At 39.1% G+C, this 110,973-nt stretch overlaps 2 protein-coding genes across 3 annotated transcripts; one reads left to right on the top strand and one right to left on the bottom strand.

Moving 5' to 3' along the window:
- Nucleotides 1-43,756: 43,756 nt before the first annotated feature.
- On the bottom strand, nucleotides 43,757-59,332 carry LOC135474698 (peptidyl-prolyl cis-trans isomerase H-like). Its single transcript, XM_064754258.1, has 7 exons — nucleotides 59,243-59,332; nucleotides 55,406-55,470; nucleotides 54,420-54,488; nucleotides 53,316-53,358; nucleotides 52,963-53,055; nucleotides 47,835-47,922; nucleotides 43,757-46,386 (listed from the first exon to the last, which is right to left on the bottom strand). Exons 1-7 carry the CDS (start codon nucleotides 59,297-59,299, stop codon nucleotides 46,277-46,279), a joined length of 525 nt encoding a protein of 174 aa, XP_064610328.1. The 5' UTR covers nucleotides 59,300-59,332; the 3' UTR covers nucleotides 43,757-46,276.
- A 249-nt stretch (nucleotides 59,333-59,581) lies between these two features.
- LOC135474670 (lisH domain-containing protein ARMC9-like) lies at nucleotides 59,582-82,867 on the top strand. Of its 2 annotated transcripts, XM_064754210.1 has the most exons (26): nucleotides 59,586-59,603; nucleotides 61,104-61,193; nucleotides 61,610-61,680; nucleotides 61,982-62,110; nucleotides 62,743-62,907; nucleotides 63,488-63,643; nucleotides 64,100-64,192; nucleotides 64,863-64,881; nucleotides 65,098-65,189; nucleotides 65,773-65,847; nucleotides 66,326-66,450; nucleotides 68,349-68,466; nucleotides 69,068-69,166; nucleotides 69,417-69,507; nucleotides 70,620-70,743; nucleotides 71,072-71,211; nucleotides 72,217-72,293; nucleotides 73,110-73,184; nucleotides 73,671-73,761; nucleotides 75,114-75,166; nucleotides 75,797-75,931; nucleotides 76,975-77,069; nucleotides 78,011-78,207; nucleotides 78,663-78,747; nucleotides 79,012-79,160; nucleotides 81,005-82,867. In XM_064754210.1, the coding sequence occupies exons 4-26, from the start codon at nucleotides 62,099-62,101 to the stop codon at nucleotides 81,073-81,075; spliced, it is 2,337 nt and encodes a 778-aa protein (XP_064610280.1). In that variant the 5' UTR covers nucleotides 59,586-59,603; nucleotides 61,104-61,193; nucleotides 61,610-61,680; nucleotides 61,982-62,098; the 3' UTR covers nucleotides 81,076-82,867. The 2 variants fall into 2 exon arrangements, with proteins under 2 accessions (XP_064610279.1, XP_064610280.1); XM_064754209.1 differs by lacking the exon at nucleotides 61,610-61,680 and having other exon boundaries at nucleotides 59,582-59,603.
- Nucleotides 82,868-110,973: the final 28,106 nt, after the last annotated feature.

The raw sequence follows: 110,973 nt of genomic DNA, 5'->3' as shown, positions 1-110,973 counted from the left end.
GGTATGGATATAGAGTAGACTAGTTGATAGGTGTGGGTATAGAGGAAACAAGTAGATAGGTGTGAATATAGAGTAGACAAGCAGATAGGTCTGGATATAGAGTAAACAAGTGGATAGGTCTGGATATAAAATAAGCAAGTTGATAGCTATAGAAATGGAGTAGATAAATTGATTGATGTGGGTATAAAGTAAATAAGTTGATAGGTTTGGATACAGAGCAGACAAACTGAGTGGTGTGGATAAAGAGTAGACGAATTAATAGGTAAGGATATAGAGCAGACAAGTAGATAGGCGTGGATATAGAGTAGACTAGTTGATAGGTGTGGATATAGAGTAGACAAGTAGATAGGTAATGAATAAATAGTTGAGAGGTAACCGTATGGATATAGAGTAGACGAGTTGATAGGTAGCCGTGTGAATATAGGGCAGACAAGTTTACAGGTAACCCGTATGGATATAGAGTAGACAAGTTGATAGGTAACCGTGTGGATATAGGGCACACAAGTTGACAGGTAACCGTATGGATATAGAGTAGACAAGTTGATAGGTAACCGTGTGGATATAGAGCAGACAAATTGATTGAAAACCGTAAGAATACAGAGTAGATTGTTAGAAGTTGACGGGTGTCGGTATAGAGCAGACAAGTTGATAGGTAACCGTATGAATATAGAGCAGACAAGCTGATAGGTAACCGTGTGGATATAGAGTAAACAGGTTTATAGGTAACCGTGTGGATATAGAGTAGACAAGTTGATAGGTGTGGATATAGAGAAGACAAGTTGATAGTTATGCATATAGAGTAGGGAAGTTGATAGGTGACCGTATGGATATAGAGCAGACAAATTGATTGAAAACCGTAAGAATACAGAGTGGATTGTTAGAAGTTGACAGGTGTCGGTATAGAACAGACAAGTTGATAGATGTGAGTGAAAGTCAGTGGTGTCAGACACAGGGGATGTCCATGCTACATCGGCCAGGCCTTTAAGGCTCCTAGACCTATAGACATATATGTTCAGTACTTCTATTTCCAAAGTCAGAACGCCAAGGTCACAATGTGTATGATTAATTGTTAGGGCTTTAACTGCTCTTATAGAAAAAAGAAAAATCTTCAGATGAATCGTCTCCACGACAAAACTGCACGAAGGCGTACTGGAACTCCTCACGACATCCATCCGTTCACGTCTCTGCCCAATTGTTTGAAGGTATCCTCTATTATCGCCTCGTCGCCGTTGCCCCTGTTTTTTTTTTGTTTTTTTTTTTTGCTAGCGCCGCCATTCTTCCATGGATATAAACCAATCGTGGTTACAATCAATGGAATCGAAATACACCTCAGCAACTGTGACCGAGAAGGTGTTAGCAAACCAATCGGTTCCTTGGAGGTGGCCTACGCCTGTTATCCAGTGAGCTCTGTTTAAGCGGTTACAGTCTCTCGGAAGCTTAAGGCAGTCGCACAGTCTTCTTTAGAGCTCCTGGTAGCACTGTGAAAGACGATGCCCTTTGTCCAGTTTTCCGGCAGCCATAAGATGTTTCTGGTAGGCCATTATTTCGTCATAGTCTAAAACCCCGCGACGCTTCTTGTCTAAGTAGTCGAAAACTATTCCCCATTTCTTTTTCCTGTAAGCTTTCGTGGTTATCTGGAGGGGAAGGTTTGATTATCATAACATTTAACAAGAGTAATGAGTCCACCCACAATGTATTTCCTTCCACTGAAAAGTGACTAAGTCGGCTACCTAATTCCTTTGGAACGTCACTAGAGTCCAAATATCATGGAGAGTAACGTTATCCTGACTGCTTTCCCTTTTATTTTAAACACATCGTTACATCTGCAAACATTAATCATCAAGATCTTTCGATCCTAACCATTTTTTTTGCTTTATTCATTCCTTTCGATTATTTCTATTTTTTATTCAGTGCATACAGGTTTATGTTGTGCTTAGGGCCTATAGATGAAGTGACTTTTCCTACTTCCCCCTGCGTCAGTCTTCAGGCAAATATATCAGCGGGTGAAAGGAGAGTAGTGACCTTGGCTCTGCTGATTTATATCTTACTTGTTTATGAGATATCGTTTCAATGCACAGTGAACTGACTGGTAAAAAAGAAGGTAAGAAATTACTGCTTGGGCTACATGACTGTTCACATTTTCAACTGAATAGGCATGAAGTCCGATGTGTTTAAATGCATACAAGCCAGACTCTAAATGTAAAACCGCCTTTAATTTTCATCTTTTGTTCATGATTTATTTGGGCTTATATAGTTATCGCCATACATGGGTCTATACCGGTGTTTACAGCCTGCGCTTTCCTCTTGTAATACATCCCTACAGTACCCTCATAGTTCTTTCCACACATTTGTTTTGCTATGTCACACTATTTATTGTGTCATATAAATCTCGGTTATTGCCATACATGGGTCTATACCGGTGTTTACAGCCTGCGCTTTCCTGTTGTAATACATCCCTACAGTACCCTCATAGTTCTTTCCACACATTTGTTTTGCTGTGTCACACTATATATTGTGTCATATAAAACTCGGTGCTCTTTTTATGGGTTTATTGGTAAGAATCGTCAGAGGCCCATTACAAAGGCATGAAAAAATGTGAAGAAATTGCCGGAAGTAGTTTCACCCAACTATGACGTGTCAGTGCGCTTAACGAAATAGATCGTGTGTTATGGTCAAATATAAGCTTCCTTTTGGAATGTTTCCTTCATCGTTTTGCTGGAATTTATATGTTATGATTATGCATTGAATGAAAATTTAATTATGTTTGGAGTCGTGCTTTCATTTATTATTCGTTTAGTGTCGTGTCACGAAAGATTGTCGATCGCCTTTGCGCTGTATTGACGATCGTGATGGTAAATGTCTTATACCAGTCGGTACCTTGACCGCTTGTGTCTAGCGTATGTAGCAAATAGGTTTACACCATGTGACGTAGCCTACGTTCATATATTTAACAACTCCCAGTAATATTTAGGCAGCGCATGACGATTTGTGTGTACGCCTAAATTCCTGAAAACTATAGCGTATAGGTGAGATTTAAAGCAAACAGTCATATGAAAATCGAAGTAGATCTTCAAAGTAGTTTACGTGCCCGACGCTCTCCACGACGTGTTAGTTTTCAGGAACTGAAGGTCACAACAAAAGGTATGTACCACTACCCGTAGTCCTGGAGAATGACCACCATGATATTTGTGACATTATCTAGTGTTTGCCATGAAGAAGATGTAGCAAGGGCTAAAAATGTTCATTTGGGTGACTATACAGCAAGTTCTGCTACAGAGGTGGATTAAATCATCCTAATATCGCTCCCAATGCATGGTTTTAATTCTAAGCGGATCATCAGTTATTTGTGCAATGTTAAAGTGTCATCGAGGGTCGAGTTTCCAGCGTGACTATACAGCAAGTTCTGCTACAGAGGTGGATTAAATCATCCTAATATCGCTCCCAATGCATGGTTTTAATTCTAAGCGGATCATCAGTTATTTGTGCAATGTTAAAGTGTCATCGAGGGTCCAGTTTCCAGCGTGTAGGCCTACATGCATTGATGATTTCCGAGGACGGACGCTAATGCAATGAAATACAACTATCACGAAAACAGCTGGTGTTTAGAGACACTTTAGATTTATACCATATACTGCCAATAAATAAAGCACAAGAATAAATTTTTGTCTTCTGATGTAGGCCTATATTTGGATTTAGCATAACAAACGTAGCATGTTTTGATCCCAAACCGGCAGTTATTCGTGTATACAGAAATGTTTCGACACGTAAAAACAAATTACCATTCTAGTTAGGCAAGTTCCCATAGAATGAAGTTATACTGTAACCCCTGCTATAAAAACAAAATGAAAACGTAAAGGCTGTCAGTAAGTGAGTTATTTATTTATTTATTTGATTGGTGTTTTACGCCGTACTCAAGAATATTTCACTTGTACGACGGTGGCTAGAATCATGGTGAAAGGAAACCGTGCAGAGCCCGGTGTAAACCCACGACCATCCGCAGGTTGCTGAAGGACCTTCCAACGTACGGCCGGAGAGTAAGCCAGCATGAGCTGGACTTGAAATCACAGCGACCGCATTGGTGTGAGTCTTCTGGATCATTACGCTGCGCTAGCGCGTAAACCAACTGAGCCACGGAGGCTGCGAGAGTGTTATTGGAATAAACCCAGTAGGCCTACAGGTTGAGGTGTAATGGATAAATGTAGGCCTATGAGCGTCATTCAGATTCGTTCCTCGTGAGGAAGAGCTGAAATAATTAATTTATTCTAGAATGTAATGACAAGTCGTAATTGTGGGCAATCCACATGTACGTACATATACCTGTAGTTCTGTGTGTAATTAGAAGAATCTCTGTACCGGTAGGTCTATACATGTATGCACATGTAGGCCAATGCATATGTATGTCTTTCGATTTTCTCGACCCGCTTCACTCAGCTAACTTCACACTTCTCAGGTGTATTGCTGGGGACCCAAAATAGTGGAGTGTTGAGTATTTTCAAAAAATGTATACTTCGGTAGGCTTACCCATTACTCCCTCTCTTGGAAATGTAGGGAGTACCGCACTAATACTGAAAATTATTTGTAGCACTGCTTGACCTTTGCCCAATATTTGATCTTCCTAATTGCGTGAATACCAACAAACTTATTATAAGTTTGCTATATGTGATGAAGATTTGGACATAATCCTAAAAAGATCGAAAAAAAGGTGGATAGACTGTACATGCACTTTATGTGTCCTTGACATATTTGTACTGTTGAGATACAACCATACAATGTAAGGACCAAGACATGTATTGTATTACAAAATATTGCCTTGATCTGTTGCTATATATTGCATAAGATTTTCATGCTCACACTAATCGAACAAAGAGAAATGGTAACGAAATCAGGAAAGTGTCTACAATCTTATAATATATCATAATATGACGTTCTGGTGCAACGCATTCAATGCATTACAGACTGACTAACTGATGGGCCCTTTATGGGTGGAGAAGACCAATGAATTGTACTAATGATAATTGTTCTTAAGTTACAAGAAAAATGAAAATAGGGCAAAGCAATAGACCCAATTCACAACCCTTGGGCTCGAGTTTATTTTTACAATACAGACATTCCAATCTTCGGCAAATGATACTAATCTCTCTGAATCTACTGCCTGTTACTTTTCCCTCTGTCTCAGTCTACTGCCTTACTTTTACCTCTGTCTTAGTCTGCTGTTTGTTACGTTTATCTGTGTCTCGGTCTAGTGTTCGTCACTTTTCTCATTGTCCAGATACATTGTAAGTCTTCTCACCTTCATAGTTCCAAGAGTACTGTCCGTCACTTTACTCTCATTGCCATACTACTTCCCGTCACTTATCTCGCTGTACGTCACCTTGTTCAATGTCTAACAAATCACTGTTATAGTTTAGTCTGTTACTTGAGCATTGTTTTCCTTGTTGTTTATTATCCATCACGCTGTACTTATTTATACTACCGTCAAGGGTCACTCGATTGTTGCTCAGTTTGCACGAATGGTCTTGTTTGGTAGCGTTTTGTCTGGACATATTTTTGAAGGCCCATATTATTAGAAAACATGGGCGTTTACATAAAATTTGGATCCTGTAAGTTCAAATTTTTCTATATTATGGGATAGAACAAGCTCTTTTGGAGTTTTATTACCGCCCGATTCATATTAGTGATAATATCAGAATGTTTCTGTTTGTAAATACCTTGAGATATTGAGATATCCACTGGAGTGATGATTTCCTTCACAGCTGTGCGCATGACTATCACTGAGATAGTTAGCTAGCATTGATTAAACTTTGCCAACATGGGATGCTTCGTTACCTAACACAGAGTGACTTAATTAGTCCAATCGAATCCCGGACGTCCTCGTCATGTGACCCAACTATGCCTACAATCCCCCACCCCAGACATGTTTTCTGAGCATGCGGCTCGTTCCCTACCAACAGGACAACCTCACGAGGAACGAGCGCACGAAAACAATTATAACGAATTAAGAGGTCGACAAGGACATTCTGAAGAGGCTTTAGGATTTGTTCGATTTTTGGCAACGTCTTGCCATATGTGGCGTAGGAATTTGTGACCTATTGGCAGGCATTACGTCACGCGTATAGACCATCATTTCCTTTTTTGGATTGTCTACGTGAGAGACAAAAGCACACAAGATCGTAGAGCTTTTGCAACCACCAATACAGGTAAGGTTATCGTCGTGCAAAAACAGTCTTACTCATCGTATGATCAGGCTCGCCATCTTTGTTAATTCCATCCCCATGCAGAAATGGGATGCCCTTTTAGAACAAATATTACACACCTTCCTATTTCTGCACCATTTAGGGCAATGACCTTGAACAAGGCATGGGAAGTACAGACCACATTCTTTAGCAAACTGTTTTTGCTCGAACAGAATTTTTGAGATAACGGCCATCAGTCTCATGAGTCAACCTACAAAGGTAGCACGTTTTAACGTGTACATGACCCCTATTGCAAACGTACTTACTTCTGTGTCACGGCTCCGCTCTGCCTTTGATCTGTGGCGTTCATATTCGCTATTCTTCGACTTTGCGGTTTGCAATGAAGTGACAGGGTCGCATGCAGTATTGACTTCCCTCACAACAAAACTAACAAGCTCTGCAAAGGGAGAAAATGTCAAATACTTATCTCTCCATTCTGCTACTCTACTACTCCACCTTATCACTAGCTAACCGGAAGTTTCATCAAAATTGTCCGATTTTCTCTTGTCATTTAAGCACTGTAAACCAGGAATACTTACCATGGCTGTTAAACATTGACGTAAAAAGTCCGCCAATCTTCGCAGTGTTTGGCCATCTGTACTTGGTAACTTAGGTCAGGATTCTAATTTACCTGTAAACCCATTTACTATGACGAAAAAATTTCCATAGAGGGTATCTAATAACTCGATGGCCTCAAAATAAAATTCATCGCTGGAGAGGAAAAAAAGCCCTCAACGACTTCTTTGGCCTCACCTCTTAAGTACTTCTTTAACAAAATTTGTTCTCTCCATGAGGTATTCCCTTCTGACGAATCAGGTTTTCGAAAGAGCTTTTCCACAGCTGGTTCGACAAAGGATCTCCATTAAAAACACCAGGTTCATGTGTCGGAAGCCTACCAATACTCATTTTGTCTCGCAACTGATTCGTGGTGTAGTTATCAGGACTCGGCATCTGTGGTTGATAATTGTGCAGTTTAGGAAAGGATTCAGGTGCTTTAACCTTAGGCTTAAACTGACTGGCATTAAAGTGTCGCTGGATGATCTCACGTGGCACGTGGGGAAGAGCAATGTCACTAGAAAGGGACAGAGAATGGGTGGTTGACTGGTGTGGAACTGTATAGTCAGGGATATCACTCCCGCACTCCACGAAATCAGTACCCCGACAAACTGGCTGCAAGCTATGTCCTGTGACGTAGGCCTCTCAAATCGATTTGGAGTCATATCAGATTGGACAAAGGAGTTCACCTCAGATCTGACCAAAATTGCTCTACTATTGCCTTTGAAGGCAGCGTTTCTGTAGGTAGTGAAGGCTTTATATCAGATTCGACAATATTAGCACCTTTGATGGTACTTAAACCTTGCTTCTGTCAGAATTAGCTCCTCTAGACTTTTATCTCTGTCTAATTCGGTTCGCTTTCTTTCCAACTCTACTCATTAATCTCAACAGTTGCCATATTTTGCAGTTTGCCTTCAGAACTGGAGCCTTAGCTTCCAAGTTAAGGCCCTTGGAAAGCGATAGACGACTGGGATCGTTTAGAACTTTGTGAAGACCCACCTTTCCTGGTCTTACTGGGCGCCACTGACTTTCTGTCTGAATTATCAATGCGATTCAGTTCTCTTATCTTCTCGGGACATTGTTTAACTAAAAGATGAGTGTCAGTTTCAGTGACGTCATACCGATCGAAGATATCCCGTTTATCAACATATGGAGGCAACGTTTGATACCTCTCATAAGCAGCGGCGACATTTTCCATGTAGCGCATCAGCTCATCACGCGCTTGTTTTAGAGACAAAATATCTGCCCATTCTGGCAGCATGAACTATAATTTTGTCGCCAGTTTGCGACACGGTGAAAGGAAATTCTGCTCAAGCTGACCAATCCGCCACTCTAAACATTGCTCGGTAGGAACCTTAGGCCTCTAGCCCACAAGACCGACAGAAATGTTCAGAAATGGATGCCTTCCCCTTCCCCCTCCCCGTTAAGAGCGTTACCCTGACAACTGCTATCTTGTGTCACTTGTGCTTTTGTCATTGTAAAATTTACCACGAACAGCTGTTAGTGGGAACGGCAACACTGTCACGTGACATAAACAAAGCAACAACAACAAAAAGTACAGTTGGTCGTCTACCTAAAGTCTTCAAAACACAGAATAATCACAATAGTACTTGACGAGGACAAGATCATGCAGTGCAATATGGCACTAAAGTAAATGCTGAATCTAGCCAATTAAATATATAAATAATAAGTTTCAGATTGTAAACTGAAAATCGTCCTAAAAGAACAGGGTTCTAATGCATAAAAATGATACATATAAGAAGATTTATTTATTTATTTATTTGATTGGTGTTTTACGCCGTACTCAAGAATATTTCACTTGTACGACGGCGGCCAGCATTATGGTGGGGAGGAAACTGGGCAGAGCCCGGGAGAAACCCACGACCATCCACAGGATGCTGAAAGGCCTTCCCACGTACGGCCGGAGAGGAAACCAGCATGAGCTGGACTTGAACTCACAGCGACCGCATTGGTGAGAGACTCTGGGTCATTACACTGCGCTAGCGCGCTAACCGACTGAGCCACGGCGGCCCCTACATATAAGAAGAACCTGCACATGAATGACTGAATGGCAAATAGAAATGGAAGATAAAATGCTTAAATATGGTCAGAAGGATCATAAGCGAACATCTGATTATGTAGAGTATTGTGAAATATAGTAAAAAATTTTAAATTAGGGATATATGGATAATAGCCGAATAATTTCAAGCCGTAAAATAGTTATTAAGCATTACGTTCCAATTACTTGTAACTTTAGGGTGCTGGCTTCTTCTCCTGCCCTACGTGAGAAGGTCTGGCAGCAACCTGCGGATGGTCGAGGGTTTCTCCCGGGCTCTGCCCGGTTTCCTTCCACCATAATGCTGGCCGCCGTCGTATAAGTGAAATATTCTTGAGTACGGCGTAAAAGACCAGTCAAATAAATAAATAAATAAATTGTAACTTTTTTTAGGAGTAAATTTCATACACAGATTACTCCTTATTGCCAAGTGAACACGCCTGAATGACTAGTATCATAATGTTCTTATTTTAAACAGTTAAGTAGACGGAAATAAATTTAAATGACATTATTTTTTTCTCAACGGTAAGGGTTGATTAAGCAACACTAGATCTGAATTTGTGGCAACATATCACAATGTTGTGCTGACAAATCACTTCAATATTGTTCGGAAAAGGAAGGATAGGTATTCAACACACACTGATATACTATTTTACAACATCAGTATATAATGCATGTCTGTATATTACAGTACATTATCAATATAGGGCTCAAGAAGGGCCTAGTTGCCAGATGAAATATTGCTAAATATCAGTAGAAAGATTCCTTTTACCGTTAAACAATCAGGTAACAAACTTTAGTAAAATCTGATAAAATGATTTAGTGTCCAGTTTGAAGCTGAAGCTACCTGGTGCTATAGGCTAGGTACACAACGTCCATTGTCCAGTCAGTAAGCTGTTCTCAACGACGACTAAATGGGAAATCACAGGTCCATGATATAAAGTCATGTCTGGAAATTCTGTATTCAGTGGTAGATTTCAGTTTGTACTGAATATGGCATGCAATCTGATTTGAAGCACAGTTCACACACACATGGCAATTATTTAAAAGTTCAGCCTGTAACAGATTACATAACAGCAGTCCGGGTATGTAGTGCTGATATGATTGAACACAGGGGTGGGAATAAAAGTTTCTCACCAGTATCAACACCCCGTGTAAATTTTCCCAGATTCAGTCGGAAAATTACATCAAAGTTCTGTCACATATTCGCTTTGCTGTGTAATCCCTGCTTCGGGTAGCCACTTACTGTTGTCTGTTGGCAAGCACACAACACACCCACGCACGCGGTGTCGCTACCGTCACAGGTTATCTGCAGTGCAGAGCGCTTTTGCTATAACAACGGCCCGTTTAGCTCGGTTGGGTTGACCACAGGGTCGCAGAAAGCAAACATCAAATGTTTTCTGGTACAGAAGCCGTTTATTATTCGTTGCTCGGTAAAAACTACAAGACAAAGACAGAACAATAAACAATTATGCAAAAGGGACAAGTGACAAAACAAAAAGAATAAATATGAACCGCTTTGGCTTTGTTACTTACAATCTCAGAATATGATAACACATGCGAACGCAATACACAACCTGTGGTCAAACAGACCGACTATCTGGGGAGACTAGCTAAATGAGCTCCGAATTTTACATCTTTCACAAATATTCTATAATTTGAGCTTATGGGGTCAGTGTCTGGCCTACATTTTCCCTCTTTGTACGTTATATCCGTGTCGGTAGTTGTTACCCTTGCGGGTATAGCGAGAGAGGGTTGCAATCAAGATTAACACACTCAGGACACTGAAATGATGACAAAAAAGGGAAAATGTATTTTTCGGACCATTGACTGTATCGCAGGATGTAAAGATCGGTGTTGTGACGTCATCTTGACCTTAAGAACAGAATGCTCACTGCTATCAGCCGGTTTGTAAACTTTGTCGGATTATGTCTTAAAACATGATGAGCCCTTTCGACTTCCATACTTTTATGCATCAAGAAGTTAACTATGCGTGAAGTTATATGAATTTGGAGTTACTTGCTTACTGAGCTTTTAAGCGGTCTTCCATAACCTATGAGTGAGCATATCTAAACACAATGGTACCTGTAACCTTCCATACTTGTATTCATTTAGGAAGCTATACGTGATTTAGCAAGATGGCACCTTTAGCTTTTTAAACTTGATACATTCTGGAAGCTATACATGATTAAACATGAAGGTGTTTTAACGACTATTAAACAGTCTTGTATAGTCTCGTGGCATACATGTATCTAACTCGGTGACAGTAAGAACAACAACTAATCGTACTATAATCAGCACAGATAAAACTATGGGATTTTGTTACACATTTCTCTACGTTACGATGCCATCTCGGCATCCACGTGGCCGGTAGTGGCCAGATCCACTTTTCACGACTATTATGTAATATCATGCAATAACCATGCCATTAAACTTCCACCGACGTACACCGGAATGGTTTATAAAATAAACAGTTCATTGGAAAATATATGTACGCTAACCGAAATGATGATAAAAAAGGGAAAAAGTATTTTTCGGAACATTCACTGCATTGCAGGATGTATAGATGGGTATTGTGACATCATCGATCGAAAATACAATTTTTCACATAATTAGTTTTACATACTATCTCACAAATTGTCTAATTTATCATGACTTATCATGATTTATCATGATTCTGGTGGTTTGGAGTGGTTATTCCTTAAATCTAGTAAATATCACAAACTTTAAGAGCACAAAGGCAGCGTTCGCACTAACGAAATTTGGGATCTCAGTGATGACTAAGTCGTATCACTTACGTTCTTGGATAGGGGGGATAACTCTCAGTTGTAAACAAAAGAATTGAAAATAAATCTGGGTAGCCTCCCTTGCACAGAAAGGGATAAAATAACCGTGTTAAACAATGCTGTCGAGCGATCCCGAGGCTTTGGTGTTCATGAGTTTAGTGTCATACTCTGCTTCATGATTGTGTTTAACTCCGCTCAGTCCGGGGCTAGGGGCTGTATATTCATTGCGTTGAACTAGATCGCCACGTTGGATATTTGAACAGTTGCAAGCAACGCGCAACTAAGATAATATTTTGTTATCGACAACTGATATTCTAGCAGGGTACACGATTTGAATACTGATTTCACTCAGTCGCCTAGAACACACCGTGCGTCTTTCCAACATAACCGAAAACTGTTGATTGCTTCTCTTTGGATGATTCATTCCTATTTTCGTACTTTATATACTTTCTTAGTTCTTTGGTGTTTTTTGTTATTCGTCATTTTGGGGGAATTGGTGTTACAATTATTGACCTGAAACGTCCTTATTGGTTTACGGCTGTTATACGAATGTCTGTTTGGACCGATAGATTGTACATACAGTATGTATTCTGGAAATATGTATCGGTGTTGTGAACAAGTTTACCATCAAACCGTTCAGAATTTTTTTCCCCATCAGTCTATAAATATGAGCGACGGAGTTGTTCAGCTCGCAGTCTTACTCAAGTCTATTCGAGAGCAGTCATATTTACTGTGAAGGATTTTGGTGGGTTTGGAGATATTTAACATTCGTCATTTGTCCTCCATTTTCTGTACTTAGCAGCTTTGCAAGTAAATGATCAACGCCGACTCAAGTCTCCAGGACATGCATGAAATACCTGCAAGAAGGAATTTATTGTGTTAAACAAAACCTTATGTGAACCATCCCGTACAGTATGCCGGCCGGCCGGTGCGTGTGCTATAGTTACGCTTCCATAATTAACTTAATTTAATGTACTAACAATATGTTACTGTTGATCTTCCATAATTATGATGTTCTGCTTTATGTCATAACAGTATGGCACTATCGATTTTCCATAGTTTACAGTACGGCTCGAATACTACATGATCACTTAACTGTTTTACACAGGCGAATTGCCGTTACATTAACAAACGCTGTATTGTTACACAAACAGATTTTCGGTGCGTTTGTGTTACGCTAGTCTTCTGTAGACAAAGTAATTCCATGAATATACTTTTGCTTGACGTTTATCATATCAAATGACGTTTATCATAACAAATAACTCTTATCAGATCAATATCCACATGAATTTATCAGCGAGCGTATTTAAAATCGTGAAACAATAACCTAAAACCCCAGGTATATGTTCCAAACTGGCTACCTTTCATTTAAGCTGCACGACTAGGCTAGAATGAATATAACAAACTCAAACGACTACATTTCCGCCCGCTAACTGCAGGAAAACATTATTTTCATTACCGAATTAACTTTTAACTGGCAAGTTTTTCTACAAAATGCTCAACTTAAACAATAATAAGAAAAGCGCGCTCGATAGCACGCGATCGCATGTGACACGAATATCATCTGCATAAACGCTAAAATTAATTATGAACTCAACATTTCTTTGTATGAAATACATTCAACCTTTGACATACAAAGGTAAACTATGATCTTAGGGCTGCGACTACACGAAATTTACATAAGTACATACCTGCAGGTAGGAGTTTATTACGTTAAACAAAACCTTAGGTTAAGCATCCCGTAGAGTCTGTCGACGGGTAAGTACGTGTAGACAGAAGGGAGGCTACTAAAATACGAATACACTAAGCGGCCACGGACGTTCATTTTCCTACAAACGTACATTTCTATTACAAGTTTTTCTCATTAAGCTTCCAAGCTTCGCTTCTCTTGGAAGACTATTATTCTTGCTCAGGTTATTTTTCTTCTTCTCTGACAACTGTTTTTGTTTCGTTTGGCGAGAAAACTGCATGTCACAGATGTTAACTATCTACACTTGTTCATTACCAAATTGTTTAGGCTACCTGCTGGAGTATAAAGCTTTATCCACCTGTGACCCACTTTTCGGCCACATTGAAGCAGTATGGAAATCTAAAAAATCTTGTTCTCCAGAACCGCAGATCCGATTACTTTGGGAACTGATAAGCATGTAAAAGACTACTGGGGGTATCAGGATTGAAAATATTATGCAAATAGGTTGAGAAATGTGGAAGCTCGCTGTGGGTCGTTTTAGTCACGTGATGACCTGTGGATGAATTTTGAAAAAAAAATGTCAATTAGATGTAGTTTAGCTTGCTGAATATATCGTGGTTTTAGTTTTTTCCTGCAATGTATAGTTTTTCTTTAAATTGCAATTATAGCTCATTTCAGCATCATTTTTCAAGTGTCACGTGAACATACACCGTAATAGCTATGAAGTTGAAAAATTGGTCAGTAGATAGAAAATAGGTCAGTCCCGCATTTATTAAGACACTTCAACGATTTTCCGCACACATACAATACACATATAGCCCTTTGCACTCAGCCATTTCAGCTTTACAGTTGTGGCGGTTCCTGTCACGTGACCTCCAAATATGGGGGAAAATTGCACTTTTTGGCAATGGCAATTCGCGACAAAACTGTGCATCAGAGGAAAGTAAAAAGACCAGATTAGTGATCAGAACATCAAACTACGCCAAGCAGCGTCCTTAAAATATTTAAATTCAGAAAATTTTAATCAAGTGACAAATTCGATAAGCTGGAATCGTACTCTGACATGACTGACTGGCGTGAGCGATACAAGCCCGGCCCAATCTGCCTAATGTCCATTTCCCGACGTCAATCATCTTTGCCGTTCAACTGCCCAATACACACATCTGCGTCATATCATACAGCCGGGAGACGGTTAGCGTTTAAATCCTTCTGTAATTCGGTCAAGTCGGGGAAAATTTTGCCACCATCTCCCTTACAATCTACTCTATTCTATATCTCACTAAGTCAAGGAGGCAGCTGCAATTTTCACTTCAAATTTCCATACACATTTCTGTACACTTACATCTTTCATATGGGAGCATAAGTTATTGGTCGAAAATCAATACATAGCCAGATACACGGCTTTGAAACTTTCAATGTGACACCGTTTGTCACTGAGGCAGTGAAAATGGTATAATACAGTTTGCATGTATAATTAGACAACTATGGCCAGGATGCATGTGTCTTGTAACCGTCTCTCCTCTCTGAGAGAACATTTATTCCAGTTGGATTTTAACATAAGCCTGTAAACAGCTGAATTAGCCTTGCTCTCCATCTAACTATGCTACTCACTAGCCAAGAATTGATATTTTATATAAAACGACATATTTAGAACATCAAATTAATCGAAGTGAACATATTTTTAAAGCTTTCAGTGTCATTAACAGGCATTTTATTTTTATACTTGTATTTTTTCGCGGTTCTGACTATCCGAGAACCCATTAGGACATTTGAACACATTGAAGGCTTGTAACAAAAAAAAAAATCCCCAAAAATGAAGCAAAATAAATTCCAGGAGAACCGTTTTTTCAAGAATTATATAACATGAAATGAATTATGGGTTTAATACCAAAGAGAGCAGTAGAGAAAGTTTGACTAGTAAGATGCTTTAGACTGCAGCGTTAAAAAAAGGCGGAAATAAAAAATGTTGTGGTTAAACCAAGCTTTCCTTATGTGACGACTTGTTCTGCTTCTATTCAGTTACAAAACACACATTCATCGACCCGATGAATGAAATGGAAGCTGTGTGGCTTCTCTTTGTTTTCACAGGCCTGAACTGTGGAAACCGTCTGTCCCCTTTTACCATCTTGACCGATATTTTACTTGCACGCGTGGGTGGACGAATGATGAGCTGGTGATGTAGTCTAGACTGGGGCGGGATCAAATTCTGTGCATAAGGTAAAAAAAACAACACATTAAATGAAAGCAGCCACGACAAATATGATGAGTGATATGCTATCTTTTCGAACACTGCAGAAAGAGAATGCTTGGAACTGGCGCTACCTCTGCAAGTATTATAGGGGAACTACAAAGCCTTTTCGTTCTAAAGACCCCGGGATCAAACCCGAATCGGGTCATACCAAAGACTATAAAAATGACACTTGCTGCTGCTTCGCTTGTCGCTCATCACTGAGAGGTTAGACAAAGAAACATGACTGGTTTGCCCGGTGTCAGTATAATGTGATCGGTTATCGTGTCATGCCTGGTGTCTCTGGCATGATACTTCAGTGGCGGCAGCACTTTGACGGCATGGACTCGCCATGCCAAAAGAAGACACAATATAGGTACACACAATAATGACTCCCCGTCGTAATATGACTGGAAAATTGTTAAGTACGACGTTTAACCCCAAACGTACATACATACATAGAATGCCTTTTCGTCTAATACTGAAAATTATGAAGAGTAAATACCTGACGATGATTTGAGTTACATTTTTATATTATTTTACATACGTACATGCAATTTGCAGCCTATATGTATGGCCATATAAATAAACTATAACAATCTAGAAAATCAATTAGTTAAAAAAAACGCTAAAAACGCCATGGTTTGTTTTCCATGGATTTTGGAACATCCTGACGTCAAACCAGGGACGTCAGAAGTTTCTAAAAACAAAGGGCGATGAGCGATGGATAATTTCTTTACAATATTACATAAAACAAGCGTAAATATTTATGAAAATGCATAGTGAAGTATTTTCATAACAATAGAAGATAGCTATTGGCAATAATTGTCATAAAAGTGAACAGTTTTGTAGTTTAAAATGTAAAATCTGATTCAGTCATCAACTAAAGTCAGTAGATCGGCAGCCTTTGATAATGATGAGGTTAGCCGTACTTGATCAGCATATTAGCGTATTCCAGTAAATCATGTCTATTGATTGGAATTGAGGTCTGATGAGAAAATAGTTCTCCCTTACTTTTTCAAACTTGCATAACTTCAACATCGACATGTATCAAATATTTCTTTATTATCATAAAATCATCTCGAAATGACATACATTCCCATACCAAATAGGCCTATACTGAGAATGACTTTTTCAAGTTTCCCATCCAGCAACCTGTAGATGGTCGTGGGTTTCCCCTGGCTCTGTTCGGTTCCCTCCCACTATAATACTGGCCGCCATCGTACAAGTGAAATATTTTTGAGTACGGCGTAAAAGTCAAATAAATGGATAAAATACCACGCTTCCCCATATCTTCGGTTACCATTTCTGCAACTTTCTCATGCATGGCGGCATGAGTTGTGAGCTACGCGGTTTCCCAGACGTTGGGTGTGTTCAGATTGCATTCAAGCACTCAGTTCATTGCTATATTTTTAAGGGTTGGTCGTACAGACGCTATGCAATTTTTCGCTATGGTTTTATGTCACTATAAGTTTACTCCCTTTATCCGACCGCTAGGTGACAGTCTTCATAGCAGAATTTAGCATAGCGTCATCGTTACCCAACCGGATACTTACATGCTCAAATGCGCAAAGAATTCATGAAAATCGAAAATTTCAGTCAGATAAATCAAATGTATAATTGTATATTAAAAGCTTTTAAACAACTGGCTGTCCAATTGACTTGAGGAGGCGATCGAAAGCTCCAAGAAATATTCTGCCATCAAGTTAATGGCAGGAAACCAATTATTACTGCCGTTTTGGATAAGGGCGTTTTTGTGCCCATTCGTTAACAGATTATTATTGGGTTTTACCTGTCATCGGTCGTGAACAACCTGCAGACAACCTGTCCATTATTGTTGCTGTTTCGGCTTTATTGTCCATCATAAAGGAAACCACTTTTTGATTGGATATTTTATTCATTAATATTCAACAGCTATGGTGTCGGGTTCATCGGTAACTTGTACCTGTTCGACTCCTGCAGTGAACGTATGCATGCCAGTGGGAAGTGTATGACATGCTAAAATGACGCTGTTTAATCTTTATTTATATCTTCCATGTTTTCTGTACCGGTGAATTACATTTTACACTTACTTTGTATCATCTATGTATCTATTTTGTTGTCGCCGTTACTGAAAGTTTACCTTTCTGCTATAGGGGAGGTTTAGAGTTCGCACTCTTTTATCGCTGAAGGTTTCTGAGTTAAAGAACTTCCTGAAGGAAAGAGGTGTCATTTGTGCCTCCGGAACAGGATGAGACCGGTGATCGGTAAACCAATTTCAGCAAAAATTGTCACGTCACATTTATGACAAGTCACAAGCTCGAACTCGATACTCACCTATTAGTTACGGATAGTAATTTTGGTGTGCACCCAAAGTCAATGGTGATTTTAGAAAATGTTCTGTTTATTTATTTAATTTGTGGTTGCCACATTTAAAACTGTTTAATTTTTAAAGGCAAATATAATGATGTAGACTATAGCCAAGTTTCACCGATGTGAAAATTGACCCTTCGTCACTCATAAATTTTCCATATCCCGGACTCCCTTACTGCCTCCACTCCCGTTCCCACCCATCCCCACCCCCATCCACACTCACCCTCACACCCACCCCCACCCAACCCCATCCTCACAATAAATTCACATACAAACATACATTGTAAATGTTATGGACTATACGAACTAGCTTGTGGCAATGTAAACATAGGTATGTTTTATGGATCAGATGCTGGATCTTACAGTGTATGACTTTCGCGATTCTCACACTTCTATCAATTATGAATGGGTTCTCTGAAAAATTCATATTGGGCCAAATGGTTTATGTCTCCAAATAGAATTAAGTTCTGGCCGTTTCACTGTGTGGAAGATTGATGGCGATATTCCTAACAGACGGAGTTAATTTCAGCAAACGCATTCCACTTGAATAACTACATAGTGATGTATGTAATGTCCACCGACCCCAGTCTGCATGTTAAGCCAGGTGTGAATGGAATCAGGGTTATTTAAGGAAACAATTTGCGCTGTATAAATTTTGACATTTTGCATTCCTTAGCGATTTAAATCATCATTGTACGATCCAGTTCAAAACGCTGCATTTGTTTGATTAAGATTTACCCGCTCTCTGTCTTGTCTGGAGGACTTTCTGTCATTTCAGTACCATGACTCAATGTAACAGGCCATTCACAACGTCGACATGGTGCTGCCTCGTTGCAAGTCCCTGTCGACGACACCTGACATGACACCCGTCTTACCAACCGCAGTGTGTTGACAATGATAATGGTGCTTATATGAATGGTTTTTCCCATTCTTTTAAAGGAAACAACGTAGGTCAATACGCAGCCAATCCACTTATGAGGGCCAAAAACATGGTTTTAGGCGTGATATCCCGTTCATTACCCAAAATTCAAATTTTACGTATTGTCGGCTGGCGGTTCAGATGCTTTTTATGATTTGCCGACCACAAGAGTTTTCAAATCCGGTCTTGAACGGGGAATGTGTAAATTTCGTCAGATAATCCACCTTCTGTCAATATATAGCAAGGTACATGTATATGTCTCAGTCCATTCGTAATGGAGGTGTACATGAATCCAAGACAAAAGCCCCGGCGGACAGAAGCCCCGCGGACATAAACTCCGGTGGACAAAACCCCCGGCGAACAAAAGCCCCGTCGTCTCAATTAACCGTCAAAACCTATCCAACAGTCTAACAAACATGATGTTAAATATTTGTTGACGGGAATTCATATGTAGTGTGACTTTGTTTTCCATCTCAAAAATTGTCATCAAAACGTGTCCCAGTCTCTCACTGGGGTTCAACAGCTTTGCTCTCATAGGCGTTGTACACGTACGTTATCAAAATAATATCGCCAAAATGACTGTCTCTGATTTCTCTAAGCTTTTTGCCCTTTACAGACATTGAGGCCATCTAGTCAATTGCTTTCTGTAACTAAAAAATGAGTATAAGACCTACTGATTGAGTAAATTGGACAGTATTGAAACACCTGTTGGCACGCTCGTGTCGCCGTTTGTGTTGAAGACTACTTGTCTTCCAACAATAGATCTGCACGCCACGTGAACGTGGGAACGTCGGTGGCTTTCCCCCTGCTTTCCAGTTCACTCTACCCATTAATAAATAAATTCTTTGAACACAGAGCTGTGTACAGCGTACACTGACAGCTAATGTCACCCGCGTACAACAAAGAGACGTACATAAAACCGAAGCTGGCAATAATCGTTTGACGAATTTCGAGAACAACGATTAGTAAAATCTAATTAAGACGTAGAACATAGAGAGAAAAACCGTACAGCGACGGCAGTGTGATAGTTAGCCCCTCCAGCTAAATAAAGACAGAGGGAAAAAAACAGAATTCATCAGAAAACTGATAAATTACCTCAACATGAAAAATGGCGGTGTTAAATCTCAGTCTTCCCATTAGCAAAAAGCGTTGACATATGTATACGGATAAATGTTTACGAGATGTTTAAAGGAGACTTGCCGGTACCACGGCAACGATCTGGGTATATTCTGAATATACGTCACTTGGGATTAATAAATAAAAAAAAAACTTTTGTCGTTATTTTTGTGCGGTATACTTGTGTAGAGATTTATTTTGTACCTGGACATAACCATTGGAGATACGGCACATTCCATTTAAATTTTGGAGTTTACATTTCCTATGGACAGAATACAAATCGCTTTATACGTATGCATTCAACAAAATGCTAATCTATTGGCCCTATTGTTTAACGAAACAGAGGAAGAAATTCCGCTAGTGGTTCAAATATATGCAGCAAATAGTTAGATATACATATATATTCCTCACCAAGATTTAGCTGTAATATTGCCAAAGTGGTGTGATGCAATTATTATTCACATGTATATAAATATATTTCAAAAATGCCTTAACTCCTTGGCCTGGTTATGTTTTTATATAAAGAAGGGATTTAAAGACGCATTAAGCACATAATTCACATCCATAAACGACCCACTCCTGATGGAAACGGAACCGATCTACTGGAACCGTCCGATAATGATCGCTTGGCCATGATCGCTTGGTTCTTGACGACAAGCACTTCCTATTAATAAGGCACCATCACTGAAGTAGCAGGGAGTAAAGCTTATCAATACGTGCTGACAGATCAGCACGGCCGCCTCAACCATAGACACGCTGCTAATCCATGGAGTGCTTTGTTTTCCTATCGTCGATACTTGTTTTTGTAGGTTTTCCACTTGTGAAAGACGTGTTGTGTCAGTCCATCGACAAGACGATGAGGCAGCCATAGCGATGGAGGTGGAGGGAGTGAGTCACATCCGGGCATTTCACACCCACGCGCCATTCTGACAATTACGTGTAGGGCATATGACGGAAGTGAGTGCGCCCGCATCGACTAATATGCTACTACAGAGGAACAAACCGATTGGCTAAAGGCACCTTTTTTGGATAACTTTACACTGTCACTGTCATCTCGCATACAAAAATGAAAGTGTTGAATGAAAATAATATGCTGACCGACTAGTAATAAAACGTGTTTTGTCCTCGGAAACAAAAAGACGAGTTCCTATCTCGTGAAGCTAAGACATCGCAGACATTCTGTTTTGTTTTGGAAACACTCAGGGAATGTTCTTTTAATGTTTATCCACAAAAGATATCTCCTATACCAAAAGGACGAGCTCACTCGAACCTGTATTAATTAGCGCCCTTTGTGGCCACCCGTTTAGATATTAGACTGTACCATCATCTTTTGTCTTTCTGTTGAATGACTTTTGAGCTGAGCGTGGGAGGCTTGCTGGTATAAAGCCCAGTCTACATTGTGCACATTGTTGGTGTTGGCACTTTGAAGTCATGCACTTCCACCGCAACCAAATCTTAACTGCCTCAGCCGACTTGCAGATTTGATGGGAAACTTTTCTTCAGAATACACAACTCTGGAATTTTACTTCTCTAGGTTGTAACAAATAACTTTTGTCAATTTCATTTGTAATTTTGAACGGACTGTGTGGGACTCCTCGTCTGCCATCGCCACGATGTGTAAATGGACCATGTCGTATGGATACTGTCTCCAACTCTGCTGTGCACTCAGTCTTGCCGCCCCTATTCTCGGCATGTCCGTGCCCAAACATTTCCTACAGGGGAAACTTTCCAATGAAGATTTATTGCGACTGGCGAAACCGTACCTTAGCTGTGTCCTTGTGGGCCGGTGTCGGACCGGAACCAGATCGGTGGGTCTCCCTCCTCCCTCAAAACAAAGGAATTCCGCTCAGGTATGCAATTTACAAAATTCTATTTTTCATTCTTGATATACGTGAAAAGAACGATGTACATCCCAACAGCTGCAAAATCTCCAAAATGTTTTCAGTATGTTTTTTTTTTATATATAGTTTTGCTTAAATCCAATGGATATAAGCGAACCATATTTGCGTTTCTTTAGTGTGAGTAGAAAGAGATTATTCTCCAAAGCCCATCTAATATGGTTTCATAGTTGTGTCTGACTCCGAAGGGTAAATAGACCATGTTAGTCTGCAGGGGATCGAATGTTGGAATTTTTACTAGAACTATCACTATTTTCAGTATTACTTCATATATAATGAAGTCCAGCTCATGCTGGTCTCCTCTCCGAGCGTACGTGCGAAGGTCTGGCTGGTTTCCTCCCGCCATAATGTTGGCTACCATCGTATAAGTGAAATATTCTTTAGTACATCGTAAAACACCAATCAAGTAAATACATAAATACTGCATGTGAAGTGAATATGACGAGAAACGTGTGCATGATAATATTTATTCTACAACTTAATAATTAAATTAAGCACAAAAATGTGACAAAAATGATCTCCGTGAATCAACATGAATGGAATGTAGATTGACAGGTGGCGGTTATAGCACGGCCACTCACCAAGCTCATCACTTCCACAGTTAAGCTGTTTTTTGCAGCAACTTAACACGTGTATTCAGTTGGCTTAAGCCAAACGAAAGCAGCTTAAAAAAGAGAAACATCAGTGAAGATAATTCCTTTAAAAAACGAAAGAAATCATGGGAATCCTGATTTTGACGTCATTAGTATGAGTAAGTACTGACTTTGCCTTTCAGCCAGTTTTTGAGCTGTGTATTTCGTCTTACCACCTTTTAATAATTTATCAACAAAAAGGCTGATTCTTGCTGCTTTTGTTTGCAAGTGATAAAAATGAGAGTCTAAATATATTTTGTGAATCTTCTTATGTTTGAGGTTGACGTGCATTAGATACCACCTTTAAACAGTTCATGTACGCATATGCTGTAATGGTTCTTGTGAAATCTTTTCTTCGAAATGTGCCTGATGAATTCAACAATAAGAAGTGATAGAAGAGAATAATTTTTTTTCACGAGTCATTTAAGGACATATTATTTTCAAGAAACTTTGTTATACAATTTAAAAGGAAAATTCATAATATAAAAACTTCAATTATTTCATAATGTTTCGGTTATTTAAATTTGAAGCTTTATTATAAATAAAACATATCTCAAAAAAGAATGTCTCATACGGTGAATTTCTTGAATGAGGAGTCATTAGGTGTGAGTACATATATTGTGTGTTCTTGTGGCAGGGCAAGTCCATGCCGCCAAAGTGCTGCCACCACTGAAGTGTCATGCCGTAGACATCACACATGACACCCCACCCAGTCACATTATGTTCATTTATTTATTTGGCTGGTGTTTTACGCCGTACTCAAGAATATTTCATTTATACGACGGCAGCCAGCATTATGGTGGCAGGAAAGCCACAGAGCCCGGGGGAATACATTATGTTGACACCTGGTCAGCCAGCCCTGTTTTCTTGCTCTAACCTCTGAGCGCTAAGCGAGGCAGCAGCAAGTGCCTTTTTTGAAATCTTTAGTATGACCCGATCCGGTTTTGATCCTGAAATCTTCCGACTTCGAGGCGGATGTCTAACCATTAGGCCACCATCGCGATTCTCTTTACATCTATTGAGGTACGATTCATGTGCAGGATTTTTTTGTCTTGAGTCACTGGAATGTTTGGAGCATAAAGTCTAGTGTGTCAGCCAGAAAGAATGTAGGAAGCGGTTGTCACTACATCTTCAATACGGATATTCACAGAGTAATGTCCCCATGTGAAGTTTCATGAAACTGGGCCCAATACTTTATAAGGCAAACTTTCAATATATTTAATGTCATAAAAGTTTTACCATGTAAAGTTATTCACCCAAAAAGCGGTCGAACGCCACTTCACCGAAAGGTGGGCATTAAGTTGTCGGTAGTTACTATTCTTCCGTGACGTAACTCGTAACGTCATTCAGTGGTTTTCAGGCGGTAGCGCGTATGTCTCAGTGGTTATATAGACATACTACAACCAGCGTACATGTATGTAGGTTTACTATACAATGTTGATTTTACAGGCATGAAGGATGCAGCAAAATTTCGGCTTTTTTATTACCGGGTATACTTCTGAGAATGAAATTCTTACTTAGTTTATCAGATTATTGACAGATTTTACCGCAAAAAACTGACGAAAATGTAATGAAATACGACAAGAAAAATTTAGACAATTTATACTTGAAATATAAACAGTCGTTTTACCAGTGGACAATCAAACGTAATAACATTCACTCGTATTACGTGTTATTTAAAAAGCATTCCTTGTATTTTCCTGACTTAACAGTTAACATTTAGAGTATTAGAGAAATTGTTATTAAATGGATTTTATCATTTTCTTCAAAACGTTGTCAGGTAGCTATATAATTTTATCTCTCATACCACCAGTCTCCCGTCGTGCGTGGGAAGTCTGACAGCAACATGCAGATAATTCAGAGTTTTCCACCGGGCTCTGCCCGGTTTCCACCCACCATGATGCCGGCCGCCGTCGTATTAGTAAAATCTTTTTGATATTACCACCAGAAAACTCTAGAAATAAGTATTATACATGATAAATGTATAATAAAATACAGGGGCTAAAATAAGTATAAAGAAAATGGATAAATGCTTAATCGGCAGAGGACCGAAAACAATTATATGGGCTTTACATGGCTCCAATCACTGTACTCAAATACTCAAAGGGCCGCTCTTACAGCTGTTGTGTCCAGCATTTGGTTCACAACCTAACTAAACTGATACGAAAAGCAGGAAATGTCATTCCGGAATGAACCCAAGATAATGCCGCTTTGAACTGAATGGCGATAGCGTGCGGATGATCACATCAATCCCGGTAATGCACCCATTGTACCATACCCCATATAGTTTGACATCTAGCATAATAAATACTGTCACACCATCTGTTCGATACTTAACCCAATACTCCTTCCTGTCATACAGAAGTGGGTTCATATGTAACTGTGACACTTAACCTAAACGCACAAACTCTACCTATCTGACCAGTGGCTTGGGTCCCGGTTTAGCTTCCTCCTAACCTCGACGCAAATGCATTCAATAAAATTTACGTTTAATCAAAGATAAAATGCAGGAAGGGTCCTGCATATGACGTTCAGAAACCACGCCTCTTAGTATTTGGTAGAGCATGTGTGTTATGCGACGATTTCAATCAACGTCACAAGTTATTTGCATGAAAAACTTATGTATCAAACGCCTTCTCTCTAAGTTTCTTAAGCTTTACAATGAGTGTAATTCATTTGTAAGTAAATACGGACAGAGTGTCCAGGACCTTCGGCACTCTGCTTCGTGATTGTTCCTAATTCCGCTTAACCCAGGGCTAGTGACTGTATATTCATCGTGTTGAATTAGCTCGCTGCGTTGGGTGTATGGACAGTTGCAATCAAAGCACAACTGAGATACATATCGACAACTTATATTCTAGCATGGTACACGATTTGAATTCTTATTTCACTCGGTCGCCAAGAACATTTCTGAAAAAAGTTTACTGCTTCTCTTTGCGTGATGCCGTCCTATATTCGTACTTTATATGCTGTCTTAGTTCTTTGGTAGTTTGTATTAAACGTCGTTCTGGGGAATTGGCATTGAGATTATTGACCTGGAACATCCATCTTGGTTGACGGCAGGCAGACGAATGTTTGTTTCGATGCATAAATCGTATTTTTTGTTATAATGACTTTTTAAATGAGTTTTTCTTTTGAAGCATAAACAATTTTAAATGAATGAATTTGCACTGGTAAAAATCCGCTTTCAATACCTGAATTTCTGGGCTCAAGTACCGTAAACAATCAGAGGATGCCTATCATCTGCGTTTCAGAGAGTGCGACATTCTTTAGCATGACGTCAGTCGGAACGGCAGAATCTCCCTCTCCCACTTCTCCCGCATTCGACAGACCAGCCGTTTACAGATTTAAATTTAATTTTTAACTCTAATGCTTTTTTCACGGCAGAGAAGAATGTCACTTTAAAAATATTTGCTTCCTGTACAGCGATAAAAAGAGCGCAGAAAGCGCGGAATGTCCAGGTGCATTTCCGCCCACATGCAAAGATTAGCAATGGCGGACATTTGTTCCTTGTCATATGGTATGTGTTCAGAGAACAGATTGGATTACGGGTAGCTAAGAGCATCGGTGAGCAAAAGTGGGATTAAAACGAGAAATATGTATCAGAGTTACATTACTCAAGCCAAGGCTGCTCGTTTACAGTTTCCCCTGCCTGATCTTTCAAAGAAGCGGTTGTTCGATCACTTAAAAAGTTCAAGATTTACTACATCCACAGTCGAATAAGCTTACATAGATGTAGTCTTGCGTACAGGCTTTCGAAGCACATCTATAACGCAGCTTGCCATTTTGTAATCCTGAAAACGTGGAAAGATCAGAAATTTGTGATGTCATTGTCAAACTTCCTGACTGTCGCCTGCTGACCAACGCCGTGGCGGAATATCGATTAACCATTTATCGCAGACATCAGCTACCGATCATGTAAAGGCTATGCCCTGGAGCCATTGTGGAGATTCATTATGTCGTACAGCGACCTGAATTCGTTAAGAATCGTATCTGCTAGCGGCTCAGCGCATAGACAAGATTAACTTATGAACATTGTGAAAGACACATCTCGCGGCAAGACCCATAGATCAGCGGCAGTTGCATGCCACCTTCCAGTCGATTACTCCAGCAAAGGACTCTTTCGTTGCAGAAGTCATTAATCCAAAACCGCATAAGTCATGCATGTAACTGTTTAGCTCTAACTAGTGATTTCCATCCCGACACGCCTACATGAAGCGCAGAATTGAGGTCGGGAATTTGACCGATGTCACCCTGTTGTCCATCAGAAGTGCTAAATATGTAGGCTCACTTTCTTGGTTCTGTTATACAACGTGTGGTGAGGGCACAGTTACACTAAACAACAGCAGGCCACGCTACATGTAAGTGATAAGCGTGCTACAGTCGTAAATCAGCCTCCTGCCATCCACCGTTCCTTCACCCTAGCTCAAAGAATGCGTTACACTAAACAGCAGCAGGCCATGCTACATGTAGGTGATAAGCGTGCTACAGCTGTAAATCAGCCTCCTGCCCTCCACCATTCCTTCACCCTAGCTCAAAGAACGCGTTTCCTTATACTTTTGTCAGGTCATTGAATTCTCTCCGTCAAAGGGACAGTTTTGTCCAACAGACAATTCTTTTCTACAGATTGTGTTATTTTCATGTCCAAGGATGTTACATTTAGTATATTTTCTCTGAACAAGGGTCCGGCACACAGGATATCATTAAATGGCGAAGAAGCATGATTTGTGGCTACAGTGATCTCAGCGCGAAAATAGCCAAATCATTTGCAATAAAAGCGCTCCTCAGAATACGACACAACTCTTAATGAAATAAATTACCTCTGTTGAAATGACTACTTCAATAAGCTTTACGTTGTGACCCTTGATGAAATAATTACACGTGTATTTTAAAAAGTGTTCCATTGGCAACCTTGTAATATTTTAATAGGGTTACCATTGCAACGCTTACTGAAGTATTTATTTCAATAATGCCATTCCATAATTTCTGATATGGCATATAAAGTCTCTAATTGAAGTAATTAGGATAAATTCAGGACTTTTCCGGTGGATGTGATTTCGCATTTTCGCAATTTTTCTAAATTAATTAACAAAGCCAAGGAACAGGTGGGTTTGGTGTTAAAGTTGGTGTGTGTTGGGGTGATGTGAGTGGATGGGTGTATAGTTGGGGTCAGCTTGGTGCCGAGAGGTAGATTGTCAATTCCAAAATGATGGACTGTTTTGAATAGAAGTCCAGAAAACTGCTTGGACAAAAACGGTCATAATGTAGCCCAAAAATGAACATAAGGGTATAAAACTCGAATTTGATAACTTGTCATGGTGAAGCAAAATTTAGTAAAAAGGAATCGTTTTCAAATAACTTTTGGAAAGCTTTGGTGATGGACTGACGGACTGCAAACATATAATCCCCCTGGTACCGGTTTGGTACCGATAAATGAATTGTAAAAGAATACAAATACACCCGAACACATGGAAATACATCAAGTCGATGCATTCAGAAAACCACAGGGAAAGTGAATTCAAGTGACAATTATGCAAGCAAAAACACTTCACAATTCATTTTTTTCCCGTTGTTAACCATTTGCTAAGCCATCTTGAAATGGTTTTATATGGGTAAATTTTTCAAACAATAATTCTAAAATATTTCAGTAAAGGTCAACATGGCCCATTGCAACACTTATTGAATAGTTACTTCATTAGGAGTTACAATGTAACGCTCAGTGAAATAATTATTTCAACTAATGCACTGAAAAAATTATTTCAGTAAACGTAATTTATTTCAGTAAGAGTTGCTCCACGGCCATTGAGGTCGAGGGATAAAATGGTTCCAGCTCCATCTGCATGTTTGGGCTTCGTCTTTAAGTTAGTAGGTGTATCAGGAACCTAGCGAAGGGTTTTTTGCTTCGAGTTCTGTTTGGTTTCCTGCACGCATAAACGGGTTGTCATCGTAAAAGTGAAATATTCTTCTCTGATGAAGAAAACAGTCAATTTAAAGCGAAAGTCTTACATATTGTGAAGTCTTACGAAGGCCATTTATATTATCACATCATTCACTTAACACTGCCAATTCCCGATTGCAATGCAGTATGGTTTCGCATCCTGGGAAGCAGTGGTTGTACCTCTGATTGTGACTTACTTTAACTGGAAATGTAGAAATGTTCTAAAAGATCGCTTTCATTCCATTTCACACTTTCTTTCAGTATAGCCTTATTCTCACTAATGGATAGTCCTGCTCAACTGACAAACTTTTTTGTGAGCAGTATATAAAGCTTTTAGAAGGGAAAATGTCCCGAAGATGTGTAACAAGAATATTTCTCCACGACAGCTCTCGCCGGCAGTTATGCAAAAACATGCAGCTTCAAAACACTTGTGCACAAAAGGTCCTTCACTCAGTAAATGTAAAATCAATATGGGAAGCAGTCTGATGTAGTCTTTGAAGCGATGTTTACTTAATTTCGAGATTTATTCACTGAAGTAAACTTTGACCGTGTTTTTTGTGTGTGAGTCAATAACCAATGCCGTACATAGACTATCCTCTACAAAGCTGTTTGTTCTCAACAAAAGCTACTATATTTATAGAGGCGCTATAGCATTTTGGTATCCCTAATTTTTTTTCAAATTCTCATTAACTGAAAGCCTCTTATTTAACTCGGCTGGGTGCACTCTTTCATATCTGAGGTAATCATGAGGTGCACGCGGAGTTGCTTCCGGCAACAGTGTATGTTAAGGACAGGCGCACTACTTTACGGCCATTTCCGTCAAGGAAGTCTTTTGCTACCAGTCTTTTTCGGCTAGACAGACATGTACCCCATTACAGTCTGAACAAGGGTTAAAAGCAACTCATAAACTGCATTCCGAGATCTCACCCGTTAACGGTCGAAAGTAGACGCTCGAATTTTGACTGTGAAAATTGTTTCCCTTTCAAGTTAATGCCTCATTAATTCAAACATATTTCCGACATTTCGCGTGTCATCATGTGTGGAAATGCCGTGCATTTTGAAAATGACACTAACTATTAATACACATTTCATCAGTTCTGTCAGGAAGACATTATCGCTATTCCAACTACGAAAGGCGGATCAAGCTTAATTTCAAAGTATATGTGCACCGTTACTACGCCATATACCACTCCAAGAAATGAAAACATCTCAGTCACGCTTTAACTGTACTTTGAATTGTTTATTTTGCGAACAAGACTTGTTCACGAGTAGCGAAAGCTGACTTTTAAAAAGAAAAATATAAGAGATAAAATATAAAACCAAAAGTTAACTTTAGAGGAACGATTTCTTTGAGACTTTTTCATAATAAGAAAAACTAATGATGAAAGATATTAACATACATATTTTGTGATTGTATTTTATAAATATATAAACACACGTTATTTTAAAACTATACGCGGACTTAAAAACTCTAACGCTTTTTATTGAAAGCACGTCAAAAATGCACTGCATTGACAATTCTGTTGTCATCACGCAAATCATATTTGCGTATGTGCTTTGTTTTTTACGACCGCTTTCATTTAAACACAAGTGTTTTCTAAACTCTTTTTCAACCCATTATTTTGACAAGAATGTAGACGAGTTTGATCAGACTTAAGAAAAGTTGTCGTTAATAAAAGTCTGTTACATGTTTGAACTGTGATTGCAGTTGTTCATATATTCAACGTGGAGATTTTACTCAAAACGATACAGATACTACCTCCTGTTGGACCCTGGTAATGTGGAGTTTGACATAATGATGAAGCACTGTTACACGACTGATTAGACTTAAGAACCCGGCTGATACATCTGTCATTTGTTATTATTTTTTATTTATTTATTTATTTGACAGAAGTTTTCCGTAGTACTCAAGGTTCTTTCACTTTTACGACGGCGGCCACTTTATGGCGGGAGGAAACCGGGCAGACCAGCGGAAACCCACGATCATCCGCAGGGTGCCGACAGACCTTCCTTCGTGCCATTTGGTTCTAGGCATCGGGAAAATATTCATATAGCAAGCGTCAGACATTATAGACGTTCCGAGCCAAAATTCGGACTTTAACGTTAAAAAAATATAGTCACGTACGTTGGTTATATAGTATATATTTACAAGTTTAGCAGAACCCAGCAACCAGTAGAGTTGTACCGAGATTAAGTGGAACAGCGGCAGATTTAGTTCATATTTAATATACTGTTACGCAATTAATTTTGGTACGTGAGAAGGTTTGCCAACAACCTGCGCATCGGTCGTGGGTTTCCCCCGGGCTGTGTCCTTTTTTCTTCCACCATAATGCTGTCGTATAAGTGAAATATTCTTGAGTACGGCGTACAACATCAATCACATAAACAAATAAATTAATTTTGGGCTAAGTACAAAACTGAAGACTTGGACTAAAGTTAAAACTAGTATTAAGTCTTAAGACACTTTTGAACAACACTGATCAATGTATATCAGATCATTAGAGTACATTTATTAGATTAATTGGTTTTGACAATTAATCTCTTTTGTTTATCTCAGTCAATTTCTTTTCCTTTCAGCTATTTGCTGACCACAAACCACCTTATCGTCGATTTAGTTCAGACGACACTTATTCCCGAGAATACCCTTTGGAGACTTCAGTCCTAGAAAGTTCCAACGCTCTGCCATGTGACGTGTCGCTGTCCCCCGACTGCACGCCCTATCAATGGCCTGACTTGGAATCGGAAGCAGAGAGTGGGAAATTACGAATTCTACGCCAAGGAGGACCTTTTGGGATACCCCCACCAGTAAGGTTCTTATTCATTCCACATTCCTGAGGTATATTATTGTAAGCATCACGATGTCTGATATGCCAGCCTGTCTTTCAGCGTGTTTTTTCAGAACAAATTACCGTTTAGTTAGCTGTTTATATCCGCTAACTTAGGGCCCCATTTTGATAGTAGTGATAATATTACGTTAACAATGTCTAAAATTTAAGAAATCCAATCCTTAAATACAGCATGGTTGGATGATGTTGTAATTTGACACTATGTTATATGAAATTAACACATTTAGCTTTTTATAATCCGCATTATAATTAGTACAAATTCGGTAATGTAACATGTTACAAACAACCTAAAAACAGTCATTACGCGACGTAAGATTTTAAAATGTTGGCATACACTATTATTTTATAATATTTACACGCATTATTTAAACACTTGCAAAATTTGTGTCACCAGGTGTGTGTTAAGAGAGTATGCATGTATGTGTGCGTGCTTGTGGTTTTAAGTCGCACCTGCGCGCCAAGCTAAGCAGCAACAAATACCATATTTGAAGTCTTTGGTATCCCACTTCTCCCGACTTCAAGGTGGACACTGTAACCATCAGGCTACCGAAGCTGTCAGCAGGCGTCGCGTAGCATCATGCTACATGACCGTGTAAAGTCTGTTACAAAAAAACTCGACACAGAGCCCTGTCTATTCTAACAGAAGTACAGGATTCGCAGTTCCCTCCATGAGCGCTGGATAAATTGGTAGTAACAGAAAATATCGATGGTTGTATACCGATGCACAAGCCAGAATTGTTACTAGCTATGTATGCGTATGCTGTTAGTCGTCTGAATATTGGAGCATATCACTCATTTTATCCCGGAGGACACGGAAGTTTCGGTATTATCAGACACATATAGTCAAAAGACACATTATTCAGTGATTTTTCTTCTTCCATTCACATTAAAAATGTATGCGGGCAGTATGGCTTCATTTGTGGTTCCCGGATTTCGCGTGATGCAGTATGATTTTGTTAGCTTCGCCCAGTGATGTAGGTACATTCTAAAAACGCTTCAGCTGATGATCTAACCCATGACTATCATAGTATAATTTAGAGGGATAATACTAAAACCTACCTGTTAGTTTGAAAAAAAGAGCCCCCAAACCCAAAAAATTTAAAAAAAAATTAAAAAAAAAAAAATCCCACCTGAAATAAGAGAACGATAGCTGTTTTTACGGAGGTCACTTTAAGCAGTGTATTTTGTAAGGTCACATTGTTCCCTTTTCCATGCTGTTTGGTTCAACTACAGGTTGCTCTCCATTTTGATTTTTCCCGCTAGTCACATCTGTGATGGTCATTTAACCAACATTAATGGTATAATGTCGGAAACAACACCACAATTTCACTGAGGTCTTGTTAGTTATGAAAATCGCCGTCGCTTGTCTTTACCTGACTGAATTAAAAGCTCTGGAACGACAGGTTGCAGGTGACCGTCAGCCATATAGAGAATGTGTCGTTATCAAAACAGAGGAAACATCAGTCATGGATGCGCCATCGCCTATCGTTGGTCCAGGAGTAATTCCAGACCAGTGAAGTCTAATAGCTCGCAGTTAACATCACTGCATTTTTTTTACCCACTTCTGCTTAAGCCAAGGTGCTAGGGGATGTGTAGTTTGCTATGATTGAAACATTTACATGAAAAGTTAGAATAAAACTCCATAATTGAGGTCAATTGACAAGAGGGCAGATTTCACCACGGTTACGTGAAAACTATTTGCCAAGTATCACTCTGTGGTCGCTGTTCTGGGTTTACTCTGTATGCTAGGAGTCTTTTATCATATTAAAAAAGATGTACATCAGAATATTGGTCACAATCATGGGAATGGTGTCTCTGGTACCCATATATAACAATGTCATAACGGTGGAGTTTTTGATTTGTTAGAAAAATGTATACTGTTGTTGTTTTTGTGTTTTGTTTTTTAAAGTTTGGATACAACAATGCACAGTTTACACATACATGTACAACCAAACAATTGAAGTGGATGCGTATTCTGGACCCTGCCCAAGCCGTGTCAACCCGAGCGGAAACGTTGTCTAAAAGATGCGGACAAACTTGTGTTTCATAATCTTTTTAGCGGTCCATGTAGGGATTTTACGTCCATATATGACACAGCTCATTAACTTTTGTTCTCTTGCTAGGAATGGTAGAACGACTATAATTACATTTTTTACAACTTTATTACCATTTTAACTATACATCGGACATTAGAGGTTGAGATTGTAAAATTTTCGCTATAAAGGAAATATAAACATTTGATCAGTGCTTACCAATTGTTTTCGTTACAGTCTAAGGTAAAGGTAGAAAACCTTTAATGTTTTTTCCAGGTTACTACAGGGCCCCAAACCAATATGATTTACTTGTTTTAATCCCACAAGTGTTTTGAATATTCAAAGATATTTATTTATTGATTTGATTGGTGCTTTACGCTGTACTCAAGAACATTTCACTTACACAACGGCGGCCAGCATTATGGTGGGAGGAAACTGGACAGAGCCCGGGGTAAACTCACAGCCATGCGCAGGTTGCTGGAAGACCTTCCCACATACACCATATGACACATAAAATTAGATATAAAAGGCAACAAAATGGAGACTAACACCAGAGCAGCCACGACAGTGTGATAGCTGGCAAATGGTCACACGTAAGCGGTAAAAGTCGGCCTCTCGTCAATTTACATCAGTTAGGGTGTTCTTCTAACTGTTCATGTGAGTCTTCAAATATTTAAACACTTTATCAAAGCGTCTGTATCAAGGTGCTGCAGCCGTCTGTGGTAGTGTGTGAGAATGTTGCCACAGACTCGTGACTGGTAGTGTGTGAGCATGTTACCACAATCTTGTGACTGTGGTAGTGTGTGAGCAGGTTGACAAAGACTCGTGAGTGTGGTAGTGTGTGAGCAGGTTGAAACAGACTCGTGACTGTGGTAGTGTGTGAGCAGGTTGACACAGACTCGTGATTGTGGTAATGTATGACCAGTTTGACACAGGCTGGTGACTGTGGTAATGTGTGAGCAGGTTGACACAGACTCGTGATTGTGGTAGTGTGTGAGCAGGTTGACACAGACTCGTGATTGTGCTATTGTATGAACAGGTTGACACAGACTCGTGACTTTGGTAATGTGTGAGCAGGTTGACACAGACTCGTGATTGTGGTAATGTATGACCAGTTTGACACAGGCTGGTGACTGTGGTAATGTGTGAGCAGGTTGACACAGACTCGTGATTGTGGTAGTGTGTGAGCAGGTTGACACAGACTCGTGACTGTGCCATTGTGTGAGCAGGTTGACACAGACTCGTGACTGTGGTAGTGTGTGAGCAGGTTAATACAGACTCGTGATTGTGGTAGTGTGTCGGCAGGTTGACACAGACTCGTGATTGTGGTAGCGTATGAGCAGGTTGACACAAGCTCTTGATTGTGGTTGTGTGTGAGCAGGTTGACACAGACTCGTGAGTGTGGTAGTGTGTGAGCATGTTGACACAAGCTCTTGATTGTGGTTGTGTGTGAGCAGGTTGACACACGTTGGTGATTGTGGTAGTGTGTCGGCAGGTTGACACAGACTCGTGATTGTAGTTGTGTGTGAGCAGGGTGACACAAGCTCTTGATTGTGGTAGTGTGTGAGCAGGTTGACACAGACTCGTGATTGTGGTAGTGTATCGGCAGGTTGAACAGACTGGCGATTGTGGTAGTGCGTGAGCAGGTTGAATAGACTGGTGATTGTGGTAGTGCGTGAGCAGGTTGAACAGACTGGTGATTGTGGTAGTGTGTGAGCAGGTTGACACAGACTCGTGATTGTAGTAGTGTATCGGCAGGTTGAACAGACTGGTGATTGTGGTAGTGCGTGAGCAGGTTGAACAGACTCGTGATTGTGGTAGTGCGTGAGCAGGTTGAACAGACTGGTGATTGTGGTAGTGCGTCAGCAGGTTGATACAGACTCGTGATTGTGGTAGTGCGTCAGCAGGTTGATACAGACTCGTGATTGTTGTAGTGTGTTAGCAGTTTGATACAGATTTGTGATTGTGATACTTTGTGAGCAGGTTGATACAGACTCGTAATTGTGGTTGTGTGTGAGTAGATTGTTCACATTAGAATTCAAATTCTCACATTTTATCTTCCCTTTGCAGCCGAAGATTAAGCTCACAGTCAACGCCTTTGGCAGGAGAATTGAAGGGGCCATCGATAAGGAACCAGACATGGATGTTTTAAAGGCTTTACGGAAGTTTGGGTCTCTTATGGCGCGAGATGTTCCAGGGGAGATAAGCCAATTCCTGCGAAATCTGATTCCCTCAACAGGACGTGGACAGTGTCGAATCAGCAGTATCATGTCATCCAACCGTGCCCTAGATGCACATTGGCATTTAGAAGTCACAGATCCGTACGACTTGGTAAGACGCGAAGCTGTAAACAGTTTTTAAAGAGATCCCGTCAAAAATGGCTCGTAGATGGCAAAGGAATTACATTTCGTTGCAGGCAGTTACTTCTTTTTTGCTTATCTTTTTGTAGTTGCTGTTTATTGTAAAGTCGTTTCTGTGAGTCATTAAGTCAGTTCATTGACGCGTTGAGTCACCTTAATGAAAGATTAATTCGATGCTGCGCGTGGAGACCACCTAAGAATTCTTCGCATTGTTATTTGCTGGGGATTACATCGGTTGATGGTCTCTTAGGGAATAACGAATTAAAAAAATCATTGTGAATTTTCTTGTCTTCTTGCGGAAGAGCAAATTTTATTTCCAGTAGCATTTACCATGGAACGCAGTATGACATTTCTATAAACTTTACTTACTGGTAAAGAACATAATGAAAGTCGTCAATATATTTTTGTAGGAAAATCTGGAAACATGCATAACAGTATGCAACGTAGCTTACGGGATCTTCATACATCTGTAGACACAAGAAAAATATCCTCTTTTCTTACTCTATACGTTTTAGAAAAAAAATTCTTAATACCTATTTACACACGTGACACTTCGGAATTTTGTGCACAGTAGCATGGTACTCGACTTGAATACTGATTTCACGCATTCGCCTAGAACATACCTTACGCCTTTCCAACACGATTGCGAACTGTTGCCTGCTTCTCTTTGTGTGATTCCATTTTAATTTCGTACTTTATGATTTTTCTTAGTTATTTTGTGCTTTATGTTAAACGTCGTTTTGAGAAATGGACTTGGGATTGTTAATCTGGAAGATCCATATTAGTTGATACGCTTACCAATGCTTGTTTCTATGATTTCCCAGAAAGTCAAATAAACGCTAAAACTTCCACTTCAGCCCGAAGGCTCTAAGGCAACATGTGGCTGAATATCAAACCGGCCACGAGACATGCAGTGGATTTATGAAGTTCTATGAAATTGGGCGTTGGTGAACTAAACCGAAACAACTCAGACCAAGTAAAGAAGTAAGCTGATTACAGCTTCGTGATCAGGCAATATCAAACCGATGGCAGGGATATTTTGGGATGCAGGCTAATCTAAAGACCATCTATACAGCTACCATTGCCTAGATGTCGTTAAGGTGTTTCACTTGTTAAACAGACAACGGGAGGGCTACATTTTGGCTTATCACCTCCGGCTTGACTGTGTGATCAATTAGCCCATTCAATGCTGCCGATGTTACAGATCTTCTAAAATAAATGTTATGAACAGCCTGTCATACCAAGACATTGATTTAGGTGCAGTTAAGGCTGGAAACAAAACTTTTCAAAAGATGTTTTTCTATGCATCTATTTCACGTTTATGTAGGCCTACAGTAGTAAGGAAATAGTAACAACGGAAACATTGAAAGACTTGAAGTTGAATTAAATTTGCGTGGACATTCAAACATCAATGTTTTTATTTATTTCCATTCTCACATTTCAGAATCAACTTAATGCTAACTTCCATCCTCACATTTCAGAATCAACTTAATGTTAACTTCCATCCTCACATTTCACCATCAACCTACTGTTAGTTTCAAGTCTCATATTTCAGCAACAACTTAATGTTAACTTCGTCCCCACATTTCAGAATTAACTCAATGTTAACTTCAATCCTCACATTTCAGAATCAACCTAATGTTAACTTCCATCCTCACATTTCACCATCAACCTGCTGTTAGTTTCAAGCCTCACATTTCAGCAACAACTTAATGTTAACTTCCATCCTCACATTTCAGAATCAACTTAATGTTAACTTCCATCCTCATATTTCACCATCAACTTCATGTTAACTTGCATCCTCACATTTCAGCAACAACTTAATGTTAACTTCCATCCTCACATTTCACCATCAACCTACTGTTAGTTTCAAGCTTCACATTTCAGCAACAACTTAATGTTAACTTCCATCCTCACATTTCAGAATCAACTTAATGTTAACGTCCATCCTCACATTTCAGCATAAACCTGGTGTTAGTTTCAAGCCTCACATTTCAGCAACAACTTAATGTCAATTTCCATCCTCACATTTCAGAATCAACTTAATGTTAACTTGCATCCTCACATTTCAGAATCAACTTAATGTTAACTTCCATCCTCACATTTCAGCATCAACTTCATGTTAACTTGCATCCTCACATTTCAGAATCAACTTATTGGCAACTTTCATTCTGACAACGTATTGACTTCTATTCTTACGTTTTACCATCAACTCATTGTTTATTTCTATTCTGACATTCCATCTGCATGTCTACTGTTAATTTCTATTTTAACATTTCAACATAGCTTTTTGTTAACTTCCATCCTTATATTTAGTATGGCCTAAACTGTTAACTTCCACCCGTACATTTAGTATGGCCTAAACTGTTAACTTCCATCCCTACATTTAGTATGACATAAACTGTTAACTTCCACCCCTACATTTAGTATGACATAAACTGTTAACTTCCATCCCTACATTTAGTATGACATAAACTATTAACTTCCACCCCTACATTTAGTATGACATAAACTGTTAACTTCCACCCCTACATTTAGTATGACATAAACTGTTAACTTCCACCCCTACATTTAGTATGACATAAACTGTTAACTTTCACCCCTACATTTAGTATGACATAAACTGTTAACTTCCACCCCTACATTTAGTATGACATAAACTGTTAACTTCCATCCCTACATTTAGTATGGCCTAAACTATTAACTTCCATCCCTACATTTAGTATGACATAAACTGTTAACTTCCATCCCTACATTTAGTATGGCCTTAACTGTTAACTTCCATCCTTATATTTCAGAATCAGCGTGTTCTTATCTTTTATTCTAATATTCCAGTATTAACTTAATGTTTTCTTTTCATTCTAATATTCCATCTGTGTGCTGTTAACTTCTTACCTTTCAACATCATCTCATATTACAACATTATTATACTGGGCAATTTTACGAACACTTATATTAAAAATACTTCATGAATTGTTTTCACAAAGAAAGCTTTCACAATATACAATTGCAGGAGACTACTGTTTCAAAACCGATGCAATTCACCTTGAATTTAGTGTTTTGCTAACTTCCATTTCGAGATATTAGCAAAACCTTATAGTTCACATCATTCCTCAGATTTCATCATCTACTTATTGTCAATTGTTGCTGTCAGAGAGATGTGTCATCAACTTATTGCCAGTTTTTCACTGACATTCCAACATCAGTTTAATGTTAACTTATAATCTCACGTGTATCACACTCGCTAGTCCGAATTTAACCTCGACTTCTGACAATCGAAGTTCAGTAATAATATTGATGATGACAACAGTATTGTGCAGAGCCAAGGACTGGTTGCTGCGTATTTACGTGATTTGTATTTTTTCATTTGCAGATCATTTACAGTGGAGCTTGCCTAAGGAACAATATGAGGGTAGATCCCGGTTATGAGATCCGTCTGTCTGACAACCCTTACCACTAGATGACGGACCGGTGGATGCGTTGGCCTACACGCTCTACCTTCCTGGACCAGAAAGGCTCTGCTCCACAGTTTGCGTTTCCACTCTCCATACATCCTGGTTGTGTCATCTGCCGATCTATAGTTTTGCATTACAGATACTGATTATTTGAAATATGTGGAGAAAATTGCTATTGACGTGATTCACAGGTGGTGGAAGAGAGACAGAGATCAAGATTTTGAAGTCACAATAGATACATTTTGTGTAATTCCGTACACAGGTGAAAATATACCTGAACATTAATACAGAGCAAAAGGCATACAGCCCTGATGATTATCATGCTTCGCGCTCTTTTTATTACAGCTTGTGTCATCAGTAAAATGATTCTAGTTCTGCGACTATATTTGACCACCGTATTTAATACTTGTTTTTATTGCACGAATATCAGAAATTACCTGAAAATGTAGTTTAGGTCTTTTAATTGTAGTAATACTCATGGTTTGTAATATATACTCCCAATAATAACGCATAGGTTGGACACGATGGTAATATAGATGAGAATATAAATGCCTCCCCCTATAATTGTACTTATCATTAAACAGCTTAAAACTTAAGCCATAAATTGCAAGCTCTTAAAAAGCCAAACTCAGAACAGGAAAGAACTCAAATTATGGTTACCTCATTGTTCTCCACTAAAGAACGTTCTAGAGCAAAACATTTTATTTGTAACTGTGTCTGAATTTTTGACTTAAGTCCTAAGACGTTTGATGAATACGGGCCCAGGTGTCAGGCTGAATGTGAATACGCTGCTTATTTTATGAACACTCAGTGTATAACTTGGCTGAAAACGGCGTATTGAATTAATTACATTGACTTGAAGAAATGTTCTCTTTTACGTGAAAATTCAAATATGAGTTTCTCTTTTGGTACATAGATGATATTTATATGTTTATTTTCGGTATGGGAATAAATTAATGGCAAAACCTCCCTAAAATATTCTAAAATCAAACGGTGAAGTTGTCAAACAAGCGGTTTAGTATTTGTAACAGTGTGACAGTCATAACTTGACTTGTGGGCCATATCTTACCTTGCGTTTTAGCATCAATTTTCGTTACTCCATGAACGTTTTGTTTACATGCTACTAACTTTTAGCCCATACTTAATTCATCCGTAAAGCAATTTTATTAAAAATGGTTTGCCAAGAAATTAATTCACAGCTGACTGGGCCTAACACTATGAATTCAAATGGAAATTACCACTACAACTGTACAGCATTGTTTTATATGACTTATTGTGTTGGGAAAATCTAAAATAAATAAAATCAGTTTCGGAAAGAGATTGTGATTTTATGGCTTGTGTTCCTTTCCTAGTGTTATGTTTTCTTAAGAATTTGTCTACGGAAATAAAATAATGGTTGGTGGATGGAATAATGCACCCCCTAACCTGACTGATCGATTAACTTCTCGGATGAATAGGGAAGTTTCGAGTTCGAGCTCTTTTTCGCTAAGGCGAAAATAGTCATTCTGTATTAAACTTCTGTGACTTGTCAAAAATGTTAGGCAACTTTTAATTGTTGATATTTTTTCATAATTCGTGTTATCTAAACAACTTTTTGGGAAATTTTGCTACAGTAAATGTATTCGAAAATAGTAGGCTAACATTTCTGACAAGTCACATGATACGGTAAGTAGGACGTCTTTTACCTTCAGCGATAAAAGAGTGCAAACTCAAATCTCCCCTATTCAGCTTACCACACATGATCCCACAATGTGGTGAAAATAGATTCAGACTTTGTTTTTTACACTTTGGTCATTAAATGGTAAAAGAGATTTAAGATGGATATATATTGTTTACAGATAAGGCAGATTGACTTACAAAACAAAAGCTGATTGTGTAACTACAGGTGTAGTATGGATTTCTTTCTCTAGGTGATAAATCACTGAACACATTACTTGTAAACTCGCAAATACTTGGATAAATACAATCAATAAAACTGGAACAACTGCGCACTTTTTCTGAAGTTTAGAAGGAATCTGACAACAAGGCTGATCAGCTCTTGTTTCGCTGCTGGAAGAGCATGGGATTGTTTATTAATTGTGATGACCACTCAGCACTTTGAGTAATTATAGACTATATAGTGACTAATAAATTGCAGTTAACATCATTTAATTGCACTTTTTCTTACGTAATTTTGCTTACGCTATGTTGATAGAGGGGACATGTGAGTTTGCTACTATTTAACCATTTAAATGGACATTTAGAATAAAACCCTAACTAAGGTTAACTGGCAAGAGACCCCATTTCACCGGTTACGTGTGACCATTTGCCAACTAGCACACTCTCGTGGCTACTCTGGTTTTACCCTGTACACTGAAGTCTTTTCGTGCATAAGGTCAGGTTCTGGTGGTGGACTAAGCACCCTCCGAGGCCTAATCCCTTTGTATTGTTTTCATAGGATGTTTATAAGCTGTGACGACAACACAGCATTCTGTGTAATCTTACACCAATCCCAGACGTCAAACAAATTGCGAATAATATCCGTTTTTTCTCTTTGACATGTAAGTTGCTATACTATTTAAACATTTAGATGAACTGTTGGAATAAGTAAATTGATAATAGGCTCTATTCCGGTGCCAGCTATCGCGATATACGATGTAGTCTGTTTTGTTGATATTTATATTGTGGATTGCATAAACAACTTCCTTTTTAACAAGTGTACACCACTTAAGTAAATATTTTAAGTTTGACGATTCAGAATCATAGCTATATCATAATCAGCAACTATATCATAATTATCAGCCATTTAGACAATTCAAACTTTTCGGGTAACGTGAATAGAATGATCTATTTATTTATTTCAATAGTGTTTTACGCAGCACTTTAGAATATTTCACTTATACGACAACATTATGGTGAGAAAAAACCGAGCAGAGCGGGGTGCTCGCAACCATCCGCAGCTGGCTGGCAGAATTTCCCACATACAGCATCAATAGAATGAAGTTGTTCTAGTATTCAAGGTACTATATAATAGAACACTTGGTATAGACATATATTTAACTGTGCTGAACATGCGATACCTTATCATCGATGACAAGTTTCTCGTCCACGTCATTCTGATCGGATTACTGGGACCAAATTAACTACGAGCCGCTGGATGTGGGTATGGCTTCGAGGCGCACAACTATTCATTGTGCTTTTGATGTATTTTATAACCGTCACAATATGACGTCACACAGATATACAGAACAAGCGAAAATATGTTCTCGATCGAGTTACAATCGACCAGGGCGTCGTTAGGGCTTCATGCTTTTCGGCTTTCATAATAGGCTAGCTTTTTATGGGATGACCTTCGCGAGCATTCACTAATGACCTGGTTGTTATGAGGATAAAGTACCTGTACCATTTGTTGTTAGTAATTATCGAAAACTCATTCAAATAACAGTACAGACCCACTGACCCGTAGCACTAGACACATGTCTGGAGTATCTAACGGTGACTGAGACTGGGAGGGTTTCTGAGATTCTCTGAGAGAGTTGAAGTAATTCTATGCACTGTGTGATGAGGTTGCGCAGGTAATCATATCATAACACAAAGCCGATGAATTACCTTTCCCACCTCAAATAATTCGACCCTTTAAGTCGCATAATCTATATTACATATTCCTGTTTTATGATGACATTTTGTGGACAAACTAGTAACGCATTATTTGTGCACTGCAAAAGAACATTGGCCAATTACTTTTCATTCTATTACACCATTCCCGGAGAAAACAACTGCGACGTCATGACGTCACAGAAAGAACATTTGTAACCAATGTGTGGGACATCCGGTTGATCCATCCGGTTGCAACAATACTACTTATGACTTGTCAGTTACGTGTTCTTGATTCACAGTTTGGGAAGGGATATTCAGCTTGGACCCGATTAGCCAATGCACAGGATGTCAGCCCAATGGCTCTGGTGACTCCACAATATATCCGATGCACGTCGTTAAGATATCCATCTGGAGTCTATCTGACATATTTACTGCCCATGATCAAAGACTGCGTCTCAGACAAAGTTACTCATTTTGCCGGATTCAGAGTTCTAAACTGACAACAAAGTTAACATTTCATAACCTTTATTTATCTCTATAATGGGTTTCTTGGGTAAATTTTTTGATCAGATACAGCAGATATTTCTTTTAATGTTGTTTAAACGCCATACTTCAGGAATTTTCTTAAGAATCAATTATTACATAACAAATATATATTCCCCATTTTCTGGGTCTTGCTTTATACTTTTTTTTTATTCATTTGATGTTTTAGGCCGTACTCAAGAATATTTCACTAATATGACGGTGGCCAACATTATGGTTTGAGGAAACGAAGAGAAAGCCAGCGTGAGCTGGGCTTGAACTCACAGCGACGGCATTGGTGAGAGGCTCATGGGTCACTGTCCCGCACTCTGGCACGCTAACCCTAGGCCTCGGAGGCCCTTCTTGCTCTATTGCAGTTTGTGAAAAAACAGGATAATGATAATTTGTCTCAAGAAGCCATAAAATAAGACAACAATTCAATTAAATGCGAAGTATTAACACTACCACAGAATCAACACGTGCAAGACTTGTTAGCTGCACCACGGATAGTAATGCCTAAATCTGTGGTGCAGCTAAAACAAGTCTTGCACGTGTTCTACCAATATTAGAACACAGTGCAGGACCACCCAAGTGGTCTTACCCAAGTGCATTTCTATGAGCTCAATATTAAAATATCTTTCTATGTCAAGGTAAGAATTTCCTGGAAATGTAAAAAAAAAAGTTCCCAGCTAAAGTTCATGACATGTCCAGATTTTTCTGCTCATCTGCATGGATTAACCTACACAATAATTCACAAAATGTCCCCGATATAGTCCATAACAGTTTTCCAATGTGCAAAGATTCATGTATAAAATTCGTTGAAAGATGAAAGAATGAATGTCTTGAGATTACAAGCTCTCGTTTTCTTTAAGGCAAGATTCCATCTTGAAAGAGCAGTAACTTTAAAATGTATGGTAATGTCTTATGTGAACAGTATTATTGCGTGCAGTAAAAAAGAAGGCATTTGCAAACAGTTTGGGGAAATTGTTTAAGCAACTCCTGATACGTATGTACCCGTGAACAGTTACATTCAGGCACCACACGTTTTACTCGCGAAACCACTCCAATTCACCTGACAACTCAATTCACCTGTCAAGCAAGAGTAGTTACTCACTGACGTGTGAGCCGATCAAAAAGGTTAACCACAACAATTACTCCCTGATGAGTGAGCTGAACCGAAAGGTTAACCAGAACAATTACTCACTGATGAGTGAGCTGAACCGAAAGGTTAACCAGAACAATTACTCACTGATGAGTGAGCTGAACCGAAAGGTTAACCAGAACAATTACTCACTGATGAGTGAGCTGAACCAAAAGGTTAACCAGAATAATTACTCACAGATGAGTGAGCTGAACCGAAAGGTTAACCAGAACAATTACTCACTGATGAGTGCGCTGGACCGAAAGGTTAACCAGAACAATTACTCACTGATGAGTGCGCTGGACCGAAAGGTTAACCAGAACAATTACTCACTGATGAGTGAGCTGAACAGAAAGGTTAACCAGAACAATTACTCACTGATGAGTGAGCTGAACCAAAAGGTTAACCAGAACAATTACTCACAGATGAGTGAGCTGAACCAAAAGGTTAACCAGAACAATTACTCACTGATGAGTGAGCTGGACCAAAAGGTAAACCAGAACAATTACTCAATGATGAGTGAGTTGAACCAAAGGGTTAACCAGAACAATTAATCACTGATGAGTGAGGTGAACCGAAAGGTTAACAAAGACAATTACTCACTCATGAGTGAGCTGTACAAAAATGTTAGTCGAAACAATTAAAAAGTGTCGAGTGAGCCAATAAAAAGGTAAACCAGAACAATTACTCACTGAAGTGATCTGAGAAAAAAAGGTTAAACAAGGCAGGTTACTGTCTGACTAATAAGCTAATCGTTAAAAAAAAAGTATCCTGGCAATAACTCATTGCCCAGTTAAAAAAGCATAAAATGTTAAGCAGTGAGTAAATGATACACTGTTGTTTTCTGCTACAAGGTTGTAGGCTCACAATTAATTTAGGAACGGAGAGCAGGTAATTAGTCTTAGTATGAATGTCTGTATGTTCAGGATTCCTGTTACAATGTTGTATGCTAACAATTAACTTAGAAATGGAGAGCAGGCAATCAGTCCTCGGATGAATGTATGTGGGTTGAGGTTTTCTGTTACAATGTTTTATGCTCACAATGAATTTAGGAATGGTAAGCAGGCGATTAGTCCTATGATGAAGGCAGAATACTACATGCACATGTATGTTTATGTTTTCTGTTACAATGTTGTATGCTCACAAATAACCACAAGCTTATTCGAATTCATAGTAGTGCAGTGTTCTCGTGTCGGACGATGTGGATGTGTATGTGCAAAAAGAGCACAGCTCATTCTTGAATGAGTACGTATCATTCTTGTTGCACCCTATTCTAACCGCTGAAAGATGGGGAGTGAACATGTTGTTCTCAAACAGTGATCTTTTGATGAATTTTGGCATTAGAAATTCCTTTAATCTGTGAGATCAACATGAGAACAGCTATTTGAATACATGTCCAAAAAATGGTGAGAAGACAATCGGTCCCAGGATGAAGGGTGAATACTACGTTGATGTTCTCTGTGACAACGTTGTATGCTCACAAAGATACTAGGACTGGTGAGCAGACAATCAGTTCTAGGATGAAGGATAAATACTATCTTGACGTTCTCTAATGCAACGTTGTATGCTCACAAAGATATTAGGACTGATTAGCAGACAACCAATTCTAGGATGAAGGATGAATAATATGATGATGTTTTCGGTTACAATGTTGCATGTTACACATATTGTATGTATGATGATCATTCCAAGCATGAAGGAATAAAGCATGTGATTGTTGATATTTTCATTTACAATGTTGCATGCTCACAAGGAATCTAGTATGTGTTCCAGGACGAAAAGTCTACACTGTTCATATTAGTACGTAGTATATTCGCAATTCACCCAGACACTTAGTCTGACGTTCAGTAAGAGAATACTGTTTCTCATCATATTCCTTAATGCTCAGACAATCTCTCTCTCCTGGAAATCCGTAATAAAACACAAGAACAAAGTCTTCAATCACATTTCCCCACACTGTGTAATAGTGACAGCCATTTTGGGTTTGTTGTTATGTCCAGTTGGCACATTTTCAATCTTCCTCAGCACCAAGTGTCCATCTATCACTTTACCTGCAAAAAACATCAAAAATTTAAATCACATGCACTGTCCTTCAAATATAAATACACGTGGTTAGTTAACGGACAGTTACATTGCAGACAATGTATAATACGCAGAAAATGAAACATTTTATAAATTCAAGACAACGTTGAGTACAGTGTAGTATAGTTTTTAACTATCAATTATATTTTACCTGTTATTTTCATGTAAGCCATGTTTATTCAGTACATTCATGAGAGTAGACAAAACAACAGAGGAGCAAGAAAAGTATTGACCATTAATTGACTGAACAACAAATAATGCTCTACATGAGGAAGGGTAGATATACTAACAAGGTAGACGTGATCGACGAATGGACGGAAGGACGAACAGAGAGAGACAGATGGACGATGGACAGACAAACAAACAGACAGATACATTTAGTCAGAAATTGAACTCAGGTTGTCTCATTTCCAATTTTCTCGTATTTTCGCTATCTCTCCCATGTTAATTTTGTCAGAATACGTCTAAGACATTGAGACACCCCCTCTCGCTAAACCTTTTCTGACACGCAGATAGACAGAAGCATTCAAACATCCCAAAAATATGGCATAGTGACACAGCAGGCCTGGCCAATACAGATTATGCATTGTAAATGACCTAAAATTTTGTTCTTGACAAAGTTGCACCCTTTTTTTTCGAAAGCTCGATTGATCTTAGAAAGGTTGTGGTTTGTTTGGAAGGTAGGATAATGTGATATTATACCAAAGCATAGAATGCAAATGAAAAGTGTGTGCATGAGATGGGGTCTATCTCAATTGTGGAAGCTCTTGGATCCTGTGTAGCGTATTTTGAAAGGAAAAAAATGAAGATGTAGTTAAGTCCTGCACATTTTGACACAAATTCAGTTACTGGATCACATCCCCACTTTATCTACCTTAATACTTTCCATACAAAAAAAAAAAAGCAAACAGCCAGGAAACGTACTGCAAAAATATGTACTCAAATTGTTAGCTTTTTACATGTTACCCTGCTTCTCCACTTTTGAAAGTGCAGGGGCACAGGACCCTCTGCATCTCCAACCCCGAACCCTACTTCCTAGACCACTGTTTTATAACATTTTAATACTGGCTCTAAAACTGCATTTTTGGGGGTGAAATATTAGGTCTTTTAGGGTAGTACTGTCCAATGCATAGTAGTACTGTCCGATGTACAGCAGTACTGTCCAATGTACAGCAGCACTGTCCAATGTACAGCAGTACTGTCCAATGTACAGAAACATTCCATTACAGAAAGTTTAGGTGGACTTAACATTACCGATTGAGTGGACAAGCAGACGGACAGATCACTGGATGAGAAAGATATAGAAACTTTGAAGAGATCAAACAAGTACACGTAGTTTAAGGTTTAAAACATTGTTAACTTGTCACACTTACAACAAAGGGAAAATATATGTACAGGTATATTTTCATTTACTTACCAAACGCTACATGTTTTGAGTCCAAAAAGTCACACTTTGCACAAGTTATGAAAAACTGACAACCATTTGTGTCTTTTCCACTATTTGCCTTGGAAGAGAAAAATAAAAAAATTTCAGGAAATGTTGAAAATAAAATCACTGATTCACAATGCACCAGATCGTGAACTGTGTTTTTTTTGCACAAACAGAAAAAAAGTAAAAATGAAAAGTATACAGTAGAACTACTAATACACTAACAAAGACAAGGTTTGATAAAGTAAACCTTGAAGCCCTTTACAATACCCGAAACTGATTCCTGGCATCACTGTCTTCCAGTCAGATAGCCTCAGACAAATTATATTCACCTTATTAGACACAACTGTTAAAATCATTCACCCAACAGCCTTGCTCGCTGTTTTACGTATCTATTTCAAAATGATTTTCTTCCAAGGAAGCTGTAGGTATATCACCCTTAGCCAGTCTATGGTTTTGTAAGGCTTTGTTCAGTTCTGTTTCAGTCTTCAGATGTCTGTCTCTGATACAACCAGGATAGATGACATGGCCACAATGTACCTCTTCCAGATATATTTGCTGCCGGTAAAATCAAGCACTCAGTACGTCAATACTGGTTTGAGCCGTTTGGAGTAACAGTTATGTTAAACCTAAAGTCCTGTCACACGTACTTGTCAGATGTAGTTTTTTATATATATAACAAGTAAAGATAAAGTACACAAGAAATACCCTCAGGCTCTGCCCAGTTTCCCATCATAATGCTGGCCATTGCCGTATAAGTGAAATATTCCTCAGTATGGCATGAAAAAATGTCTAAATCAAAACTAGTTCTTGAAATATGCAAACAATCATACCACACTACCATGCATGTCCAGGAAAGCAACTTACATTTCGTAACACCTGACCGCAAAATTTCTGCTCAGTTCGTAGGGTAATCGAAAATTTACTTTAACATGGTCTCTATTAATACAACAGATTTAAATTGTGAATTTTGCAATTTACTGTAATTAAAGGAGAAGAAAAACTTAAAAACAGGACACTATAGGCTGAAAAAGAGGACATTTTTTTCTATCTGGTGGTGCCTGCTGCATAATTTTGCGATTTTTCCTCGCCATACACGTAAAACCTGAATACGGCAAAGCTGGCATAAATCGCCGAGTCCATCTCGTCCTCCATCTTTATCACCCTGTAATTTATGCTGGGGTGTGTTGCCTCTCAGGCAATGCGAGTCATTCAAACTGCCGGCTTGTTCGTGTAAACTCGGAACCTACGTCCAACATTCCGGCATCCCGATCGTCAAGCGGAAAACGAACTCTACTGTTCGCTAGCTTCTGGGAAGAAGAGTTCTACCGGAAATGTACGAACTGCACTTCGGCGGTTTCCGACGGCAATTCTCCTCTTAACACAGAAGACTTCAGGACTAGTTCTTAGGCAAAATGGAGTCGCCCACAGCGGATGTTGGCGCGGACTTTATATATAATTTATCAACTTGAGGTACATATTAGAATGTTTTTAAATGGCATACACCTGCGAGGAAATGCATACTCTTTTCAATGTTATTTGACTGATATTTCAATTTTCTTCTCCTTTAATGTGCACACAGAGCATAGGCGACAGAAGAGGCCCCCTCTTGTCATTTCTGACACGCATGCACAACCTCAGCTCAGTACAATGCTGTACTTTTTGACTTCTCACCACTGAAATTAATGTAACATATTGTTGTGAATTTTGTAATTTAAAGTAATCAATATGCACACAGCGCATAAACGGTGGAGCTCCCCACTTCAGTTATTACGCTCTATATGTGTGCAAAACCTTACTAGTTTAAAAGGCATCAGCCCCCAACTTATACTTCAGCATTGCTTTATCTGTTACCGGACACGGACACCAACGCTTGGGGTAATATATACGCAACGCTTTTACTTTGTACAGGTGAGCTGAACAAATTTGACCATGAGAAAGATCCAGCAAAAAATGACACAGAGTTATGGACCGGAAGTACCACAGGGCAGACCGAGGGACTTACTAACAGCTGAGCACAATATACATGCAACTCTCAGGCATACAGTACAGTCCACATCAAAACGGAACCGTTATCGGGTTTTCTATCGCGTATCTATCGGGTGTCTCTCGACACACTCTCGCGTTGTTATCGCGTTTTCCCCCCACCCCCGCCAGCGGAGGCCTTATTTAGACGGATTATATCTTGTTATCAGTACTCAAAACAAGACTTTATTTCAGATTTTTTCTTATTACTACACCGATACCCATTACTTGTATGTTGGTGAACGCAAACCATGTGCATACAAGATTGTTTTAATAACTTTCACAACGTTTTATAAAGAAATTCTCTTTGAACATTTCTGTTGTTGGTTTTCTCATTCCAAAAATCTATACGGTAAATTACTCTTAGGTCCGAATTGACGATAAAAATAACACTGAATAACGATTTATAGATATCAACTATCGCCGGTGGATTAACGGCCTTTCCGTACTCATGCTGTTATATATAGGGGATGCGTTTGAAGTTCAGAACTCTTCTAAATAGGAAAATATCCGAACCATCTTTGTGATTACCAAACTAATAATCTGTGGTTTACAGTTTCACGTAATTAATAAATGCAATATTCATCAAAAGTTTTGGCATTTTAAGGATCGCTAAAGACAAAGGCGAAAAATGGCCGTTAAAGTTAGCCTGATACATTCCAAACGTTTGTCTCGGTAACTGTTGTACATTTTTAGTAACAGTTTTGTGGATATAAAATGCTTGTACATATTTTCTGATTTGTTGGTGGTAAGTATATTCTTGAGTTCGGAGACGACATCATGCCGTGTTCCTATAAACTGGGGGATTACTGGCGATGCTGTGGATTACTGCATGGAGCGGAGGCCTTATTTAGATGGATTATCTCTTATTATCGGCACTCAAAACACAAGACTACTATTCCAGAATTTTCTCATTACTACATCTTTACGTCATGTTGGTGAATGCAAAACATGTGCATGCAAGATAGATTTAATAGATTTCACAACGGCTTAGGTCTATGTGCATTCTCCGATGTTTTTTCCTTCTGATTTCCAAATATCTGTACAATAAAACTCTCTTTATTTGCACCGTGGTAAAAACGAAAACACCACTCCAATGTCGTTTCTCCCCTAAATGCCGGATGTATTTCGTGTTCATAACCCTTTCCATTGAAATGGAAATAGTTAAACGATCTTTTCTGGCAACACGACTTATAGTATATGCTTTGCCATCTTCTGGAATCAATTAGTCCGCATTAGGCAAACCTTTACACCTGTTATCTGTAGTTTAAACTAGCCTTCTGTTTCATAAACGTGTAAGTCTTCCAAAGCTGCCGTATACATATTCACCAAATTTCTGTGTACAGTGCAATATGTTTGTCAGCGATTTAATGATTTGCCTTTAAAATACAAGTACTTCCTTTGTGGTGGGTGAGATGGGGTGAGAGGAAAAGGAAGTGTCTGAACTAAACCTCTGATCTTTGGTAAGTTATAACTGCCACATCAATATTTTCCATGTGCCTGATATGTCAGATGCAGGGGTTAACTTTTCCACATACCAACTGCCACTTTCTGGGCGAAATTGAATTTTTTTGTTTTTGTTTTGACCCATCGTTTGAGAGACCAAAAATGAATATTTTTGTACGTTGACTGAAGTAATTATCACTGCCTATATATGAACTCGAGCTGGCCTTGTTGATATTGTAAACTGATAATCGGCACACACTGCAGTTACTGTTACATGTATTTCAGGATACCAGTCCAGTGAAGTGTGAAGACCAGCTCAGGAAGCCCACAACCTAGAGCATCAGTCTAGAATGACTGAACTCAAATGAGCAATTGGTCATCATTTGGCAGCCATCGGTAATGAGAAAATTAGGAGACCCACACATACATGACATAGTGATTTACAACATGGAGTATTATTTATTTATTTATTTGATTGGTATTTTACGCCGTACTCAAGAATATTTCACTTATACAATGGCGGCAAGCATTTTGGTGGGAGGGAAACCACGACCATCCGCACCATCCCACTACCATCTGCAGGTTGTTGCCAGACCTTCCCACTTACAGTCGGAGAAGGAGTATTAACTATAATGATCTTTAAATAACACACCAATGTCGCTGGTAAATGTCCATAGCAAAGAAAGTTTTAATTTCACTGCTATAAGCCATCTATCAAACGTCAGACTCCCGAAAATGAAACCTGGAGGCAAACTGCATGCTTGCCTTCAAGGGAGCTGAAGATATTAGCACCACCTGACGCCATGGGAAGGAAACCAGTCAGACCGCGTGCCCTCACATGCAGTCACTCACACTACGCTTTGTCAAAAACAGAACGAGCCGAAGCCGAAGTCGGGCAAATTATTCGTGAGGACCGATTTGGCAGAGACCAAAGAAGCTTAGTATGTGTCATCTTTGATTTCTTAGGCCCTTCTGCTTCCAAAAATTTCCTTTTAAAATCTAATCAACGCAGAGTGTCATGAAGATTTCTGTAAAAGGGAGAAACCTCGCAATGCAAACAGGTTTCTTTGCGGAACTTTGGATATGTTAAAATTGAGTTTATGTAAAAGTTTGAATATTACTTTTCAAAAAACAACCTCAAATTGAACAAATATAACCACTTATTGAGTTCAATCGACAAGACCAAATACTGGCTTGTTCAGACGACTTCTATGGATGCCTGTATATGATATTGGACTTTAGTGGCAGAACAGTGTTTTCCAGGGAACTTCAATGTCAGGCTATATGAGGAAGAACGAGTGACCACTCACTACAAAGTTACAGGCAAAATCACTGATGTAGGGTATTATATAAACCTTGTGTGTGCCTATCCCAACAACATATCAGACAGCCCTAATTCCTCAACCTTTTCACATAAGAAAGAACAACTTTCAGAGCAATCTATGCATTTTCCTAATTTGATTTTGGAGTCAAATCAAACTACATTGATTGAATGGGCTAAATTCAGGGCTTCACAAAAAGTATAATTTTATCAAACTACACATAATAATACCCTCAGAATTTGCTTCAATAAACACCTAGCGAACCAGGCAAAAAGGTTGCAGAATTACAACACATAAATCTTGCACATGTTGAATTCGCTTACCATCGATAATATACCTGGTCCTGAATGTTTAACCAAGAAGTTCTCGTCAGCAAATGTGTCTCCGTAGATGCTCTTCAGTCCTGTGCCATCTCCCTGCAGGAAATTAACATAAAACTGTTTGTGAAAACCATGAACAGGAAACTGTAACCAGGGCAGGCTGTGTAAAAGCACAAACAGTATATTGGTTAAATAAAACAGAAGCAACGTGAGGAAATAAACTGCTATTATTCTACTCTGATGTTCCATATCTCAAAAATGTTATCCTTTTACCACAACACATAAATATCTATCTTTACAAATGAGGTAAGTTTGAGATTAACATATCGTAAGAAGAAAACCAGTTGATAAATTACATGAACAAAGTCCCCGCCTTGAACCATAAAATCTTTGATGACTCTGGAAAAAAAAGAAAACACGAAAGAAAACGTAAAAAAAAATTGAAAGATGTGAAAAAAGATCTAAAAAGAAATTTAGCAGTCAGTTTAGCTGATACAAGTATATGCACCGCTGCTTCTTTAAATACTCAGCACATATGCCATTACGTAAGGAAGCAAAAATGGACAGATATCAAAGACACACAGCAAAATAAAGAACAAAACACGGGTACTTTATGGGACATACAAAATGATGTCAGAGATTTCTAGGTCAGAAATATACACTTTAATAAAAGCATATGTTTAAAAGGCCTTTGGAAATCTGTGAAAGTACCTAACTGCTCTTTGAATATGAACACGGTGTGATTGTTTACCGAAGATAAACAGAATTAGAACTATTGACAGGCTTTGTTTACATGTATATATACAGCCTGTTTTATGCCTTGCCCTAACAAAGGTATATTGATTTAGCAGGCTGCTGCTGAATCGTGTACTCCAGAGGTTTTCACTTACACAATGACCTGTTTATAAATGGAGGAAATTGAAATGTCTGAAGTAAGTCTTCTCCCTTTGCCAGGTAATATACCCGACTAATCTCATGTCTAAATTAAAAGTTACGGTCACATAAGTTTACCGAAAAAATCTGCACAATATAATCATGAAAGTACAACCACCCTAATTCCTCAACCTTTTCACATAAACAAGAACAGCTTTCATTGCTATTTATGCTCATTTATAATCAGACTTTGGAGGCACAACTACAATGGCTGGATTGGCCAATTTCAGAGCTTCATAAAAAGTATAATATTTTTACATTTACATTACACAGAATAATGCCTTCAGAATATGCTTGAATCTGGTAAACATGTGTGAAGAATTAAACCATGTAGTAGTTGTTTTACCCTGTTATTTTTCTAACAACTTATATCAAGAATATATAGAAATTAGCTTAATTTATTGTTAACTTTGACAAACCCAGAATTGTCCTGAAGATTGCACAACAGCATTCTGAACCAATTGCTGCAGTGAAATACAGCTGAACTGTTTTTGAGCTGATGGACAGTTTGTGCCATATAAACATACCTGTGAAATGAGGATGACTTATAACCTATGGGCACTCCATCTCTTCTGTATTCACCCGTGCAAAATTGCCTGCCAACATTGGAAGAACTAATTACAAATAAATTTGTTTATTTATTTATTTGATTGGTGTTTTACGCCCTACTCAAGAATATTTCACTTATACGACGGCGGCCAGCATTGGGGTGGAAGGAAACCAGGCAGAGGCCGGGGGAAACCCACAACCATCCGCAAGTTGCCGGCAGACCTTCTCACGTATGGTCGGAGAGGAAGTCAACAGGAGCTGGACTTGAACTCACAGCGACGGCATTTGTGAGAGGCTCCTTGGTCATTATGCTGCGCTAACATGCTAACCAACTGAGCCACAGAGGCCCCCTACAAATAAATTTAAGTTAAAGCTTAAATACTACCATCTATGAATTCCTCCATGTATCTCAGTTCTGAATGAATGATTTATAAGCTACACATCATTAACATTGGGTTTATAATATTTAGCTTGAACGGACTACTGTCACAAAAGGTTTTCACTCAAACAACAATTTACATGAAGAGAAAATAAACACTTTACACGATTCCAGTACAAATAAACAATTCCAACTGGGGAATTTCCAGTTCGAAGTCTTCTATCGATGAACTATCTATCAGGCAACTATTTTTGATCACATTTACTATAACATGAGCATCTGAAAAAAGTGTCTTAGAATTTTAAAAGTCATTTAGAATAGACGAATGATGGATAAACTATAGAATCCAAACATTTGTGAACTTGAGAAGTTTCTAAAGGAAAGAAGTCATTTGTGCCTCTCGAAAAGGGTAAGACACGCAATCAGTAAATTAATGTAAACAAAGGCTGCATAACATTTTTTACAAGTCACATGAGACAGTAGGACTGTTTTTACCTTAGCCGACTAAAGAGTTCCAACTCGAAACTTCCCTATTACATAATTCAGTTGGCAATCAATGCTTGAAGTTTTTATCAAATTTATCACCTGAAATTTTCAGCAGTCTGTGGGACTTTGTCTGCAAACAATTCAAACTTTATTCTCCCTGCATCCTGAAAAGAGAAGGAAGACTTTCTTGGCAAAAATTTTGACTTTTGACTTGACATGTATCTCACCTTCCAAAACATGTTTAAATGTTGTGTATCCACTGTTAACAAAGTAGTGTTTGATTCTTTGGGTTCAGAATATTGAAAAATCTTCTTTTAACTTTATATCGAGCATCACAATAATATCAGCCTCCGCTGAGCAATTTAGATCAAATCTATCAGGTTTTACATAAAATATTTTGCTGTGTGATTCAAATCAGAAATAAGGGACAGTGGTCTCACACAGACCTGTCAAATGCTTTGAATGCTAACAGAATTAGAAAACTATATTTATTTAATAATGTTCTGACCTTTCTCACCTTTGTAAACTGGCAAATGTACAGCTATCTAGCTGTACCTACCAATCCAATAAAGCACATAGAGGCTAACAGCCACATAATTTAGTATTAAGATAATCTCAGTCATCCTGACACATTAGAAAATGTGTGAGTACTATTCGTCCGCTGTATATTTTTTTGGCTATTTCTGTCAAACATTACGAAACTAAATTAAGTTACAGAGAATTAATCAAAATAAATCTTTTAAGCACGTCAGAATTATATAAAGTAGTTTAAAAAAATTTTCATAGTTGTATGGAATTTGGTATCTGCATATCAAAAGAGTTTAACTCCCTGGCTGGACATTATCAGACCCAATTACTGAATACCACTAAGGCAAGGCTAGGACAGGCTGGACATTATTAGACCCAATTACTGAATACCACTAAGGCAAGGCTAGGACAGGCTGGACATTATCAGACCCAATTACTGAATACCACCAAGGCAAGGCTAGGACAGGCTGGACATTATCAGACCCGATTACTGAATACCACTAAGGCAAGGCTAGGACAGGCTGGACATTATCAGACCCAATTACTGAATACCACTAAGGCAAGGCTAGGACAGGCTGGACATTATTAGACCCAATTACTGAATATCGCTAAGGCCAGTCTATGTTAGGCTGGACATTATCAGACCCAATTACTGAATACCACTAAGGCAAGGCTAGGAAAGGCTGGACATTATTAGACCCAATAACTGAATATCGCTAAGGCCAGTCTATGTTAGGCTGGACATTATCAGACCCAATTACTGAATACCACTAAGGCCAGGCTATGTTAGGCTGGACATTATCAGACCCAATTACTGAATACCACTAAGGCAAGGCTAGGACAGGCTGGACATTATTAGACCCAATTACTTAATATCGCTAAGGCCAGTCTATGTTAGGCTGGACATTATCAGACCCAATTACTGAATACCACTAAGGCATGGCTAGGACAGGCTGGACATTATTAGACCCAATAACTGAATATCACTAAGGCCAGTCTATGTTAGGCTGGACATTATCAGACGCAATTACTGAATACTGCTAAGGCAAGGCTATGTTAGGCTGGACATTATCAGACACAATTACTGAATACCACTAAGGCCAGTCTATGTTAGGCAACACCAATTTTATTGTGTGTTCACGGGCGAGTCAACAAGAAAACCGTCAAAAACGGAAAAAGAAACAAAACTAAAAGTCAACCTTTTTATTTTATCCCACATTAATGAGGTATTTTTTGTGATTTTCATGGCTTTCCAATCATATGAATATGTTTGTTTATTTATTCATTTGATTGGTGTTTTATGCTGTACTCAAGAATATTTCATTGTATGACTGCTGCCAGCATTGTGGTGGGAGGAAACCAGGCATAGCTCAGGGGAAACCCATGACCATCCACAGGCTGCTGGCCACAAATATGTGTGTAACACAAAAAATTGCTGGAAAAATCCACATTTTTTTTTTTTTAGTTTTATTTTTATACCCCATTCTGACATTGAAAAACATATTCATTCTGCCAGTAAATCAAATATATAACATGCCATAAGGATTCCTGATAAGCTATCACAAACAAAATTGTAAGGCAATAAATAATTAATTCCGAATCAAAGTATACACCTTGAACCAACCTGTCTGCAGTTTATGACTGATTCTGGTATAAATGTTCATGGAAGACCACTTGTCTTTGACCAATATGGTGTACATATCTGCATGTCACATGTGGGAAAGTGTCAGTAACTTGCTAAATTCAGTTGTTCTTGCCAGGCACTTTGGGTTTCTGAATCTCCTAGTGATGATCGCCAATATATAAGTGAGTGTGGTGTTAAGCAACAGTCATATAAATAAATACAATGGACTGACATAGAAATATTAAATACATGTATTTGAATATATCTGTGTGACACTAACAATCAATTTATACACATACTGACATAGGTCTAATGGCAGAAATTAAAGGTCAAGGTACGTGAAAACAAAGCCTCAGGGTCGTTTTTTTCATACTCTTGCAGATGGCCACAGCTCATCGAAGTTGGCCCTCGGCAGTCACTGTCATTGTTTAGTACATGTATGAACTGGTCCATCTAGACTGACTCAGTGCGCTATTTTAAAACTCTGCGGTCCATCCCCATCTCTCGAAAATATTACCGCAAATTTCTGAACTCCAACCAATGGAACTGATTTCAATGAGGTCTGAGCTGACCACACCCAAACTTACCTGCACTAAAAATGCAAGTCCTGTTTTAAGCCCCTTTGAGTTGAATTAAAAAGAATGAAAATGTGCTTACAGATCACAATATGGAAATATAATAGTTTTCTGATGGATTTCAATGCCAAAACTCAGTTACATTTCAATCCCACAACATGCCACAAGTAGGTCCCTTGACACTTCAAAATGGCTGTCTATGGCGAGGTGCTCAAAACCGCTCAAGTTATAGCTGTCAATGTTACCACAATGCAGCTTAAACCGATAGTTTTACTGCTGAGGATATAGCAGATCAAGAGGATAGACTTTAGATAGTAAAATAGTAAATTAAGAAGATGGAATTCGAGATTCCACTGGAAAATTACACAGAAAACGGCAGAGGATGTGTATGTATGTAAGATTGGGGTTTAATGTCGTACTTAAAAACTTTCCAGTCATATGATGAGTCGTCGTCATTTGGTGTGTGTATATATATTGTGTTTTATATGGCGTCCATGCCGCCAAAGCGCTGCCACCACTGAAGTATCATGCTAAAGATACCAGACATGATACCACACCCAGTCACATTATACTGACACCGAGCCAGCCAGTCATGTTTCCTTGTTCTAACCTCTCAGTGCTGAGCGCCACGCGAGCCAGCAGCAAGTCCAAGTCTTTTGTTTGATTGACCCAGATTTGATCCCAGGGTTTCCTGACTTTGAGGCAGACGCTCTAACAATTGGGACACCAAAGCGGTAGCAGAGGATGTGAGTTAGATTGTCATTAGTGGGAGTGAGATCTAGAGATGGGAGTTTGAAATCCTCGCCATGTTTTTTTAAAGGCGGGGATCGACTCAAGGATGTCAGAATTTTAAAACAGAACATCTAATGCACTAATGTATGACCCAGCCCCAGGACTGGCCGACATGTTACATGCATGTAGTTTTTCTTCCCTTTGAATTTCTCTTTGGTTTTCAGGTATCAGTTTGCTTGAGTTTGCCTGCCTTGCTCATAAATGCAGTCCTCATATTCAACGTAGTCAGTGAAGTCTGTTGAACGGTCTAAAAGCACGATCATACTACATTTCATTGTTTTGTTCTCGAAAAAAGCTGGCATTGGCACTCTCTGCATTGAGTACTACTCTATTTCCATTGGACACTGCTGGATTGGGAGAAATACCTGCTTTCAAAAATAGCTCCTTTCATCATAAATTAGGAAATGCTACACTTACCGTATTTCCTATCATTATGTCAAAGAAAACAACGGGATTATTTGGGTTTGAAACCATTTTGCCAAACACACGTGTAGTACCGGTATGTTGTTGTTGACACTGGCGGTTTATTTATAAAATGATGCACAGGATACAGTTTTTCAATAAATATGTCACTTGTCAAGGTATAATAAAATACACGTCTTAGTCATTTAAAACAAGAAACTATTGCTGTTAGAACATACATAATCAGAAATCATTCCAGAATAATTTTATAACAGCGCACAATAATAAATCCGCTAAGGTTAGCATCGATTACAATATTTTTTCTGCTGAACTATTGTTTACCGGATGTTACTGGCAACAGGGAAAATAGCGGAAGGTAAGAAATAATTGCAATGTGACAGTTCATCTGTTTAAATGAAAATCTTTCCTATCCTTGCATATATTTCAAGATGACACCTTTAAATTTACAAGGGTTAGCAGCTTTTGTCTTCTTTCCCTTGATTTTTTGTAACGAGTAGCTAGCTCATGGAAGTAAAGTGAGAGAAACACAACTTATGGTGTTGTTGTTGTTTCACATGTAAACCAGCATGTAACTCTCACACAGTGTCTCTTGTAGAAAAACCAAAAGAGTGATCTCTTAGCTAATGAGAGCTGGTGAAGTAGGCCGAATGCAACAATACTGGTTCCAAATAGCGCACACCTTATCCACACGTGATGTGTATGGATTCTTTTTTTTGTTTTTCATTCAGACTTTTAAAGTTTTACAAGCGCTGATGTGGATCTTGTCTTTTGTGGGGTCTCACAGTCTCACATTTTTAAAGCACTGGCTCAGTGGGACCATCATACCCTTGACCAATGTAGTTGCATGTTCAAATCTGCTGTTGTTGCTTCAGCTGTCAAAAGATCTGTCAGATATATATACCTGGCAAAGGTCAGTGGTTTACTTCACGCACTCTGATTTTCATCCCCCTACAAACCTGTCCTTTGAGTAAAAATTCTTGAGCACATCTATAGACACAAATGAAAGAAATAAATTAATACTGAGTGTTGTTTGTGATCTCCTCAGTGTCTTCTCACTGAATCATTCACCAGGACTGTCAACAGGCAGTTTTTGTGTGGGAGTGTTTTCACCAGAATGATGTCACCAAAAAAAAAAACCTCATATTACTAATCGGGAGGCAGCATCCCCTGCGGTAGTTCTAGTTTGAAGCAGGACCTTGAGCAATTGTTGCGTCAAAAATGTATTGTCTACAATGTTGCAATGGTTCAGTTTCTGTTGTAGTCATACTGTCCATAATTTGACATCATCATGATGAATTGGGAAAGGAATATTTGATCCCTCAATAAAGGAGCATTAAGGTTTTGCTGCGAGGCATTTGACAGACTTTCCCAGTTAGCTTCTGTATTTTGGATTACATTTTTGAGTTGATGTTAATTTTCTTGTCTCTTCTAGGAATGGAATAAAAAATCCAAGTTGAAATCTTGATCCTGTAACTAGTCTTTAATAGATCAAAACTGTCATCATGTTTTTGTTGGAATTTACAATATTGGCATACTGTATACACATGTATATACATGTCCTTTGACCTGCCCTATGTGGTTGTTTGGCAGTAACATATAAAATGTTCTTTAGAAAGTTCTTTTCTGTAAGACCACATATAATGAAATAAACTGCTTATAACCGAGTAAAGGTGGTTCTTTTCTCCAGTGGCCTTATGGTTTCCTCCAGGCAGTAAGAAAGTTCTTGTAAACTTTGGATATTCCGTGCTAAAAGTACTACGTATAATGCATGGTTGCAGACCTAGATCTAGAATCTGCCAGTATAATGTATATTAAAGCATTATTGGATGTATTGTTTCTCCATTTTTGTTTTCAGTGAATGATGTAATGCAGGGCAGCTATCAACATGTCTGGAACCTTGTCTGTGGTAGCTTTTGAGGGGGAACTCAATGGCATAGTGAAAGAGGTAAGTGTTTTAAAGATTTCACTTAGAAATAAATATGCATTTGTACTGACGCATGGATTATCGTATTCTGACGCAATTATGTTGCCTATCCACCAGACCATTGGTATTTTCACATTTAGCAGACCACCTTTATCCTTGTTATGCATGTGTTCAATATTGCAAAAACAGAAAAACTGAATCAGGCAAATTTTATCGCACTTCTGAGCCTATACCATATCAGATGGTAGTCTTGCCACCATTAGACTGCTTTAACTAGACAAGCTTTGTGCACATGTGAACAGCAGTAAATTTTCCTGATAGGGCCATAAATGCTACACATTTGGCACTGTTTCTTTCTGTGATACTTGCAACTGCATTGCTTGAGTGAGAGTAACCTGATTCTGCAGTTAACAAGTAAATGTATGTGTGTTCGCTAGTTTTCAGTTCAACAGTATTTTGACATACATGGAAGAGGCAATTACCTTTTTCCAAGTGAAAACTTCAATGTGTATGTAGTTTCTTTCTTCCTGTAAACCTTCTCCAGTGTTAATCATTCACCATTGATTCTTCATAGCAGTACATGTATGTAGCTACTTGGTTTTCACACATTTAATAAAGCTCTGTTATTTAAAGCAAATTAATTATCCAAGTAAAAAACTGGATGAGTGAAAGCAATTTTGACTTTGAAACTAAAGTGCCCCTACTGCAGTTGATAACAGAGATTTTTAGAAGTAATGTACTGAAAGTAAATACTGACAGATTTTCCCTTGTGCTGTTGCATTTTTTGGTATTCTTTTATTCTGTTTTAGTACTTGGACTTCAGCAGCTTTGAAAGAACATTGGACTCATTTGAGAGAGAATGTCAAGAGAAGGGCAAACCTGTGTCAGTCGGTCCAGAAGGACTGGCCAAGGGAGATGCCAAGTTGATGGAAATTCAAGTAATAACACTTTTTTGCTGAGTCCTGAATGGTGCTTCACTTCATAAATTATCCTGTGTCTTGTGACTATTGGTATCATACTAGCAGTTTTGAACTCAGTGTCATTTCCTCTCCATAATGTTTTGTAGTATGGTAGTATGGGCTATCTCTTATCTCCAATTTCCTTTTATAGTTCCTCAAATATGGAATCTTTACTGGTGTTGTGTATTATCTATTAGGGTTAAAAGAAAAAGAAAAAAAAAACATTTTCCTTGAAATAAAATCTTTACAGTTAAAAAGTTAAATTATGAAAATATTTTGAAATCTTGTTATCATTTTGCTAAGGGAATGGTGGACTTAACCTTGTTATGGTAGGGCCAAAATGTACTACCCCCAAGCAGCTAACACACAATGTGCTTTTTCAACCCTGGCCTAGGACAGGGAATATCTTAGATCCACAACCTCTCGATGTTCTTGCGGCACACATGTAGGTGACTGTATGTACAGTCTAATATGTTTGCTTTCCACCCATAGATTGTTGAAGTTTGTGTGTCATTGGTTGAAAGATATATCAGTAACTTGCCAAAGGTTTGTGATTTGCACCTGGTATAAAAATGATGCTTCCTGAAAGATTTTATTATTTTCATTTTCAGAATTCCATGTTTCATCATTTTCATATTGGGGAAAGAAAACAATTCTTTGAGCTGTGGAATGAGTTTGTACCCCCAAATGTCAGAGACAATGACTCTGTAGCGCAGAAACTAGAGTTTTACCTCAACATTTATTTTGCAACATCCCCTATGAGGAAGGGATCTCAGGTGAGATCAAAGTTATTTCAAAGTATTTATTTATTTATTTGATTGGAGTGATTCTCGAACTCAAAAATATTTCACTCATACAACAGCAGCCAGCATTATTGTGGGAGGAAGCCGGGCAAAGCCCGTGACAAACCCACAGCCATCCCCAGGTTGCTGGAATACCTTCCTACATGTGCGTTTGACTGGAGAGAAAGCATGAGTTGTACTTGAGATCATAGCAACAGGAGTGAATCCAATTCTAACCAGAAGTCCTGTAAAGCAAAACTATACGAATCTGTATGGAAATACATTGTTTCACATTGTCAACCTTTATATGTACTAAAACATTCACTTTGAAGAACTGCTGTGTTTATTTAAACAAGATCCTGGTGTATTCTTGCATAACGAATCTGCGACAATTTATGCAAGTAAATATGCATGACAACATAGGGCATGGAGAGAAATTTATGATAACTAATGATAACATATACATACAAACTGTTCACATTGTTGTCAGATATGAAAACAGTGTGGTATCACAAAATGTTGAAACAGTCATTCTTGCATATATAATACTGCAAAGTGGCCTACTTGTTGACAGGACCCATCAGAAACAGACGCTGCCATGTTGGAGTTCAAGTCCTTCCTGGAGACAAGAGGCTCTACCCTGAGTCAGACCACAGAGTTCCTTCCTTTCTACGCCCTACCCTTTGTGCCTAACCCGAAATCTCACCCTTCCTACAAGGAGTTGTTTACGGTAGATTCTTCCTTCCACATTTAACAGTTCACTGTATAAAAATATTTTCTTTATATCCAGAATCTTTATACACAAAGCTTTATGAGTACATATGTATTAAGACAGCTTTAATAGTTATATTTGCTAAGGGTTCTTTGTAGGAATGGCTTCCATTTATAATAGTGTGAAACTATTGTCACTAGAAAGTTTCAAAGTTTTGTTACAATGGTAGATCTGTTAACAAACTAATACACTGTGAATTTTCACTCTATGTATTACTTAATGCTGAATAGCCAAACCTGTCTTTATGCATCTACATGTGTATACCGCTTGATTCAAATTGGAAATGTCTAAACATTTTTATTCTACTTTTCATGAAGAAATAACTATGCCTTAGCATACAATACACAATTGTCTAAACCTCTATCCGTATTTTGAAAAGCATCAATAGTGTGATTGTGCTTTTAATGTCTTTAGGTCTTTTGGGTGTCGGATCTCAAAACAAGACTGGAGAAGTTCCTAACGTTGGCCCTTAAGTCTGCTCCACAGCCCAGGCTGTTTGAACTTTATGTATCCTTTGACTTGAACTGGTTGGCTTTGTATATAAGTACAGGATACTGTGTCCCCAAAAGGAACCTTGGTTTTTGTGAAACTGCAGTTTTCTGCACAGAAGAGACTAATTGGAATATTTAAAAACTGATGAAGGTTTTTTTGGAAAGTTCATTGCAAGCAGCTCAAAATCAACACTAACCACTCCTCCTTAATTTCAGTGAATATGTCACACTGATTCCCTGCATGGATAAACCATAGTTGGTTATAATCTTGGGTACAACATAAAACACTAACCAGAATGAATGTAAATGCAGTTTTCATATCTAATGCCTTTGGCAAACTAATGTTTAACCAATATTACACGATAGTAGGACGGATGCTGAAAACAGGTTGCTGCCATGTTGCCACATTTATTGTGATTCATTCAGTTGGTAAATGTCATAAGACTAGAAACAGCATTGTTGTGTAAGATGTCTGCCAGATATCTCGGATATGAGCCATGAGTGGTTGTGCTGAACTGTCCATGACATTGCAGTTGTTTTCATAGAGAGTGACCGGATATAAGAATAACATGGAGACTTACATGCCTGCCATACTTACGACTTTTTTTCTCATTATTTTATATTTGTTTTCATGCACTTAAGTTAGAACACAAACCTTGTATTTGATTCCTTGACATTTATCTCAGAAAGGTGGTGGTGGAGCAGGTATGTTACCTTTAGTATCACATTTATGGGTTGAAATCGTAAAAATAAACACAACCAACTATTGAACTCAGTTAGGAATGAAGCTACTTGTACATTTTCATTCTCAGACCTTCTTGGTATGGTATATGGTATAAACTTGTAGTTGACATGTTTCATAACCATTATGGCTATTTGTAGACGACTGTTGTAACTCAAGTAACCAATCATTGTTTTCAGAAAGTCGTTCCCAGTTACTTCAGGCCCAACAGAAAATGATGGATTCTGAACGGAAAACTGCCACCTACATGAAACGGCATAATAAAGTTCAGGTAAAGGATGATGAAGATCACATGCTATGATATGCCAGTGATGGTGTTTAATGTCATCGGTGTTGAAGGTCTTACATAGCCCTAGCGCCTCTACTGCCACATCATTTATGGTTAAGCTGGGTTAACTGGGTTGATCTTGACATTTTCACACATTTTAATACTGTACATGTACATAATGTTAAAATTTGTTCTGTAGATACCGTAATTCTTCAACCTTTTCAACTGCCTCTGCAACCGATATTTTTAAATATTTTGAAAGAAGCGTGTGGTGTAGAGAAATAATTTGCACAGTTACATGAAGCTTGCATCTTTTATGACACAAACAAATCATTAGAAGCAGCATTTTCATAATTGGGTGCATAAATTCCATTAAAAAATGTGCTTTTGTGGTTGAAAAGCTTGAAGATTTACAGTAGGAAAAAAAGTTTTGGACGCAGTATATGAGAAGACCCAAAGCAATATATTTCTGTCATTCAAACACCACATTCAAGATGTTTTTAAATTTAGTACTATGTGGAAATCTGAGGTAATTGAGATAGAATGTTTCTCATTGAAGTGATTCAGCATTCTGTTGTTGTTGTAGGCAGATTACCACAACCTGATAGGCATTACAGCTGACCTGGTAGATGCCCTGGAAGCTACCATACAAGGCAAACCTGTAAGTGTTACTCTTCCTGAAGGTTACTTTGATCTTGTAATCTGGCAGCTCATGCTGGCTTCCCCTCTAGCGGCAGTCTGCGGATGGTCATGGGATTCCCCCCACTCTCTGTCTGTTTCCTCCCACCCTAATGTTGGCCGCAGTGGTATAGGTTGAATAGTTTTGAGTATGGTGTAAAACCAATCAAATAAATAAAGAATATAAATCTTGCATGTGAAGGGGTAAATAATCATGAAGTATGAAAAAATGTTGCAAGAATTTTGGAGGGTTATCGTTTAACATATGTCTCAGATAGTTGTGATATCCCTACAGTGTGAGCTGACCTTCTAAGAAGCTTTGTTGGTTAAAAAGGCCTCCATTTACTACATATTGGAATTAGTGTACATGCCAATTAATTACCAGCCAGCTTTTTGACATAACCAACTATTTTGCAAGGGATGCCCCATTACCTCAACTCATGGTATTTGTTTTCCTATAGATCACCCCCGAGGATCTCCAGATGATCTGTAGCCGTCTGTTCAACAATCACATGCGACAGTCAGTGGATCTAACCCGTCCAGGCACTGCGGGAGATGTTCTGAGAGCCTCTGTCATGCCATCACAGTGAGTGCAAGGGAGATAACTCTGACCATTCCTACAGACTATTCATATGTATTCCATTTAGTACATTTTCCCCCATGTTAAATGAACATTGTTACAGTCACTAGCTGAGGTCCCATTGTGTCGGGATTTCAACCCTTTACTGCAAATACTAGATATTTCTTTGCTAGAAACATTGCAGAATATGCATTTTTCATGAACTTTAGGAAGGAGTTTTATTCTTCATATTTTATTATCTGAGGTGATTGAAATATTGAATGATAATGTCATCATTATTAGACACTTATTACTTTCACTACCACCTATTAAACTGCAAAAATTTGCCCATCAGGAGGTAAACCCTTGAGGTCAGAGCACAAAGCTATTCGGTTACATTGCAGGTAGCTGTAAAGCTGTAGGGCACAGTTAAGCCAGGGAGAAGTGCAGATGAGCATATGACCAGTGTAGTGAAATCCTCAGGGTGCAGGCCTTCGAATTTTAGGTGTCGTATCACACTCCCATCCAAACAAGGTATAGGTGTACTAGTAAAGCACACCTGATGAAAGAAAATGAATTTAAGTGTGCAAATCACACTTGCGGTTTTTTGCTTATGGTCTGTTCATTGAATATCTGCTCAAAACAAAATATACATGAAACCGGGAAGCCCAGTCTATACAGCAAAATTCCAAAAGTTTACAAGGTGACTCAATATTAATGTCATAGTATTGATGGTCAGTTATTGTGAACTACTTAATTTTCGCTTGGCAATAATTTTCGTTGATTTTGAGGTCATAATTTACCATGAAAACTAATTCCAACAAAAAAATATCCAATATTGAATCATATCCTACAGGTAGTAGTAATAATGAAGTGAAATCTTTGCTAGGGTGACGGGAGTTGTGCTAAGAAAGCCTGACGGGCCCGCTGAATTGTTAAACAGCAGGAAAGGGAAATTATGGTTTAAATATGTACAAACTCAGGTGTTAAGGCTTGGTGGTATAAAAGTGGGAGTTTATTCGTCTTTAGTTTTATCAATCTTTGCTATGGCAGTAAAGTGAAAGAAAAGTAGATACCAGTACGTGCTGGCTTCTGATGAATGTCGCTCTTATACACACTATCCCATTGACTGTGTCTCTCCTGTGGTCCAATGAGTGAGCTTCTAATAAACTGAGAAGTATGTTCAACAACATTATGGCCGTTTAACAGCTACGGCAATGTTTGCAGTTTCTGACCTGCTACAGAGGATGATTAAAACTGAAAACAATGCAAAACTTACAGTGTTGCTTAATAAAGAATGAGTGCCTAGTGCCGATAATGGGGAATTCATATGTTTTGTGTTGATTGAGTGAGCTTCTAACAAACTGTGAAGTGTGTACAACTACACTATGGACGTTTGACAGCTATGGAAATGTTTGTGGTTTCTGACCTGCAGCAGAGGATGATTAAAACTGAAAACAATGCAAAACTTACCGTGTTGCTTGATAAAGAATGAGTGCCTGACGCCATTAATGGGGAATTCATATGTTTTGTGTTGATCTGATCAAGAGGTGACAGGTCAATAATTTGTCAGGTGTTTAAAAGTAGTCTTCAGTGAAAAGGAGTGACACCTGTTTGAATACTGCTCACGGTAGGCATGAAAGTAATCTTCTTACATAATGATAACCCATCCCCCATTGTCTTAATCTCTGATCCAGATCACGAGGATTAGCAACACCACGAGAAACAAAGGAGGATTAAAGCCACCCATGATGATATCTGTTTGACGTGCTTGAATAATTTCGGCCATATTAAGTATTCTTTTAATTCCCACAAACATGTTTTAGGAGAAAATCCGCGAAAATAAATTCCAGTGAATAAAAAGTACTTTACAGTATTCCCTGAAGGCACAAAATTTTACATTTCTTGTTGTTCTGTTGTTACAGACATGGTCAGGGTGAAATGAGTGATCCATTCCCAGCTTTAGACTACGAGAAAATCAAACAAGCTCTGAGCACTGCAGCAGTACGACAGAAAGGCTTCATATTACAAGCCTTGAGATGGGTAGGTTGTGTAGCTATGTTTTTGCGCCTGATCATTTCATAGGAGGAGAGGAGGCAGGTGACTCTAGGTGCCATCCAAACTAATTAAACATACCTAAACTGACGTGTATGATATTTTAAGTGTGACAAAGCCTAACCTAATGATCAGTAATCTGAAAATGTGACAGAGAAACGTGTACACAGAATTGTACATACATGTATTTCTGGTTTGCTTCTCATTTAGCCCCCTACATTTTATGTGCACCAAATGCAATAGTCACATTTTTTTTGTTGTTAGTTTTGCATTTGGTTGATTGTTTCTCCAAAGATTCATGACGTACTCTGGGAACTCCGGTTTCCTGAACTTGTAAAACTGGCTGCCATTGTACAATCTAATTGGGTTGTGTGTTTTCTTTTGGTGCATGCAATGGTTTACTCTTTTTCTTCAGTCCTTGAACTTGACTTCAGTCTTATTTGTGAAATTGTAATTTGTTACTGTATGACAGATTTTACAATGAGAAAAGAAAAAGGTAATGACACAAAGAAATGCAGAAATGATAAACACAAAGCCAGCCTTGCTGTTGAGCTGTTGCTTACCATTGCCTATACTATGTGTGTTACAGAGACTGACTCATTCCTCTCCAGGGGATCAGAGGGATGGAATCATCACAGCTTACATCCATAATGATATCCTGGGCTGTGCTCAGGCCGGTCAACACAGGGTAACCACAACCAAGAGCACTACATGGCTGTAGTAGATATATTTACATGTCTGTCTCACTTTCTCTGTTTCTTTTGTACATTAACTTTAAATAGATAAATAGAAACAACTGTTAAGTGTTTGAGCAAGTGCGTATGGTTTCAGTAATCAAAGTCCTGTATTGATACATGTATATCCAGTGAAATGTGTAACTTTGACTTTCAATTGGTGTTGTTTAAGACACTTTTAATGTTCATGTTTCTTTGATTCAGGAGACCATCTTAGAATGTTTGAGATCAGAAGACACAGTTATTAAGCAGTACAGTGCTCGTCTCCTCAACACAGTTGCCTCCCTTTGTTCAGGTAAGTAACTTATGAGTCTGATAGTTTTTTTCATGAATTATTCCCGTTGTTGTATGAAATGATGTTGTTCCCGTCTTAAATGGTTTGTGTAAACTGTGATTAAATATGCGTTGGTGATTAAATATGGTAGGGTGATGCGGGACCAGGTCAGGTCATACCAAAGACTAAAAATGGTACTGGTTGTTGCCTTGCTTGGTGCTCAGTACTAAGAGGTTGACCTGTTGGCAGTATAATGTGACTAAGTGGGGTGTCATCTCTGGTGTCTTCGGCATAATACTTCAATGGCGGCAGCTTTTTAGCAGCGTGGACTCTTCTTGCCACAAGAAGACACAGTATATGTACACACACCTCATTTAAGCACGATATCAAACCCAAGCATATGTGTTGATACATACACATGTACATCAAAAACACATACATGTGAACAGAGAGAAATATGCCAGTGCATCATAAGGTAGCTCACATATTTTTACTTTGTCCAGTTGACCACTAGGCTAATGTTACAAAACAAAATAGACAATGCATTTCTGAGAAATTATGGAAAATTATTTCTCATGTTCTTGTTGAAACTGATTATTGAACCTCATCTCACTGGACTGTCTTTGGTACTGAGGCATACTGAGTTTTTGGTTCTGCAGATGTGGGTAGTTCAGTAGGTAATAGTTCCAGTTTTTAAATATCATGACACTTTTTCTACCAGAATGATTTGCGACGTGTGTCTGTAATTAGAACAGTGAGATCAGCTGTGTCTGTGGTTGTACACACTGATCAGTGTACATTGGAGTACAGGAATGGAGAATAATTTTGAAGAGAGTATGGCATCTTTCTCTGTTTATGTCATGTTATAATATACCGGTATAGTGATATGTTAAGAGCATACATGTAAGGAAAAAAGTAAATAGTGTGAATTATTAGTGTGATGATTTAAACTGGTTTGTTTAAATAGCCTCTGTACCGAAAAATGTTTTCATCGCTGAGGTCAGGAAATCTGTCAGTTGCACAAGCATGTCTTCTCAGCTTTAGAGTGACTTTGACACTTTTACCACATGCCATTTATGCCGACAGAACCGTATAAAGGATTTGATCATCCATGTGTGTTGTGTTTTCCACAGGCAGAGGGTATCTGTCCCACAGCACTGACCTGCTGAGAGATTTGATGACAAACCTGCGACAGAAGGAGAATGACCCTCTGACCAATGAAAATATTCTTGGTGCCTTACAGAAACTCAGCCTCAGGTAGCCTTGTGCTTTCAACTTTGACCAAAGATTTTTTTTGTGTTAAGAATTCATTAGATTAGGGTCCTTTTCTTATGATCTGTGAACACTAAGCCTCAATTCTTGTAACTGAACACTTTCTGTAAAATTATCAGGTATTGCAATTAGGAAACTAATTAAAGGAACAAGACTTGAAGCAGACTATTTCTGCAGGACAGGTAAATGATAATTCTATGTTTGTGAAATCATGGTTAATAAAACAAACGTGTATAATTGTTTATGTCTTAGTCATTTGAAGAGTATGGTGTCTGTCAGTCAGTGAATGAGTGGATGTAATGCTGTGTTTAAGGCGTAACCTGCAATCAGCTATGATAGAGGAGGGCGTGGTGGAATGGCTAGTGAGAATCCTTGAGGACAATGATGCTCTCTCAGACTACACTCTGGAGTACTCTGTGGCTCTTCTGATGAATCTCTGCCTCCGGACAGCAGGTTTGTGCAAGGCTCACACAGTTGTCCCCCCTTAGGCCACTCTGCAATTAAATCACATATTTCTTGGCTAGTCTGATGAATCTCTGCCTTTTTATTGAGGTTAAAACACTCTAGTTGAGTTAAATTAAATCACTCTCTTCTCTCAAAAACTGTCCATTAGATTAGCCGATGTGGAGTAAAATGGTTTTAAGTAAAGAGCTGAGATATAAATCTATCAGAAAAAGGTAAGAAGTCACTGGTGCTGCTTGTGGAGATTTTGAGTAGATTTTCTGTGGTATTATATCTGCCACAAATCTGTTGGACAAATTAAGCTGGTTTTGGAAGTTTCGCCATTAAACGTTGATTTAGTGTCATCTGTCAAATAGTCAAATAACATCACAACTAACAATTAGTTGAAGATTATTATTAATAATAGAATCGCCTAATATAAGAATGATCAAGTGCATACCAAAGTTATTATGAGGCTTTACCAATAACACAATTTTGAACAACGTGGTCCAGGAGATATGGGTTTTTGTTCCAGTTCCAGTCATGTCAATGATGACACATTTGTCAATATGTCCGCATTGTGACTGACACAGTACAAAGAGACACCATCGTAATGTAAACGCCATACTGTTGAAATAATTGTTAAACAAAGGGATCATTGCTGGGTTGAATGCAAACATTTTCTTCAGTTTCACCATCTCTTGTCCCATAAGGTATTAAGCGGACTGGTCATATTCATCGCCGGTTTTTTTGATAGGCATTTTGTGGTGTCCAGCTCCTGTAAAACTGATTGCTGTAAGGATGAACATGCTCTTAAATCCTTCAATAGTCTACCTAGGATTTTTATTTAAAAAGAAAAAGCAAACAAAAAGAAACCCAAGGGTCATGCAAACCTCATTCCATGTTCTCATGTACGTCCAGAATATGTCTCTGTTCTTCCCTTAATATGACCTGTTTCCTGCAGTTTTGTGTGTTCTGAGACAAAGCTTTAATGCTCTACATCTGGCTGTTCCACAGGAAAGAAGATGTGTGTGTCCATAGCAAACCAAACCCTCAAGGTGCTAAGTGATTTGTTAGGCCATGACAACCAAGAGGTAAGGGGGCATCCGAGGCACTAGGAATTTGTTTACACTAACATAATGTCCAAACAATGCAGCAATACCTATCTTATGAATATGAACAGCACACGTACTCTAATTCCGTAACCTTTTTGCGCATGAATGTGCAACGTTCAGTGCAATTTATGAACATTTTTAATATGATCTTGGAGGCAAAACTACATTGATTGGTTTGGCCAGTTTCAGGGATTCACAAAAAGTATAATTTTATCAGCCTACACAGAATAATGCCTTCAGAATATGCTTGAGTAAACGCCTTGCAAATATGTGAAAAGGTGGAAGAATTACACTACACAGTGACATGTACTGAGTGTATTCAGTAGAGGAGACATTGGCAGATTACATCATTTTTCATTCAAACCTCCATACACAAACCTCTAAAGAAGCCACATGGCCAATACCCATGGGTTTGTTTACTGAATTGTTTAATAACATAATTATGTATGCCCAAAGAGGTGATTTTAGATGCAGCCATGTCTATGGAATTTACCAGTAAAATGGTGAAACTTACCCAGAGATTGCATAAGTGGGCAGGGTAAGTTGCAATAAGAAAGATACTTTGTAAAATTTGCAGCACTTACAACAATATGTTTGTTTTATTCAGGAACTTTATTCATGTGAAAACTCATGGCTGATTAAAACCAACGGAAACAATGCAAGTGGGCTGACCATTATGGCTGTAGGGTCACGTGAATTATGCACCACATCTGTATTATAGAGATTATAAGATATATGGTTAAGATTGGGCTGTGCTGTATATCTGTCACATATGTAAGATATTCTTTGTTGTAGATTCGTCCGTATGTAAATGGAGCATTGTACAGCATTTTGGCCATTCCGTCCATTAGAGAAGAGGCCAAGGCAATGGTAAGTGGCATTCTTCATGGCTTACTTTTCCTGTTTAGTTTCTCATTAGCTCCTAATGAATGTATTTTTGTCCAGATGTTTAAGTGCTTATGATCTACTGCTCATTTATGGATATTACCATGGAAATTTTGACCTGTGAGACATATTTGCTGCCAAACCCCAAAACAAGGTACTTGTTGGGGTTTGCAACCAGGTAAACAGCACCTTTGTATTATATTCCCTATCAAAGTGTTTGTTTATTGTCTGCATCTACTGTTGTCCTCAAAAAGATGCATGTAGCCTTGTCAAGCAACAATGATTTGCCCTGGGCTCTGCACAGTTTCCTCCCACCATAATGCTGGCCCAGTCTTTTAAATAAATATTCTTTAAGTATGGTGTAAAACACCAATCAAATAAATCAAACAGTAATGGTATATTCGAATGCGTGTGGAGAACCCTTATAGGTTTGAATTTTTCTGTATCTCAGAATTTCTGTCTGTTGTGTAGGGCATGGAGGAAATTTTAAAGTGTTTCATTAAGGATGACCAACCTGACATGAACAGACAAATAGAGTTCATCATCAAACAGCTCAATTCAGGTGAGTGTTGATCATCAAACAGCTCATTTCAGGTGAGTGTTGATCATCAAACAGCTCATTTCAGGTGAGGGCTCGTCATTGAACAGCTCATTTTAGGTGAGTATACATCATCAAACAGCTCATTTCAGGTGAGGGCTTATCATTGAACAGCTCAATTCAGGTGAGTGCTCATCATCAAAAAGCTCAATTCAGGTGAGTGTACACCATCAGATATCTCATTTCAGGTGAGGGCTCGTCATTGAACAGCTCATTTTAGGTGAGTGTTCATCATCAAACAGCTCATTTCAGGTGAGGGCTCGTCATTGAACAGCTCATTTTAGGTGAGTATACATCATCAAACAGCTCATTTCAGGTGAGTGTTCATCATCAAACAGCTCATTTCAGGTGAGGGCTCATCATTGAACAGCTCATTTTAGGTGAGTGTACATCATCAAACAGCTCATTTCAGGTGAGTGTTCATCATCAAACAGCTCATTTCAGGTGAGAGCTCATCATTGAAGAGCTCATTTTAGGAGAGGATTTATCATCCAACAGCACAATTAAGGTGAAGGCTCATCATCAAACAGCTCATTTCAGGTGAGTTCATCATCAAACAGCTTATTTCAGGTGAGGGCTCGTCATTGAACAGCTCATTTTAGGTGAGTATACATCATCAAACAGCTCATTTCAGGTGAGTGTTCATCATCAAACAGCTCATTTCAGGTGAGGGCTCGTCATTGAATAGCTCATTTTAGGTGAGGATTTATCATCCAACAGCACAAATAAGGTGAAGGCTCATCATTAAACAGCTCAATTCAGGTGAGTGTTCATCTTTAAACACCTCAGTCTGGCTAAGTGTTCATCATTAAACGGCTCAGTTAAGGTGAGTGCTCATCAAACAGCTCCATTGTAAATATCAGCAAATATAACAAATACAGAATGCTTTGGTGGCCTATTGGTTAGAGTGTCAGCCTCAAAGTAGGGAGACCTAGGATCCAACCCGGGCTGGGTCATAAAGACACAGTGTGCTCAGCACTAAGAGGTTAGAGCAAAAGAAAATAGTATTGGTCGACGCGATGTCAGCAGAATGTGAGTGAGCAGGGTGTCATGTCTGGTGTCGGCATGATACTTCAGTGGCAACAGAAATTTGGCAGAATGGACTGCCACAAGTAGACACAGTATATGCACACAACTCCTATGACTGAAAAATTGTTAAGTTCGCTGATAAAAACAAAGCATACATACACACATTATAACTAGGGTTTAAGCATATATGAATGCCATGGTTCTACAGGAACAGCCAGATGCAGAGCATGACATAAAGCATCAGTTTAAAAGATGTGCCTAAAACTGTGTTCTGGTTGTGTTTGCAGAGGAGCAGGTGGATGATGCGGAATCTGATGACGAAGAGGAGGATGAAGATGAGGTCTGTATCAGCTCACAGCACATTGCCTGTATCAGCCCACAGCACATTGCTCGTGTCAGCTCACAGCACATTACCTGTATCAGCTCACAGCACATTGCTCGTGTCAGCTCACAGCACATTGCCTGTATCAGCTCACAGCACATTGCCTGTGTCAGCCCACAGCACATGTCTGTGTCAGCTCACAGCACATTGCCTGTGTCAGCTCACAGCACATTGCCTGTGTCAGCTCACAGCACATGTCTGTGTCAGCCCACAGCACATTGCCTCTGTCAGTTCACAGCACATGTCTGTATCAGCTCACAGCACATTGCCTGTATCAGCTCACAGCACATGTCTGTGTCAGCCCACAGCACATTGCCTGTATCAGCTCACAGCACATGTCTGTGTCAGCCCACAGCACATGTCTGTGTCAGCTCACAGCACATTGCCTGTGTCAGCCCACAGCACATGTCTGTGTTAGCTCACAGCACGTTGCCTGTGTCAGCCCACAGCACATGTCTGTGTCAGCTCACAGCACATTGCCTGTATCAGCTCACAGCACATGCCTGTGTCAGCCCACATTTTTACATTTTTGTAAAACTGTATATTTTTCGTATGTTTTGGAAAATCTAAATGGATTGAAATTTTCAGGAGGACCAAGATGCTATGGAGGCTGATTTGGACAAAGATGAGCTGCTTGTGGCACAGCCTGGAGAGTTGAGCGGAGAAAAACTGCTGACGACAGAGTTTATCAGCCAGTCCCATGGACACACTAAACGAAAACGGGTCAGTAAAATATTTAGCCTCATTTATCCTGGTGTTAGTCTGTATCACCACTTTCACCAAAAGACCAGTATCTGCTTTCATCAAACTTGTAAAATAATTTGTCACCTCTCTTGTAAATCTTGTCACTTTTAATATGGCTTGTAACCCAGGCAACCCATGACCTGCAAAAAAACAATAAAAAAGAAAGATTGTATGAAAAAGTAAGTTTTTGCAAACTGTGAAATTAATACTTTACTTTTCAAAATTTTTTAAATCATGTTACTTAGACTATACAAGTTAAAGACACACAGAAATGAAACTGATTGCACCTCAGTGAAACTGATTGCCATACCGTCAGTATGGCTCATTAAGCCCACCATAGTTTTTAAATATTTATGCCTCTCAACAAAAATGACCAGCCCCGGTAGCATCTGCTTCAGGAGCGGTTGGTCCAGGGTCAGTCTTGGGTCGAGTCACACCTAAGAATTTAAAAGAGAAAGTTGCAACTTCCTTGCTTGGCATTCAGCATGAAGGGGATAGTGCAACAACTGGTTGACCCGTATCAGTATAATGGCTTGAGTGAGGCGGCTTACTTGCCTTTGGTAAGACATCTCAGTGAAGCAGCACTAGATAAAAGAGCAGTCGTTCATTCATTCATTTTAACCTTGGCCACATCCAGAACCTTCATCTTCTCCCAGGCTTACTTTTTTTTCAAATTAATGAAATAACAGGTGTGAGGAATTCAAGCTGACTGAATACTGAAATAAGCTGAAATAATACATACTGGACTATTTATAGGTATTTAACTCTTATATGTACATGTATCTTCAAAAAGACAATACATGCCATCAGTGCCCCCTATTAAAGTGAGCCAACAGGTACATGTAGTGGTTTGAGAGTCTTGATACCCTTTTGATGCTTTTAGGTGCATGTCCAAAGGTGTAAGACAATATTGAACAACATTATATAGATACATGGTGTCTACTATTGGCATACAGGACAGATAGCTAGTGTTGTTGTTGGATTGATAATTATTACTTGGTGTGTTTATTTGTATGCTGCAGAATGACCATGTAGGAGCTCGGAATGAACCCCTACAGCGACCGGTCACCCCTGGTCATCGTAAACTGGACACCTTGATGATGTCTAATCAGCCCAGGTAACTTTTTCATCTGTCGTTGTTGTCACTTTATCTTTCTCTACCTGATCCCATTCCACAGCAGTCTTTGTTTTAAGGTTTTTATAAAATGTGTTAATTCGGTGTCCTCTTTTAGAGCATGAAAAATCTCGTAGTTTGGGAAAGACCAGTAAGATCAGGACTGAAGTAGTACAAATACATGCATGCATGTATATGTACATTATATATGTAGCTCCAGCGACCATTTGAAATAAAATCATATGTAGTATGTTAGCTGTAATAGCTGCCTTACCTCATGTGGGACATGTTCTTCAGAGAAGCACCATTCGTATAAATATTCAAATGTTACAGTTTGAGGCAGAATTCATCCACTTTTTGTTTGTACATTTCCTGTGTGCTTTGGGTCTGTAAGCCAGTGAACTGACAGATGTGGAATTCAGAAAAAACATAGGAAATGTGGAAAAAGATTCTGAAGGGATGATGCACAATTCACCAATTCGTCCTTGATCACTCGTCATTATGTCGCCACCTGTTTGTATTGGTTGACATGGTTGTGTATTTGACTGAAGCATTAAAACCAAGTGTTTTATGAATCTTTTTAACCTTTGCTGCATATGTGTACAATTCATCCTGATTATTGGAGGCCAGGGGGGGTAGCATGCCAATGACAAAGGAGCCTGCCACCAATGTGGTCGCTGTGAGTTCAAGTTCACCTCATGCTGGCTTCTTCTCAGGACATACATGGGAAAGTCAGCCAGCAACCTGCAGGTGGTCATGACTTTCCATAGGGCTCTGCCCAGTTTCCTCCCACATTAATGCTGGCCGCCATCACGTAAGTGAAATATGGTGTATAGTGTGATGTAAAACAGCAATGAAATAAATAAATAAATAAATTTTGACTGTTGCACAAGATACAAATTAAAGATTTAAAGTGACAACCTAAATGACTGGTATAATTGTAGAGGTGTTCCCCAGCCCGATTCACGCCCTGCCAGCAGAACGAATCCAGCGTTAAGCCGACCCACTTCTCAGAATGCTCTAGCACGACCCCCCACACGAAGCGGCAGTCGCCCAGCTTCTCAGGATGGCGTGGCCAAAGTTAGGCCTCGTAGTAGGCCATCTACTCAGGATCGAGACCAGCAAGCCGCTAGTACCCAGAGTAAGCAGTTGATCTTCCTTTTAGGGCTTGCATGATTAGTTCACTTAGTAAAAACATCTTGTGGAAAAATAAATTGCTGACTAAACAGAAACACAAACTAGGATGTTGTTCTATCATCATGCTTGATGACAGGTTTGGGAGAAGTGATTATACTCCAGTATTGTTAATACGAGATGTTCTGGTAAAGTCAAGGACTTTGATGCGGTTTTCATGGTGCTGTTATTGGCCGCTTTGTTCATTGGCTGGTATTTAAAGACATGGGAATTGTGACCAAATGTCATTCCAGCTATAAATGTAAACATCACATTTTAATATAAATGTAAACATCAGTTTAGCAGTGAAACACTCAAGTATTATTCAGATATTATTTGAATGTTTAACCTGTAAAACTGCTGAAAACAATTTTTGGATTTGTGATTTTTTTTTGAGTGTGATTTGTAGGTTATTTATTTCAGGTCTTTCCAGATCAGGCAGCCAGATCAGCAAACAACACAACCAGCCATCCAAGAGAGCTCTGGAGAAGTTAGGCCCTGATGTGGAGTGAGTAATAGATCATGCCCTTATCTAGGCACGTTCACATGCTGTTATACACGTGTTTATGTCACATGCAGATATACACGTAATGTACTAAATCAGTGTAGGAGCCAAAGAATTTGATATGGGTTCTGTTTTCCCTGCTGCAACAACATTCAAAATAAAAAAGAAGAGAATCTGTCAATGGAGTTTGATGAGAAGGCTGTAATTTTGTACTGTTTTATTATGAGTCAACCAGATGTTCTCACTTTTCACATTATTTGTATTCAGTGTAAAGGAGTATGAATCAGCATTTGGGTCCCGTCCTCGTATACCCCGTACTCCAGATGTAAGCGGGAAAAGACCATCAAGTCGAGAGACTCCACAACCCAAGTATTCTGAATCAGGACCTAGACCAAGCTCTGCCGGCAGAACTTCAAGTAAGAATCTTACTACCGGAATCTGTCATCAGACTTAAACATAATACCAAACAGAAAAAGGAACTTGGTATACCCTTATTTCTCAGTCTTTTCTACATATGAACAAAGATATTGGAATAGTCTTTATGATCTTGGTTTTTTTCATTCTGAGAGTAGTTTTGATGACCTAAATTCGGCCATATAAGTTCTGCATTATATGAAGAATGGTTGAGGAATATGAGTTTTACCATTCTTACACTTAGCTTTTTTACCTCACAAATATGCTAATTTCAGCATTTGTTTTTCTATGTCGTCTGGTCTTTGATCAGAATATTCAGACTTAATAAGCAGCTTTCTTGATGGCTTGTCAAAATTTTATTTATCATACAGCCATGTGGCGTTGACTTTCGGTGAGTCTTGTGGAATGAAGATTTCTCTAATGTGTGGATTAAGGGTGTTTTGCTTTCATATCTTCGTCAGGGTGTGAAGGGTAGCAAAGGCCCAGTGGGAGGGAGTTCCAGTTTAATTCCACACTATGTTTCTTTTACTCAGCTTTGGCATTATAAACCTTGTCTCAGATGTCAATTATCCTTGAATCATTGTAGCAGGGTTCATATGTTTATGTGTATGTATCTTTTATAGTAAATTGGTGTTTTATGCTGTGCTCTTAAATATTTTGTTTATGGATGAAAGAAAACTGGGCATCGTGCAGGAGATGCTACTCTACAGTTGTATGTTGCAAGGCGTCTCTCTTAGAACTTGTAACCACATTTGACAAGGGCTAGTTGTTTCCCAGGACAATCCGTTGGTTATGTCCAATCTTGTGAATATGATAAATGGAAATGCATGACATGATTGCAAAATGGGAGTGTAACTGTTTTATCTGTGTTTTTTTATGTGTTCTTTCCTATCATTTATATTCTATCTGACTATGTGAATGGTTTTCCTTGATTGAGGTGTACTGTTATTGAAGCTTGTATTGCAGTGTTCTTCATTTGATTCCTTGTTCTTTTCCTTGTATATTACAGTGTTAAAATTAAATAAATTCACCCAACAAAGTGCAATTTTCTTAAAACAGTACTTTTGGTATTGAAACTTAGCATGTCACCCTATCATAGCATCCAGGCAACATTTTAAAGCATCATTAAAGATCAATAGAAGTCTCAGAATCAGGCAGGATTAGTGACTTAATCATGGACAAGGTTTTAGGTCAAATTGCTCAGATGTGCGAACTATAGGACAGTCTGGTGATAAGCTGGAGAAAAACTGTGTACATGGGGGGCCTCCGTGGATCAGTTGGTTAGCGCGGTATTGCAGCGTAATGACCCATGAGCCTCTCACAAATGCCGTCGCTGTGAGTTCAAGTCCAGCTCATGCTGGCTTTCTCTCCTGCCATATGTGGGAAGGTCTGCCAGCAACCTGTTACGGGTTTCCCCCGGGCTCTGCCCAGTTTCTTCCCACCATGATGCTGGCCGCCGTTGTTTAAGTGAAATATTCTTGAGTACGGCGTAAAACACCAATGAAATAAACAAATAAAATACATTGTACATGTACTTGCAGTACAGCAGAGTGATCACTGCTGTTCAGATGGCCCTCTGGAGTGAACAGAGACCTAAATGCAGGCCAATGAAGTCTTCATATACATATAGCTTTTCAGGCCTGGGCTTGGGTGACTTCAAGGCCTGTAATGTCTGCACATACTGTGTAAGGAAGGTCTCTCCTTAGGATAGCAGACATCCTAATGGCTTTGTTCTGTTTTCTCAACTTTGTAATGTCAGAATTGTGCATTGAAGTTAATTATATGTAGTTCTTTTTATTATTATTTATGGTATTTTATTTAAATTTGATGTTTTGTTTTTCTCCAGCTACAGGAACTCCACGAAAAGAGTCAACAAGCAGCCGCCCTTCTTCCAAACCGCAGACGCCAAGCAAATAAGTAATGTAAAAACATAGCAAATTCCAGCCAGTCAAATTAAATCTTGTTCAAGGACTAAGCAGATGAAGGCATTTTTGTAATGCTGTAACAGGCAGCCCTTTCAGTATAAAGACAATGCTCACCTGCATGTTTATGCACTGTTAGTGATTTTGTTGCAAGTTTTCCTACAAAATGGCGCACCCTTTGTGATTTAAGCAAAAGTCAGATTTTTCTTCTCATGGGTACATCATTTGCACCTTTTCATCTGGGTGTCAAATGTTCATGCTACTTGTAGACAAGATTTTTCAAAAACATTTGAGTGCTTCCAAATTTGGGATACAAATCCTCAGTGGACATGATTACGTTTCAACCTGGGCCATTAGTGTTTCAATTTGCTGTTAATTTTACAGGAAATTCATCCAGGAAATATTTTATCTTGAGGACATGATTTCTTATGAACTATCCAAGACAGACCTGCGTATGTCCTAATGTTCAAGGAACCAGAGTGGTTTAAAATGTTCGCTGCAAATCAGTAAAATGGGATGGGTACTTACAGGTACATTCGAGGAACCAAGTTGTCAAGTGTGTATGAAAAATTATTGTGTAATTCTGTTTTTGTTGGGCATATTTAATGCTGTGATTTCTTACATGCATTTACTGTATCTTCCCTTTATCGTTAAGTAAAGGGCTTATTTGTGTAAGGGGCACAGCGGAGTTACCTTGGGGATATCTTCGGCAGAGAGAACATTAATGCCTCCTGGGCTTATTTATTAAGTGCTACAACAGCCCATGTCAGAAGAGGAAAGAACTTTAATTGCTGTTCGTACATTGTTCTTCAGTAAAGAATCAGTGTACAAATTTTCCTGGGGCACAACATTTTAATTGTAGCTGTGTTTGAATTTTTGACTTAAGTCTTAAGAGGTTTGATAAATGTGGGCCCAGCTATGAGACTGTCACTGGCTTAACTGTGCACAAAGCAGATATTTAGAGGTCCTCAGTCCTCAGTGTCTTGTTTAGAACCTTAACATGTACCAGATATGGGTATAAATGCCCTTAACATGGGTTGATGCATATTAGACCGTAACATTACGTATTCAATTCCAGCTGTTCACAATTAGTCTCAACATGTATGGAGTTTATATACAAGTTTATCACTGTTTTTACCTTAGAGCATCTGCATGTGGATATACATGGACTTCGCAACACATAAATGCCTTGCATGTCAAATTCAGACAGAGAAAATCTAAGCTTGTCCAGGAGTAGTAAATGTGATCTGACGTCAGTGATATTTTGAATGAGGTTGAGTGTGCGCCCAGTAACCTGACTACAAGGTTTACTGTGTGTACTGTTTTCACTGGATTGTACGTTAAACATGACAAGTCACAATCTAAAAACAGGAATAATGGGAAGGAGCTCTCAATTTTTAATGCAGCACATTTCAGTTAACCCAGCTTACATGTAAACTGATGGCACATTCAAACTAGTTTAATGTGATCTTTGGACTTAAGAGCGTTGTATTTTCCAGAGTTTTGTCCGTATGAAGTTGGTAACGTTCATAGCTGTTCTGCGCCTTATATAAATTGAACAGATAGTTTTCAGGAGGATAATTTGTCTTTATGCGGGAAGAAGTGGAATCCTTAGTGTCAGAATTCGTCAGAAAAAACTCGAGTTCATTATTGTAACAGTGATACCAAATTCCCGTCCATTTTAGTACCTTTTTACATGTTTTTTTTTTCATAACTGTTGTGACGTTTGTGAAAAAAGAGCATACTGTTATACATGCTGTAAATGTAAAGAATTAATTTATTAAAACATAGTACATATAAAATTTGTGTTACTTTTGCTGCGTATGTGCTAGAACACCTATGTGGAATTTTCCTGGATTGAAACCTTTGGAAATGTGGTTTCAAGTAATTTTTCTGTCCCGATGATTAAATCAGGAGATTTGTTTTTTGTAGTTATTTGATGAATGATTAACGTCACAGACAAGAATATTTTACTTTTCGATGGTAGTCATTTTCACTGTGAAACACAACATTTAGACAGGTAGAGTTCCCCTCTACGACATTTGACATACACAGTCTTTACCCCTGCCGAGTGAGCTCATTTGATACGCCAAATTGGTGGAAGGTAAGTAATTTTCGATGGACTTCATGTAAGACAAAGTTGGCCAACGAGGGCCGTCAACTGCATGTTGCCATCACGACTCTCAGCACAGTTGGGGCACAAGAAGGAAAGGATCTAAGGATACCCCTGATCTTGCACATGTGTATGCAGAGGTCAAAATTAAACAAGCACGTGTCCCATACCAAGTTTGCTGTTAAAAGATTACTTTTGAACCGAAATACCTTATGTAGGCCTACATCGAATTCGTGATAAAGTTGTGCAAATATAACAAATGTACAGAATGTTCTTACATAGCATGTTTAATAGTAATAGACTCATGTTAAGCCGTGTTATTTATGTACAAGTTAACTTTAAGGTCGCAATCCTGTCGACCATTTGAACACGACATTCTGTCTAAATGGTCGTGGTAGTTGTTACATTATAACGAATCATATAACATATGTCACCCTAACTAAGGTGACGTTGGCAGAACACTATAATAAAAAGTATTTTATGGCACGTTCAAACTTATACAATCCTTGATATAAAACGACATGAAAAGCATATGGAACAAATACAAAAACACTTGTAATATGATCCTATGTACACAATGAGTTTAGAATACAGTGATACATGTGGACGCTTTTAAAGGCTAAATATCATACACAAAAACAGCACATTCACTTATATTATTTTTCACTGTCGCCCTTTCACACTTCCACGGGTATGTCATTCTGGCCACTTATCCCTCTATCAACAACGGTACACAACTTTGGTCGACAAGGATTATTTAGAACACACCGAATTCTGCGCGGCTTAGGTTTATGTTCGTTTGCTTATGGCAGTGTCACTGGTGCAATGCCATCTTGAGGAAGAAAATAGACCTACAATTTAAATCTTTTGCAGAGACTACAAAAATGTCAATTTATCCTCCCTCTGCTGTGAGAAGTGGGATCCCATTGAATGAAACATGTTCATCGGAAACGGAGCGATAAATTTATTTATATACTCCAAAATAAGATAAGTAAACTAACCATTTTGTGGTTCCCTCGCATCCTTTGCACAGATTACTAAGTAAGTACATGTATGTACAAATATACGGTAAAATGTCGACGTGAAGGACATCAAGGTACATCGACGCAGAACACGGTGGTACCTACCAATATTAACATGGCTTCGATATACCAGACAAGCTATTGTGTTTTTGTTTTTTTTGTTTTGTTTTGTGTTTTTTTTGCAGGCTGATATATTGAAACACTATAAAAATATGCCATGATAAAGGAAAGTCTCTCTGGCAAACCATGACAAACTGTCTCTTTCCGGAAATATAAGATGACTGATTTGCACTGGTTGCCTTTTCAGGTGGTTTAAAACGGGCTCGTGGCTGGTTATGAATGGTGGTAAGTGAAGGGCAGAAAAGTGTGTCCTGTGGTAAGGAGCCTCATCCACAGTACCGATGCACTTCACATTTCTGCTTACCGCGGAATGCAGTTATGCCAGTAGATTGTTACGAATGAAGATAACAGTCATAAGGCTAATTAGTAATGATGGCGTCTTGCTGGCAGCAAATGATGTAGCGCTGAGTGCATCAACGTCTCTTTGTTGCCGTGAAAACTGATCCACGAGGGTACCGTCCGAAAATCGCCACTTTTCGTCGGGGCCACCGAAAACCTTTCTTGCTTCAAAATGGGGGAGAGTTGCCTACTTGCCTGAAGTGCGTCGGTTTTCGAGCTGGTCTATGGATTTCTCTCTGTTTTCTGGACGTCCTAGGTGTTGTCTGAGTTGTGGTCGTGCCATTGGTTTCCGAGACCTGTGTGGCGTTGACGAATGGCTTTGTTGTGGACTGGTCTACTGAAGTGTTATTTCCTGTTGTAGATGAATTTTTAAGAGAAGAATCGGTCTCCGTCGAAGAACTATTTCTTGCTGGAGTATCGTCGTCACTGCTGACATTCACGGTTGCCTTTTCAGAGGTTTTCGTTGTTGTTGATGTTGAAAAATTCTTTTCTTCAGTTGAATTGACGACTAAGCTTGTGTTTGATAGCTCTTTTGTGTTCAGCGGGAATATGGTCTCAGTTAGTGTTAAGTTTGTACGGTTGCTGTCTGTTATATTCGAAGATGAATTTGTCGTCGTTGTTGCATTGTCTGGAAGAGAACTGTTCGCATCAGTTTCGTTGACAATATTTTCAACACTTGATAACGTTGTTTCTGTTGTCCTCTCGGCCTCTTTCATAGTTGTGTTTAACGCTTCCACTGCTGATCCTTTCTTGCTGCCGTGTGCGGCAGCTGCTGTGGCCAGCACATCTTTGCTGGATGTTAGAACCGTGCTGTTTTCCACAAATGTCGACGTGTCATTGGTAGAATTAGTGATCACAACTGTTGTCGATTCCATAATGACGATTGTTGTATTCGTTGAGTTTTTAGCATTTATGTTAACAGCTATCGTCGTGTCGTTAGCTTGATTGAACACATCATGCAGGTTTACATTGTCTGTTATATTCTGAAGGGAGATTGAGATATTTGCAGGGTCTGTGTCGTCGGGGAGACCAGTTGATGTGCTATTGTCTGAGAAACTGGTTGACTGGGCTGTGACATTGATATCGATCGTACTGATAACTGTTGTTAATCCAGGCGACACTTCAGTTGAAGTTGTTGAAGCGTTCTTGGCTCTCGTCTCGCTGGAATCACCAGGTGTTGTTTTGTTCATCTCGCTGGAAGAAGTAGCCTTGTGAGATAATGTTGTGCGTCCCTCGTCATTTTGAGACTTTGGCTTGATCTTGTTTTCCGAGAGAACCTCAGTGCCCTTAAACGTTTCCTTTCTCGTTTCAACAGCTTTAAACTTATTGTTACCGATTTGCTTCATCCGAATGTTTAACAGCTTTTCCAGGATGCGGGCAATGGGCGATTTCCCACTCAACATGACAATATCTGGACGCTTCGCCTTTGCTTTCTCCACCGTTTTACTGGATGTCCGAGATATCTCTGAGTCAGATTTTGTCTTAGGGGTCGTAGAAAAGTCTTTCTGGCGCTGGCAGTTGCCTCCTCTGCATTTTGGTGGTAGAAGAGTTGATGTAGAAGACGATGTGCTATTCGTGGACACTTGGGCTTCAGTCGTGTTAGTCTCTGTAGTTGCGGCGTGTGTGCTATTGGCTGTTGAGTTCAATTCCCCTTTAATCAGCGGTTCAGAAGTGGTCACATTCGAGCCAGTGCCAGTGTCATTTCCAATTGTTTCGTTTGAAGCAAGACCTTCATCTGGCAAATCAGCTTTCACTGTGGAGTTTTCTGTTTGGTTTTTCGAGCCAGTAGAATCCAGTTCGGTTGTGTTCGACTTATTTGTGTCTAAATTCTTTTCTGACTTCCCTTCAGCGGCCCCCGTTACATTTGCTTCAGTCAGAATGGAATCTAGTGTTTCCTCAATGGCAGTAACATTACCCTCTGTCTCGTTTCCTGAAGTGGATGTAACTACGACTTCGTCTGCCTTTTCAAACAGTGGTTTGGCGATCTTCGTCGAGGGCGGTGTCGACATTTCACTGGATGTGACATCCGTAGACGTCACCATTGATGGTTGTTGAGAAGACGTCATGTTTCCTGTGTCATTAGTGATGTTGGAGACTGAATCAACTTCCGTCTCGTTTGTAGGTACCTTAGCATTTGTAAAGCTGCCCTTTGCCTCTGTAGTCAGTGGAGTCGTGGTTTGCTTGTCGTCACCTGTGAAGCTTTCCACAGCGTTTCTTAGGATATCTATCTTGGATAGGATTAGTTCACTACCACTCCCCTCAGTGTCATCGGCGCTGTTAGTCTCTTCTTGTACGTTTGTTTCATTGTTCGTTTTATCATTAACCTCAATGCGAGTAGCATTACTGTTATTTTCTTCGCGGGTTTCCTTTTCTGTTGCAGGGGACACACTGGCGTCTGTCGTAAGTTTCACTGCATCGCTTCTACTACTCTCGGTTTTGGCTGTTAAATCTTGTTCCTGCAATTTGTTCTCGTTGCTGCCTGTTATTTCAACAATGTCCACCTGGATTTCATTTTCTTTGATCTTAAGATTATTGCTGGTTAGCTCAGGCTTGATGATTTCGTTATTTTCCTTTGAAGACTGTACTTTAAGTCCATCTTTTAGCTCTTCAGACGAAGAGGTGGACTCACTAGACTCGGATTCCTTGCTTGCGGAGTTGTTTCGACTCATAGACTCTTTGCTATGAGAGGATTCCTGTGAAGAGCTTTTGGAGTCCATGGCTTTCGTATTAGTCTGTTCCTCAGAAGAATCTGCTTTTATTGCACCGTTAAACTCTTTGGATGACTCCATGCTGGACTCGTTAGACTCGGTTTCGTTACTTGCCGAGTCACTTGATGACTCTTTGCTCTCAGAGGTTTCCTGGGAAGAGCTCGTAGGTCTAGCTTTCATGTTAGATTGTTTGTCATTAACTTTTTCTGTGCTTGTTACTTTCGTTGTAGTTTCCTTCTCTGTCGTGTCTTTGACCTCTGAGTGAACTGCTTTGGGTTGGCTTTTATAGTCAGAGGTTTTGACGCCCTTGGCTTCGCACCCATCTCTTCCGCATCCATTATGCACGCCTTTAATGGCATCAGTGTTCATCATAAGGGTCGTTGCTTTAACTCGTGGTGTCGACTTCTTCTGGGTTTCTTCCTCTCCCATTTGCGAGCTTACCGCTTGGAGACCTTTCTTTTTGAAAGCTGTCTGATGACGCTTTCCTTCCATCACTTCTTCAATTGGCCAATAATCGTCGTAGTTGTTGTCCTCTAAAAAGCCTCCGTTTTCCTGCGGGTTGAAATTGTTGCTTGGTGCGGGTGGAGTAGCGGGTGCCCTGGTGGCCACTTGCTCCGTTGTCGTTGTTTCTGGAGGATCATATCTCTCTCCGTTCAGGCAGTAGACGTATTCAGGCCAATTACATACGTTGCTTTGGTGGTCGAAAAGGAGACCTGCGGGACACACTTTAGGGTATGGTATCCACAAGTAGCACTGGTAAAAACCTTCACAACGCGTAGGATCTAATTCCAAAGAGAATGCAGCGGAACACTCCGGAGGCGGTTCAAACCCTGTGTCAAATCCTGTATCTGAAACACAAAAAAGTTAGTTATATACCTTTTTAGGGTGGATCCATCTTTTTCCCATTGAAACAGGCACTGATACTTAGATATTCAGTTTAATATGAATTTCTTGAGTACACATTCTCCCAGATTTTAGAGAAGCATTGTGAACCATGATATTCTGCATAGTTAAACAATCATCTGGTGTGGTTGGTCTGGTGGAAAATGTGTCTCATCTCCTTTTAGTTTAATGTCTCTATACCTTTTAGTTTAATGACTTGTTGGTTCTTTGAAGCACGTGTTGATGTCTGTGAACAGCCAACCACTGAATGATTAAAAGAAAAACGCTCTACGAGGTCCACTATTTAGAAACTGAATTGATCAATATTCTAAACACCTGTCGCCAGATAACATTAAGACAGGTGCTTTTAATGCTATTCGATTGTTTCATGTGCCTTAGATTTTTCGTGAGGGTGTTCTAAAGAACTGGGTTCTTCAAATGGTAGAGATACTTCGTTTCATAGAAGAATCTGCTTTTGACAAAGAACCGCCTTTCATCCCCTCCTTTACAATATCCCTTATGGGAATAGAGCTCTTACTTTGGTAGTCTTCAGTGTCGTCAAACCCGCCGTACTCGTCCATGGAAGCAACGTTGTTGATGGGATTCGTCTGTTGGGTGGGCTTTGGAGGGGCCTGGGGGTGAGCGTTGTCAGTCTGGGGCACTTCCATGTCGTCTGTCTGGTTGTCTTCATAAAGCCAGTCCAGGACAGACTGTGAGGTGGAGATAGGGCCTGGACTAGGATCTTTTGTTGTCATCTGCTGATGGTGTGTAGTCGGCTTCTCTGTTTGTGGAGAGCGGGGGGTCCGCGTCTTGACGTCGGGGGTCCGAGACGTCCAGAGTGTTGTTATCTTTGACGTTCTGTAGACCCTGGCCGGCCTGGTTGTGCGTCGCCGGATCGTCCGGGTAGTCGGTAATGTCCGGAAGGTCGGGCGTTTCCGTGTTGTGTACACCTGTCGACCTAACTGTTGCGGATACCGTTGGATAGTTCCGCTCAGGACGGGGTCGGACTCTTCACTGGCTAATGGTTGGATTTCGGGTCTCCTCGTGTGGCAACTCACATAGCCAGGCCAGTTGCAAATGGAGTAGCGAGAATCGAACCACAATCCCGGTGGACAACTTTTATGGTAGTACCGCCCGCCATCCACACATTGGTAATACTTGGAGCAATCCTCAGGGTCGGGATACAGCCCTCTGGCGTTAGAGTGGGGACACACATACGAATGTGTCTGGCCGAAAACTGTGGAAGATAAAACAATAAGACAATCAGATAAATAACATGAACGAACACCAAAAATATTGCAACAACAACTACTGTTCATATTTTTATTCTATTATCTCATGAGCATCAAGCCACTGGAATTGATAAAGAAGTTGTGCGAATATATTGTTGAACGGAAGTGTGTAAACAGTTAAGTAGAAAAAAGAAAGATAGAAAACCCCATTCTGATTTGCCCCAGAGCCTCCGTATCAACAGTTATGAAATCAATCTGAAAGAATCATCATCAGTCTTTCATTTTCATTTTTCTGTGCTACTAAAGTACTACATTTTGTCTTTGTTACCAGAGTACTATGTTTTGTCATTTCTTTTGTGCTACCAGAATACTACATACTGTCTTTGTTACGACTTTTTTCTGTGCTATCAGAGTACTACATATTGCCCTAGTTACAAGAGCACTACATTTTTTTCTGTGCTACCAGAGCACTACATTTTATTTTTTCTGCCGGAATAGGATATTTTGCGTTTGCTACATTTTTCTTTGCTTCCAAAGTACAATACGTTCTCCGTGCCATTAGAGCGATACATTTTGTGCTTGTTGCCAGCGAACTAAATTTTACCTTTGGTATAGGGGTGATACATTTGTCTTTAGAACGAGAGTACTACTGTCTTCTGTAGTTACATATTACATTTGTTGACATCATCTGTTAATGTAATAGAGCACCCTTTAATGCGAAATGGCGGCTCGGGGCACAAGCCAGAAGAAGCACTGCTCTCTTGTAATACATTAGTATGTATGTATGCTTTGGGTTTAACGTCGTACTCAGCAATTAAGTGTATGACGACAAGGAGTCATTAGGTGTGTGTGTACACAGATTGTGTCTTCTTGTGGCAGGGAGAGTCTATGCCGTCAAAGTGCTGCCGCCACTTAAACCAGACACCAGATATGACACCCACCCAGTCACATTATATTAACACCGGGCCAACCAATTTTCTTGTTTCCTTGTTCTAACCTCTGAGTACTGAGCGCCAAGCGAGGCAGCAACAAGTACCATTTTTAAAGTCTTTGGTATGACCTGACTTGGATTTGTTCTCTGGGTCTCAGTACATCCAAGCGGACGCTCTAACCATTAGGTCACCGAGGCGGTCTAAGCCCGTTGTATTACGTCAACAATTGCCCCAGTAAAGATCTTCAAAATATCAATGAACAGGAATGAATTACTTCGGAGGGGTGGGGCGGGACTACGCCATTGAATATAATACTTTACGCGGGCTTGTATGGGGTTATCTCTTTTTTCCCCTCCCATTCATGCGTAGAAAGTCTAGTGAGCTGAGGCCTGACACAGGCCATGACCCTCCCACCGAGACTCAGTCCTTACGTCCCCTCCCAAGTTATCGACATTCCTATCGCTTATATGTTGGGACAGACATTTTGTTGTCTTGGCGAGTTTGTCAACTCGCCCGTTTTCCGCGTTACACGGCAGCCCAGGAGGAGTGTCAACATCCGCGCGTCAATATTGCCAGAAAATAATTTGTTTTCCGTCATGTAATGTTAGACACAACATGCGACTGTGCGACCACTTCGGCACATCTCACACTTTCGTTATTTTCCGACAAGGTTCGTCCCGCTCCACGGCGAGTGACAGGCGCTCGGACATCTGGCGAAAACTCGCAAACACTTCCGGAAAGAAGCGCTACAAGTAAACTCCATAATATTTTCTCTCTGGAGAGGTGTTCACGAGGTTTCACAAACTTGTTTGGACAACGTGCGGGTTTAAAGTAGACCTAAATCCACGCCTCATGGACTCCTATATCGTTCGGCAAAAATATTTTTGTATATTGAAACATCTAAAAATTCATAGTCTTTAATCTCATTTTCAGTTTGTCATGTTTCGTTGAAGAAAATTATAAGATATCTTATAAGCTTGGTGTTTGTTCACAGTGTAAAATTAGCTAGCTGAATTCCCAGATTTAAACTAAAAAGGTTCGGGTATTAATCCTATCGTTATTTGTTCAGGGAAATGTGAAAATATTCCAGAGCACTGATATAACAAACTTGCATTGTCCTAACTATACCCAATATCTAGACCTGGCCTATAACGCGGAGTGCGCGGTATTTAAATGGATTGCTGTGTTTACCTTTAGCTTATATCATGGTCAGTTGTATTTGGACGCCTAATTCCTAGATAGGCCTCTCCGGGGGACAGACTCACATGATCGATTCGCATGGCCATACTGACGGTGTCCTTAAGTGTTTGACCGAATTGTCGTAGGCTGAAAAGACGCGAATAATGCTGGGCTTGGTGTTTAAATCTGGAACTTCTTATAGGTTCAGGCCATCAACGTTGCGTGGAAAATGCCAAGATCTTCACTTAATAAGGCCATTAGAGAGTTTACTAAATCTTCATATTCCTTCAAATAAAGGATTCAACAAAAGTCAATCCCAGGTTGGAAATTTTATCCGTAGATTGATCTACATATTAATTTTTCTTTATCTTGTTCTCATGAAAGAGGTTTTAAACATCAACTTTTTGGTCCAGTTTGACAAATCTGTTGCTACCCATATTTCGAAGGTCATTGTAATTTCAAAACGCTAGTTTTGTGACCGCGTTTTCAACTACATCTGTAGCTTTGCCACAAGCTCTATAGTCTCAAAGTTGCCTTGGGGCCGAGTGTTTAGCATGCTAGCGCAGCTAATACCTCAGTAGCCTATCACCAATGCGGTCGCCGGCGTGAAAAGTCTAGCTCCCTCTCCGGTCGTTTGCGAGGGTTTCCCCAGGGGGTCTGCCTGCTTTCCTTTCACAATAATGCTGGCTGTTGTCTTGCAGTTGAAATATTCTTGAGCACGGCATAATACACCAATCAGATAAATGAATAAAAGTTGCCTTAAATGAAACGTACATAATTAAATTCTGTCTAGAATTTTTTATACACGTTTTATTTGCATGGGATATATCCTTATTTGCCTGAATATATTCAATCCATTATGCCTTACTGGTATTTTCTTCATTCCTTGGCAAATACTTTCGTGTCCGTCAATTTCTTAAGTGTACTTCTGAACATTATTTGACGCATTAACTTTATGTACTTTGTGGCGCTCGGTGAGACTGGCGTCGTCTAGTTGAGTGATTTTCAGGCTGTCAAGGTTATTGAGAGATTATCAGATAATCTGGTAGAAATGCGAACAGTTAATCCGTGCATTGCAGGTGTAATCCGCAGTGATCAAGCCCTAACGCCTTCTCGCCACATGACATGGGTGGAGGATTTGAAGAATGCCCAGCACACTCCACCTGAGGATTCTGAGAATTAAGAAAAACAAACTGAAAACGAGATTCGCAAACTGTCGACGATTCAACAATTCTTTACGCCTTGAGTATAGCTCAGCACATTCCTACCGTCCCTTAAAATTGACATCTCAAAATTCTTGTGTTTAGGATTCACCATCCGGGTGGTGGAATAATATTTATCAAGTCCGTCTCGTCCACGCGAGAAAGCGCGTTAAATGTTTACACCTGTTGTTGGGCAAATTTGACCAGGCGATCGAAATATACCGAGGGCACGTGAACTGGCGTGGCTGACTTTGCACGAAGGGTGGGTGGGGGGGGGGGGGGGGGGGGGCTAGGGGGACGATTGTTAAAATCCACACCACGAAATCGTCCTCATTAAGCATTTTTACTTATCGGCTGACTCCCTACCTATCCACACCTGCCAAACGTATTCGTATAAAATCTGTTTAAATATAAGCGTCAAGTCTGACATTCCTATACCATTCTTAGTCCGTAAAGGGCGTTCTCCTTCACAAGCACAGCCTTACCTAGCTTAACATTGAATGCCTCCTTCTTTGTACTTAATATACTTAGAACTTATAAAGTGTTATCTGACTTTTAAACTCCAGATACATGTGCCCTCACCTTTTTTTCATTGATACACCGTGTAATAAACACAGAAGGATATATACCGAAGGGTTTGGCTTATGGCGCATACTTATCTCGCGTTGTAGCATCTGTTAGATCGTGTGTGTTATGTGACGTTTACAGCCAAAACTAGTGTACCTATGTTATACCATCAAACATCTTCATTCTAAGTTTCTTAAGTTTTACAATGGGCATAACACACTTGTAAGTAAATGTGGAAAAAGCGTGCAGAATCTCTGACATTGCTTCATGAGTGTGTCTAATTCCGCTTAACCCGATACGAGCTGAAGGATGTATATTCATCGTGTCGAATTCGATCGTCACGTTGGATATATTAAAAGATGGGGTCAAAGGGCAACTGAGATACATATCTGTTTTATTTAACTAGTACGGTACACGATTTAAATACTGACTTCACTTATAGGCATAGAACATTCCGTGAGTCTTTCCATCACCACTGAAAACTGATGACTTGTCTTTGCATGATTCCGTCTTAATTTCATGCCTTATATACTTTTTTGTTTCTTTGGTGTTTTGTGTTAAAGGTCGTTTTGGAAATTGGACTTTAGAACCTGGAACGTCCATTTTGGTTGACTGCTGGTATACGAATGTCTGTTTCGATGAATAGATTGGTGGCCTTATTAGGAAATGGCTTAGAGGCATTTCATCATTAACTTGATCGAGCGGAGCATAATTTGCTCTACATTATAGTCTATCACCAAATCGTATCACCACAAGTAGACGTGATGTCTGACACTTGCATACAACATCTCATCCAAATTGGATCCAATCCAAATCTACAGTGATCAGTTTACTGTCCTCGTTAGGGTTGCAGGTTACGTCAGGCTTTTTACTCAAAATCGCCTTGTGTATACTGCAGCCATGTTAATGCAGATTTTTCTTGTAGGTTTTTATATTGTAAACTGTTTATTGATACGGTTAAAATGAGCTAAATGTGTAGAATAGACTGTATAAATGAGACACGATACAGAAGGTTACTCAAGAGAAGCAAAATAGCTCTGCTTGGCGGTTTCTCTCAAAATTTTTTCCATTGTTTTTACACAGAGGGTAGCAAAACGTTCCGCATATAACGGTATATATTTTTTTAACTGCATTTACATAGATCCAATTCCAAATAATTGTTACCCCTAAACTGCCAGGTAGAGTACTAGTATTATACCTTCGATCTTTGGCAAGTTATTGCCAAATTTTCTAACATGAGATATATGAATATACAAATCATATTGGTGGAAGACAAGTGGTCTAGCAACGAACAACTTTATTTATTTGTTTATTGATATACGCACAACATTGATGGAAGGCAGGTGGTCTTCAACGAACCTTGGGCTGCATAAAGGGCAACTAGAGCATTGTCAATCACCGTCACCAATGTTATGGCGTATGTCCATATAAACTTTGACACTATGATGAACATCATCATAATACAAATCTCGCTTTCCCACCGGTATGAGCGAATCGGAGGTATGACGTGTACTCATGTGCCCATTTTTACGCTGGCTCATTGAGGCTATTTTTATAAGAGCGTTTGTTGTCTCGACGGAGATGGGGTAAAGTATGTTTACCTGGACATCTGACAATGTTAACTGTTACACAACTCATTCCTGTGATGTTAGACTAGTGATATGTAACAAAGGAGGGTGATGACAAACTGCGTCTAGACGAAGGGTATTTGATGGGGCGGCAGCGTCATCTTGGCAGTGGCCTGATTGAGAATCCTCACCGCACACGGAACTCACCGGTTCGATTTCCAGATAGGTTATAGCGGAGATTTTAAAATAGATTTAAAGCACATGATTAATCATACAAATGCAAGGTGCATGAGCTGTGACATTCCTTGCTTTTGTTGTTTTTTTTCCCACATTTTCATTTTCGTCATACCAAGTTAATTGCGTTTCTGGATGGTTTAGATGATAAGGATATTTGGTTGTACCAAACTCTGCATGGTTTAGATGATGCGAATATTTGGTTGTACCAAACTCTGCATGGCATAGATGATGCAGATATTTGGTTGCACCATCCTCTGCACTGTTTAGATGACGCGGACATTCGGAGGTAAAATCCTCAGGTTGGTTTAAATTATGCAGATATTTGGTTGTTCCATGTTCTCAGTCTTTAAGATTATGTAGATATTTGGCTGTTCCGTCTTCTCAGTGGTTCAAATTATGCTGGTATCTGGCTGTATACGGTTTACATTATTTGGATATTCATATGCGGGAAAGACATACAATTAAAAGACAGGCTTGTCTCGTTCAACACAACCGTCACAAAATCCCCAAAGCACTAAGTCATTTTACCCTGCCTTAAATAACTGAAACTGTTTATCACACAGCCGAGCCAACATACAACTGATGGAAGAAGTGGAGAGGAGTTGGCAGAAGGTTTCCAAAGTCTCCCTTGACCATGTAATACAGTCAAGTCCATGCATGGCGTCATGTGACGTTCTGTATTGCCTAGACCAACGCTGTTCATATTGACGAAGTTTGACTTGTTCCCCAACAACCCTAAGTTCAGTTCACAGAGTCAAATTACTGTTTGTTGTAAGACAACGGCAGACGTTTGCACGCTGCAACAAACACTGACCCTTCAAGCAGAGGTTAGTTAAGCGTCATTTGCAGCATGGAAATCACAACAGGCTGTGCATACAGAAAAAACCCCGTATGGACCCTTTCCCTCTCAATGTTTTACGAGCTGACGGCATGGTGTGTTATTCAATTACATAAACTCTTAAAAACGACAATATGGTTCCCTGTTTTACTAGGCACCTCCCATAGACCTCACTGAGTGTCCACCATTAGCTCATACTGGCATCAAGAATGTTAGCTGAGACACTATTCGAGGGACATAAGGGTACAAAAAATGTGAAAAGGTTCATGAAAGGTCCTGGTAGTAGGTCACGGATTGGTGAGCAGGGAGTGATGGGGGTAGTGTTGGAGAGGCTCTGGTTGTGGTGGAGGTGGAATTGAGGTGCAAAGAAGAAAGGGAAAGGCGGAATTAGAACATGTCAAATGCGTTATTATCTTCAAGGATGAAAATATACCAAATATGGGGGGAAATTTTCTCTACAGGAAGGATGAGTTGTGTTTGTTTGCTTTGTCGAACTAATATCTACTAGTCACCAAACAAAAAAAAGCTTTGACGAACCACTTTTACCGACCATTAATGCAAAAATAGGCGCGTCTCAATTTTTCCTCAGCAACTGCATTCTAGCCAATTCCCACAAGCCATTCATAGTGCCAATCGATACCTTGACAATAAACAGTTATATAAAGGCTATATAAATACGACAGGATTATACATTTGATGTGACTTTCTAACGTCTGTGAAAGTATTTTTGTTTCCGTGTTCCGGAAATTAACCAGGCCTAATATTTACTCACACAACAATATCTAAAGTTTTTACAAAACCTGCAATGTAATCGTTAGTAGTTCTATAATAAAGAAATAACCGGTGATTTAATAAGCTCAAATCAATAGGGGCGCTCATAACTTGACCGCCATTGTTTAAGCGGACCACTCTTATTACGGTGCTAAAGCAAAAATGAAATAAACCAGTAAATTAATAAATTAAGGAATGGAATAATGTTCTGTTCTATTTATATTCTTTTAATTACATTCAACAAAAATTCTATGTCGAAATGACCTTTCAAGAAACATGCCCCCTAAAATTATTTATTTGTAGAACGATTGATTTGTTTTCTTCTAATCAAGTGGCCCAAATGAAGTGGAAATTAAGGCTACGATTGATAATGAATACTAGTACTTGCCCTAATTATTGAGTTAACACGGTGTTTAATACTGAGAGAAAACAGTATGAAAATAGCTTCATGCGTTTATGTTTTTTGTTGAGGATAATTGAATCTGATTCTGTTTACCCTGTAGTTATCCAAAGTTGGATAACTGACATCTTTTTATACATATAAATTAAACGGCTAATTTCGATAACAAATCGTTTTAGATATATCCATGCATTTTGCCTTTATCGCCGGTTTCATCAAACCAAACTTTCTCATACCAAGTGTCTACCGAAAGGAGGTGATTGCGAATTGACAACACATGACTGTTTTTCAACGCGGCCATTTGTACCGATTTCTTTACAAAATAAAAACGTATATAGTAAGACCGGATGTATATTAAAAGTGAGAAATCAAACCAGACTTTAAAATCTAATGGTCAAAGGCCGTTAGTCATGCCAAAATATGAAGACTTTAAGGGTATTCATTTCAACTGCTGATGTCCTGTAATGTCTATGCCCTCAAAGAACACTGTTGGTGGTTATAATCTGTTTCTTAGAAAAAACTACCTTGGTTTTTTAAAAACAGACTACAAATGTTAGACACTTACAACGCAGCAGTTTGACGGACTATCTAAATTGAGCATTTGAGCATTTTTTTCAAAGAAACACGAGGCACAGATTTACGTCTTCACAAAATGAGAAGCGATAAGTTTCTTTAATGCTCTGTTTTTACTGCGTTAATCATATCGCATGGTCTGTTTTCCAAATGAATGCATTATGGATACTTTGTGAAGATGTACCAGTGAGATTTTTTTATTTTCTGGATGATTTGAATGAAAATGATTGTTTAGAATGTTTTCTGCCTTACATTTCCAGTTTTTGCTACCTTATACTGCAAGATATTTCTTGGCTGTTTCATTTAGAAAGAGGGACCAAGGTGGTTAGCGCGCCAGCGCTGCGCATTGTCCGAGGAGCCTCTCACCAATGCGGTCGCTGTGAGTTCAGATCCAGCTCCTGCTCGCTTCCCCTCCGGCCTCCCACTTCGATAGGTCTTCCAGCAACCTGCAGATGGTCGTGGGTTTCGAGAAATATTCATGAGTACGGCGTAAAACACGAATCAGATAAATAAATAACTTTACAAAGAAACTTTCAAAAGAATTAGAATGTTTATTTTTAAGTAAAGTCAGGAACGGGATTTAGAATCTTGCAGACTTGCTTTGCGGTTAGGACACAGGGAGGTTGAACACCAAAGCTGCATGTGGCAGTGCATGGAAAGCATATAAAAGTCTTTCCTCATATTTCATCCAGGAAGTTATTTGTATGTACGACTATGTAGGATGTTTGTCTACCTGGACCATTGGAATCTGTGATCTACCTGTTCATATTGCCTTTGACGAAACAGTTCAAACACTGCCAGGTAGAATTTAAAGCAAATCCATCTCTTTTTGAAGATGGCAAATTTTATATTTGTATGGCGATTTTAAAATAAGAAAAATAGGTGCTTGAACAAGACCGCAGCGGATAAAGACGTTTGTAGACGACGCGTCTTCGGAGTAAGGAATGCACTGAACAAATGTAGCCAATGTTTGTAAATATATAAATATATGAATGACATATTGTCTGTTTTAGGCTTCATCCCATCTTGGCGGACCAACCCTACCGGCGGCATGCGGACATGGCGGATTGCCATCCGTTGTCAGTCCAACACACTGACCGCTCTGACGTTGATTCAGTTGAGTAGCAGGCGATTCAGTTTGCTGAGCCCAAAGACGCTAGAAACCATCCGGAGTTGGTATCAGCGTCTTTCCAGTGAACGCCTTCAATGAATATAATATGAACAACTGTATTTAGGAATACAAAATATTGTCTATCCAGACATCTTTACGAATGTAACCGGGAGAAATTTACATTCTTATTGTAGAAGCTGCTGTCGTAGGTCGTCTAATAATTCTGAAGAAAACAATTTCTTTTTTTAAATTGTTTCACTTTCATTGGTTTAAACTTATATATCACTAAGGTAGGAATATCATGTACATATGCTTCAAACAAAAGACACGAATCTTTTGGATTGCATGGTGAGTAGGCAATTTCATTTGGAGATGAGATATACATAGAAATGGCATACTATTATTTATATGAAAATAACGTAATATATGAGCATTGCTGAACAAACGCGCTTGTATCCATGGACAAATGGACATGACAACTGTCAGCATTATGTTGTTACTGTTCTAAACCTGATAAGCTTCAAGCAAACAAAAGAACAGCAACAGCGCCCATCAACCAGGAAATGTATCAGATAATACCATGGGGGTCATCTGCAAACGAATACATTGGATTTGAATACTTAATCATTATAACTGAACATGTCGAGATTCAGATGGACTCTGAGAGTTTCTATTTCATCGATGCACACAATGACACAATTTCAAACAGGCCAAGTATTTGGAGTTAGTAAAGAGCTATGTTGTTACACAATTTAAGTTCATAACTTACTGCATAAAGAAATGATAATAGATTTGTTCAAAACATAGAAATCGGTATTATCATTTTGCCCAAAGGCACATTTTGAAAATTTTCTGTCTAAAGATGCTAGGATGCAGGGCTGTCACAGATGAACTTATAATGAGTGAGTTATATACAATGTTTTCACATCATAAAAGGGATTCAAAACTGTTTAAGTATTACAGATGAAACTGTTGGACAGCAACATATACTCTATTACTTACAAAAATGTAACATGTAACTTTGTTTTCAAATATAAAGATAAATTATAGAAATTATTTCCAATAAGAAGTCATATCCTTAAATGCTATATATTAATATTCAACACACCGGATTTCTGCGTATATATACAATTCTAGACTTTACATTCCCTTCGGGCATACGCCTTGTCTGATTTTTCTTCAGTGTGTACACAAAATACACTCTGATCATTATCTTTTCTTTCTGAGAGAGTTTTTTTCTTGTAAAACATTTCTTGCAATCAGCAAGCTTCTGAAGCATACAAAAAATCGAATGCTCTAACAAAAATGGCAAAGAATTTCTGATTCTAATGACAAGGTCACCAAAGGTTGACTCGTGCCATCTTTCCCGTAACATTCCCTCTTGCTGTCTGATTCCACTGTTGATTTTTGGACTTTTTCTTGTTTCTTTAAATTTAATGACGAGAACGTTTTAAGATCTTTATGCCGATCAATTTAGTGGCGAGGCTCAGCCTTGGGGAAGTTTGTTGCTTTTAACGGGTTACGAGCTAGGTGGACTCTATGACCCGTACGGCGTCTCAGGGTTAGGCAGATGTTCTATACCAACAAAAGAACGCGACGGGAAAAACGTAAAACCAACATAATGTAGCGACAGCGGTGTCAGTTTTATTTGAACAATGTGAGAACAGCTACCATTTAGAACCTTGTCCTTGTGAAATCCTTTTCAATGCTACCACATGTCACAGTTTCAACAAGCGCTTTTTCTCTACTTCATGTATAACACCGCCGACCTTGCCAGAAGTGTGATTTAGAAAATAACATATTTGAAAATGTGTTAAAAAGTTATTGATGCAACCAACAAGCATATAAACTTTCAACCAGCCTTGCGATAGTGTTTACAAAACAAACATTTTTTGGAATTACTAAGTTCATCTTTAATCCGCAACATTAAATATTCACAGACGACACTTTTTACTCAACAGTGATCTGTTTTGCATCACAACACATTTCATATTACATTTCTCAGATAAACCCAAATGGACCCAAAACACGCCTCTCGCCTGCCAATCATCACGGAGCCGGTACATGTATCCAATCACCTGTGTTCTCTAACCGCAATATTGTTCCACAAATAAACGCGCATGTGAGAACTCACTCAATGTGTCCCCCACAGCAGCTGTCTGTGGGACAGTGACCATGGGGAGGATTTGATAACGTTGTAAGTCTTCTCCCAGAGTTGCCGGCATGATGTCCATGGATAGATAAGCAGTTGTATTAGGACGCAGGACGCACGCAAATAATCCCCACTGTACTTTACCTAACCCGCTGTATTGTTTAGGAGCTACCGACGATGATTAAAGAGAAAGATCGTGTCTATTACACTTGCAGAAAACCTGTTAAAGTCACAATTTCAAAAATGCGTCTCCGAATCCTGAATCCAGACGAAGTAGGATTTGACGTTTTAAAGTTACTTGAGTAACTGCGCGTAACTTGACCTATCCTTTGTGCCACTAAAACGTGGCATGGTTGTCAGAAATCTTACAGAGTAAAACTACATTCTCGAATGACTCGATTCAGTCATCTATAACGTTAAAAGGCCAAAATTTTCTTGAATAACGTTTTTTTTTCTTATTCTGACCTTTGTTTTAAAGAAGTTTTAATCCTGACGTATTAACGGGAAAGTTCGCGAGATGCTATCAATGTTATACTTTGTGTCGCCTGACTTAAACAACTGGGCAAAGGCCGGAAAATCAAAGATCATAACGGACCTGTGTCGGAACACCTGGAAAGTGTACTAAGCTTAATTTCCCAGGTGTACTCATCAGAGTTGCAATCGTGCAAGAATTCCTGAACGATCGTTTACTGTGTGATCAAACTCTGTCAAACAGTATATAATGGAAGCTAATGTGTACATCGAGCTACGGATGAAACATTTAAGACAAGTGAATGAAGCTTGTTCCTGTCGAATTTAATTCTGGTTTCCAGATGTCTACCCGTCCAAACCAGGTTTTTTCTCTTTAAATTTTTGTTAAAATCTAAACACTCCACACGCATTGTTAAAGAAAAGGTATATTTGCTTCTTGCAACATGATTTTTGCTGATGCGAATTCCGAACGCCCAGATTTTTTAAACCAAAGGTCTTTTCCTTCGTGAAAATCTCTCGCTATTGTCGAAATTCTAAATTTTCTGTATGATTAAATGAATTCTTGACAGATTGGATCGAAATTCTCCCCTCGACTGGTTCAATCCCCGAAAGTAACAAAACAAAAAGTAAGGATTGAAAGTACCAGAAGTGCTGGCGTCAGTACCAGCATCAGTATCTTATTATCATCATTAACATACATGTAGGTGTCAGCACTACTGTCATAGGTGTCAGCGTCACCACGATAGGTGTCATTGTACAACGGTAGGTGTCAGCCTCAATATCGTGTATGTGGCAACATCACTACAAAATGTGGGGGCCTTACTAGGTGCCAACGTTTCATTTTTATTTCATTTCGAGGTTGTTTTACTATAAATTTATTGTGCATGATATAAAATATAATATTGTTATTCTGTTCACATATCACAATTTCACTTTCGATATTGTTGTATCATTTCACGGTCTGAACTATGATTTGGACACTTCGTTTACTCCTAACTTTTTCCTTGTGCACCTTGAAATAATTAAAACACCCAATACTCAGTTTGTATTTTTTCTCAACAAAATTTACATACAGTGTTGAATTATTCGTGAATCAAAAATACAGAAAACATTTAAATTAATTAAAAACGCCATAAAAGATACTGCGACAGGTGTAAAACTTACCTGATATAAAAACAAGGGCCACCAAGGCATCCATTGTCCAGATGAATCGAAACAAAGGCGAATCGCCTTTCTGTTAATTCAGTGATGCTTATAACGAATGCCTTTGTAAGTCAGGGTTATGAAAAGCTTGACTACAGACAGACCAAAAGTCTCTCCCAGCCCGATGGTGCAGGGCAAAATCCGTACAGGACGAGTTAGCTGAGGGCTGTGTCAGTAGATCCGATGTCTGTGGCGCTGTGAGACTTTCTAAACTTTAGTTCAACCAGTCGTACATCTTATACTTCGTTTAGCCATCCAGCAACCGGCTATCTTGATTACATAGGCCAAAAGACAACGAACGATGTTTGCACACAGGCCTTGTCGCTGGCCAAATCCATTGGGATTCAAGTGTCAATACGATACTGCATTGTTGATCCTGAGAATGTAAAGGCGTTGGGCTTTAAGCGAGTTTTATCCAGCATTTTCCCCATCGTATACAACCCCTCTAAGCCAATCGCTCATGCCTTGTCAGCCTAGCGCGCAAAACCGGAATGTCCTCTTGAGAGCTCTCCACAAAACAAATCAGACAAAGTTCAATAGCACTCCAAGACAAAAATATAACAGTTGGCTGTCTACTGAGAATTGTTTTCAGGTAAATACATTTAGATTTCCAGTCCATTTGGGTACTTTTACTTGCACAGATATGATGCATTATAAAACACAAACTACAGCATTTTTTACCGCAGCAAATAAGCAGGGAAGCTGATTGTGTACCTACAGTTTGATTTCTAAGAACGCATTTTACAGCGTAGCATGACCTCATATATAGTGTTTCTTCACTACGAGAAATAAAGAATGTTACCATGGCTTTAGCTTTTCAAAGTTATAAAGCGCTACATTATTTTACGCCACTTTCTTTGGACAATTAACATGATATAATTTTTTGCCTCAAACATTTCAATTACATATACTACAGGCTTTACCATTAAAGCCGTGTTTCGCTGATTACGCTCACGCTTAGCCTCTTTACAGCGATCGCCATTACATCAACGTCTTTGTCCATCAGATTCTCGTGTTTTCATATATAGCTACTACATCAGCATCTTTACAGCGATCGCCATCACAACGTTTTTGTCCATTAGATCCCCGTGTTTTCACACATAGCTACAACATCAGCATCTTTACAGCGATCACCATTACACCAACGTCTTTGTCCATTACATTCTCGTGTTTTCATATATAGCTACTACATCTACTACTTTACAGCGATCACCATTACATCAATGTCTTTGTCCATTACATCCTCGTGTTTTCATATATAGCTACAACATCAGCATCTTTACAGCCATCACCATTACATCAACGTCTTTGTCCATTACATCCTCGTGTTTTCATATATAGCGACGACATCAGCATCTTTACAGCGATCACCATCACAACGTTTTCGTCCATTAGATCCCCGTGTTTTCACGTATAGCTACAACATCAGCATCTTTACAGCCATCACTATTACATCAACGTCTTTGTCCATTACATCCTCGTGTTTTCATATATAGCTACTACATCAGCATCTTTACAGCGATCGCCATCACAACGTTTTCGTCCATTAGATCCCCGTGTTTTCACGTATAGCTACAACATCAGCATCTTTACAGCGATCGCCATTACATCAACGTCTTTGTCCATTACATCCTCGTGTTTTCATATATAGCTACTACATCAGCATCTTTACAGCGATCGCCATCACAACGTTTTTGTCCATTAGATCCCCGTATTTTCATACATAGCTACAACATCAGCATCTTTACAGCGATCACCATTACATCAACGTCTTTGTCCATTACATTCTCGTGTTTTCATATATAGCTACTACATCAGCATCTTTACTACGATCACCATTACATCCACGTCTTTGACCATTACATCGTCGTGTTTTCATATATAGCTACTTCATCAGCATTTTTACAGCGATCGCCATCACAACGTCTTTGTCCATTAGATCCCCGTGTTTTCATATATAGCGACAACATCAGCATCTTTACAGCGATCGCCATCACAACGTCTTAATCCATCAGATCCTCGTGTTTTCATACATAGCTACTACATCAGCATCTTTACAGCGATCACCATCACAACGTTTTCGTCCATTAGATCCCCGTGTTTTCATATATAGCTACAACATCAGCATCTTTACAGCGACCATCATTACATCAAGGTCTTTGTCCATCAGATCCCCGTGTTTTCATATATAGCTACTACATCAACATCTTTACAGCGATCGCCATCACAACGTTTTTGTCCATTAGATCCCCGTGTTTTCATATATAGCTACAACATCAGCATCTTTACAGCCATCACCATTACATCAAGGTCTTTGTCCATCAGAGCCTCGCGTTTTCATATATAGCTACTACATCAACATCTTTACAGCGATCGCCATCACTACATCAGCATATTTACTACGATCACCATTACATCAACGTCTTTGTCCATTACATCCTCGTGTTTTCATATATACCATCTACACCAGTATCTTTAATGCGTTCACATTACGGCGTATTTGCTCATGGCATCCGAAATTTTATGCTAGAATGAGGAATATTTCATTCAAAGGCCTTTGAAGGGTCTTGTTGAGAGATTGTCCAGAGACCATGCAAACCCATCACTCTTCGCACGAGAAATCTAATAATCCTCTAATGTAAGACCACAGTCAAACATTCAAGACGTGGCTTCAAACACGCAATTTCTGTGGTCAAACACTGGTTATCTTTAATAATGAACGCTTTATACGACAATGCTAGCAAAACATTAGGCGAATTTTGAAACAGTGGTAATGAAACAACGTGTTTCACAGCTTCATCCCGATTTGCCATAAATGTCCAGAGTATGGTAAACGACAGACATTGTTTGTGGAAAATTCAGTAAAAAGAATGAAAACTAACATTTTCACTGGACATGACTATAACAACACGAAAATGCAAAGTAACGTTCGTTATGGTCATTTTTTTTATTTATGAATTTCCATCACTGGAATTTCATCGCAAATAATCAGAAATATTAAGCAATATATGAAAGTTCAATCTTGAGTTAATACAGTTTTCATTCAAACTTAATCCTTTCATAACAGCATGATAAAAAGTCAAGAGTGCTTGAATGTTTGGAATTTTGTCGCAACCTTGAAATATTTTAATCAGCTTCAAGATTTTATGAAGAAGGTGCGGCGAACATGTCGTCAATTAAAAGATGTCAAGCTAACCTTAAACAGACGACCTCGGGCGAAGACCTCTGCTATACATTTCCCAATACAAATGTTAACATATCAAATAGCCGTGTGAACATGTTTGCATATTAACTCTGGTAAAGAAATAATCACCTTCGACCAGGAAGCTTGTTCATTTACCAGAAAAGAAGAGAACGGAAAACTTGCAATTACGCAAGTCATCAACCTGAGTGAATAGACTATTGAAAATTATATCCAAATGTACAGGTACCTCAGTGCTATCAGTATTATTATTATTATTTTTATTATTTATGTCTTTCTTGACTAAAAAAATGCACTTAATTGCTTGGCTGCTAATGTTTTAGGCAATAGACTTTATAGGCAATGTTGATAACGTTGGATTCCAATAATTTTTTTTAGTTATGCAGTAATATGGGACGAAGAAAGCGGAGGTAGTGCCCAGGTATAGATCACAGACATTTTCTCTGTTACTGACGTACGTCGCCATGTCCCACAACGAACGCTAGATTGTGCAAACAGCTATAAAAGGGAACTTTTTGACTTATTGACACCAAGACTTCACGAACACGGAGAAGAGAGGAATCCAGAATTTCCTAAGGCCGGGATTGAACCAACCGCTCGTGTGTTTCATGGCTAAAAGTGGTGAGCTTTACATTTTAAAGTGCCTGGCCGCGTATTGATTGTTTGCAGTTATGTAAGAACTTCTTGAGAAGGCAACCCTGTCAAATATCAAGATTTGCCCCATCTCGGTTGCAGCGCAAAATACCCTTGGCAATTTGCGAGTGCCACAAGTCTGTGTAAATAGGCCTATGATATATTAAATAAATTTATAAGGTAAGAATTATTCCGTTTGAAAGTCATAAAGCTGACGTTAAAATAACGAAGTACATGACGATGAATTACTTGTACCCATTCCTCGTACGGATAAAATGAAAAGAACAGATAGACTTGCAGTGATATCATCACCTGAGGAGACCTTTATATATAGAACAATGTTGGGAATCGGTTATAGATAACCAACAATGAGCAGCGTGTCGAGGTCGCTGACGGTTGTCTTTTAACTCAAACTAAATAAAACCAGAGAATTATGAATCCAAACAGTCAGGTTTTCCACCATGTGGATGCACGGTTTTTTCGTCTAGATAAATTCGGCGATTGGTGAAACAGCCGTTATCTGCTGCAAGGCTGTGTGTATTACGTGACCAATTAGGGCGTGGATGGGCTGCATCTCTTCTCTCCGGAATGCGGCCGATGTTGTCTGCCTGAATCTAAACACGACTGGTTACAAGTTGTCTCCAGTACAAAGCCCTCTTCAAGCGTGTGTCATAAAGTCGCCATGACCTTGTTCGCCGGTGTACATTGATGAGCTGATTCAGTGATTAGGTTTGGAGAACTTGGCTTATTCTTGGACAAAAGAGAGACGTATCACTGAGTACATGTACATTACGTACTTTCGTTATTCATCACCGTCGTTTTTTAAACTTATCTAAAAAATTTAACAGGTGAAAAAATGGGAATGTTTTAAAGTCTTTGGTAATGTAAAAAGTTTTTTGAACGCGCAGAAACATTGAACAAGTAAAAAAGTTTGGACTTATAAGAATGTGGTCTTTTTAGACTTGTAATCTAGGCGAACTACATCTGCTGCTGGCCAGAACATGATAAATTCTGATTGACTCATTGGCAATGTCACCTAAGAGTTCTCCTCTAATTACAAATGAAGCTTTGTCCGCGATAAAATTTTTCATTCAAATTGTGATACTGAGCTTGAAGGTTTAAAAAAGAAAAACGCCATGTCCCTTTAACGGCTCTGTATGGAGGTCTACTTTTACAAAAATCGTTTAATTATAGAAACGACGTTTTTCATTCAAGTTAATATGATGAATACTTTATATAACAACAGGTCGGCAGGACAAATTAGTGGTCTAAAACTGGATTTGAAGTTTTGAAATTAGTGGGACGACAGATTAGCAAGACTGTCACTGTACCTTGTGTCCAGTGGATAACTGGGGCACACGAGACAAGTAGGTTTAGTTTCAAACTTGTTTACTCAAACTAGATGTAAGTATCAACATGGTTCCGTCTGTACAGCCTAGACGTGTACATGTGTCAACACACAACGGTAAACACTCTACAACACACCACAGCTCCGTGGTTGGAGGCCATAGGCCTACTCATTCGGGTGACACGATTTTCGGAGGTTACACGAGACCACTGATTTTCCTTACTATTTATGGAGTAAATTTGTCAACTTCAACATGAAAAATATATGTCCCATAACTTTTGCGTGATACCCTGCCATACCACAACATGCAGCTTGCAATTTTCAAAATAAAATCAGCCGTATATAACACCATTTTTGAGCTCTGGTTGCTAGCATTTTGTCACCTTGGTAACCTCCAAGAGGGTGGGTAGTAATACTGGGCAAAACGTTTTCGGCTAAAATTCTGATATATTTTAACTAGGTGCAAAATAATTATGCAGAAATTTATTTTATATCAACATGTTTGTGTGGCAGTATCATCCAGTCAGTGCTCCTTCACTCTTCAGTTCAAATGCAAATCTTGAACGCAATCGCACCAGTTCCGTAAGCGTAACCTACATGTATGTGAGATGATGAACCGCGAGGAAAGATGAGAGGAAAAGACGTATTAGTCTCTTATTAAAGATCAACATCATAAAGCACTCAATGGCCAAATGCATCTTTATCTTATCACATGGAGCAATTTATGTGATGGCCATTCCATGATTGGATACAAGCTTTAATCAGCATTCAAGTCAATCATACGTATACACCATTCACATCCATAATAACCTCATTACATTTCTGTAGCACAATGCAATAACAAAAGCCGCTGATTATCAAAAGTTTTTCCAACCAGTCAATGACCAAAATATTATAATCCGGTGCATGCCTTTACACAAAAAGATTGGATCTTTAACAACATTTTGTGCAAAAAAAAAAAGTTAGCTGGCTGAATTTGACAGATTTAATTGTCGTGAGAAAATGACCTTGTCCTGGTGATATTTTGCTACCTTGGCACTATGAACGTGACAGTTTCGGCTGATCTCTTGCGTCTGAACAACGATTCAGCTAGGTACGTTGCGGTTGCGGCTTTGCGTCATGTGGGTTTTCTAGAAATCGGTGAAATGCGGTGATTTACCCTCCTTAACCGTCATTAGCTTCATCCATAAGTCTGGCTGCCGTCATCTGAGTAAAATAGTCTTGAGTTTGGCGTAAATGGTAACCTACGGTGACAAAATCTAAAAACGGGAAGTATCCTATACTCAGGGTTATCTTTGATCTTCGGTATTCGAGGGTAACACTCTTACCCGCTAGATCAAGAATGGCAGAAGTGTGGATTCGAAACCCTTAGATAGCTGGTTCAATTCCCCTTCTAGTGAGCCCCGTCTCATTAGATGAGTAAAATGGACAGGAACGCTTTCGGTGAACCACGTTTTTCTACACTATAGTTCTGTAGCTCAACAGAAAAAATAGACCAGTATTGTTGTGAAAAGAGCTACTAATATAATTCCATCTGTCCCATTTCATCACATTTTTTCGGAGGTAGAGAGTGGCCATTTAACTTAAGTGAAACGAATTTCATTTTGAAAACGATAATAGTGCCTAGACAAGAAATTATTCACCTTGAAAGCGCTGTAAAAGAAAACAAATGGCTTTGAGAAATTCTTTGGCGTTGCTGTCAGATGTTATTTTTGAAAACAAACCCATGAAACACGAGGACAATGCGGCTCATTATTCCAAACATGCGACGAATTAAGCACCACCTGATTTTATTGTTTTTCATTTTGCAAAAATTACCAATCACGCGCCAAAACGTTAATATCTTGATCTCAGGTAACGCCCGTTGGAGTTTTACGCCATACCAAAACCTCAGTGCTTCAACAAAACTGTCACCAGCGAGACAGCGAAAAGATCAGTACAGTATTCTGCCCAATTCGTCAGATTCCATCGGCCAAACAAAACACCTCCAAAAACGCAAAGAAGATTTACGGCTTTACGGTGAATTACCTTGAGCTTGAATGACCGAGTTTTTTTTTTCTGACAAAATGTATGAGCGTCATAACATGTGCGAGAACAAATCTGGTGAGGAGTCTGTGTTTTGATGTTATATTCTCTAGATTATTCAACTTAGCCATCAATTTTTGCCGAAAAAAGTATAATCCTGGCTGAGACTAGGGTAACGCCACCCTAACGTAACCTTCACAACAAATCGAAATTATTACCAATACATTTCAATCGTTAAAAGTCATTTTTGATTACGAATTCCACAAAGTGGTATTGTGGCGGTTGCCGTTGCATAAAAGAGTTTTATAAAATGTGATATTTGAAACCAGGGAACTTACACCCTAACGTAACCTCTATACACACATTTTCAGACTTAACACATTAAAACACATTGCGGGCCTATAAATACACTTACAGTTAGGCTGGGCAAGTTTCTGTCACTATGACCAAACATTTTTGTTAAGAATGCAAATTACGCGCGGCAATTACGCAATCCTGAACGTCTTTAACTCTGGTAAATTTGTACTCTGAGTGAATTGAAGGTGATAAAACAGAGAGTTCATGATCAGTTTGTGATAAAACCCTGACTGAGAAAATAACACCAAATATTACACCATCATCTCAGACGGGCTCAGCTAACATAGCTCTACTGCCTTCCCTATTGTACAAACCTGAATTTAGTGGCTTGTTCCGCGTGCACTTGGCCTCCTTGAAACGTTGTCCATGTGAATTCTGTTTGCACTACATGCAGAATCTAATCTTGGATCTGTATAATCACTTTTACAACCCCTGTGTGAAGTAGAGCAAAATGAGTGATTCTTAATACTTTGCTTTAACCAGTTATGATGCCTCAAGAATTGGGCTATCCCACTCATTATCAAGTCAATGGACTTTTGCAAATATTTATTTATTTATTTCATTAGTGTTTTACGCCGTACTCAATAATATTTCATTATCGGAATTCTATGCAGTCAAATGACCAAGTGCTTTGAACGCTCCTTTATGGCTTGCTAGTGGTATTTCAATGTCGGACTTGACGGGAGATCACGGGACAATTAATGCTTA

Source organism: Liolophura sinensis, chromosome 9, assembly GCF_032854445.1.
Source record: "Liolophura sinensis isolate JHLJ2023 chromosome 9, CUHK_Ljap_v2, whole genome shotgun sequence".
In the NCBI taxonomy this organism is placed as follows: Eukaryota; Metazoa; Mollusca; class Polyplacophora; order Chitonida; family Chitonidae; genus Liolophura; species Liolophura sinensis.
Note: the sequence above shows the minus strand (reverse complement) of the source record. Positions and strands in the feature narration are given on the sequence as shown.

Excerpts from the sequence above, each read along its gene's own strand:
- LOC135474698 (XM_064754258.1), bottom strand. The coding sequence starts at position 59,299 with ATGGTTTCAAACCCAAATAATCCCGTTGTTTTCTTTGACATAATGATA. Across the intron at positions 54,489-55,405 it reads CAGACTGCTGAAAATTTCAG|GCAATTTTGCACGGGTGAAT; the intron begins GTGATAAATTTG and ends CAATGTTGGCAG. Across the intron at positions 53,359-54,419 it reads AAGTCATCCTCATTTCACAG|AGTCATCAAAGATTTTATGG; the intron begins GTATGTTTATAT and ends TTTTTTTTCCAG.
- LOC135474670 (XM_064754209.1), top strand. The coding sequence starts at position 61,134 with ATGTCTGGAACCTTGTCTGTGGTAGCTTTTGAGGGGGAACTCAATGGC. Across the intron at positions 75,932-76,974 it reads GACACACTAAACGAAAACGG|AATGACCATGTAGGAGCTCG; the intron begins GTCAGTAAAATA and ends TGTATGCTGCAG. Across the intron at positions 77,070-78,010 it reads ATGATGTCTAATCAGCCCAG|AGGTGTTCCCCAGCCCGATT; the intron begins GTAACTTTTTCA and ends GTATAATTGTAG.